The sequence below is a fragment of the Cynocephalus volans genome, chromosome 1, assembly GCF_027409185.1.
Source record: "Cynocephalus volans isolate mCynVol1 chromosome 1, mCynVol1.pri, whole genome shotgun sequence".
Lineage (NCBI taxonomy): Eukaryota > Metazoa > Chordata > Mammalia > Dermoptera > Cynocephalidae > Cynocephalus > Cynocephalus volans.
In genome coordinates this window covers 29015581-29149240 of record NC_084460.1, presented here as the reverse complement: position 1 = coordinate 29149240, position 133660 = coordinate 29015581, and the positions used below count along the sequence as shown (strand labels likewise).

The 133660-nt window shown below is 45.6% G+C and overlaps 2 protein-coding genes across 3 annotated transcripts; both read right to left on the bottom strand.

Moving 5' to 3' along the window:
* Positions 1-23421: 23421 nt before the first annotated feature.
* EFCAB8 (EF-hand calcium binding domain 8) lies at positions 23422-91207 on the bottom strand. Its single transcript, XM_063090069.1, is given in 26 exon segments — positions 23422-23880; positions 24863-24961; positions 25035-25239; positions 27000-27129; positions 39606-39774; positions 46445-46603; positions 47152-47373; positions 55809-55943; positions 57087-57284; positions 58167-58371; positions 61620-61690; positions 62445-62672; positions 63907-64017; positions 65378-65512; positions 66802-66953; positions 67270-67337; positions 72799-72929; positions 74712-74785; positions 77200-77324; positions 77851-77935; positions 80817-80922; positions 83973-84108; positions 87758-87861; positions 89298-89416; positions 90742-90925; positions 91199-91207. Coding segments are annotated over 26 exon segments (3819 nt in total).
* Positions 91208-105073: 13866 nt separating this feature from the next.
* On the bottom strand, positions 105074-132928 carry MAPRE1 (microtubule associated protein RP/EB family member 1). Of its 2 annotated transcripts, none has more exons than XM_063093205.1 (7): positions 132782-132928; positions 127848-127971; positions 118987-119132; positions 116958-117165; positions 113637-113758; positions 108545-108697; positions 105074-106805 (listed from the first exon to the last, which is right to left on the bottom strand). In XM_063093205.1, the coding sequence occupies exons 2-7, from the start codon at positions 127966-127968 to the stop codon at positions 106749-106751; spliced, it is 807 nt and encodes a 268-aa protein (XP_062949275.1). In that variant the 5' UTR covers positions 127969-127971; positions 132782-132928; the 3' UTR covers positions 105074-106748. The 2 variants fall into 2 exon arrangements, with proteins under 2 accessions (XP_062949275.1, XP_062949282.1); XM_063093212.1 differs by lacking the exon at positions 132782-132928 and adding an exon at positions 132443-132499.
* Between the last annotated feature and the right edge of the window lie 732 nt (positions 132929-133660).

Below are 133660 nucleotides of genomic sequence, written 5' to 3'. Positions count from 1 at the left end.
TTCAGTAAAGCGTCTGTCCTTTGTTCACCCTTTTCTTCTCAGATTTAACCCTGGATATTTTACAAGTTTTAGGTATTATAAACGGGATCTTTGCCCCCAGTGACATTTTCTGTGGTTAGGGCTGCTGTGAAGGAGACTCTTGCTGTTTGACACACCTGTGGCACTTGCACCTTCATGGTCGCCACCCTCCTGAGGGTTCAGATTTGTCCCTTGGGTGCTCTGGGTAGACGCGCCTATGGTCCGCAAGTGTCCATAATCTGTGGGCGCTCACACCCCTCAACTCATCTCCTCCTCACTATGGGGGCAGAGCATCCCCACAGACACGAGGAAACTGAGGCACAGGGAGATGTAGCCACTTCCCAAGATCACATGCAGGGTCGCGGCGGAGCGGCAAGCCCACCCCAGACCTGCCAGGGCCTGAAGTGCTTGCTGTGCCCTCCAACCCTTTCAGTCATTTCTGATTCCAGTAGGTTGGGATGAACCGACTGTGTGGAGCCAAGAGAGGAGAACAGGATAGTGGATGTGACAGCTCCGCCCCAGGGAGCAGCAGATGGCCCACCCCATCTGCATGACTGAGACAATCCCACAGACAATGTACAGGACACGCAGAGCCCAGGAGGTGCTCAATAAATGGCAGTCTTCGTATTCACACTAGGGGCACTTGCTGCATGTGGCTCAGACCCCTGCCCGGTTATCAGGCTCCCCATTATTCACCATCAGTTCCCCCTTCCCCTACCCCACACCCGTACCCCTCGCCCCACACGCCTTCCCCTCCTCCAAGGGCAATAGTCCCTGGGTTGAGCATTACAGTTCACAGTGCACTTGAATAGCCCCTCTGCACAGACAGGGAGACTGAGACCCTGAGAGGGACCTGATCTCATCCAAGCTCACGACAGAGCCCTGATTAAGCCCAGGCCCGACAGTGGCTGCTCTGGCCAAGAAGGTGCTCATTTCTGGGGTAGCATCCTGCAGGAGAACAAAGTGGCCTCTAGGTCTTCCACCTGCCCACCCCATTCCAGGTCCACAATGCACAAGGCTGGCCATCTGCCGGCCATTCAGCCCACCCACTGGACTGCTCCAGAGCCCTGGGCTGCTGGCCAGGGTGGGAGTCAGCTTTCCAAGGCGACCAAGACAGAACCGGAGGTACAGAGTGCCAAACCACCCCCTAATGCCCCAGGAGTGGCACCTCCGATAAGCCTAGCTCATGCTTCAGGATTTTAGCTAATCCCATTAATCCCCAGATGCCAGGCCAGGCACGGCTGGGGCAGGCAGGCGGGGCCACTGCTTCTCTGAGACTCAGAGACCCCTGGACAGACAGTAGGTAAGGGCCCCAGTGACAACACAAAGCCCTGGGCCCCACCCCTGCCCTGTGCTCCTTCACTGTATGACCTTGAGGGAGTCGCCCTCTGAGCCTCAGTTTCCCCATCTGCACCAGGAGATGCTAGTCCTCACCTTCTCCCTGCCAGAGGGGGACTGAGGCCCTCAAGATCCGGGCATGAAAGGCCCTTGTCAACTGTGGTATGAGTACGAGCTGCTTCACACACGAGATAGGGAGTATCACATTCTTTACTTCTCCAAATCAAATTCAGCTCTGAGCCCCATGCACCCAGGCCACTGGGAAGTCACACAGCAGTCACTTTGCAGATGTCTGTCCCCCTTCCAGGGCTCTGGGCATGATTGATCCCTGGAGATGAGGGGCCAAGGCTGTGGGTCACTCATCTGTCATGGTCACAGCCAGAGAGAGCCTAGGCCCAAGAAACCCCATCCACCCTTCTTTTTGACCATGGGGCCCAAGGGCTGTGGGAAGCTCTAGGTGGCCTGGAAGCCTGGCTTAGACTCTGGGGCCCCCAGGCTCCCTGCAGCCTTCCCAGGTCTGTGGACACACAGAGGTTGCTCCTGCCCGCAGCAGCCAGCAAAGAACCTCCACTCTGCTCAGTTTTCAGACACAGCCCTCGCGTGTACCTGGGGTTTGGGCTCCAGGAGGGGTCCAGGAGAGGTCTGACCAGGGAAATAGAGGCAAAGCAAGTGAGCTTCTGCCTCTGCCCCAACAGTCCTGAGTCCTTTGAGCTCCTCAGGCTGGGCCTGGAGTGGGAAGGAGAGGAGAGGTGGCCTCATTCACGTGCCAGGGCTTAGAATAGCAGTGTACCCTAGGGACCTCTCCTTCTTACCCTGTCAGCTTTTTTACCATCAATGCCACCAATCAGCCGTGTGGCCAAGTGAGGGCATTACCTCCTGAAGGTCCCCCTGGGACAGGAAGTCCCCAGACAGCCCTTTCCAATTAGCATAGACATGCCAGGCACCACCCCAGGAGGCTCTGAAACCCTGGGCTTTGCAAAGGGGGATGAGCAATAAAAATGGCAAGTAACGAACGCCCTGGGCCCTGGGCAGAGGGCTTGCCCTGCCACGCCGGAGGTGGGCAGCCCACGGCTGTGCTCTCTAGTTCTGGAGTCACTGCTGGTGAAGGGTAGGAAAAAAAGAGCTGGGAGCCAGGGGGTCTGTGGCTGTGGGTGCCCAGGGGGGGCGAGGCAGCAAGCCTCGGAGCCCCTGCAAGCTGGCGCAGTTAGGTGTTGCCTGTGGTCCCTGCAAGAAGCCGAGGGAACACAGCTGCAGGGCCTGGCACCCTCCAACCCCAAGCTGCCCTCCTGGGCAAAGCTGGGCCAGAGTGGGAGGTAGAAGTGGGTGCCACCCAAGGAGGCAGTACAGCTGTAGAGGGATCCTGTCCCCCTGTCCCAGCAGGTGGGTAAACCCAGGTGGGGTGAGGTTACTCAAGAACACAAGATTTCGTGGATTTTCTGAACTGATTTTGGAGACAGCTACTTCCTCCTCCTCCCTGGAGGGTCCTCGGTCCAAGGCTAGCTATAGAGTGCCACCCATTGGGAGGCTGTCATTTCTTATTTCAACCTTCTGAATCACCAAGAGAGGCTGCCTCGATTTCCAAATGAGTCTCAGAAAGGTTTAGCCACCGGGGCATGGTCACCAGCCAGAGCGGGGCAGAACCAGGAGGGCAACCAGGGAGTTGTGGGAGGGTGAGCCAGGCTCAGGGGTTGGTCTGGTCTCAGTGCCAGTCCCACTCTGGCTTCCATGCTGGGTGACCTAGGCAAGTAACTTCCCCTCTCCAAGCCTCTGCTCTCTTCTATAAAATGGAAGAGCACCCACCTCCATCCTTCAATGAGACTTGCAGTGCACAGGACCTCAGAACAACCAGGGAGTTGAGCATGACCGTGCTGAGAGTGTCCGCTTATTTAATAATCATCTCTTCTGCTCCATCAGCCTCCTGGAACCACCATCATCCTGTGTTTGAAGATCTCCGCGTGTGTCTCAATTTCGCCTGCCTTGTCAACAGTTCCTGTCCCCGAACCCGTGGAGAAAGGTACTACCAAGCCTCTGCCTTGTCTAGCTGGGGGGTGGGGAGCAGAATAGGGTATGGGGGAGGGGCCATGAGGACCCCAGGCTCCAGAGTAAAACCAACTCTGCACTTTGAGAAGGAAACATCGGCCCCATTAGTGCCGCCCAAAAGCAGAAAGTGCAAAGTCATTGAGACTCAGAGCCTGCCCTATCACCAAGTTTGAGAAAGCAGTGACACCCCACTGCCCCTTAAAACATTCTAGGAACACCACAGCCAAGCCAGCGGGCTGGGAAACGACAGGAGGGACAAGGGTGATCTCACGCAGAGATTTGGGGCAGGGGAGAGTAAAGAGATTTACCTGTATCTAAATGGTGTTTTTATATTAAATTACATTTATGGGGCAGGCCACAACATGCAAGCACTTGTAAGAGAATTAGAACCTTCTGCCGAGCTTCTTTGGGCCGCACCACCAGGGGCATCAGGGGTCCCCTGCCAGCTGCCTTCAGAGAGACTGAGATAGGCCCACACCAGGTCCAGCTTCTGCCCTGAGTCCACACCAGGCAGGGCTAACTCATCTCCCTTCCCATGTCACTCCCAAGAGGCCACTGCAGGATCTGATGGTCACCTGGCCCTGCCACATGCAGGCTGCTGGGCTGCAGGCTGTGAGCGTCCGGTCACTGCCAGGGGGAAGTGACTCCCTCAGGGCTGGGTAAGCCACACCTCAGCCCGCCACCTCCCAGCTGTGTGACCACCAGCCAGTCTGTTCCTTTCACAGGGCCTTGGTTCATGCAGGGAGGCTTAGACCTGACGTCTCCCCTGTAAACATCTTCCATTCTGCTGTGGACACATGAAAGGCCTGCTGGATACCACAAGGGGGTCCCAACACCAGTGGATGACAGGCGGTGCTGCTGACCATGTCCCCACCACCCCAGGAAGGCCGGTCAGAGCTCACCGTGAATGCCAGGCACCAGGCCATCACACCAGAGCATGGGAATCAGCGGTCTGAGGTCTGACACCTGTGACTGTGGAGAAGGAGGTGTCAGAGGGGACCTCCCTCACCACCAACTCTGCACCCTCCAGAGAGAATGAGTCCTGGCCTCCCACACTCACAGGAACGTTCCCCACTAAGGCTGCAGGCCCTGTCGGGTTGTCCCTGCCCTGTGACACCCTCTCTTCAAGAGGGGCTGCCACGGAAGAGCCTGGGGCAGGGGTCCAACACCCACCCCCACTCAGGCACCTCTCACTGTGTGACCGAGGGCAAGTCTCAACCTCTTTGAGCCTCAGTTTCCACCAATGTGACCAGAAGCCCTGGGAGCAAGGAGGGGGTAAGCTCTGATCCAGCGAGGCTTGGAGCCAGTCCCTCAGATCTCCAGGGAATGGGGACAGAGAGAAAGGCAGTCTGGCAACAGCAACAACAAGAGAGGATGACCCGAGCGACTGAGACGTGCCGAACCTGCCGCTGCCTCCCCTCTCTCTCCAGGCGGTGGCGCCACTGCTTCCCCACTGGGCAGAGAAGGCCACAGGGCCTAGAGAGGGGTAGTCACTTGCCCCGTGTCATACAGCAACTCAGGATTTGCACCCAGAGCAGTCAGGCACCAAAGCCTGTGCTCTGAAGCCACAAAAGAAGCCAGAGCACCTGCTCCAGACCTGTCCTGACATCAGGATGGGATCCTCCATTTCTAAGGAATCTGTACCCAGCATTGGGTGGGGAGGGACCACCTTCCTCAGAAGGTGTGGAGGGGACTTGAGACTTCCTGGGACTTGGGCAGGGGAAGGACAGCCAGAAAGTAGGTCTAGGGACAGCCATCCCTGAGGCCACCCTGCTCACCTCTCCACGTCCACAGTGCCCATGAGCTTGCATCCGCAAACCACGAACGTGGCTGTGAGGACCAGGTCCTGCAAGGGAGGGAGGGACGAGGCAGAGAGGGCCTCCCAGGAGTTGCCCCTCCCCCCACCTGTGATCTGTCCCTAAAAGGGCAGCTCCCTGCCGGCCCTGCTGCTGCGGTTGGTCGTTGCACCATCAGCACCATGTCTCTGTGGCCTGACTCCATCCCTGGCCTGTGCCGCTCTCAGTCTCTCACGCCTCAGTGGGGAAGAGTCAGCACAGCCTTTTCTGAGAGGCACTGGGACGGGAACCTCGTGGGGAGGAGCGGGGACAGGCCCCCCTGTGCAGTCCTCGTCACCTCTAGTCCAGGCATGGGAAGGGTGAGCCGCTGGGCCAGGCCAGCAGCAGCTGCACAGGGCACACGTCACCGCAACCGACCGGCCCTCCTCCCACAGTACCACGGGGACGCCCAAGGTGTCAGCTCTAGCCCCAGGATCACCGACGACGAGCACGATGGGCACCATGGGACTTCAACTGCCATCCTCGGCCCCTTTGCCAACCCACGTCCTCTCCCCACACCAAGGAATTCAACCACCAATCATTACGCCCATTTTATGGTTGTGAAAACTGAGGCTCCTAGAGGTTTAGACACTTGCCAGGGTCACACCAGGAGTGAGGAAAGAAGCTGAGACCTGAGCCCAAGTCAGTCCCACTCCGGAGCCCACATTCTGCTGAGCCTCAACTCAACCCTGAGACACTACTGATTCCAGGGTCATTACCGGGCTCCTTCAGCCCGACACTTCCAACGCCACAGACAGCCAGACAAAACCAACATAATCCCTCTGACCTTCAGTTTTCTCAAGTGAAAAACAGGCAGCATCAAAATCCCTGTGAAGGGACAGTCCATGTAATGTGCTCAGTCGTGGATAACAGGTGAGTTTTCCTCCCCAAACAACGTCCCTTCCTGGGAACCCCCTCCTTGTTTGGGACGGTCTCTCCCACTATGACCTCACCCTCTAGAGACTCAGAAACCTTTTGTCCCTCCCAATTCCCCAGGCAGAGCCCCAAGTCCCACTCACCAAGGCAGCCAGTGAGTATCCCAAAGACGACTTTCTTAAGGGAGCCACAGTTAGGGTACTGCGGGAGACAAGCCAGTGCCACCATCTGTAGGGCCCAGGCCCTCCTGGCTCACACCCATGTCCTGTTCTTTCCCAGGCATCTTGTGTCTTCAGGCCTCAAGCAAGGGGCCTCTGAGGCCAAAAATATAGGGTGCCTGGCTGCAGTGACCCCTGGCCCTGGCTAGAGAGTTCCACTGACTCCACGGGTCCCACTGCAGCCACTTCCTTTGGGCAGGTGTGTGAGCTACTTCCCCTCTCAGTAACTTATTAGTTTTTGTGAAGTTGACTATTTTCCTTTTTACATAATAAATTTGTTTTTAAAGGGAACTGTAGTGTGAATAGAAAATCAGAATTATTCTCCAGAAATAAAAAGCAACTGAAAATTTAATAAACATCCCCCAAAACATAAGTAAATTTAATAGCTGGATGCTGAAGGCCCTGACCTGGGACCTTCTGTCTCTCTCTGTCTCTGTCTCTGTCTCTGTCTCTGTCTCTCTCTGTTAAAAAGGAAAGTAGTAAACATTAGAGCTATTTTTGAAGACTGTCAGCACCAAACACAGACTTTCCCTTCGGTTTCATCAGAAGGTTTAAAGGAAATTTGAAAATTGATACCTCTAGCTCTTTCAATCAAGGGAGAAAGAAGATACAAATTACCAATATTAAATTTAAAAGGGACGGCATTATAGAGCCTACAGACATTAATGGGGAAATAAGGGAATATTGTGAACAACTTTATGAGAATAAATCCAATAATTAGATGAAATGGACAAATTTCTTAAAAAACGTTAATGACCAGAACTAACTCAAGAAGAAATAGAAACTAAAAATAGACATTTATCAGAGAAATTTGAGTTTCAAGTCTAGATGTTTTTACTGGTGAAATTATCAAACATTTAAGAAAAAATTACCAATTCTACACAAATCTTTTAAAAGAGAAAACTGAAAAGGAAATATTTGTTCTCGTTGTGCATCAATTTTTTTTTTTTTTTAAGGATGTCCAGTAAAGGGATCTTAACCCTTGACTTGGTGTTGTCAGCACCACACTCTCCCAAGTGGGTCATTGGCTGGCCCCTATCAATTGTTATTTAACACCATATGCTATACTGCCTAGAATCACTGCACATACTATGTATGGTTCAAGGTTCTCACTTTGGGAAACACTGATTTGATGCAAGCCCCATGTGGCAAATTGAGGCCTAGAGAGGACTAGGGCATGCCTGAGGGCACCCAGCGTGTCTGTGGCAGAAATGAGCAGCAATTCAGGCCTCCTTGGACCTTTTCTTCCAGTGATTCTACCACTGAAAGAAAGAGTCAGGTTCTTTGAAAATTGAACATGCCAGGCCTGATAGTCAAACCCTGAGAGATTACACCAGAACAGTATTTGATCCCTCTGTGCACCCCAGGCCTGTGAAGCCAGAGTAACTGTGTCCCCCTTTGGGTGTGTGGACATCCCAGTGAGGGGTGGAGATCAGCACAGGGAGCTAGCATGCCACTGAGCAAGTCACCACTCCCCTCTGAGCCTCAGTTTCCTAATCCATGAAATGGAGCAGTCATTTTGCCTGGCAGAGGCCGTTCTGAGGCTCAGATGAGACTGCAGCCACTAGGCTGTGTAAAGAGGCAAAATGTCCTCAGCAAACATCAGAGGGGCAGTGGCAGGCACAGCTGTGGCCTCCATGTCAATTTCTTGTCCTCATGGGCCCAGCTCTGGATGTGCCACACCTTGTTTGTTCCCCCTATCTTGACGGAATTCTTTCCAGAAGGGACATGGCTCTTGTGGCCACATAGAGGAGTGGTTAACCCCTTCGCCTGCTGAGCGCAGGCCATCTTGAGCCTACACACACCTGCTTTGAGCTCTGCTTTGAGATGTCATTGCTCTGTAAGCAGCATCCCACTCCTCTAAGCCTCCTGCCCTTCCTTCCAGCGTGTTGCCTATTATAATGATGACAATAACAATAACAGCTCACAATTATTGGACATTATGTACCTTCAGAGAATCGAGTTTAAAACATACAGTATTTAAAAAAATATGGTGCTGATTTAAAATATGGCCTATTTAAAAAGAAAAATAAACAAAACCAAAACAGGCTCTGTAGCCAGGCTTCTTCCTGGGTTTGAATTTCAGCTTTACCACTCACCAGCTATGTGACCCATGGGCAAGAGATATCTTATGTTGTGTATTATAAGGAGGTCAGTAGTATTATTGAAACCATTTTACAGATGAGAAACCCAAGACTTGAGAAAAAACTTGCCCCAATAAGGGGCAGAGCCAGAATTCAGACTCAGGCCATCTAAGTCCATGTTCTTAACAGCTGTGTTATATCAGCAGCCTAATGAGTTTGGAAAACCCATATCCAAGGTGGTTAGAATTCTATAAAAAGATTAAGTAAATTGGCATTGAGTGAGGACTTAAAAACATCTCCCCAAAATTATGTATGATGAGCTGTGGGGAGTTCAGAAGCTGTGTTGGCTGACTCCATGGCCCAAGCCAAAGTCTACAATGCTGGGGTTGCAGCAGGTGTGAGCTCCTGATGAGTGCGGTATTTGGGGTTGGGCTGTGATTGCTGCATGGAGGGTCTAAGGGCTGGCGTGCAGGATCTGCCTGCAGGGAACGGTCTGCAGGGGAATATTGATCAGGACAGAGAACACAGCCGATGGGAAGTCCTGGCAGGTGCCCAGGTAGAACATGAGTCCTTGCAATGGAGGCAGGGCCACTGCCAGGGGACTGAGCTGCAGAGGAAAGGCCATGTTCTGTGACTTCAGGCACAGGGGTACCTGGGGGCAAGAAAGGCACAGCAGGGGCTCTGGGTCCCCCTACCGTCCCCCCAACCCATACCCAGAAAGACATTCACCTTAAGGCTGAGCCCCATGCCATGGCCCATGAAGACAAGCCATATAGCCAGTGTGCACTGGACGGTGCCCAGCATACCCAGGGGCACCAGCACTGCAAGCAAGAATGGATGAGAAGGGCAGGGAAGGACGAGTCACCAGCCCACCCCCAGGGCCACTCCTTGGACACCAATGCAGGGGTGAGGCCCAGAGAGGAGAGGGGACACTCGCCACCCCTGGTCACATAGCAACAGGTTGGCCAACCATTCTGGTTTTGCCCAAAACTGGGGGAGTTCCCAGGATGAGGGACTTTCCATTTGAAAACCGGGACAGTCCCAAGCAAATCAGGACAAGTCGGCTACCATATGTGATGGTAAACAGGGGCTAGAACCCCAGGATGCCTGAGATGAGAGAGAATCAGGGACACAGAATCAGGGACTGAGAGACAGAGAGATAGAGGGGCAGAGGCAGAGAAAAACACAAGGCCAAAGACAGGACAAAGAGATCATCAGAAAAGAAAGGCAGAGAGAACGAGGCAAAGAAGCGGTAAGAGCGAGAGGACAGACAGACAGAGGGAGGGAGGGAGACAGAAAGTGAGCCGGGACAGGGAGACGGGGCTCAGAAACCTTGTGGCTGCCTCCCTGTCCCTTCTGAGACTTCGGCCCCTCATTCCCCCTCTGGGCCCCTCCCGTTGTCCCCAGTAGACCCTCCTGCCCACGCTGGCTCACAGTTGACAGCACTGAGCACAGGGAAGCTGCTCTGAGCTGGGCCTCCTTCACTGCCAGGCCTGGAGGACCCGAGGGAGAAGCCTCCTGTGGCAGCCCCGAGCACAGACGCCGCCCCACCTGCCCAGACCCTGTACGGGGAGACAGAAGCTGAGGGAGGGCAGGGCCTCACAGCACCTCAGTGGGAAGGCTGGAGCCCACAGCCTGGCCCTCTCTGTGCTGCCGTGGTCACCAGGAGGAAGCAGAAGGACCACAAGACCCTTTCCCCACACCAGCTGTGTCCCAGGCATTGTGCCAGGCATAAGGGGCACCAGATGGGTGGCATCGTCACTCCTGTCCTGCAGATGGGGCTCAGAGCCATGGTCCCACCCAGGGCTGGGACAAGCTCATCATGGAAGGGGGATCCCACCCACCAGCCTCCCCAACCCAGCCCAACCCCAAGCCAGGGGTTCAGGGAGGCCAGAGATGGCGGTTGCAGTCTCAACAGAGGCTGAGACATGGAGGAGAGCCCATGCTCTGCTCTTGACTCACTGTGTGGCCCTGGCCTGGTCCCTCCCCATCTCTGGGCCTTTGCCCTGCCCCACAGTGTTGCTGTGAGCTCTGAGGAAATGTGTGTGGAGCACCAAGCCAGGCCATTAGCACAAAGCACCCTCTTTTCCCATCCAAGAAATGGGCAAGTGGACAAGAGTTCTGCCTCGCTACAGCCCCTGTTCCCTGAATCTGCTGTTTCCCCACTTCCCAAAATATCCTTGCCCTCAGCCGGTCTGGTAATTAACTCCTGAGCCTCAGTTTCCTCATCTGAATAATGGACACAGTTCCGCCCACCCTCCTTCCTAGAAGCATTCTAGGGGACTGAGCATAGCCTCTGAGTGCCCAGAGCAGTTTCTGGGTCCTGGGATGTTTCTCCTCCCATAAGCAGTGCCACCAGCCTGGGCAAAGTGAGAGTGTGTCCCTGGTCACGGTGAGAAGCCAGATGCTCTCCATTGTGTCTGTGACCCCCGATCATGGCTCAGCCTCCCTGGGCTTCAAAGGAGTGAGTGGGCTGCAGGGGCCCCAGGGTTCACAAGGCAGGGACCCCAAATGCTTTCAGAGATCAGGACCTGGACGGGCATGGGTGAGAGGCCGGGGGCAGACAGGTCTGCGGTCAGAGCCAGCAGTCGGCCTTCCCCACCCCTTTCTGTGGGGTGGTAGTCAGTGTTAGGTTTCTAGCAGGCCCCACGGACTGTCTGCAGTTAGTGAGCGCTTCCTGTGTGCCCAGGCCAGCCTCCTCCATGGGCCACCTCCCTCCCCATCCCCATCCCTTCCAAGGCCAGGGCTTGGCCTTGAGTCTACTCCTGCTCTTGCTCCCCACTCTCATTCTGGCACCCCATCTTGGTCAGGCAAAGCCCTCCCACACCCTTGTCTGCATGGTAGACTTTTTCCCCGCCTCCAGCTCCATACCTGCTTCCCCCACCCCACCCCAGCTTCCCGGACACTCTGAAATCCCACAGGCCCCTCAGACCCAACACACCCTGACCCAGACTCACTATCACTCCCAACTCTGAAGACTCTCTGAAGACCCCTCTGGGTCACCTACATCAGAAGCCTGGGCATTGCCCAGGATACCTCCCATACCCTCAGGCTCACCCCTGATGACGTTAGAAGGTTGGCTGGGTCTGTCCTGTTTCCATCCAACCACCCTCGGCCAGGACCACCCATGAAAATGCAAGTTCAAAGAGTTCAAGTTGAAGTTCAACTGTGTGTGTGTTTATCTGTCTCTGTCTCTCAATCTCTCTCTGTACTTGTGTGTATGTGTCTTTCTCTCTGTATGAGAATACTTCGAAAAGTTCATGGAAAGATTTGTATTATCTTTTAATTCTATTTTTCTATACACTTTTTGAAGTATCTTCACATTGTGTCTCTCTCTGTTTCTCTGACTCTCTCTCCCGCTTCGCTCCCCAGCACTGAATTGGGGGATGGAGCACATAGATTCAGAGCCCCTCACCCCAGCAGCAGGTTTGTGCTTATGCCACCCATGATGGCCTTACGGTCCTTGCCCACATACTGCACTTGGCTGTCAGAGAAGAGCCCCAGGGGGACACCGATGTCCAGCAGGAGTTGGAGCAGACTGGGGAGTGCGAGCCCCGTGAGGCCCCCACCCCACCCACCCGCAGGCCTACCACCGGCTTCCCTCCCAGGCTGGCAGCCTCCATGGAGCTCGTGGCTGGAAGTGCAGTGCACACACAGTTCCAGTCAGGCTTCCCTGTGTTCCCCTCTCATGGAGCCTGGTGATGGCAGCCAGCTGGCCACTCTTGCCTGCCTGCAGCCTGGTGAAGAGCTCCAAGGTCTGGACCAGGACAACTTGGAGGCTGTTGTCATAAGCAGGGAGGGATTCGAGCCCCTGCATCCCTGCCCTCCTACCTCAAGAGGTCCTCTGGGGCTAGGGCTGAAGTCAGCTCCCCATGACCCTCTGGGATACATTGAGACTCCTGTGTGACATTTGAAGCCCTCTACAGCCCGATCCCCCATCCACCATCTCCCCACTCACCACCCCGAGCAGGGAAAAGAGCACTGAATAAGGAGCCAGGAGAAGGGGATCGTCTAGAATCTTTGCTGTTTGACATTGGCCTCTCTGAGCCTCAGTGTGTTCCTCTGAGAAGGGCCATGATCAATCGTTTCCACCCACCCTGCAGCTGCAGAACAAATAGGATCAAATAGGGGTAGAGCTGGCATGTAGCTGTCCTCACTGACGATGGTGGGATCGTGGGGATTTTTATTCTTTTGCTTATTGGTAGTTCCTAATTCCCTTTTTTCTTTTTTTCTTTTTTAAGATGACCGGTAAGGGGACCTTAACCCTTGACTTGGTGTTGTCAACACCACGCTCTCTCAAGTGAGCCACGGGCTGGCCCCTGGTAGTTCCTAATTCTTTAAGGTGAGCATGAATTGATTTTGTATAAAGAAATAAAAGTCATTATTTTTAGTTTAAAAGAAAGAAGAGTGACACTTGGTATTTAGTTAGCATCTCACAAGTGTGTCTGGGTCTGGGGATGGGGGGTGGGCATGCTCCACAGGGCACACAGAGACCCCACAAGCGAGGAGGCTGGGTAACCAAGGTCGGGGACCCAGGTGGTCAAGGAGGGCTCACTGGAGAAGGAGGAAAGTGAGCCAGACCCTGGGGGATGGAAAGCCATTGGAATGAGGAGAGATGATGTGAGGAAAGCAAAGTAGGGGTCAAGAGCCCAAGGACCACATGAGTCCCTGCTTGGGGGTGCAGCCTTAGGACGGCCGCTCCAGATCCTAGAGTCTGGGGCTGCTGGGGCTGAGCCCAGGAAGACCAGCTTGACCCCAGGGGGCAGAGGGGCCACTCACTTGATGATGGAAATCAGTTTCCAGAGGAGCCCTCCGTCTTGCCCCGCACTGGGCAGCTGCACGGCTTTCCGCTGCTTCTCCAGAGCCCCACCCTCCACAATCTGGACTCTGCAGACTGGGAAGGGAGAGCCCAGCAGGCCCCTCAGAGTGGTAGCAAGAGAGACCTTGATGTCCAGGAGAATACCCCCACGCCCAAGTCACTCTTCCCAGGGGCTGGGGGAGACACACCTCCAGGAGAGAGAGGGTCCCTGGGGTGCCACTGCCAACCTGGACCAAGGCCCTTCCAGACCCCCCCCCTTAAAAACTGGAGGCAGCAAAGGCCCATTTAGCAGAGGCCAGGCCCCTGGTAGCTCAGCCCTGGAGCAAGGCCCCAGGTCAGAAGCAGGGATCTGAGGACTAGGAGTGGCTCACTGGGGAGGCACTCTGGGTGCCTGCCTGTTCCACCACTCCCACCCTGCCAAGGACTTTCTCTGGCCACCAAAGCCTGCCTTGCCCATCTGTGAAAGGTGCCAGGGAATCAACAGCCCCCAGGAGCAGCCAGTGTCAGCTGATGGCTGGCAGGAGTCGGTGGGCACATGCCACACCCCCGCCCCTCGGGGGGTACCTGAGGCCTGTTCTACCCTGCCTCACAGAGTGCCCCAGGGAGACCGGGCTCCCGGTGAGTGGTAAGGTGGTACTAATGCACCCTTCACCGACTGGCTTCCTGTCTCTCCTCCCCACTCCTGGAATCACCTCTCCAACTGCTTATGCTCACATCCCATCTCAGGGAAATCACGACTTCTCAGAGACACCCGTAAACTGACGTCAGAGCAGAGTCAGCCCCCCAGGGGCTGGCAGCATAGATGGCTGAGTTTGATCTCGAGGACTGACTGGCGGTGGCTGCCTGGGGAAGGATTCTGGAGCTACACCCAGACTCACTCAGCAAGAAAGTGCACGATCCATTAGTAATGTCTGCCACGGGCAAGAGGTAGGGGGAGATGGACACATGCCTTCTATCTGCCCAACCCCCACCCTAGAACAAACAGAATGTGAAAGGGCCTGTCCACCTTAGTATTCCTTAATTCTGTGTGTTGAGAAGCAGTGACACGGAGTAAGAGGAGGAGTTTCTCCCCAGCAACACTGGTTTCCGTGGTGACTGGGTGAGGAGAAAATTGAGGCTGGATGGGCCTGACTGGACGGAGGTCCCTTCTTGACTCCTCAAATCAGAGGCCAGGCCTTGGGACTCAGAGCCCCTTCTGCCTAAGGAAAGGACTCATGGACGGCATCTCTGTCCACCAGGACCACCCTTCAATTCACTCCATATGTGTTAAACTGCCCCTAGGTGTGGGCCCGAGCCCAGAGCTGAGGGGACGGACAAACACGTGACTCTACCAAGGTCACCCAGCATGCTGGAGGGTTGGATCAGCGTGGTGGGCAAGAGGACACTCCCATTTCCCTGGCCTCTGACCTTGCCTGCTTCAGAAGGTGGAGGTCTCCTGGCATGAAGAATCTTCCCACAACTTTGCTGCCTGTTCCCAGTGTTCAAGGGACACCCCCACTCCCAACCAAATGTCACGCCCTCAAATCCTGAGCATCCTAACCGGGAAGTGTTAAAAAACATCTGACAGCCATGGTTCGAATCCCAGCTCTAACATTTCCTAGCTGGAGGACACTGGGCAAGTCACCACTCTTTGAGCCTCAGTTCTCTCATCTGTAAAATGGGGATAGAAGGACCTACTTCATGGGAACTTTGTGAGAAAACATGTGTAAAACATCTGGCAGATTGAGAGGTTTCTTCCTTCCCCCGTCCCACCACCCGTAGACCCCAAGGAGAAGAACTGGGGGTTCTCCACCCAACCTCTGCAAGCTCAACACCTATCCCAGAAAAGGAACCCCCCCTTCCTCATCTTAGGAGGGGGCTGGGGGCTGTGAGGGGACCTCACTCGGTGAGGGGGCACGCGCTCTCCAGCAGCCCCCCAACTACCTGGTTTCTATTCTAAGATACACTGTCAGTTGAATACTAACTTTTCAAGGGGAAGAGAGTTCCTTGAATACAAGCATCAATTGTGAGACACATTCAATTTCTGAAACCTTTTCCAATTGTTTTTTAAAATCAATTTTAAAATTTGATCTGAGAATTGAAGGAATTCAATCATTTTCAAAAAGCTCTTGAAGTGAAAAGAAAAAGAAAATGTTTTGAAGGAAATGCAGCTCAGAGCTCCTGCCACCAGTGTCTGTGCCCTGCGGTCTAGGCCACCCGAAGAACCTCCTTCAGGGTTCCCCAGGACACTACTAGCTCCACAGTCATCCCCATACACGGCAACCAGAGGGAGCTTTTCAAGATGCCAGTGAGATCCCATCTTGACCTTTATTAAAATGCCCTCTGGCTTCCTGTTGCTCTTTGAAAAAAGCTAAAGCGTCCTTTCTGTGAAAGCCCTGCATGATCTTGACCCTCAGGACATCCCCAGTCACGTCACCTCCCCCATTCTCTTCACTCTGCCGAAAGCCACAGTTCTCCAAAAGCACCACCTCCCTCCCACCTTGGGGTCTCTTCCCTGGGTGTTACCTCTATGGGGAGGCCCCTCCCTCCCACCTCCACAAAAACCAGCTGACTCTGGCTTGGAAGCAGCTGTCACAAAGCCCAGGCACCATTGTGACCGTGGGCAGGCCGTCTGCCCTCTCTGAGCCCAGGCTCGGCCTTTGGGACCTGTGTGATGTGGTGTGTGTCCTTGGGAACAGGACTCATAGTTCTGGATCTCTGCCTCACTCACAGAGCACAGGACACCGATGGTTTCTTCCCTGCTGGCCAGGCTTAGCAGGTCACAGCCACACAGAGCACCCTGCAGCAGCCACATCCTCAAGGGTTTCACAGCCGCCTATAAGGGCCCTGCCTGCCAGTCAGGCCATCAGAGCAACATGACCCCCAACCTGGCTCCCAAACCAAAGAACAACTGGGGAAAGAGCCCCGCAGGATGGGAAGGAACCAGAGATAGCCCCTTCCAGACCCTCCTCATCATCTGTCCCACCCCCAGACCTTTGCCACTGCAGTATCCCTTGACTGAAACACTGTCTCTTTCCCCACCACCTGCCAGTCTAAGACCTACCCATCCTTCCAGACCCCAACTCAAGACCCACCCAGCAGAGAATCTGAAAAGAAGTCCAGATACCCAGAGCCAGTCAGGACCTCAAGGCTCCTGGTTTGCTGGCCGTCCCCAGCAGCCCTTCCAAAGGCTGGAGGTCACAGATGGGTTCTTTGGTCCCCCACAAGGACCACTCACAAAACCCAGTCAGGGCCGGCAAACAGAGAATTCACAGCCCAGGAGGAGGGAAACCAAGGCTAACAGAAATACATGGGAGCAATCTCAGAAGATCTCCTGGGGGAGGTACCCTTTGAGCTAATAGCCATTATTATTTATTGGACAAATAGTTACCCAACAACTGCTATGTGCCAAGCACTATGCCAGGGGTGGGAACCATGAACAGGACAGGCCTGGTCCCGCCCTCAGGGAGCTAATGTGCTGGGGAGGGGCACAAGTGATAAGTAAATATGCAAATAAGTAACATGGAGAGAATAAAGCAGGGCAGCAGCTAGAGAGTGCAGGGGTGACAGGGCACTGGAGGAAATACCTGAGCAGAGCATAGAGGAGAGGCCATTTGATCAGGGGAAGTTCTCAGGCAGAGAATAGCAAACACAAAGGTCCTGGTTGGCTCTGGGCTTAAAGGCCCCCTCCTCCAGGAAGCTGTCTCAGATTCTTCTCCTAGACCCTGCTGCATCTGCCCACTCTCCTGTGAGATCTGCCTTTCTCACCCCTGGATGCCTAATGCTCGGCACGGAGGAGTATGTGCCCGATACAGGCAATCTGTTGGATACACTAACAAGATGGTACATACACACTGCAGAGGAACAATCTGTGTCCCCAACAGGAGAGAACTCAGTCTCCCTTACCTCGGTGCCCCCGGTGCCCGGCACACAGCAGGTGCTCAGTAGGTGTTGAACAAGTGTAAAATTTGGAAATGGTGCCAGAAAATGAGGCCAATGATGGCTTCTCTGTGAGGACAAAGCTGTCCCCGCACTCCCCTCAGTGTCCTGGTGCCCCATCTCCTGATGGAGGGGTCCCCACCCTCAGGCTGCCAGCCTGCAGCCATGACCTACAGCCCAGCTGGGCCCAGGACAACGTTTGTGCTCCATTGGAGATAAAGGGCTGTGTGTTCCTTCGTCTGATGGTTAGCGGTGCGTTGTTAGTGGCAAACAGGAGACACGTGTCTTCCTGCTACTTTTGAGAGCAGCTTGGCTCCTGATCCTGGAGGTGACCCAGAGAGGAGCTGAGCATCAGGACTTTGCCCATCACACGAGGAATGCTGCCTTCGAAGCCTGAATGCTGGGCTTGTGGGTTGTGTGTATGTGTGTGTGATTGTATGCGTGGATGTGAGTCTGTGAGTGCATGTGTGTGTGAATCAGCGTGTGAAAGTGTGTGAGGGGCTGTGAATGTGTGTGTGTCTGGGAGGATGTGACTGTGAGAATGAGCGTGAGTGAGCATGTGGGTGCATGTGTGGGTACGAGTGCGTGCATGTCGGTCTGCACACAGGTTCACGCATAGAGACAGAGTAAACTCTGGAAGAAGATGCACCTAAATGATCTCTGGGTGATGGAATCCAGATGGCTTTTCTTGACTTTTATGCTTTTGCGTATTTTCCTAATCTTCTATCCTCAGCCTGGGCTCTTTTTTTTTAATTTAAATTTTATTTGTTATTAGCATATTCATTCTTACAAATCGTGATTTTTCTTTATGCCCTTTACCCGGCCTGTCACTTCCCCAACCCCCTCCCTCCCTCCCCTCATCTCTAGTATCCTTAGGTTTGTTCTCTCCTTCTGAAAGTTCAGCGTATCGTGTGGTCTTTTCTTTCTTTCCTTCATTCCTTCCTTCCTCCTTCCTTCCCCCCTTCCTTCCTTGTGCTCCTTTTAGAATCAGAAAAGAGCTAAATCTAAGTGTTTTAAAGGCCACTGGTACAGAAGGCAGAGAACAGATGAAGAGGAGCAGTGTCTGGGGAGAAGGAGCTGGAAGGGGCTGGGGGGATTGGGGGAGCCCCCAGCCCCAGCCTCCTCACACACCAGCTCCCGCATGACATTGGCCTCCACCTCCCCAGCTGGGTACCGAGCTCCTTCTGACCCTGGCACTCTGGGATGATCTGCCGGACATCCCAGGTAGGGCTGGGCACAGGCCGCAGGACAGAGAGCCGCTCACTGGGCTGTTGGTGGCGCTTAGTGTCTTTCATTGTGGGGCCTGCCACCTGGAACTCCAGCCCCAGAGACAAATCTCCGTGGTGTGCTGCAGTGGGAGGTGGGACTCAGACTCTACAATTATTCCTTCAGTGCCTCCAATGTGACAAAACTAAAATGTGTGGGGAGAGGCAATAAAAGATTATTGTAACAGGGGCTAGGTCCATTGGAGGGAGGGTTCACAGAGTCCCAGAGTCAAGGGGAAGTCTGGGACAGGTTGGTCTGTCTCGGCCCCTAGTGTCTAGGCAGATGGCACCTAAGTCAGGATCTTGGGTCTCTAAAGGGGACTTTGAATCACCCTCCAGGTCAGGGCTGTGCAGAGGCCTTTGAGAGAATTCCCCCTGGCCTCCCCAGTATCCTTCCTACACCTCTGGGCAGAGGAGCGGGAGGCGCGGGGCCTGGCCCTGGCCTTGGCCCTGCCACTGCCTTCTTCATCTGTTTATCCTCTCACCTCCCCACTTCCTGAGTTCTCCACCCAAGATGCTGCCCACAGCAGGCTGCAATGGAAGGACCAAGAAGCTTCCAGAACCTTTCAGAAAAACCTGGATTCGAATCCTAGCTCTACCAGTTTCTAGTTGTAAAACCTTACTCCTCCCTGAGCCTCAGTTTGCCTCACCGTAAAATGGGACGAATGCCTAAGAAGGCTCAAATGAGCCATGGGCATGAGAGGGCTTTAGAAATAAAGCCTGTACTGGTGAGGAGGATCTTGCCTAGCCCCTTTGCGGAAGGCCACAGCCGGCCCATGCCCTGCCTGTCCTGCCTTTCCTTTCTAATCCCAGTCTCTGTCCCAGCCCCACAATTCACCTTCCAAATCTGCACAGACCACACCGGGACTCAGCTCTGGAGGCGCAGGACCCTGAGACACAAGCGTCCAGGGCTGAGCACTTCCGCTGGGCACCCTGGTTAGATGAGGCTAGCTCCTGGGCTCAGCCAATGAGGCTGTGGTGGGGACACTCCTCCTCCTCGAGTGGCAGACAATATCACCAAACCCTTGACAGACAGGACAAGCTGGGCACCAGCACAGGTCAGGAGGAGCCAGGGGTCCTTCCTCCCACAGGGATAAGACCAGAGCCTAGGAAAAGCCTCAAAGCCAACTCCTCCAGACACACCTTTGTCAGGGGAGCAGGGACAGCTCAGCGGTTACACTCAGGCGCTGCTCAGACTGGCCTGCATTTAAGTGCCGACTTCCCCACTTACTGGCTATGTGATCTTGGGCAAGCGACTTCACCTCTCTGAGCCTCTGTTTCTTCCTCGCTTGAGAAGGAATGCTGGAAATTCCACCCCTTTGCTGAAGGGAAAAAGAGTTCCAGCCCACCTACTCCTTCTAGAATAAATCAACAAGGGAAATCCAATGAGGGAGAGAAGAAATCTGGCACAACCATCCCTGTTTCATGCCTGGCTCAGAAACACCGTGTCAGTGGGGAGGTGGAGGGTGGCTTAGATTTCATCATTGGTTTGCAGGACCCCAGATGAAGTTTCCTGGTAGAAAAACTAGGTTTGAGAAGAAGGGGTCAGCTGGAAAAACTGGAAAAACCTTTAGTGCAGTCACATTGTCTCGTGCTCACCCACCTAGAGGCTGTAAAAGTTGACCTGTGTCTTCCAAAAGGTATGTTGGAGTCCTAATCCTACCCCCCCAGTACCTCAGAATGTGACCTGGTTTGGAAATAGAGTCAGTGCAGATGTGATTGGTTAAGACGAGGTCATGCTGGAATAGGATGAGTGGTTAATCCAATATGCTTGGTGTCCTCATAAGAAGACATTGTGAAGACACCTGGAGAAAATGCCATGTGACAATGGACACAGAGATTGGGGTGATGCAGCCACAAGCTAAAGGACACCGCACAAGGACGGCCAGTAAACACCTGAAGCCAGAAAGAGGCGAGAAAGGACTCTCCCCTCAGGCTTCAAGATGACCCTGCCAAAACACCTTGATTTTGGACTTCTAGCCTCCAGAACTAGGGGATGATACATTTCTGTTAGTTGAAGCCACCTAGTTTGTGGTGCTTTGTTACCAGCTTCTAGAGAGCATCTAGAAGTCCTAGGATACCACAGCAGAAGCCCAAAAGGAGAAGTGCTTTTTGAGAGAAGGTTTTTGTGGGCACATCAGGAGAGGCCCTGTTGTGGGGTCTGCCTCGCCTGGGTGGGCAGACCCATCACCCCTGGGCCTCCCACCCTGAGCACCAATGTTCCTGGTCCCCAGCACCATTTCCTGGGAGCAGATGGAGGACACTGGGCTGCTCTGTGGGGCAAGGGGACCTGGGGCTTCCTACCCCATCCGCCTCTGCTTTTCAGTGGCTCGTGGGGAGCCAGACCGGCCCAGCTAGGAACTCCAAGGGCTGAAAGGCTTCCTTGGCCTCCTCCAGCCCATGCAGCAGCTGATCCCTGAGGCACCTGCCCTTGGCTGGCTCCAAGGACAGACTTCGGCTCTGCTGGCCTGAGGCCAGATGACTTGAAGTATCTGAGAGTGACAAGGTGAGGGTGGGCCTGTGGGCTCTGCTCTCTCCAGTGGCCACAGGCTATGCCCCTGACTATGGGCACCAGCCCTGAGAGGACACGGGTGCTTCAGGGTGGTGGGGCCTCAAGCTTCATGACCTCTGACCCCCAAGGAACAGTATCTTTTATGTGAACAACAATCCGACCTACATTTCTTTTAAGGTCCAGAATAAATTGGCCAGATAAACCAGATTGCAGGGAGCTGTGGTCTGAGGGGCCCAAGGCGTGGTTCTGGTAGGGCCTCGGTTTAAGGCCTCTCTGGGCCTTGGCTTCCCCATCTATAGAATGCAGGCAATGCCATGTGCCCTGACTCCTTGGCAGAGACATAGTGAAGACAGCACAAGCTTCTGGAAGGTCAATCAGTGACCAAAGGGACAGGAAGGATGAGACTCTGCTGTGACACCTTGCAGTAGACAGAATTAATATATAATATTATATATTATAAATAGTCACAGCTCAGCTATTTCCTCCCCACTCACCATCATTCAGAATCAGGCTTTGATGGCTCTGCCAGGGAAGGGGCTGACCCAGATCGCAGACCACACCCCTGTCAGGAGCTTGCCTCATCAGATACGGTGCCTCTGCCAGGAGCAGCCAGGCCAGGGCTCTCCCCTGGAGTGAGGCCCACCCAGGTCACAGCACAAGAGGGCCTCTGCCTGGGGGGCGGCAGGATTCCTCTCCAGCTGCCTCTGCACTGCTATGAGGCTCCAAGAGAGCCGAGTGTGCAGCAGGTGGGCCTGGGGGAGGAGGGGCAGAGGGCCAGGCTTGCTGCTGCAGGGGCTCAGTCGGGGGACCCAGGTCTGACCATCCTGCCCCTGTAGCCCCTCTGTGCTCAGGAGAACCCCCTCCTCTCTCCTCACCAGCTTTCCTGATCATTTAAAAGAATCTAAGAATTAGGGATTGTTATGGGCTGAATGTGTCCTCCAAAAAGATATGTTGAAGTCCTAACCCTCAGACTGTGACCTGATATAGAAATAGCATCACTGCAGATGCAATTAGTTAAGATGAGGTAATACTGGGTTCGGCCAGACCCTCAATCCAATGTCTAGTGTCCTTATAAGAAGAGAGGGACATACACAGGGAGGAGAACACACTGAGAAGACAGACACCTGAGGGGAAACGCCACTAGCAACAGACACAGAGACTGATGGGCTGCAGCCGCAAGCTGAGAAACAATGAGGATGGCAACCACCACGAGCAGCTTGCGAGAGACACGCTTTCGGGGGGAGCACGGCCCTGCAGACACCTTCTAGTCTCCACAACTGGGAGACAATATGTTTCTGTAGTTTGAAGCTATCCGGTTTGTGGCACTTTGTTTCGGCAGCCCCAAGAGACAGATATAGGGATGATATTGGGGTACAGCATGCTAATGTATTTTGGTCTCAATAATCCTGGCTCCTGGGTGCCCCCTGACTCCTCAATCCAAGAATCAAGCCTAGGAGGGCTCAGATCACAGCTTCTCCATGGCAGCGAGGATGCCGTGGCCCCAGGAAGGAGGCACAAGTGATGTAGGGACTCCCAGCTGGAGAGGTAGAGGGAAGCCCTGCTTCCACCCCTGTGAGGTGTGCCAGGGAGATGCAGGTAGAAGGCTGAGAAGCCGCCACACAAGGCTGAGCCTCGGGCTGGACAGGAGGGCCAGCGGGGACCCTGAGATAGTTACAGGGAACCCACGGAACCCCAGGCCTGCAGCCCGCCTCCCCACAACTCAGGCAATCTCATGCCTAGTGTGGCCCCATGGCCACCGTCATGCAGCAGCAGTGGGCTGCCCTGGCTCTCCAAAGGCTGCAGGTGTCCCCCATGCCTCAGAATGGACATCAAGCTGCCACAAGGGCTGGTGGCCTGCAAGAGAATGATGATCTCAGAGATGATTAGGGCTCCAGAGCCAGGAAGGGTGCCACCTAACATGCTCCCAGGCCTCCCCTGCACAAGGGACAGTTTGTAAACACAGGGTTCCTGGGGTGGAACACCCGATGGTAAAGAAGGACAGACAGACAGCAGGAGAAGGAGACAAACAGCCATGGCCACCACCAGACAGCTGCTGAGACTTGCTCTGGCCATGAGATTGAACCAAGTTTCCAAGCCAAGCATCATGCCCAGCAGCGTGGCCCCCACAACCACATCACCACAGGGCTGCAAAGCCCCCGCTCCAGACTTGCCTGCCAGCCGCACCCAGGTGTCCTTGGGGAGGGACCTTCCTGCATCTCTAGTCTCAGAGATCCAGCGGGGACTCAAGGGTCAAATGACACACAGCCCAACCTCATTGCCTGTGGAACTCGCACATCTGAGAACATTTATTTTCTTTTCCAGGACTCTGGTGCAGAGCCAGAGATGAGACAGGTTGACTTCACCAGAGGGGCAGACCGAGTGGAGGTAGAGGGAAAGGCCCAAACCCTCTGGGCCTGGCGGGGTATAAGCCAGGGACAAGCGCGACCCCCATGGGCCTGGCAGCCCTGCTAAGGGACTACAGAGAAGGGTGGGGCACCTCAGAACCTGATGTGGGAGTCCCTCTTCATGGATGACATGAGGTTGGCCTTCAGAGGCTTTGCGTACTGCTCGAGAAAGGAGGCAATGGGCATGTGGGTCGCCGACCTCTGCTGCATGAACTCAGACAGCTGGGATGGGATGGAGTGGGTAGACTGGGCTATGGAGGCCAACCAGGGCTGCAGCAGGGAGGCAGAGGACTAGGGCCTCAGGAAGGTGAGCAAGTCAGAGCCCAGCAACTTGGCAGCGGAGGCTACTGGGGACGGCGAGGAGGAGGGCGGAGAGGTGGTCGCAGGCGTGCCAGCCTGCTCCCGGCCAGCTTCCAGGTCTTTCTGCCTGTCGTGGGTCATCAAGTGGATATGCCGGCCCTGCTGGTCCATGGCCCTCTGCATCAGGAAGTCAGGCTGCTGGATGGGGGTCAGCTCACTGAAGTGCAGGCTCTGGTAGATCTGAGGGGAGATCTGTGGGGGACAGAGCAGGGGTGCAGGGGCAGGACACCTGTTAGACAGCAGACTCACAGGAAGGAAGGGCACGAGGTCTTCCCATGCAAACAGAGAAGTCGCCAGAGCACTGTGGCTGTCGCTAATGGCCATGGCCTGCAGCCCACGGGTCCACTCTGCACCAGGCCTAGCACCTAGACCTTCTCTGCAGCAACCCTGGGGGGTCAGCACCAGGACTGTTCCCTTCTTAGAACGAGGCCATGGGCACACAAAGCTTCCCACCTCTCCTGTTAGCACTTGCCAAGATGTGCTTTGAGGCCACCTCTGGGGCAGGGGCAGGGATGCCAAGCAATCCCCCTCACACTAACCTCTTCCCAGCCCAGGACAGATGAGCCCTGCAGGGAGGTGGCCTTTGGCATTATCTCATTTATTCCTAATTCCCATGACAGAGAGGAGGCAGCTCCCATAATGCCCTTATGGCAGCAGAGGCTGGGACATGCCTAAGCAAGGGGCAGGATGGAGCTCGAATCTGGTCCTTCCAAAGTCCCCCACTCCTTCTTTCTCTCCCCAAGGAGAACCACTCCTTCCCTTTACTCCAGCTCTTACTGAGTGCCTGACACCATGATGCCCTATGTCTGCACTTGGGCACCCACAGTAGTGGGGACATGGGTAGTAAATACACTAACAAGCAAATAAATAGCACAGACAATGGTAGACGCTTTAAAGGTTATGGACAGGCACTGGAACCCAAGGAAGACCCCCTCCCATAGGCCCAGTGAGGTCTGTCCTCAAGGACAAAACCTGTGCCGATGGCCTCAACCAGTGCGTTAGCAAACAAACCAGCCAGTCCAGCCTCATCGCAGAACTGTCTGTGCCCAGGATCCTGTTAAGGATGAATGTTCCCATCACCCACACTGGAGGGCCGTGCGGGCACAAGAGTGGCCGCTGGTGGAGATGGGATCCCTGCCTCCATCCCCAGCACCACGGTCCCATCCTGCCTCACCTGATACTTCATCCAGCCATACTGCACATCGGCAGACAGGAGTCTGGGACTCCACAACCGTTTCTTGGGCTTATATGCTGCTCCCAAGACTTTGCTCACCTGCAGGAGACAAGAGTGAAGGCTGAAACTGGGGGCCCCTCTACCCCTCCCCATGTTCCCCACCCCAGCTTACCTGCTTGCCCTTGGACTCCCACTGGTTCCAGCTGTCCTCGATGTCTTCCAGGCAGCGTTCTCCAGTCCATGGGGACATCGCGGTCATCTGCTGCAGTGTGGCCCAAGCCTCTGCCTCTGTTTCTGCCTTCCCATGCAGGAGGGCCATCAGTGCCGCCTGCTCTCGCCTTTGGTACGCCAGAACCTCAGCAAGGTCCCGCTCCTCCCTAGTGTGAGGGGCTTTCCTTCACAAGGTGTCCCCCTCTCCACCAGGCAGGGTGACTCTCTCAGGAACCCTGAGAGAGTCTCCCCTTCCTGGGCCTTAGCTTCGCCAACCTTCTCATCCCTCCCCCGAGGCCATACTCCCAGGGCCCATAATCGAGCAAGTGTTCAATTAATGTTAGCAAAGCCCAGATTCAGCTGGCCCAGCAGGCCCCACCACTCTTCCCACCATCTCCTCCACGGAAGCCTGACATCCCATTCTGGCCTTACCTGGCCCTCCCCTTGTAGAATATTTAAACATCCTCCCTGCCACCCCAGAGAAACTCTGTCTCTGCCTTGTTTGCTATCCCCCACAGGACTGCCAAGGCGTATGCCTTGATGAGAGTACAGCAGCCACAAAGATTCTGTGGGTGCCTGGCAAACTCCTACTTATACATCAAAACCCAACTCCAAAACTTCCTCTCCTATGAAACCTTTCTCACGTGGTCCATCCAATCAGATGGATTGTCCTCTGAGCCATTCCTACCTCTAAAGCAGGCTGAGCATCCCTAATCCAAAAATCTGAAATAAAAAATGCTCCAAAATCTGAAATTTTTTGAGTGCTGACATGACACCAGGAGTGAAAAATCCCATACCTGACCTCATATGACAGGTTGCAGTCAAAATACAGGTGCCAACATATATTCAGTGTTCCCAAGGGAAAAAAGACCCTCCCAGTCCCCTTCAGCTGCGATATATCTTTTCCATGCACACCCAGATCCCTGCCCCACCTCTGCAAGCACAACCACAAAGGGTAAGACGACGACACGTGTGTGGGCAGGATGTGCCAAAGGCAGGTGCCCCACGATGCCCCACATGGGGCCAAAACCTACATGCATTACTCACCATGGAGTTTTGTTTTGGGAGGTTTTATGCTTATTCTCTATTCTGTGGTGTAAAGATATTGTTGAAAATGTCAAAAAGGCCTGCAGATACCCATAGGGTGATGCAAATATTCCAAAATTTAAAAAAAAATCCAAAACCCAAAACACGTCTGGTCCCAAGCATTTTGGCAATGGAGACTAGCTTGTACTCCCATCACTTATCACCTGGAACTGCAGCCATGACCTGCATGTCCACCTCCCTGGGGGGCCTGTGAGTTCGAGGCAGGACCTGTCTCTCCATTGTCCTGGGTCTCCAGAATCTAGCACAAGGTCTGGTAGCCAGCTGGATCCCAGTGAATATTTTTTTGAATGAACCAAAATTATTTGAGAACTGGTCAGGATTAGGATGGAGTGGATAGAGTGGGTAAGAGAAGAACCTGTAGAGAAGGGAACACGTAGCAAGCAGCCTGCTCTTCCCCACGAATCAAGGAAATATCACAAATGTCTGTGCAGGACCAGAACCTGGGTCATAGGCCCAGGCACTCCTCTGCTAGAGACCTCTGAGCATACAGAAATGACCCTTGCAGGAAAGCCAGCTCTAGCAAATCTGAGCCTGGCTCAGTGGGTGAGGGTGCACCTAAGTGCTTGGGTTTTTTTATATTCCCCCTTTCCCTACTCAATCTTTTAGCTGAAATGTGCTAGAACATGCCTCAGGCTCTCTGGCCATAGCTGCCACCTGTGGAGTAAAGTTGCCTGCAGGTCCCAATCCTCCAGCCTTCTGAGGGCCCTCCCTGACCATGCCCAGCACTACCCTGCCCAAGTGGAGGCTTCCTGGGACCTGGGGATGCTCGCATTGCCCCCTCCTCAGGCTGGAGGAGACCACGTGGGCTGTAATAACTCACTGCAGCTCCAGACGGTAGTCCTTGTCCGAGGTGCCTGTGGAGTCAGTCTTCTCCTCCAAGGTTGCTTCTTGTTCATCTTGACCACCATGAGCATCCTGTAGTCTTTTCCAGACACTCAAGCCAAACGTCCCTGTGATTTGACCAGACCCTCCTCAGGGCAAACACTGGCATAACCCCCTCCTCTGAACTCTCAGCCCCTTACCCTCCACCCTCAAGAGTCAGCCAGCAACACCCTACTCCCAGCCCACACATTCAACCAAACATTGAGCGCCCACTCTATGCCAGGCATTACACTGGGTACCCAACAAATATCTGGATGAACCAGACTCTAGCCCTAGGATATATTTGGACCTTGGGCTTAAACCATCCTGCCACACATATAGGCTGAGATGTGGAGGGTACCATGGCAATAACTGAATAATCCTCAGTTGGGCATCAGGTAGCTCATGTATAAAATGTCAATGGCATAAAATGACCAGGCATCCGTCAAATGTAAGATTTGGAGTGGGGATGGGGAAGGATGGAGCTGGAGTAAAAAGTAGGTAGTAAAAATAAACATGAGACCTTTTGCTGGGCAGAGTGTAGTGAATAGCAGGCCATTCTCCTGCTGCAGAATTTTTAAAAAATAAGAAAAATAAAACAGATGTTACAAAATCATATTTTAAAAAATCATTGGAGATCTACAGAAACAAAGAAGACTAGATGAACTAAAATTACAGAAAGGGGAAGAGTCTTTCCAAGATCTCAGGTTAGGAGCTGCTTTCTTGGGGGGGTGGGGGCAGGCACAGGGGCAGGTGTTGGTGGGGAGGGGAAGCAGGCATTCATGAGTCTGGGCTCAGGCTGAGTGAGAATCAGGTTTGGCTTAGACAGAAGAGAAACCGGCAGAGCTTCTGACAGCCATTGTAGCTGGCATGATGGATTAAGTCTAGTGGAGCCCTAAACGCACTCTGTTTTTCCCGCAGGACATTTGCTGAGAACTGGGAAGGCTGGGGCTGCAGGGGTTATAGGGGTTGCAGGGGGTGTAGGACTAGAAAAGCAGAATGAGATTGTCAGGAGACAGAGTCCCACTGAAGGAAGAAGCCTGCAACAAACAGAAGACTCCACCTGAGACAATGAAGACAAAGGTAAACTGAGTCTACCTAAAACTGCAGTTCAGTCCCAGCCCAGCTCAATTCCTGAGTGGATTGAGGTAATCAGCCCTATAAAGAGGAAACAACAAATGCTCTGGGCAGGGGGGCAATAATATCAACCTCAATCTCTACAGTATATGACATGTGAAAAGGCAGGCAAATATAATCAATAAATCAAAACAAGAAATAGGCATTAGAAGCAGACCCTTCAGATGATTCAGACATTGAAGTTAACAGATAAAAACCTTAAAATATTATAAATAATGTTAAATAAAATAAAGAAAAACATGAAGAAAATGGGGCGGGGGGAAGGAGAATTTCAACAGACAATTGCAATCTATAGAAAAGAATCAAATGGGCACTCTGAAACTAAAAAATACAAGATCTAAAATTAAGAACTAATTAGATGGATTTAATAGCAGGCTTCATGCAGAAGACGACAGAACTGGAAGACAGATCAATAGATAATATCCAGTCTGGAATACAGAGATTGGAAAAAAAAAAAAAAAAGGAAAGAATAGTGTAGCATATGTAATAGTGTAGCATATGTAATTGAGACCCCAAAATGAGAGGAGAGAGAAAATAGGGAAGAAGCAATATTGAAGAGATAATAAATATCTGAGAATTTTTCAAAACTGATCAAAAACATCAACCCATAAATTAAAAGTATCAGTGAACTCCATGCAGAATACATACAAATAAAACCACACTGAGGCACACCGTAGCCAAACTACTGAAAAAAGCAGCCAGAGAGAAAGACAAATTACTTTCAAAAAAGCAACTTACAGCTGACTTTTCAATGGAAACCAGAAGACAACTGAATGATCTTTTTTTTTAGTGCTGAAAGATAAGAAACTGCCAGCTGAGAATTCTATACCCTGTAAAACAGTCTTAAATTATTAAGGCAAAATAAAGGTGTTTTCAGATAAATAAATGCTTAAGGAATTTATCAGTGGCAGATAACGCTATGAGAAATAAAGGAAGTTCAAGCATTAGAAATGCTAAGTATGTTGGTAAATGTAAAAGGAATTGACTGCCTAAAGCAACATTGATAGCGTTGTCTTTGTAGGAAAACATAACATATGTAGAAGTAAAATATATGATAATAGCATAAACAGCAGGAAAACAAAATGTAAGATTATTGCATAAGAAGTAGTATTAGGTCAAGAGTGCATATTAACCTAAATGTCTATCAACAGACAACTGGATATGGAAAGCATGGAATACTACTCTGCTATAAAAAAGAATGAAATTCTACCATTTGCAGCAACATGGATGAACTCAGAGAAAATTAAGTGAAATAAGCCAGGCACAGAAAGAGAAATACCACATGTCCTCACTCATAAATGGGAGCTGAGAAACAAAGACAGACAAAATGCTGAACTTTCAGAAGGAGAGAACAGACTTACAGTTACTAGGGTTGGGAGAGGGGGAGGGAATTGGGTAAGGGGCACAAAAAGTAATTATGATTTGGAATGATGACCATGCTAATAATATTGATTTGATCATCACACAGTGTACACAAATACTGATAGTCAACTCCGCACCCCTAAGTATGTATAAATAAAAACAATTTTTTAAAAAAGAGTGCATATTATAATCTCTAAGGTAACAACTAAAAAAATAACACAAAAGACACAATTAAAAAGCTAACAGAGGAGACAAAACAGAGTAATTTTTAAAGTATTTGATTAATACAAAAGAAGGCAAAAGAGAAAAACCGAACAAAGAACAGATAGAAGAAAAAAAAAAAAATCAAGATGACAGACTTAAACCCAACTGTTTAAGTAATTTTATTAATATTTAAATGCACTAAATATCCAATTAAAAGGCAAAGATTGCCATACAGGATGAAACAAACAAGACTCAATTATACGCTGTTTAAAAGGGTACATTTAAACATAAGGACAGAGATAGTGTGAAAGGTTATTTTAAATAGTAAAATAGAGATACAACCATTTCCATCCCTTACTTACATGGGTGGACAGCATTTGCATGTGTGAGGTAGGGACCTCATTCTGGTCGGGCTGGAGGCCACCTATGCCCTCAGTGAGGACACTGAGCAGAAGACAGATGGCTGCTGTTTGTAGTGGGGGAAAGTCTCCAGCCCTCTTTTCAAGCCTTTCTTGGGTCCTGCCCCAAAATGAAACATTTGGTAATCCAAATACTGAGCGACCACATTTATTAGTGGTTGGGATCATGTATTATTAGTCCATTTCTGCTGCCTTTAACAGAATACCTGAAACTGGGTAATTTATAAAGAAATAAAGTTTATTTCTCACAGTTTCAGAGACTGGGAAGTCCAAAATCCAGGGAACATATTTGGTGAAGGCCTTTTTCTTAGTGGTGGCTGTCCACAAGAACCCAGGGTGTCACATTGGGAGAATGGGCTGAGCAAGAGAGCTAACCCGCTTGCTCACTCTCCTTCTAAAACCATCGGAACCATGCCCATGATCACCCATTAAACCATCAACCTATTACTCCATGAATGGATCAATCCATTCACAAGGGCATGGTCCTCACCATCTAATCACTTAATAACTCCACCTTTCAATTGCCATTAATAGAGTTTCCCACCCTCTTAACACTATTACAATGAGGATTAAGTTTCAGTGAGTTTTGGGGGGACATTCAACTCACAACCTATCACTTGTTTTCAATGTACATGGAGAAACCACTCTGTTTTTCAGCTGAGTATGCTTTTGTCTCCAGTGGTCAGCTCAGGTAATGTTTTAGCCCGTTTTGTGTTGCTGTAACAGAAATACGTGAGACTGGGTAATTTATAAGGAAAAGAGGTTTACTTGGCTTACGATTCTGGGACAGCTGCATGTGGCATGGGCCTCAGGCTGCTTCTACTCATGGAGGAAAGTGTCAGGCAGCTGGCGGGTCCAAGCAGATCACATGGTGAGAGGAAGCAAGAGAGAGAGAGAGGAGGTGCCAGGGTCTTTTTAAGCAACGAGCTCTCGCGGAAACTAATAGAGTGAGAACTCACTCATTAATCCCCCTACCCCCAGGGAGAGCATTAATCCATTCATGAGGGATCCGCCGCCATGACTCAATCAGTTTCCAACACTGCCACATTGGAGATCAAATTTCCACATGAGTTTTGGAGGGGACAACACATCCAAACTCCATCAGGTAAGATCTGGGTTTGACTTTTGGGGGAGGCAGAGGCCTGATTAAGTAAAATCACATGGCTCCATCTCCTCTTACCAGAAAAATGCTGCATTTTTCAGGCAAAATCAAGATAACCAAAGTAAAATGGCATTTTGATTTCCCATTAGCCACTCTGCTCATGGGAGCATGGGTGTCCATGATAAAGAAGGCTTCAGGCATTCAGGGGTGCCTGGCCATAATACAATAAAATTCCATCAAGGAGTAAATAAGAAATGTGACATTTCAAGGCAGTGGTACTCTATTTGGGGGGAAAATAAAGATAGATCCAATCAAGACAGCAGGCCAGATAAAATCCACTCCCATCCTCACTCCACTCCAAACATACTGAAATATAGACTATGAAAACAAATGTTTCTTTTTAATATACATTCTAGCTCCAAAGTTAGAAAAGCAAATCTGCCAGAAATGAAAAGGAAGCCCAAAACTGCGGTAGAGAGTGATTTGACACCAAGAATCCCGGTTGGGAACCAAAACCAGACATACAACTTGAGGGCAAAACTGTATAAATTTACTAAAACTCACCCAACTGTAAACTTAAAAAATGGGTAAGTATATAGCACGTATATGACATCTTAATAAAACTGCTAAAAGAAAGTTGGTAAATTGTTTTTCAAAATTCAGTAGTAGCTAGATTACCTAAAGAAATAACAAACCGTAAAATAGATCTAATATCATCGAAAACATAGCATAGAGATCAACAATACAGAAAATATGAAAGAGAAGTTGAGAATGAGAAGAAATAAAATAAAACACTCCAATATATATCTAATAGGAATTCCAAGAAAGATGCTATTTGGAAGTAATGGCTGTGAATTAAAGATTTAACAGGTTTAAAATTTAAATATCACACTGGCCCAGAGAAAGATAAATTCACAGCTAGCAAACTACAATCAAACTGCAAAATATCCTGAATAAAGAAATAATTCTAAAACTGACTAGTAAAAAAAGCCTAATTACCTCCAAAGGAGTTAAAACCAGATGGACCACAGACTTGTTTTAAACAATAAGAGATGCCAGAACAGAAAATCACTGTCAACCAAGGATTCTGTATCTACCTAAATCCAAGAGAAAAAGTGAAATAAAGACATTTTCAAAATACAAAGACCAGGAGAGGTTACTACTCACAGTTTCTTAGTGAAGGAACCATTAAAGTATGTACTTCAGAAAAAAGCAAGTTAAATCTAGGCCTGAGATGCAAAAAGCAATCATGAGAAAATAAATTAATAAAACATTTTGATAAATCTACATAAGTATCACTTGCAAATATACTTTCTGTATAAAAACAAAGAAGAACTGGGGCTGGCAGATTAGCTCAGTTGGTTAGAGTGTGGTGCCAATAACACCAAGGTCCGGGTTTGACCTCTGCACCAGCCAGCTGCCAAAAAATAAATATATAATAAACAGTCCAGAAGACAGGGTCAAATGAAGTAAAGCAAGATAAATGATATTAAAATAGCACGGCAGCCTTCTTTGATAGTGTTAGCAGAGCAAATCTTTTTCCAGTCTTTTAATCTACTTTATCTTCATATTTGAAGAGGAATTCCTGGAGGTAGCATATACTTGTGCCTTGTTTTTTACTCAATATAACAATCTCTGCCTTTTAATTGAGGTGTTTAGATTGTTTACATTGAAGGAGATTATTGGTATGGTTGGGATTAAATCTACCATCTTACTATTTTTCCATGTGTGCCATCTACTCTTTGTTCTTTTTCCTCTTTTCCTGCCTTTTTTAATTGAATTCTTTTTTTTTTTTTTATGATTCCACTTCACCTCCTTTGTTAGCTTATTTGCTTTACCAATTTTTTTTTTTTTTTAGTGATTTCTCTAGGATTTACACCGTACCTCTTTAACTTACTACAGTGTACCTTCTAATGATATTACACCACTTCCATTTCCCTCTCCTGGTCTTTGTAATATTATTGTCACACGTTTTACTTTTATATATGTTATACCCCCCAAAATACATTGCTTTTATTTTTGCTTTAAACAGTCTATTATGTTTTAAAGAGATTTTTTTAAATCAGGGAAAGAGTCATTTATGTTTAACCACATATTTACCATTTCTGGTGTTTCCATTAAATCTGGAAAAAAATTCAGCAATTAGGGGCTGGCCCGTGGCTCACTTGGGAGAGTGTGGTGCTGATAACACCAAGACCACGGGTTTGGATCCTATATAGGGATGGCCGGTTAGCTCACTTGGGTGAGCATGGTGCTGACAACACCAAGTCAAGGGTTAAGACCCACTTACCAGTCATCTTTAAAAAAAAAAAAAAAATTCAGCCATTATTTCTTCAATATTTTTTCTTTTTCTTTTTTTTTTTCCTGTCTCCCATCTCTTTATCTTTCTCCTGTCCTTATGGGATGCCAATTACATGTATGTTAGACTGTATGATGTTGTCCTATAGCTTACTCAGTCTTTTTTTATGTGTTTCTATTGCTATGTCTTCACATTCACTAATCTTTTCTCCTGAAGTGCCTAATCTTCTGTTAATCCCATCTAGTGTTTTTTTTTCTTTATCTCAGACATTGTTATGTTTAATCTCTAAATTAAATTTGGGTTTTTTAATATATATTCCACTTCTTTATCATGCAGTTGTTTGCTACTACCTTTTGTAATACATGAAATATATTTATAATATTATACACACACAAACACATACACACACACAAGGGTACTTCAAAAAGTATGTGGAAAACAGAAATAAAAGATAATGCGTTGGTCAGAGTGCAGCCTTATAACACCAAGGTCATGGGTTCATATCCCTGTACCAGCCTGCCACCAAAAACAAGAAAAGATAATATGAATCTTTCCATGAACTTTTTGAAGTACCTTCATATAAATATATATACAACTATAGCTGCTCTAACATCCATAGTAGCTGTAGGTAGGCTGAATAATGGCCCCCAAATATTAAGGTCCTAATCCCTGAAAACTGTAAATATTATCTTAATTGGAAAAAAGCTCTTTACAAATGTGATTAAATTAAGGATCTTGAGATGGGGAGATTATCTTTGATTATCAGGGTGGGCCCAACGTAATCACAGGGTTCTTATAAGACAGAGGTAGAGAGAAATTTGACAACCACACAGGAAAGAAGATGTGAAGACAATGGCAGAGACTGGAGTGATGTAGTCACAAGGCAGGGAATATAGGCAACTACCAGAAGCCAGAAGAAGCAAAGAACAAATCCTTCTCTAGAGCTTCCAGAGGGAGTAGCAACCCTGCTGGCATCTTGATTTCAGCCCAGTAATACTGGCTTCAGACTTCTAGTCTCCAGACACATTCTTCTCAAGCACACATGAAACATTCTCCAGGACAGATCACATGTTAGGTCACAAAATAAGACAACAAATCTTAAAAGACTGGAGTCATACCTCATATCTTTTCCAACAACAATGGAATGAAAATAGAAAGCAATAGCAGAAGGACAACTGGAAAATTCACCTACATGTCAAAATTAAAGAATAGACTCTTAAACAACCAATAGTTCAAAGAAATCAAAAGGAAAACTAGAAAATATCTTGAGACAAGTGAAAATGAAAATTCAACATACCAAGATTTACGGGATGCAGCAATAGCAGTGCTAACAGGGAAGTTTATAGTAGTAACACCTACATTTAAAAAAGAAGAAAAATCTCAAAAAAGCCAACTTTATATCTCAAGGAACTAGAAAAAGAACAAACTAAGTCCACAGTTAGCGGAAGGAAGAAAATAATAAATATCAGAGCAGAAATAAACAAAATAGAGAATAAAAATACAAAAAAATTGGTGAAACTAAGAACTGGTTTTTTGAAAAGACCAACAAAATTGACAAACCTTCATCTAAACTAAGAAAAAAGAGAGAAGACTCAAATAAATAAAATCAGAAATGAAAGAGGGTACATTAACTGATTCCAGAGACATACAAAGGATCCTAAGAGGCTACTATGAACAATTACAAGCCAACAAATTGAAACCTAGAAAAATGGATAAATTTCCAGAAGCATACAACCTACTAATACTGAATCATGAAAAAACAGAAAATACAAACAGACATATAGCTACTATGAAGACTGAGTCAGTAAACACAAACCTCCCAAGAAAGAAAACTCCAGGACCAGATGGATTCACTGGAGAATTCTACCAAATATTTAAAGAGTTAATTCCAAGGCTTCTCAAACTCTTCCAAAAAATTGAAGAGGAGGGAATACTTCCAAACTCCTTTTATGAGGCCAGGATTACCCTGCTACCAAAGCCAAAGATACTACAAGAAAAGCAACTACAGGGCAATATCCCTGATGAATAGAGATGCAAAAGTCCTCAACAAAACACTAACAAATGGAATTCAACAGCACATCAAAAGGATAATAGACCATGACCAAGTGGAATGTATCCCTAAGATGTAAGAATGGTTCAACACACAAAAAAAAATCAATAAATGTGAAACAGCACATTAATAGAACAAAAGATAAAAATCACACAATCATCTCAATTGATGCAGAAAACATATCTGACAAAATTCAACATCCTTTTATGATTTAAAAAAAAACCTGAACAAACTAGGAATAAAAAGAAATTAGCTAAAAATAATAAAGGCCATATGGGAAAGCCCACAGTTAAGATCATACTCAATGGTAAAAAATTGAAAACCTTTCCTCTAAGATCAGGAACAAGGTAAGGATGCCCATTCCTGTCACTTCTAACCAACCATTGTACTAAAAGTCCAAGCTACAGCAATTAGGAAAAAAAAAAAAAAATGAAGAAGAAGGCATCCAGATCAGAAATGAAGAGATAAAATTATCTGTTTGTATTATCTTGTATGTAGAAAACACTAAAAATTTTTTCTAAAAACTATCAGAACAAATAAATGAATTCAGCAAAGTTGCAGGATACAAAATCAACATACAAAAATCAGCTGGGTTTCTATATACTAAAAATGAGTAATCCAAATAGGAAACTCAGAAAATAATCCCATTACAAAAGCATCAAAAAGAATAAAGTATTTAGAAGTAAACTTAACCAAGGAGGCAAAAGACTGATATCCTGAAAACCACAAAACATTGCTGAGAAAAATTAAAGATGACACAAATAAATGGAAAGACATCCTGCATTCTTGGTCTGGAAAACTTAATATTGTTAAAATGCCCATACTACCCAAAGCAATCTCCAGATTGAATGCAATCCCTATCAAAATTCCAATGGCATTTTTTGCAGATACCTTATAGGAAAAACAACCTTAAAATGCATATGAAACCATAAGGAACCCCAAATAGCCAAAACAATCTTGAGAAAACAAAGCTGAAAACCTCACACTTCCTGACTTCAAATATATTACAAAGCTATAGAAATCAAAATGGTATGGTATAGAATAGAGGCCCAGAAAAATACCCATGCATCTATGCAGTCAAATAGTCTTTGACAAGAGTGCCAAGACTATATGATAGGGAAAAGATAATCTCTTAATCAAATGGCATAGGAAACTGGATATCTACATGCAAAAGAATGAAATTGGACCCTTAGCTTATACCATACACAAAAACCAACTCAAAATGTATTAAAGATTTAAACACAAGACCTGAGGCTGGCCCGTGGCTCACTCGGGAGAGTGCGGTGCTAATAACACCAAGGCCACGGGTTCGGATCCTATATAGGGATGGCCAGTTGGCTCACTGGCTGAGTGTGGTGCTGACAACACCAAGCCAAGGGTTGAGATCCCCTTACCGGTCATCTTTTTAAAAAAATCAATAAAAAAAATAAACACAAGACCCGAAACTACAAAACTCCTAAAAGAAAACATAGGGGAAAATCTTCCTAACATTGGTCTTGGCAATGATTTCTCGGATACATTAAAAGCACAGGCAACAAAACCAAAAACAGACAAGTGGGATGACATCAAACTAAAAAAGCTTCTGTGCAGCAAAGGAAACAACATAATGAAAAGGCAACCCATAGAATGGGAGAAAATACTTTGCAACCATATTACTGATATTTTGATTAATATCCAAAATATATAAGTAACTCCTACACAACTCAATAGCAAAATAAGAATAAGAACCTGATTTTAAAATAGGAAAAGGACTTGAATAGACATTTCTCCAAAGGAGACATACAAATGGCCAGTAGGTATATGAAAAGATGCACAACATCACTAATCATCAGGGAAATGCAAATCAAAATCACAATGAGGTATCATCTCACACCCGTTAGAATGGTTACTATCAGAAAAATAGAATATAACAAATGTTGGGGAGTATGTGGAGAAGTCTGAACCCTTGGGCATGGCTGGTGAGAATGTAAAATCGTGTGGCTACCATGGAAAACAGTATAGAGATTCCTCCAAAAATTAAAAATAGAACTACCTTATGATCAAGCAATCCCACTTCTGGGTATTTATTCAAAAGAAGTGAAATAAGGTTCTTGAAGAGATATCCACACTCCCATGTTCACTGCAGCATTATTTACAAGAGCCAAGAGGTGGAAACAACCTAAATGTCCACGGACAGATGAATGGAAAGAGAATGTGAAATACCCAGAATTTTCAGCCTTAAAAAAGAAGGAAATCCCATCATATGCGACCACATGGATGAACCTTGAGAACATTATGCAAAATAAAACAAGCCAGTCACAGAAGGACAAATACTGCATGATTCCACTGACATGAGGTATCTAAAGCAGTGAAACTAATAGAAACAGAAAGTTTTGCTTATGTGAGTGATTGCTAGGGTCTGTGGGGAGCGGGAAACAGGGAGCTGCTGTTCAATGGGTATAGTGTCCGTCACGCAAGATGAAAAAGTTCTAGAGATCTGCTGTACAACAATATTGTACACTAAAAATTTGTTAAGAGGGTAGATTTCACATATTTATTACCACAGTAAGAAAAATTGGGGCACTGGCCAGTTAGCTCAGTTGGTTAGAATGTGGTGCTGATAACACCAAAGTCCAGGGTTCAATCCCTGTACCCACCAGCTGCCAAAAAAAAAAAAAATTGGAGGGAAAAAAAGATTCAAAAAGCACCAACCATAAAGAATGAAATTGCTAAAATAGATTGCTTTAAAATTAAGACCTACTGTTCATCAAAAGACATCACTAAGAATAAAAAGCAGGCCACAGAATGGAAGGAGATATCTATGAAACAAGTAACTGTCAAAGGACTCATATTCAAAAAATATAAATAGCCCCTACAAATCCAAAAGAAGAGGACAACTCAATAGAAAAATGGGCAAAATATCAGAACAAGGACTTAACAAAAGAATATAGCTAAGTGGTCAATAAATACATAAACAGATATTCAATCTCACTAGTCATCAGGAAAATTCAAATTAAAACCACAGTGAGATGCCATTACATAACCATCAAAATCACTAAAATTGAAAGCACTGATAATACCAAGTGTTGACTAAATTATAGGAAAATGAGAGTTCTTACACACGGCTGGTGAAAAAATACAAATTGGTAATGACTTTCAAACACCACTTGGCAGTATCAGCTGAGACTGAATATCTAAATACCCTGTGATTCAGCAATTTCATTCCTAGATATACACCTAATAGAAATGCATACATTTGTGCACCAAACAAATATGTATAAGAATGTTCATAGCAGCATTATTTTTAATAACTCAAAATAGCTAGAAACAACCTTAATGCTCACCAATAGCACAGATAAATAAATTATGATTTATCAACAAAATATCATTCAGCAATAAGAATGATCTTCTACACTCATCAACTGGATGAATTTCACAAACACAGTGTTGTGCAATAATGTTGAGAGAAAGAAACCAGACATAAAGGAGATCCTATCGCATGATTCCATTTACACAAAGTTCAAAACCAGACAAACCTAATCTATGGGTTTAGTAATCAGGATAGCGGTTACTTTTGGAGAGAGGTAGGTAGGTAGGTCAGGGCAGGACAGGAGGGGAGCCCCTAGAGTGCTAGTTTCTGTTTCTTGATGTGGATGATATAAGATATGCTGACTTCCAAAAAGTTCACCAAGCTGAACCCTTTTGGTTGGTGCACTTTTCTTTATGTATATTATAATGCAACAACTGTTTATTGTTTTAAAGAGAAAAGAATATACCTTATCAGATAAATGATTTGCAAAAGTGTACAAAGGCAAATAATGTTGGGTGGATGGGTAAATGGGTGGACGGATAGTCAATGAATGGATAGACTGCTGAATGGACAATTGGGTGGACGCATGTCCTATACTATTTGAGCAAAGACAGCTTCCCCCTCCCCACAGGTTATAAGGTTCTAACAGGGACAGGGATAAAAAGGGCCATGGAGCATGGCTGAGCTTCAGCAGGACCCGTACCAATGGCATCACCGGAGAGTTTCCAAGCCTTGACATCCCGGTCTTGGCCAGCGCTGATCACCAGCTGGAAGTTGTCCACATACAGAATGTCTACCACACTATCCAAATGGCCCTTCCAGGTAATCAGGAGCTTGGGGGGAACCAGGGAAATGGTCTGGCCATTCACGATCTATAGGGGACAGTACAGGAGAATTACTTATACCAAGACCACCATACAGGCTTATCAGAGGGCACCCAGGACTAGAGGCAGCAGAGCCCGGTTGGAAGGGTTCTGGGACTCGGGCCAGGGTTCTAGTTCTGGACACATTCCACAGTAACTTGCTGATGATCTTAGGGAAGTACCTCTCTGGCCCTCACTGGCCCCATAGGTAAAACCATAAAAAATCTGCATATTGCTATATTATTTACCAAGTAACTCTACACAGATTATTCCATTTGAACCTCACAACCTTATAGGGTGTATATGATTTTTACTGTCTTACAGAGAAGAGAAGTAGGAAGAGAAGTGACAGTCGGAGATGTTCAGTCACTGGCCCAAAGCCACATAACTAGAAAGTGATGGGGCCAGGACAAGTGCCCAGGTCTTCTATAGTTTTTCAGTTGGGCTCTGGGAGAACAGGGTGAGAAGGTGATATATAGTGTGATGACATATGACATTACACTACGAGAGAATAAAACTCTCCTTCATGAGAAAATGAGTGAAAATTATCAGGACTGCTTTGCAATAAAACAAGATTAATGAAGGGGGACTATTCTATCTTATTCAAATATATTAAGTCAGAATAATTCAAACTTTAAACAGAACAATAAAAGACAAGAGAGAGCTCAGAAACCAACCCAAATATATATAAAACCTTGGTATATGACAAGAGTAGTAATAGAAAGTGTGACTCAAGTGTACTGGGATACCTGATGAACTATTAAGAAAAACCTAAATCATTATCTTATATCTTACGATAAAATAAATACTAGAGGGTCGGAAATTTATTTTTAATGAAATCATAAAAAAAACAAAAAGAAAGAATGAATAAATGTTTATCTTATCTCTAAATAAGAAAGTAATAGGCAATGGAAAATATCATAATGGGAAGAAAAATTGACTCAATCACCAAAAAATACATTGCAATTTTTAAATCATCATAAATAAAATTATCAGGTAAATGACAAATGGGGGGAGGGTGTTTATAGTACATATGATAGACAATGAGTTAATATCATTCAATATACTTTTTAAATGATTAAACATAATGTATAAAAGACAGTTACCACAATAGAAAAGTAGGCAAAGAACAGGAGGAGGCTATTCACAAAATTATGCAAGGCCAATAAAATAAGGAAAGATGTCAACATCAGTAATAAGCAAAAATATCTTAATTAAAATTTTTTAAAAATTTGCAACGACATGGATGGACCTAGAGAGAATTATATTAAGTGAAACAAGTCAGGCACAGAAAGAGAAATATCACATGTTCTCACTTATTTGTGGGAGCTAAAAATAAATAAATAAATACACAAAAAAACGGGGGTGGGGGGAGACAGGGAAGAAGACACAACAATTACAATTCCTTGAAGTTGATACGACAAGCAAACAGAAAGGACATTGTTGGGAGGGAGGTTTCGGTAATTGGCCACAATAATCAACCACATTGTATATTGACAAAATAAAATAAAATTTGGAAGTAAAAAATAAATAGATAAAATAAAATAAAATGTCATCACCAAACCTAAGAAGAAAAAAAAATTAGCACTTAGAAATCAGCCAAAAGGTTTTGTTTTGTTTTGTTTTCCCTTCACACATTTATTTATTGAGTGCCTTCTTTACAAGCAAGGCACTCTGGTAGACTCAGGATCCTCAAAGGAATACCACTAAAAAATACTTCAGGTTGTCAAGGATAAAGCAAAACAGGCTAGTGAAGTACAAAACCGTACAAATTTTCTGGAGTGAACTTTGGTAGTACACATTAAAGGCCTTAAAGAGATTTATGTTCTTTTGCATACTCTTTCCTTGGGACAAATTACCAGATGTGTAAATAACTACAAACAAACAAAAAGATTTGTGAAAAAGGGATACTTGCTCAATCATTTGTATAGCTATTTGAACTCAGTGAAATATAATCTACATACAATTTATCCATTTAAAAGGCTCATTCAGTGGTTTGTAGTTGTGCACCCACCACCACATTCAATTTTGGACCATTTCATCACCCCAAAAAGAAACTCTTTACCCATCAGCAGTCACTCCCCAATTCCCTCTCAGCCTTAGGAAACCCCTAACCTACTTTCTGTCTTTATAGACTTGCCTATTCTGGACATTTCATATAAATGGAATCATACAATATGTAATCTTTTCTTTCAATTAGCATATTTTCAAGGTTCATCCATGTTGTAGCATATATCAGTACTTTTTATTACTGAATAACTTTCCATTGTATCAATACACCACACTTTATTTATCCATTCATCAGCTGATAAACATTTGTTTTCACTTTTTGACTATGGAGAATAATGCTGCTATAAACATTTACATACAAGACTTTTATGTGGACATATGTTTTCATTTCTCTTGGGTACATGCTTAGGAGTGGAATTGCTGGGTTATATGGCTGCACCATGTTACATTCTCACAAGCAACATGTAAGTGTTCCGATTTGCCCTTATCCTACACAATTCTTGCTCTTCTCTGTAGCCATCCTAGCGAGTGTGAAATGGGATCTCATTATGTTTTTGACATGCATTTCCCTGATAGCTAATGATGTTGAGTAATATTTCATATATTTATTGGCCATTTGTATATCTTTGTTGAAGAAATGTCTATTTAGATCCTTTTCCCATATTTTAATGGGGTTATTTATCTTTTTTATTAAGTTGTAATAGTTCTTTATATATTCCGGATATATAGTCCTTTATCAGATACATGATTTGCAAATATTTTCTCCCATTCTGTAAGTTGTTTTTTCACTTTCTTGATGATGTCCTTTGTAGCCCAAAAGTTTTCAGTTTTGACAAAGTCCAGTTTATCTATTTTTTTCTTTTCAAGCTGTGTTTTTGGTGTCATATCTAAGATATATTGCCTAACCCAAGGTCACCAAGATTTCTCCCTATGTTTTGCTCTAAGAGTCTTATAATTTTGGCTCTTATGTTTAGGTCCATGATCCATTTGGAGTTAATTTTTGTGTAGGGAATAACTTTATTCTTTTGGATGTCCAGTTGTCAAAGCACCATTTGTTTTAAAAAGAGTATTCTTTCCCCCATTAGATTGTCTTGGCATCCTTCAATATATGGTGCTGGGAAAACTGGATATCCACATGTACAGAATAAAATTGGATTCTTATCTCATACCATATACAAAAATATTTAAGTCTTTAATCCATTTTGAGTAGGTAAGACCTGAAACTGTAAAACTACTAGAAGAAAACATATGGGAAAAGCTCTACAACATTGGTCAAGGCAATGATTTTTCAGATATGACCCAAAAAGCACAGGCAACAAAAGCAAAAATAAAGTGAAATTGCATCAAACTAAAAAGCTTCTGCACAGCAAAGGAAACATTAACTCTTCACTTTGTTAACTGTTTCCTTTGCTGTGCAGAAGCTTTTCAGAGTGGGATAAAATATTTGCAAACCATATACTCACATCTGATAACAGGTTAATATCCAAATATATAAGGAACTCAACTCAATAGCAAGAAAACAACACAATTTAAAAATGGGCAAAGGACCTGAACAGACATTCCTCAAAAAAATTCATATAAATGGCCAATATGTTCATTTAAAAAATGCTCAGCATCTCTCATCATTAGGGAAATGCAAATTAAAATGACAATGAGATATCGCCTCACACCTGTTAGAATGAATATTATCAAAAAGACAAAAGACAAGTGTTGGCAAGGATGCAGAAACCTTGTACACTGTTGGTGGGGCTGTAAATTAGTACAACCAGTAGGGAAAACAGGTTGGAGGTTCCTCAAAAAACTCAAAATAGAACTACCATATGATTCAGCAATCCCGCTTCTGGGTATATACCCAAAGGAACTGAAATCAGCATGTTGAAGGGATACCTGCACTCCCATGTTCATTTCAGCATTATTCACAATAGCCAAGATATGGAATCAAGCTAAGTATCTGCCAACAATGGAATACTATTTAGCCTTAAAAAAGAAGGAAATCCTGTCATTTGTGATAAAATGGATGAACCTGAAGGACATTATTCTAAGTGAAATAAGCCAGGTACCAAAAGACAAATACTGCATGTTCTCATTTACATATGGAATCTAAAAAAAAAATCAAACTCACAGAAGTAGAAGGTTGAATGGTGGTTACCAGAGGTGAGGGTTGGGGTTGGGAGATTAGAAGTTGTTGGCCAAAGGGTAGAAAGTTTCAGAAGACAGGAGGAGTAAGTTTTGACATCTACTGCACAGCAGGGTGACTATAGTCAATAACAATGCTTCCTATAATTCAAAATATCTAAAAGAGTAAATTCAAATGTCTCACCAAAAAAATGATGAGGTGTCAGATACATTAATTAGATTGATTCAATCATCCCATATTGTATACATATATCAAAACATCACATTGTACCCCATAAATGTATACAATTATAATTTGTCAATTTAAAATATTAATGAAATATTCTAAAAGAAAAAAAGAATATCTGATGATATAGAAAATTGTAGTTACATACAATAAAATCCCAATTTGTTTAAAATATATCATTATAAAACTAAGAGCCAATGATCAGGAGCATAGATCCTGCAGTCAGACAGATGAGTTTAGTCCCACGACCAACACCAGCAACTATGTGAGCTTAGACAGGTCCCTCCAGCTCTCCAGTTTCATCTTCCTCATCTGAAAAATAGCATCTCCCTCACAGAGTCATTATGGAGATTCAGTGAGAACATACATGGAGCACTTATTACAGTCTCTGAAACATAGTAAGCAGTAAATAAATGTGGTTATTTTAATGATTGTATTAACATTATAAATTCCTCATATACTGAATCCATGGATGACCAATTCCCAGCAGATTTAAATACAGTGAAATTCTGTTCATATGAAAACTAGACTGAACATAATATATTTGGGCAGAGATTCAAAAGGAACTAAGATTGCAAGACAGCTAACAAAAATACAGATAAATGCATGTAACCTTTTGACTCAGCAATCCCACCTCTAGGAATTTATCCTACAGACATATTTTTGCATATGTGAAATAAAATTCACTATTCACTTTTATTTAAAGTTTGAAAAAAAATTCCCTTAAGAAGGGATTATATCAATAGTATATTCTATGGTTCACGGCACAGCTATAAAAATAATGTACTCGATAATGTACTTGGATAAGTCTCCAAGATATATTATGGAGTAAGTGAAGCAAGATGAGTTCCAGTGGGGATGACATGCTACCTTCATGTAAAAATAAGGAGGAAATAACCTTATGCACTCGTGTTTGCATAAATAAATACTAGAAGAATAACCAAAAATCAATAAAAGTGGTTAACTTCAGGGAATAAAAAGAACTGTTTTCAGGAGGGACAGGAGTGGGGACTAAGACTCCACTTTAAGCCTTTTTCACATGGTTTGATTTTTTTTTTTTTAACTCACATTGACGTATAACATACATATAGAAAATTGTACGCAACAGAAATGTACCACTGAATAAATTTTTGCAAACGGAGCACAACTGTGTGATTAGACCCAGATAATGAAACAGTATTGTCAGTCCCCCAACAAGTCCCCCTTGTGACTCCTTCCAGCCACTGCATTTCCCCACAAAAATAATTACTTCTAATAGGATAAGTTTGTTTTTTCTGTTTTTGTGCTTTATATAAATGGAACTATAAAACATACAATATATATTCTTTTGTGTCTGACCTCTTTCACTTAAATTGTGTGAAAAGTTACCCATTTTGTATTGAGTAGAGTAGATCATTAATTTCCAGTGCCAGATATTATTCTGTAATGTGTGTATACACCAATTTATTTTTCCAGTCTGTACTGATGGACATTTGAGTTATTTCTAATGTGGTGTTATTACGAATAGTAATTCTATCAACAGTCTTTCTTTATTTCGTTTTCTTGGCAGCTGGCTGGTATGGGGATCCAAACCCTTGACCTTGGTGTTATAAGGCAGAGCTCTAACCAAACGAGCTAACCAACCAGCCAACATTCTTACTCATATCTTTTAGTGCATATATATCTCTTAGGTATAAACTTAGGAGTGGAACTACTGGATCATAAGATAGGCATACATTCAGCTTTAGTAGCTACTGTCAAATAGCTGTTCTCCAAAGTGATGATATAAGTTTACATTCCCAACAGCAGTGGAAGTTCCAGTTGATCTGCATCCTTGCCCGCATTTGGTACTGCCTGTCTTTTTAGTTGCAGTCATTCTAGTGGGTGTGTAGTAATATCACATTGTGGCATTAATTTTCACTTTCCTGGTTACTAATGAAAAGGTGGTCAACTTCATTAGTCATCAAGGAAATAGCAAGTGACTTCTGAACCATGAAAATGTATTACCTACTCAAAAAAATACATAAATATTTTAATTATTTTTAAAAAGAATTCATGGCTCCAGAGTCCTCATTGCAAAGATTAAAGCCTATGGAAGTGGGGGGTGGGGGTGTGTGTACATGTGCATGTGTGTGTATTTGGTGTGTGTATACTCATGTTTTATTGGTAAATGATGACTTCTGGTTAACAGAGACTTTCCCATATCAACCAGATAACCATGAACAGGAAACATGAAAGACTTATGATCTCAGTAAGGGAACCATGGTCCCAGCTCATTAGTGGACCTCAAAGACATTTTTCTGAGCAACCCTCCAGTAATCTGCCTACCTCCTTCTCCTCCAGGGGAATGTAGTATGGGACGCTGACCCCGAGTTGTTTAGAAATTAAGACCCGGAACTTGTTCTCTGTTTCAGAGATGGCCTTGCCCACACTGGGTTGGAATGACTGCTGGTCAATGAATGTGCAGTAATCCTTGATGTCCCAGATCTAGGTACAAAGTGTAGGTTAGTGGCTGAGCACCCCAGGACCCCAACCCCAACTCATTCTTTGAGCTCCTCCCAGGCCATTCTGCTCACTTTAGGGGCAGTTCTTACTTACCCCTCTGAGACACCCAGACACTCAGGGCCAGAAGGGGTCTTAGAGATCTTCTAGGCCAGACCTTTTGGTTAGCAGGCAGAGAGGACATGTCTGACTCAAGGAGAAGACATTCCTGCCTCATGTCTCACCACAAAGCCCAAAATCAGTTCTTGAGCGAGCTGATAACAGATTAGACATATGGCTGGGGGCTGAGGAAGTGGGAAGACAATGATGGAGCATGAGACTCACTGGGAAGTCTTCCTGGAGGGGCCTTTAAAGCCAAGCCCTCACACATTTCACCGGGCATACAGTGAAGGTAGTCTACCCTACTCCCCGCATTGTCTTACAAATGAAACCAGTACCCAGAGGGAGTAGGAACTAGGAGAAGGCCATGTGTAGTAAAGAGGTGACCAGAAGCTTGGCTGACACCCTCAATCTAAATGCCAGTTTTTTCTCACCTTGATGTATCCTTTACAATCCCCCGTGATGAGGATCCAGTCATTTTCATCAGTGGCCATGGCACCTACGACAACGTCCCCACTGTCTTTGAGGTCCACAGGGAACTTCCCCAGCAGGCCTCCATTCCCGTGAAGGGACCAGGCGTAGATGTAGCCGTCAATGCAGCTGCTCAGCAGGGCAGCTATGTGTGGCAGGCGAGGCCTGGTCTGCAGGAAGATTATCTGCACGAGACAGGTGGGCCCAGCCCAACAGGGCTGTGAGCTGGGGTTTATCCTAGCCACTGTCACGTTACTGAGGGGCCCAGGTAAGCCACCTCACCAACCTGCTCCCCCAATTTCCTAGATGCCCAATGAGAACGGTACTGGTGATACTATCCTTCCTATGTAGCTGGCGACAAGAAACATCATGCTGGATGATGAACTGCCTGAGCGCAGGGATTTGCGTCTTTTGTCATTCACTACTTTATCCTCAGTAATTACAATGGTGCCTGATACACAGTACATGATCAATAAATGTTTGCTGAATGAAGACATACAAATTTGATTTGTCCTAAGGCTCAAACAAGAATTTTCTAGACCTGTAACTCAACTCAAAGTGATGTGGAAAAGGAACTCACTCCCCTTTGTATGTGTCTATAGTGAAATATCCATATTTTCCAGCCAATTCCCAAAAAGCATTTTGACCAAATTCTTGTTCAAGTCTTGCTTTGATCATGCCATTGGCTAATTCCTCCCTCTGCTCACTTCTGCCTTACGTGTCACTCCTGCAGCCCATGTCGGGGCCCCAGTGGGGAGTTACTTTGCATAGTGAGCACGAGAAGAAAGTTTCTTGCCTGGCACCTGTGTGAGCTGAGAGCACAGTCAGGGTGGAAAAGCAAATCAGGCTGGGAGGGGGAAAGTGGAGGATTCCTCACTCCCGCTGTAAGTCAGAACTTTACAGTGTGATGGCCTGTGTCCCCAAAACATGTCACAAAACAACAAAACCTCTCAATTATCTTTATTGTCTAAGAAGTCCAACACAAGATGCTCAACCAGTTTCCCATTGGCCCAAGGGCAAGGGTCATTAAAACAGGAGTCCTTTAAGCCCTGGACCTGATGGCTTCACTGGTGAATTCTACCATTTAAAGAAGAACTAACACCAATCCTCCCCAAATTTTTCCAAAAAACTGAAGTGGAGGGAACACTTCCTAACTCATTCTATAAAGCTGCGTTACCGTTACCAAAGCCAAAGACACTACAAGAAAACTACAGACCAATATCCCTTATGAACATTGATGCAAAAAAATCCTCGACAAAATACAATACTAGCAAACTGAATTCAGCAGAATGTTAAAAGGACTACACACCATAACCAAGTGGGATTTATTCCTGAAATGCCAGGATGGGTTCAACATATGAAAATCAATCAGTGTGATACAACACATTAACAGAAAGAAGGTAGGGAAACCACATGATCATCATTGATTCAGAAAAGGCATCTGACAAAATTCAACACCCTTTTATGATAAAAACACTCAATAAACTAGGAATAGAAGGAAACTACCTCAACATAATAAAAGTCATATATGAAAAACCCACAGCAAATATCATACTTAATGATGAAAGACTGAAAGCTTCTCCTCTAAGATCAGGAACAAGACAAGGATGACCACTTTCACCACTTCTATTCAACATAGTATGTGAAGTTCTAGCCAGAGCAACTAGGCAAGAAAAAGGAATAAAAGTCTTCCAGGTTGAAAAGGGAGAAGTAAAGTTATCTCTATTCGCAAATGATATAATCTTATATGTCGAAAACCCTTAAAGACTCCACCCCAAAAAATGGTTAGAGCTAATAAATGAACTTATAGCAAAGTTGTAGGATACAAAGTCAACATGGAAAAATCAGTCGCACTTCTATACACTAATAATGAACAATCTAAAAAGAAAATTACCAAAACAATTCCATTTACAATAGCATGGAAAGGAAAAAATTACTTAGGAATTAACTTAACCAAGTAGGTAAAAAACTTGTACAATGAAAACTATAAAATATTGCTGAAAGAAAGAGAAGACATAAATAAATAGAAACATATCCCATGTTCATGGATTGGAAAACTTAATATTGTTAAGATGTCAATAATACCCAAAGTGATCTACAGATTTAATGCAATCCCTACCAAAATCCCAATGATGTTTTTTGCAGACATAGAAAAGCCCATCCTAAAATTTATAGGGAGTCAAGGTACCCCAAATACAAAATAATCTTGAAAAACAAGAACAAAGCTGGAGAACTCACATTTCCTGATTTCAAAACTTACTACCTAAGCTATAGTAATCAAAAGAGTGTGGTACTGGGATAAAGACAGACATGTAGACCAATGGAATAGAATAGAGAGCCCCAAAATAAGCCTTTACATGTATAGTCAAATAGTTTTTGACAAGAGTTCCAAGCCGATTCAATGAGGAAAGGACAGTATTTTCAACAAATACAAAGTATTTTCAACAATAAAAAAAATTTAAAAAGTAAAAATAGATAAACTGAACTTAAAGAAAATTTTAAAATTTTATGCATCAAAAGGCAATACCATAGCAGCATTACTGGCAATAGCTAAAACATGGAAGCAACTCAAGTGTCTATCAACAGATGAATGGATAAAGAAAATGTGGTATATATGTACAGCAGAGTATTATTCAGCCTTGAAAAGGAAGGAAGTTCTGACATATGCTACAACATGAATGAACTTTGAGAACATTATACTAAGTGAAATAGGCCAGTCATAAAAAGACAAATACTATATTATACAAATACTATAATACAAATATTATACCAGTACAAATATTATACCATATGAATCGACTTATATGAGGTAGAGTGGTTAAAACCATATAGACAGAAAGTAGCTTAGCGGTTGTGAGGGGCTGGGAGGAGGGTCAATTGGGAAGTTATTGTTTAATGGGTACGGAGTTTTAATTTTGCAAGATGAAAAGAGTTATGGAGATGGATAGTAGTGATGATTGCACAATGTTATGAATGTATTTAGGACCACTCAACTCTACTCTTACAAATGGTTAAGATGGTAAATTTTATGTTATGTGTATTTTACCACAATAAAAATATTTTTTTGGAAAAAAACAAAAACAGGAGTCCTTGAATCAAAGAGAAAGGGCAAGCATTTCTCACTTTATGAAACTATGCTTGCTCACTGTACAAAATGTGGACAGTATACATATATGAAAGGAAATTAAAATCATCCACAGAATCCCAATACCCGAATTAATCATCAAGATTTTAATGTATTTCTTTCCAGTTTTTTTCTATTGCATTACCCATAAAAAGTTCTATCATATGTTTTTCAATTATGAAAAATACATGCAAGAATAGACAAATAGACCAATGGAACAACAGAAGCAGAAACAGATCTATAAATATATGAGACTATAGTAGACAATAATGGTAGAATTTCAAGTCAGGGGAGAAAAGATTCAATAAATGGTATTTGAACAACTGGCTACAAATTTAGAAAAAAACAATGAGAATCATACATCACTCCATACAGAAAATCAGATGTGACAAAAAACTGACTAAAAATATACACAATTATAAATGTCTTGAAGAAATTGTAACAAATTTTTCTGTGATCTTGGGATAAACAATGTCTTTATCAGCACAAAGGAAAATAACACAGATAACTAGATAAAAATTAAAACCTCAGCATGATAACCATAAATAAAGACAGGAGAGGTGAAAATATTTGCAATAGACAACAAGCAAAGGATTCATTTCCAGAGCATATAAGGAACTCCAAGAAATTAGAAAGAAAAAGAATGGACAAAGGATATAAATAGACATTTATTTCACTGAAGAAATACAAATGTCTAATAAATATACAAAAAGCTCAATCTCTCAAATAATCAAAGAAATATTAAAAACCAATGCCATTTCCATCTACCAGACTGGTAGAAATTAAGAAAAGGCTGATGTCTGATACTGGCTTAGTGTGAGGACAAAGGCAGAGCACAGCACTGCTGGAGAGAATGGAAACCATCACAGTCTTCTTGGAGAAAACTGGCTTTACCAATCAAAATGTAGGGGCTGGCCGGTTAGCTCAGCTGGTTAGAGTGTGGATCTGATAATACCAAGGTCCAGTGTTTGATCTCTGTGCCGGCCAGCTGCCAAAAACAAACAAACAAAAACCCAAAATGTACACTGCTCACTTCATGAACTATCAATTTCTCACTCTAGGAAATCTAGCATAACTGCACAGACAAATTATAAAGATCTCAACTGCACCACTGTTTATAACAGCAGAAAACCAGGAACAACTTAAATGTCCATCAATTAAGCATTTATTAAGTAAAACAATGGTGAGGACTGGCCAGTTAGCTCATTTGGGAGAGCGTGGTACTGATAACACCAAGGTCAGATGTTCCCTGTACCAGCCAGCTGTCAAAACAAATTTTTTTTTAATTGTGAGATAAATAAATTATGGTGAATCCAAAGAAATACGCTGCAGCCAGGAGCAGATTTGCCAGTGAAGTTCATGAAGCTCAAGGCCAAGTGCAAGTTTAAGGTCAAGCTCAAATTCAAGGCCCTCCCAAGGTCCTGGGAGGAACGAGCAAGTGTGGTGACTGTTGTAAACTGTCATCTTTGTAAATTTTGAAATTCATTGTCATTCTTTTCTCATTCTAAATATTCTCTTTTATACCTAATTTTTTATAATTCATGTTATTTTAAAGGGGACTCCCAAGATGTATAACTTTCAGGTTCGAAAAAACCTAGATCGGCCCCTATATGCAGCTATTAAAAAGAATGAAATAGATAGATTTACATGGACTAGGAGGAAAAGTTGTCCACCATACATTGCTAGATTCACACAAAATAAAAATAAAAAGCAAACAGCTGATATACAGTTACAAATGTTTGTTTGAAAACCAAAACTATACCTGTATATATGTATAACTTATAGAGACAGAAAAATAAATATCAATGCCGTGCATTTAATTCTATCATAATTATTACCTTGTTGTTTTTAAGGATATTTTAAACATTATGTCATAAGCATATTCCAGGTCATTAAGTATTCTTCTAAAATGTGATTCCTCATAGCTGCACAGGGTTCACCAAATCACCTTTATGTGCCATAAAGGCCTCCCATTTCTGAACTGGAGAAAAGCTGAGGTTTTCTTCCTGATATTTCCCATGCCAGCCCTGGGACAGCTAGAGCAGGCAGAATGAACGTGAGTGGGTGGTCAGGACAGTGACAGGCTTGGAGAGAGGCACGAGGAGCATGGAATCAGCTGTGTGGCCAGCATCATGTGCACACAGTGAAGAAAGGCACAGTCAGGATGTGGGACCCTGGGCAGGACAGAGCAGGACCCCATGGCTGGAAGGGACAAGTAACCAACACTATTCCTTTTACACTCTGTACCTGGCCCCATAAATCCCAAACATATTCCCCACCTCATTTTGGAAAGAGCTGCTGGACTGAAGTTGGGCATTTCAGCCTCACTCAGCCCAGTGGTCTCAAGTAGCTTCTCAACTACAGGGGGCTAAAGACCTCCCTGTGTCCCCTTCAGAAGAAGCCAGGATTCACACCCCTGGAGCAATTTCCCACCACTAGGGTGAGGGCCAGGGACAAGTGCTTCATCTACAGACTGTAAAGGGGCACAGCTGGGCCCAGATCCATGTCCATGACACCTTCCTATTACTCTTTCTGCCATACCCCAGTCTTCTGAGATGGCCAGACAGAAATGGCAGAAAGGAAGACCCAACAGGTAAGACGTTCCCAGGTCCTTGCCCCCACCTTCCTGAACCCCTCCTCCACTAAGGAAAGGCTGGGACCAGGGGTGACCCAAGAGCTCTGGACCCTCTCCAGGACACCATCCTAAAGAGTTTCACTCTGCCTACTGCCCAGCTCCCCAGAGAGAAATGACTTTGCTGCATAGGAGTGGTGCAGGTGGGCAGCAGAGCACTTAGAAGCCAGGGGTAAGGGTCAGCACCAGAAGGGGACCAGCCTTAGACAGTGAATGCCAGTCACTTACACACACACACACTCACACACACACACACACACACACACACACCTGCCAGCCATGGTGACAGAAATCTCCCTAAGATGCATTCAGTCCTTTGCATGCAGTTCTTCAGTAAAAATCCCATCAAGATTTATGATACAAATCCTATTACACACAGACCACCAGTTCAGGCAAAAGCCCAAGGAATTCCCAATAGTGGCAATACAAAGAGTTAAAAGAACTTAGGTTTTGAAAACAGACAGACCTGGAATCAGGCCCTGGCTCTGCCATTTCCTGCCAGTGAGAATCTCGGGTGTGCCACTTTGCCTCGTTGAGCCTGTTTCTTTATCCATAAAATGGGAATGATAATAATAGTACATACTTCCTAGGGCTGTTTAAGGGATAAAATAAGAATAATTCATGTTAGCTGTTAAGCTCACTACCAAGCAGATTTTAAGAGCTCCATAAATATTAACTGCTGCTTATATTATTATTTAATAGAGTGAAATGTAACACAACATCAAAATAACAAAGTATCAATATATCAAAAGCTTTCCAGAAGTATGTTTCTAATGCTAAGGTTTTGTACCTGGGAAATAGACAAGAGGTCCAGAATCAATGTAGAAGAATGTTCACTGCAATGATTTCTATAAAGCAAAAGCTAGAAACCTAACCATCCACCAGTAACAGCAGACAGCTGCTGGACAGATTGTACAGTGAAAGGCAGAACACTGAGTGGCCACTAAACAGACACTGCGGCTCCATAAATATTGCCATGTAGCAGGGCCCCTGAGGTCGCAGGTGCAAAAGAGCAAGCTGCAGAGTAATATGTACAATATGGTACCATCTGGTGAAAAAATGTCTATATTTACATATACACATCGTCCATGTATGTACTTCGATATACACAGAAAGAAGTCCAGAAGACTACAACATGTCTTAAGGGAGTTAGCTCTGGAGACTGAGGAGGGAGATAACGACTCTCAACCTACATGCTCCTATAAAGCATGGATTGTTTAGTTTTACTGAAGGATGTGTACCACTTCCTAATTAGAGAAAGAGAGCATCCAAGAGAGACAAACAGAGAGAGACGAAGGGAGAGGGGGCACGGGAAGGAGAGACAGAGAAAGACAAAGAGAGAGGGAGATGTGTTCTTTCTTGAACATTCCGAGCAATCTCTCCCATGAGGGCCTTTGTGCCTGCTGTTCCCTCCGCCTGAGACACCCTCCTTCCAGATAACTGCAAGCCACGTTTCCTCACTTCCTGCAAGCTCTGTGCAAATGCCACCTCCTCTGTGCAGCCCTCCTTGGCCACCCTATTAAAAGGGCAACACCATCCCCACCTCCCACACCACTGTCCCCACCTCCTCTCCAGCTTTCTTGTTCTCCACTGTACTTGCTCACTCTGTGACATGCCCTTTATTTTATTTGCTTTAACTGTCTGTCTCTCCCCAACTAGAAGGTTAGCTCCATGAGGGCAGGGGCCTGGTCCCTTTGGTTCACTGCTACCTCTCTAGTGCCTGGCACGTATGTAGTAAATGCCTGTGTCCTAGCAGCACAGGGTCACCAACCCAAAAGGTCAGGCTTTGAGTCATCTACCGTGGATTCACAGATTTAAAGAGATGGGATCTGTTGGCAATTCAGCTTCCAAGAGTCCGTCCATTCTATATACTCACACTCATGCACAAAAATGTATGCACGAGGATGATCAGTGCAGTGCTGCTCATAAAAGCTAAAACTGGAACTAACCTACATGTCTATCAATAGAAGACTGACTTAACAGTTCACAATACATCCAAATTATGGGGTGCTATGCAATTTTTAAGAAGAATAAGATAACATAACACAAGAATAAGATGGATCTAAATTACTGACATGAAAACACATCCGTCATACATACTTAAATTAAAAAAAGCAAACAGCAGGACATAACTATCACTGGACTAAAAAAAAGTACAAAGACCAAAACCAGTCTGTTAGCATGACTGCTCCTGTTGGGAGTGGGGTGAGACATGGGGACCTTTATTTTTTCTTTTCACATATTTCTATTCTTTTTTTTTACTAACATTTTTACTTTGAAAACTGTTTTTAAAGGTGTTTTTTAGGAGAAAGAGAAGAACATGCAGAACCAGGAGGGCAGCACGTGCAGCCACTCTGGCTCTCCACCCATCACCACGGCACCCAGCTCGGGGGGGCTCTGCTGCCCCTGGTCCTCAAGCCCCAGGTGGTACCTGGAGCTGGATGATGGGGCAGGCCTGCCACACGCTAACACAACTGTGATTTGTATTTGTAGGAGGGGGAGTAAGCATATCGTTCAAAACCCCCTCCCAGTAACAGGAGGGCATTCTAACAGTGGATTCTAGAAATGCTTCTTAACCTACTTCTCAGCCCAGCCCCTCAACCAGAAGGGAACACCACTCACCTCCCTAGGCAACCCCCCACCCTGCCACCACCCAGGAACATTCCCCAGACACAGCAGTCCTGACTTCAGAATCCTGTGCGGCACCATCCTCTCCACTCTACCCCCAGGCCCTGGAGAGGGTCAGGCTGGAGAGAGGCAAGCTGAAGAGGTCCCCCGGACTCCCCAGGCCTCTAGCCACTGCATGGCCTGCCCCAGCCTGGCCACCCGCCCTTTGGCTCACACCCCAGCTGAGCACAGCCAACCTTCTCCACCGAGGCGCAGGACCGCAGCAATGTCTTCTTCTGGAACTCCCCTTTTCTCTTTTCGGCCTCTTTGTGAAGTGACTGCATGCGATGGGGCATGCTTGGCTGCCTTGATGTGCCAGCACTGGAAGGTTTCTGGGAAGAAAAATGGGCCTCCCAAGTCACCATGAGGGTATCTTCCCTTCCCATGGGGGAACAGAGACCAGAGACAGATGACGAAAGAGCAGCCCCTCTGTACCCCCTCGGTAGATATTCCTCACTGTGAAAAGGACAGCAGGGTATCTGGTGGATCCTGGGACTTAAGATGCTGGAACATCTCTGTTTTATGTCACCAGCAATTTTGTGATCTAGGGCAGAGACTTGAGTTTGTCTTTGGGGAAGACCCTTCCTTTGTCCTAGAAGAGACAACCCTGGTTAAAAGTGAGGATAGAGGGGCATATTTACTCTGCTCTAGACGATTTGAAGGCCGTAGTGTAACCATGATATTCCAAAGATAGTGTGATCTTACAGTAATGTATAGTATACATCTTACGGCAAAAGCATGTGCTAGCAGATCATGTTGGATTTAGCTCTAGACTGCCCTATGCCTGGCAATTCTTGTGCAAGGTGGCATTTCTCAGTCAAGCTTCATTCAGCTCCCCAAACGGGAATCAGACTTCAACTGCAAAAACAATCTCAGTGGCTCCTCCAGCCCCACGCAAGAGACTACAGTGCTTATTGTTGGAATACTGTACTCATTGCTGAAAGCCCAAGGCCAAACCATCTGCCTACTCTTTCTGCCTGCTCCCCACAAAACAGAACTGTCAGTCATTCTTACAAGTGTTAATCCTGGGACAGAAATGAGGGATCACCGGAGGAAGAAAGTGGTTTGCTTGCATCTGAGCCTCAGACTTTTGTGCCTGGTCTCCAAGGAGGTGAGGCTTCTTGGGGAAGGTTGGGGGGCCCCTGTGGCTCACATCTGCACCTGGGCCAGGGTGAGGCGATTGGAGTTTGAGGACTGGAACAGCACCCAAGATCTCACATCCAGTTCTAAGTTTTAGGGTTGTATTCCCTTCAGGGCCTGTCTCTAAGCTCTCAGACTTTCAGGCCTGGTATTGGCCGTGCTCTGGGAAGGGACCATGCCAGGCTTGAAGCAGCACAGCAGGTTAGATACAGTGGGACTAAAACAGCGAGGTGCCCTGCCTATACCCTCAATGCTCAAAACAAGTAAACTAAAGGCACTCTGGAAAAGTGTGTCTGAGCGTTTGGGTGGCCCCCTGGCTAGGCTCTTGCTCCCACCTGCTGGGGCACAGGGTCGTCTGGCTCCTTGTCTCTCGGCCGTCTCATCACCAGGGGAGCCGACATCACGTTCCGCCTCAGGTTGGCATTGGCCACAGTCCTTGTGCTGAGCTTCCTACGAGCCTTGTATGTCCACTTCTTCACCACACAGGGTTTGCTGGGTCCATAGTTCTCGGCCAGGCACTCCATTTCTTTCACCTGGGCCAGGGAGAGAGCAATCCCTAAGGCATTGCAAAGTCCTAGAGGGAAATTCAGGGCCTCCCCCACCCAATGCCAACACCATGGGGCCCTCAACACCCAAGGGCTTGCATCCTGGCAACCTAGCACACTTAAAGGCATCAGAACAGAGCTCAGAACCCCACCCCTGGGCCAACTGCTAATGCCCTAAGAAGCCACAGACAGGACACTGCTCCATGAGGAACTCAGTCTCCCTATCCATAAAACAGACAGCTGTTTCCAAATGTTTTTGAGGTTGTTTTTAATCTTAAGGGAGACTCCAAAGTGTAAAATAGATGAAAAGCTGATCTGTTCTGGGGGAGCCCCACCCAGAAGAGCCCCCCTCACCCCTGCAGTAGCTTCCAAGAATCTCTCCCGACCACATTCAGAAAATCACCAGATAAGGTGACCCCTAAGGTCCCTTCCAACTGTAATCTGCTAAGATAAGGTAAATCAGAGGCTATACGGGTTTCCTAAGTCCCTTTTCCATGAGCCCAATGAGCCCAGAGTGGCGATATGTAACTGCAACGGGTAAGAGTACTTCAAGTATAAGTAATCTACTACTCAAGAGGGCAGGACTAGCACCACCAGGCTCTGCAGTCAGACTGCCTGGTTTGGATCTACCCCTTCCTGGCTGTGTGACCTTAGGCAAGGTGCTTAACCTCTCTGCTTCAACTTTCTTATCTGTCAAATAAGGATAATTATAGAAAGTATCACCTACCTACCTAGCTCCCAAGCCCCTCCAGAACAAGTTCCCACCATCCCCTCTACTTCCCAGGGTGCTCCCTGCCATCCATGCTCTACATGATTCCGGCCCATAGCTGAGAGAAAGCTGACAGGAGAGCATGTTCCTGGTGACCATACCCTCTGGGGCTGCAAGGGCAAGGGGCTCTCAGACGCATTGAAATTGAAGATGGGCTTTAACATGTTGATGTTCCAGAAGAGGATGTCCCCATTGTAGGAGGAGGTCCCAAGGAACTGGTTCTGGTACTTGGCCATGCTCAGGACATCCTCCGTGTGGAAGGTCTGCCAGTGGTAGCACAAGAGTACCGGCTTGGTCTTATGGAACCTGTGTACATAGCCAGAGGCAGGAAGACTGAGAACTCAGCCTTTAATGCTCTACTAGGGGATCACCAAGGCCTTTAGGAGGACTCAGAGGAGGACATTCTCAAGTATCTAAGCTGGGTTGAAGTCCTTACCCACTGACCTTGTTTATTAAGCATTTACTATGTGCCCACGATAAAGGTCCTGTCTTAGGGGCTTTACATAAACTAATCTTGAATCTTAATTAACCCCCAATCAGACACCCAAGCAAGGAATAAGGTTTAAAGAAGGGGAAATCATGGCCCTACACAGGCCCCCTAAAAAAGGAAGGGATCTTGCATGTGTTGTTCCCTCTGCCTCAAATGCTTGTCCTATCCCAAGTCCTTCCCTGAGACCCCTCCTGCTCACCCACTAGAACATACTCCACCCACAACATCCTCAGCTGAGTTTCTTCTGACTGCCCCCCAAGACTAAATCAGGTTTACATCCACACCCCATAGAAACCTCTGCTTTGTTTTCACTACACTCAGTATACTTATATAAGCGAAATCATTTGATGTGACTGCCTCCTTGATATAGATTAAATGTTTGTGTTCCCCCAAAATTAATATGTTAAGACCCAATCCTCTGAATTTGGAGGTGGGGCCTTTGGGAGGTGAAAAGGTCATGAGGGCAGAGCCCTCATAAATGAGATTGGTGCTCTTATTTTTTTTTTTTAAAGATGACCGGTAAGGGGATCTTAACCCTTGACTTGGTGCTGTCAGCACCACGCTCACCCTGTGAGCAAATTGGCCATCCCTATATGGGATCCGAACCCATGGCCTTGGTGTTTTCAGCACCACACTCTCCCAAGTGAGCCACAGGCCGGCCCGAGATTGGTGCTCTTATAAAAGAGCCCCAGAGAGATATCCTCACCCTTTCCACCATGTGAGGGTACAGTGAGAAGATGGCTATCTATGAACCAGGAAGTGGGCCTTCACCAGACACCAAATTTGCCAGTGCTTTGATCTAGGACTTCCCAGTCTCCATGACTGTAAGAAATAAATTCCTGTTGTTTATATACCACCCACTCTATGATATTCTGTTATAGCAGCCTGAGCAGACTAAGACAGAAATTGGTACCAACAGTGGGGTTCTATTATAACAAATACTTAAAAATGTGGAAGCAGCTTTGGAACTGGGTAATGGATAGAGGCTAGAAGAGTTTTAAGGTGCATGCTAGAAAATGTAGATTGTCATACACAAACCATTAAGGGCAGTTCTGGTGAAGGCCCAAAAAGAAAAGAGGAAAGTTGTAGAGAAAGCCTGTCTTCTTAGAGAATACCTAAGTAATCCTGAACAGAATGTTGGTATAAATACAAGTAGGGATGGTAAAGACCATTCTGGTGAGGTCTCAGATGGAAATAAAGACCATGTTATTGAAAACTGGAAGAAAGGTCATCCTTATTATAAAGTGGCAAATAATTTGCCTAGATATTTTTCATGTTCTAGTATTTTGTAGCAGGTAGAACTTGCAAGCAATGAAATTGGATATTTGGTTGAAGAAACGTCTGAGAAAGGTATTGAAGAAGTGGCCTGGTTTCTCTGGAGTACCTGTAGTAAAATGCAACAGAAGAGAAATGATTTAAAGACCAAATTGTTAATCAAAAGGAAGCAGAACTTAAAGATTTAGAAAGTTCTCAACCTATCCATATTGAAAGGAATGAGAAAGTCTGTTTGGAAGAAAACAGTAAAGTTATAAGTTTAAACCAAACCACCATTTGGTGAGGAGATTAGTATCTGTCAGCCATCTCAACAGAAGCCAAGTGCTATTCTCCAAGACAATGGAAAAATGACCCTGAAGGCAATTCAGAGATCTTCAGGACTAGCCCAACCACCACAGGCTCAGAGTACAAGGTCCCTGAGGGCAGAATACTTTCAAAGGAGGGGCCACCAGTGCCTGCAGGATCTCAGCACAACCTGCCCGTCATGACCTCACATCACAGGCTTCACTTGCTGTGCACCTTGGCCACCCCAGGTGTAGCTCCTGTGGGCCCTGGTATGGCATGGGATACACCCAACAGAACCAAGGGGGAATGGCTGCCTCCATCACCTAGATTTCAAGGACAGGGCCTCCTAGCACAGCCACAGGGCCCATGCAGAGAACTGCCACAGGGGCAGGGCCCAGGAACAGAGCCACCATGGGGGCAGGGCTGCCTGGAGTCTTGGGGGCCCAACCCCTGCAGAGCAAAGCTTCAGGGGCAGGATAACCATCCCAGTGGGTCTAGAAATTAGGACTTTCATCCCAGTGGGCCTGAAGGGCAGAGCATTGGGCCAAAGAGGATTATTCAAGTCTTAGGGTCCAGTGGAATTTTCCCCGATGGATTCTGGACCTGCTCAGGACTTGTCACTCATTTCTTCTTTCTTATGTCTCCCTTTTGTCTATCCTACACCTGTCCCACCATCGTATTTTGGAAGCACATAACATGTTGGTATCACAGGTTCACAGCTGGAGGGGAATTTGCCTCAGGATGAGACATATTTTGATTCATCTGCTTTAGATGATATTTAGACGAGACTTTGGATTAGACTTTAAAGTTGATGCTGGAACAAGTTAAGACCTTGGAGGCTATTGGGATGGAATAAATGTATTTTGCATGCAAGAAGGACATAATTTTGGGAATCCAGGGGTGGAATGCTATACACTCAATGTTTATATTCTCCCCAAATTTATATATTGAAGGCTAATCCCCAATGTGAGGGTATTTGGTGGTGGGGCTTTTGGGAAATGGTAAGGTCATGAGGGTGGAGCCCTCATGAATGGGATTAGTGCCCTTCTAAAAGAGGCCCCAGAGAGATCCCTTGCCCGTTCCACTATGTGAGGCTACATCAAGAAGATAGCTGTCTGTAAACAAGAAGTGAGTCCTCACTGGACACCAAATCTGCTGATGCCTTGATCTTGGATTTCTCAGCCTCCAGAACTGTGAGAAATAAATTGCTGCTGTTTATAAGCCACTCAGTTTATGGTATTCTGTTATAGCAGGCCAAATATGCTAAGACATTCCCCCACTGAACTAGATGATCCAGGAGGATAGAAACTATCATTCTTGTTCATACCCATCCCCAGCAACTAGCAAAAAGCCTAGAATATAATAGCCTTTATAAATGATCAATGAACAAATGAATGAATGGGCAGATGCTTGCTGGGAAAAGGTAGGAATGAGGAACCCATCTGGAGCAAAGAGAGAATATTCAGCTGTCCTTACCTACTCACCATGCATGCTTGCTACTCACATGAAATAAGTGATTCTCTTACTCCATCCCGTCACATAGAACACTTTGTTCATATGAACAATCCCACTAATCTGTTGAAGATAAAAGAAAGCAGAACTATAAAGCTCCTCAGAGAAAATGCTTCTGGGCCCTGAATGACTTTTTAAAGATACCAAGTAAGAAGTCAAACCTCTCAATGATAAGAATTCCCCAGAGTTGATTCAGAGTACTCTCACATCCCATTATCTCATCTGAGGGACTTACAGGAGGTAGATAGGATAGGTATCCATGTCCATTTTATAGAGGGGATAACTGAGAAACAGACAAGTGACCTGGCTAAGGTCAAATAACTTCTAAGTGATAGGATCTGAACCAGTACTTAAACCCCTGGCTCTTTGGCTAACTATTCTGAGTTTGTTAAAGGACTACATCATAGGGGTTAAGGTATTGGGCTCAAGTCCCAAAGTGAAGTTGCTGGTTTTGCTCTATACCACACCCAAAGACTGTCCCTATAATCCTGTCAGGCATTTCTCAAATAGAAGTGAGCATAGGTTGCTCTGAATCACCCGACTCCACTGCTAGAAATGCAATCCAAAGCTCCAATATGTAGAATAAGAAGCCCCTAACAAATTTAAAGTGCAAGAGTAACTAAGATGTGGACCTAACTAAGGGCAGACACTGTTACCTATCTTTATTCTACACATGAAGACACAAAGGCTCAGGAAGGTTTGAAGCTGGGCGATCTATGTTGTACAGCCTTTCAGAGAGGCATAAAAAATCATGCACCCCAGGATCACAGGAGCTGTGCTTTGCTTCTTGAGAGGCCCTGCCTGGCTCCAGACTGACCTCTAGCTGGTCCGGGTTGGGAAAGGTCAACAAGCACTCGCCGATGTTGTAGTTCCACATCTTCATGGTGCCATCATGCAAACCTGTGAGCAGGCACCGCTCTGACTCATCCAGGCTCATGGCAGTCAGCTCCACGTTCTGGGTACCAGTCACCAAGAACTCCATCATCTTCCTGCCCGTCGTGACCTCCCACACACTCACTGTGCCACTCAGGCAGCCACTCACCGCCTGTGGGAGAGCACACAGCCGGGGCCTGCTGGAGAGGCAAGTGCCGCCCCACAAGGGCGGCCTCCAGCCTGTCAAGGCTGGGCTAGCTCGGCTCCTCCTCAATGCATTAAGCAAACAGATTTTCAGGGCCTCTGGCTGTATCCTAAGCCACTCATGAAAACAGGCCTTCCTCTGCTCTGTATCACCAGGCAGTGCAAACTGGTAATGCTCTTTTAGAAGGAACCAGTTTGGTGAAGTCCCCACTAGCTTAGAAATGGCACTTATCAGAATCGATCCAGAGAAAGTAATCCCTGATTCCAAAAAGACATTTATTTAAGCATCACCAATCGTTACAAAAAAAAAAAAAAACCAGGAAATGAACTAACTGCCTCTAAGTAGGGAAATGTTGGGTATAAAGGATGGTCATGCCACTCTGAGGCATTTTGCAGCCATTACAACTGTTGTAACGCAACAGTAGCGGCTGAGGCTATTTCAGACCACACCGCCAACTAAGAACATCTAGAGAAGCTGGGAAAACTAAACAACTGTTTGAAGACACTGAAGAGCCTGAAGGCAATGAGAGACGGTGGTGCCAGGAGCCAGGATGAAAGGGAAGCCCAGAGAGGTGAGCTCTTGCCTTATGTAGCCTAAGGTCACTTCTGTAGCAGATGGAGCCCCCTGTCCAGAGCACAGGCCAGACAAGAGGTCCCAATGGGAGTGGGCAGAGGTCCTGCAGCCCGTTCTGGTCCCACACCTCAGGAACATTCCGTGTGCCCAGTTGTCCTGCCCAACTCAGAGGTCTCTGCTCGGGACCAGGATGCTGCCCGCTGTACAATGAACAAAGCCAAACTGTGGCTTCCCTGGAAAGTGGTGCCCAAGAACAGGACCACCCCAGGAACCCTGGAGAGCTCCCCTAACTAGTGTTCCATCTCACACTCCATGTAAAGGAGGCTGCCTGTCCAGATCTGATCTAAGGCAGTCAGCCAAGGGCCTGGAAGGTCAGAGGAGTAGGGCAATCCAATGACCAATTGGTGGAGCTTAGATCTGATTTCTTGCCAGCCTGTTTGCAGGGCTGCTTTTTATCTATACCCCGCTGCCCCCAGCATCACCACCAAAGCTATAAGAGTTCCCAGTGTGCCACGTGAGCTGACTGCTCCTTGGATGTGGACCCAGGCATCCGAGAGGTCCAGGTCCTGCCCCGTGTCCCCTAGCACTCCTGCCAGCTTCAGAGGCGAGCCAGCCCTGGCCCACTCACCTGCTTGAAGATCTTGCTGTAGAGGACAGCACACAGGGAGGTACTGTGAGTTGTGACCTTCCCTGCTTTCAGAGGCCCCTGGGCCCCCAGATACCCTTTTAGGATGCCAATCTGTAAGTGACAAAAGGGCAGACAGCTGGGCAGTCAGGAGGGCTCTGCCCCTCAGTGACTGAGGCCCCTCAGTGACTGAGGCCCCTCAGTGACTGGCCCCAGGGAGAAACTTCCAATAAATTAAGACATCAAGACACCCTGACTACACACAGGCCTGAGCCCACTAAGACACCTAGGCTCCTCAGTGGGCCTGCTGATACCCCTCACCCCTACTCCATGGCCCCCATTCCCCAGCATTGGACCTCCCAAACCCAAGTGTTCCCAGAACCCCGAAGTCCAAATGCAAGGTCCCTCTCATCTATAACTTCTAAGAAGCTACAGCCTTAATCAGATGTTCCCTCCAGGAAGCCCTTCCTAACCACTCCTGCCCCAGGCTAGGCTAAGGACATCTCTGTGCTCCATGAAGCACCTAGCATATAACTCTATCATAACACGTAGCACATCCTACTGACGTGGTTTTCTTCTACTCTGCAGGTTCCTTAAGAGAGGGGACAGTGCCTTATTAGTATATTCTCAGATCCTGACAAAGAACAGGGGGTTGATAATGTTTGACGACCTAAAATGAACTTCAAAAGTCTATTTAATTCAACAAATGCTGACAGCCAATCTGGCACTCAGCAGAGAGATGAAGGAAACTACAAGGCTCCTTCTCATGAAATTTGCCATCAGGGGAGAGCCAGCCAAGTACACAAGGATGACGTACGCATCCCCTGCCAGGGTGGCCTGGCCAACAGATGCTATAAGGCCCCAGAGAAGCTCAGCCACAAATGACACCCTCTTCTCCTTTCTAGACAGAACCTCCCTGTCTATTGGCTGCTGACTCCCCTTTCAGCTCCTTGTCACAAGCTTCACGACCACCACCCTGGACAGGCAGCCCCTCGTGCTTATCCCAATCTTTCCTATCCTCCAGGGTCAGGACAGACCTTGCATGGGCACCAGCTAAGGAAAAACTCCCAGATGGCCTTCCTGTCGGTTCTCTCCAGGGTCTCTCCTCCAAAGAGGCTGCTCAGACCAACCCCTGCCTTCCTGGAGTTCATGACGTAGCAGGAAAGACAGTCACGTAACAGTGACAGAGAAGGCACAGGCCTGGAGGAAGGGCTCCTAACCCAGCTGGGAGCAGGATGGGTTTCCAGGAGAGTCCAAAGCACGTATGGATAGGGAAGAGAGCAGAGCAAGCCACAGCACAGAAGCGAAGACGGTGATGGGCTGGAGGCCTCGTGGGCCAAGCCACAGAGTCCAACAGCTTCAGCAGTCTCAAGAGGGACAGATGTGACCACTCCTCGAGTGTCCCACGGGACATCGGACCTTGGCCACCCTCTACCCACGGCCATGACTCCCTCCCTCCTGGGGCAGTGCTCACTGAATAAGTGCTGCAGATGAGGGTATCGTCCTTGTGGAAGTAGGCGCTGGTGATGGGGCAGTTTCCCAGGGTGAAAAGCTTCCCGCAGAAGGACTGGAGGCATACGCAGTCCTGCATGTCCCACACACGGATATTCTGGGGGTAGGAAATAGGCAAGAGGCTGAGGGTGGGTCCTCCGTGTGCAGCTGGCACCTGAGACCTTGTGAGCAAGGCCAGGGCACAGCATCCAGCACACACAACGGCATTGAGTGTCTGCTATGCTCACACCCTAAGACAGAGGTGCCACTCCCATGCTCACATAACCCAGGCATGCAGTGAGCAAGAGCAGAGCCCAGCCTGCCCCCAGAACTCTCCCCCAGGGCCACCACCTGCCTGAGCAGCCAACTGCACCAAGCCAGGCAACAGTGCCCCTACACCACAGACCCTCACTTGCACCCACTCCAGCCGTGCCCAGGTAAAGCCAGCCTGGGACACAGCCAGAGTGGACACCCACATCATTACCAAAACAGCCTGCCTGGCCCCAGAGTAGCCTCTCCACATTCATCCAAGGTGAAGGAACTTCCCCTAGACAGGCCCCATGGAAGTCCCTCCTGTACTCTCACTTCTTGGTGGCATCCTCTGCCCATTGCTGATGTGAGGACTTCAGCAAACCCGTCCCTGTCCCCTGCCCCTCCAGCCTCAGCTTCTCCATCAGAGGTGATGATACCAGCTCCCAGGGCTGCTAGGAAATTCCAGACAACAGTATGTGTGAGGATGTGCTGGGGAGCGTGGAGTGGGTGACCTAAGTCCCTGAAAGAGGGCACCTGGAGCTCTGGCCCACATCCCCACACTGGCTGGGATGCCCTGAGCAGCCTGCAGAGAGCACAGTATCCTGAGTCCACAGCTGCACAGGAACAGAGAGATGGGGCCCTGAGGAGAGCCCCTGTGTCTGGGAAGGGGCCAGTCAGGCCCTAACAGCCAGGGCAGCCGAGGAGGGTTCGCAAGTCGAGCTGAGAGGTGCACACTTGGGTGTGGGTGGGAAGGACAGGCGTGGCTAGCATGCACTGTAGGCCCACCCCAGGCTCCTCGAAACCACTCAACAACCCTTTCTACATGTAAGGAAACTAAGGCTCAGAAAAGGGAAGGGACTTTCCCAGGGCCACAGAGTAAGAAGCCAGCTGGGCTACATGGGATCCCACCTCCAGCAGACTGCTCAGAGACCCAGTGTGCCTTCACGGTAATTCCAGCTGGGGCACCTCCCTCTAGGCCTCTAGCTAGGTGTGGGACCAGGGCAGGGAGGTCACCCCATTCCTCCAGGCCTCAGGCTCCTCCTGCATGCCGGTCCCCTGGCTGGCTCAGTTGGATCATTCTCCCCAGGGCCCACGTGTTCCTGAGGAATGGAACTAGTGGGCGGGAGGTAAGGGCATGCTCCCTGATGGCAGCACCTTGTCCTTGGAGATGCTGATGAGGATACTGCTGTTCTTGCTGTTCACGAGAATGTGCGTCACTGAGGTCTGATGTCCCTTCATCAGCCACACAGGACTTTTAGAGACAAAGGGGTTCCACAGGCGGATGACAGGGTCATAACCACCAGTCACTAGGGTCAAGAAATAGTTATCAGCCACCTGGGGCCTACACTGGGGGCCTGCTTCTAGGACTAGGCCCAGCTAGGCGTGCCAGATGGGGGGCGTCACTATGACCCATCACTCTGCCCCTCCTGCCCCCTCCCTCCTGTGCAGAGCCTGCGTCCACACACCACCCCCCAGTGTCCATGACAGGGACAAATGCAGCAGGAGAGGAGGCCAGACAGAGGCCAGGGCCTTCTCCTCAACTCTGATGGTCCCCATACCCCAGCAGCCCTCACCCCAGCTCTGCCAGACCAGCAGCTTCTGGGTAATGTGAAGATTACTTACCCAGGAAGTTCCTGTCTGGGCAATAATCAAAGCAAAGAATCCCTTTTCTTAAATTCAACACCAGCAACCTGCAATATCAGAGGGGTAAGGGCTGCAGGGCTGGGAGCAGTGGCGTGAGGGGAGCCTCTGAGACGGAGCCTGGAGGGGGAGGCCTGGAGAGAAGTCACTACCTCTCCATCCTATGAGAAGAGCAGCCCCAGAAACTGCCCAGGGCTCACCCTGTGGCCAAGTTAGGGCTGAGCACTACAGGCAAAGCAGCAGCGGAGGTCTCCGCTGAAACAAACAGCTCGTGAAGGAGGCACCCACCATTCAGGTAAAAACGGCCCCAAAGCAGGAGCAACTCCTCATACTTCTAAAGCAATTTGCCTAATTACAAGGGCAAACTTAACTTGATTTTCACATCAACTATATGGGGACAGGTATACTCCCCCACCTCTGACACAATCAAGGAAAAGGGGGGCTTCAAGGGCCAGGGGGAAGAGAAGAAAGCTCCTAGGTGCTGTGCCCTTGCCATGTGTTGGTCCCTGTGCTGGGTGCTGGTACATGGGTCGCCTGGATCCCTCACGCAACCCTGAAGAGTGTCATCAGCCCTGTGCCAGGGATGAAGACACTAAGAGAAGTTAAGAAGCTTACCAAGGTCACAACTAGCAAGTGAGGGGAGGTAATGGGGTTCCAGGACATGCTACCCCAAAACATGACACCGTGGCATTTGAGAAAACAGAGGAAGCAGGACAGTCACTCTCACCTTCCCCTCGCCCTTCTCTCCTGAAGCAGGTCCTCAAACCTTCATTGCACAGATGCCCACCCCATACCTGGAGGAAGGGAACGTCCTCATCTCTGAAGACACCAGGACATAGAGAAGAATCTGAGTCAGGACAGACTTTTTGCTAAGTCCCTCCAGTTTGTCACCATTAGATCATATGCCCTTTGTCCAATCATACTTCTGCACTCTTCAAACTTGGCATGAAAATACACAGCTTGCCCTTTTTCTGGGATCTTCATTTCCAAAGAGTCCCGTGTCACGTACTTACACAGCAAACCCCTGAACAACATGAGTTTGTATGGCATGGGTCCACTTATATGCAGATTTTTTCCAGCAAATACATTGGAAAACTTGGTTAGGTATGTCACAAATGCAAACAGTTAAATAGCCTACGTAACAGTAGACTATTCGTAGTTAAGTAAATAACTTTACTACTTAAGTAACAGGGCAGGTGGGAGAAAGCACACAACTTAAATAGTAGTTAAGTAGTTAAGTATTGGGGGAGGCAGTTATACATGAATTTTCCACTGCACATGGCTACATTCAATGGTCAACTGCATTAAGTCTGTGTGCTTTTCTCTGGTTAATCTGTCTCTTGTTTTAGGTGCCTCAGCCATGAAACTTGCAGTGGGTGAGGAAAAGATACAACTTCTTCTCCCCTATAGGGGTCAGGATTCAGACCCAGGGTAGAGGTGGCAGCAAGTGGCAGGAGGCTCAGCACAAGCAGTCCAGGTAAAGAAGAGGCTTGGCAGGGCTGGGGAGGGCTCAGGGGACCAGGGTGACCCAGACAGGAGCTCCAGGAAGGTCAGGGCTCAGAGGCAGCCCTCACAGGCCCAAAAAGCCTGGATGCTCTGTGCCTTTGCCCGTGCTGTTTTGTCTTATCCTCAGCTCTTTCTACTTAACTCTCCCTTCAAAACTCAATGCAAAGGCTCCCACTGTAGGGCACCCAGCCCTCGAATGCAGCATGCCTGCCAGTGAACTAACTGCTGATCCACCTCCTGCACCACTCCCCGGGGCCTAAGCCAGTTGCTGGATGCCCTCCTGTATGGCATAAACGCTCCCTCTCCCTTCACCCAATGAGGCCCCAAGTCCTTGCCCACTTCCCACCACTCTGCTTAGCTCAGGCCCCCTTCATTTAAGTATCAGCCTCCAAGCTAAGTTCTCAATCTCCATTTCTGTTCCTTCTTGAATCTTTTCTTCACTCCACAGCCACAAGGATTCCTCTAAAAATCAAAGCTTCAAGAACATATGGATTTCATTTATTGTCATACCAGATGCACCTCCCTCCATGCATACATGTGCAGGGAAATATTCTGGAAGAAGGCTCAAAAAGGTATTAGCAGAAATTATTTCACTCATTCATTCAATAAAGATTGACTGGCTCCTGCTCCCTGCTGGGACTGCCAGAGGCACAGACATGATGCCCTTGCCTTAGGAAACTTTCCTTCTAAAGGAAGAAAGGACAGAGAGACAGGGAGATGGGCATTTACAAATTATGACAGGTCCTGCAAGAGAAATTAACGGGTGGCTTTGACAGAGGATAGTGAAGGAGACTCACTTTTGACAGACTTTCTGAGGAGGCTGCAGGGAAGGATGAGAAGAAACCAGCCTGGGAAGAGCTCGGGGGGTGGGGGGGAGGGGAGCTTCAGACCGAGGGAGCAGCATGTGCAAGGCCAGTGTGGCTGGGGCAGGGTGGGCTGGGAGAGAGGCCACGAAAGGGTGTTAGAGAGGTGGGCAGGACCCTGGCCAGGAGCCAATGAAGGCTCCAGCAGGGCCCTGGCTGGGTCACATCTGTAAATGGCTGCTGTGCAGGGAAGGCGGCCAGAGGGATGCAGCAGGACTGCTAAGAAAGCCACTGCAAGCAGTTCAGGTAGGAGATGACTGTGGTGGTGTCCAACTAGGTGGTGGAGGCAGAAGTGAGAGAAGAGGGGGAAACAAGGGGAGATGGGGAGATGATGTGGGTCAGTCCACACACCCAACACTGGCTCCACCACCCCCACCCCTCCAACCACCTGAAGAACTCAGGTGAGGCCAGCTGCAGGGAAGCCAGACCCTCAGGCCCACCCTGTCTTGGACACTGAGGCCGACTCCAGAGGCAGAGTTTGGGCTGGGAATGCCAGGTTCCAAGAACAGACCAGCAAGCGGCCAATGGTGCCACCTGCTGGGCAGTGCTCCGTACTGCACTTAGACAAGGAGGAAGAGCTGTGGGGGTGGTTGTAGGGGGAGAGGGGGTAGGAGAGATATAGTGGGGTACAGTGGAGGGGTGTGGGGGAGATGTGAGGGGGTTTGAGGAGTGGGGGAGTGGCAAGGTGTGGGTTGGTGGAGGAGTGGGTTTGTAAAAATATATTCTCCAACCTAACCCCAAAATGTATCTCCATGTCTAGGCCACTATCATTTGTAGCCTGAATTATTGCAATGGCCTCCTCAATGGTGTCCCCACCACCACGTACATTCTACATACAACATATAAGTCAAATATCACCATTCCAATGTTCATAACCATTCCATCCTAAAACCTTGCTTATATCTGATTCCAAATAACTATAAGAAGATACTCTGAGACACTCAGGGAAATATTAACTTGGACAAGGCGCTAGGTGCTAATAAAGAATTTTACTATTTTCTCTATTTTTGTGTGTGCTTAAAATTTTCCATGATAAAAATATTAATTAAAAAAATAACAACTCACAAGGATTGGCCTTTTATTTATTTATTTTTTTTGTCATTTTTGTGACCGGCCACACCGCGCTCAGCCATCCTTATACAGGATCCGAACCCGCGGCGGGAGCACTGCCGCGCTCCCAGCCCCGCACTCTCCCAAGTGCGCCACCGGGTCGGCCCAGGGTCGGCCTTTTAGCTCTGTCCAGCTGCGCCCCCCACACACACACACACACACACACACACCTGCAACACACACACACACACACCTGCAACACACACACACACACACAAAAAAAAGAAAGAAAGAAAAAAAAAAACAAGAGCATACCAGGCAGAGAGGAGCAGTGTAAAGGCCTGGGGCAGGAGCATGACTGAACCTCATGCAGGCCAGTGTAGTTGGCATAGGAAAGTGTAAAAGGTGAGATCAGGAAAGCAGCAGAGCCAATCCTTGGAGGCCCTCATGGCCACGAGGAGGTGCTTCCTCTGATATCTTCCTACCACAGGACCCAATAAAACAAGAAGCTAATATCACAGACATGAAGCAGTACTACCACCAAAGCATAGAGATGACCACAGCAAACCAGCTACAAGCAAAATTCCGCCACACTGCCCCATTCAAAGCACCAAAGCCAAGACTGAAACTTCTACACTGCATGAGACATTCTCGGAGGCCCCCTCCTCCAACCTGCAATTAGTTCCAGGGCTTCACTGGGAATGTGCACAGAGTACTTTCTGATTAAAAAGGTTTGCTGGCTGGTTAGCTCAGTTGGTTAGAGCACAGTGCTATAACACCAAAGCCCAGGGTTGAGATCCCCATACCAGCCAGCCACCCACCCCCACCCCCAGAAAAAAGGTACTGGGCTTAAAATGAGGTCTGAGATAAAACCCCAGCTCAAATGTCTGCCCTAAGACAGCCATTTCCCTTCCCTAAGCCTCAGGTTTCCCACCTGTAAAATGAGTTGGACTAAATTAGACCTATCATCTCCAGAACACTGAATTTTCCTCTGGAAAACAACCAGGACAGAAAAGAACAGAGACAGGGCTCAAAGGGTGGAATGAACCTCAGTCTCTTCACTGTGCATCACCCAGCTGCTCCCTCAACAAAGGCCTCAAATCTCCTACTGTTCCCCCATGGCCTGGGGCTGTAGCTCACTATTCAGCCTGCTCAGGAGCAAAATGTCACAGACCCAAAGGCTCAAGGTAAAGAACTGGGGGCTCAGTTGGTTAGAGCTTGGTGCTGATAACACCAAGGTCCAGGGTTCAATCCCTCTACCCTCCAGCCACCAAAAAAAAAAAAAAAAAAAAAAACACCTAGGGCAAGAGGAAAACTGCAGAGGTAAGAGAAACCCAGATGAAAGACTCTTCAGGAGAAAATATCCATCCTAAAATGTGTAGTGGAAGTTACACACTAAAATAACAGAAGTGGGGGCTTCTGATAACAGGGTGAGACAATGGGGATTAGATAAGAGGAGGAAACTACAGGATTTCAACCTTACTTATAACATTTTAACTTTTTACATGGACAATGCATTTAACATATACTCGTGTGACTGATTTTTAAAAAGAAAAGGAAAACATTCACTCTAAGGAAGAGGAACCTAGAATAAAGGAATTAGATGGGAACCATCTGCAAAGAACAAATGCTACCAATTATTGAGCCACATAGAGCACTCACTCACGTAAAATAAGTGCTGTCACCACCTCCTTTTGCAGAGGTGATATAACTCACATTCGTTCAGAAAAAAATTTTTGACTGCCTACTTATTATGCATTAGCTACTCTGCTGAGTTTGGCATATAAATTGGTGGATAAAAGAGGCCCTGCTGGCGGCAATGACAAAATGATGGTGAAAACCAGCCTCCAGAGCCCATGCCATAACCACCACACCCCATTGTCAGCCCACAGGACACACACTGCTTCCTTGGACCTGGCATGATCCACAGGACACCACACTGGCCAATGGAGATGTCACTAACCTGGAGGTGGGTCTTCTATGGCAGGGACATCTATGTGCAGCTGAAGTGAAGCCAGACCCACCCAAGGTACACTGACCACCCACCTCCCTGCCAACCCACTGCCTCAGCCTACAGAGAGGTGCTCCTTACTTGGGTTTCTCGGAGGCTTTGGATGGCAATATCGTCAGCACCAGAGAAAACTTCTCGATGGCTGAACAGGAGACTACCAGGTTCAGCTGGGGAATGAACTTGACCTGCTGACACCAGTCGGGATGGAGAGCCTGGGGGAGACAGCAGCAGCAGTGGGAGACCCAACCCAAGGACAGTGTTCCAGGCCCAGCCCCCAGGACGTCACCAGATGTTAGGGGCTACCCTTCTGTTAGTGATCACAGTTCTGACAAAGTGATGTGGCTCATAGTCCTTGCCCACATTCTGTGACCAGGGGTGTGTGGCCATCACTTGTCACAGAAAACGCTTAAAAGCACGCAAGACTGTTATCATCTGAACTCTAGTTTTATAAGTCAGAGGACAGGCAAAGCCAGGCAATACTAGTATCATTCTCCCAAAGGAAGAGAAAGGATGGACCCAAACCTGCCTACACTATAATCCGCCTTATCCACAGGGAGCCCCCACTACGGGTGGGCCTGTGCTTCCCAGCGCACTACTGCCCTCCATGTTTGTCAGAACGTAGTGTGCTCACAGGAGTGGGGATGCATGACAGTGTGTACTCTGCTGCAGCTTAGACAACCCAGGATGACACACAGGTCAAGGGGGTGGGCTGGCTGGGCTCTGAGTCCTCTGGCTCCAGCTCTGTGACCTGGACCAATGCTCAGCCTCCCAATTCAGAGATTTTCCTCTCTGGGACAAAAATGGAGGAGGTGGGTTGGAGAGATCAGATTGTCCAATATTTGTTTAGTGCCTTCTACATGTAAGGCTCTGAGCCAGGTTTTACACTATCTCACCAAGCATCTGTCACAAGGAAGATCTGGGGCTGAGGCCAAGCATTTTACTGCTGCAAGTCACTGGCCCCATCTTGTAAGGGCAGGAGGAAGCTTGCAAAGGAAGTCCTAAGGGTGGTGAAACACTGGGACACTTAGCAACATGGAGGGGAAACTAAGCCCATAATGAGATTCCCACATAAGGTGGAAAAGAAGGAGAGCTAGTGCATGCCTCCTCCTGAGAGGGTCAAAGGGCCTGAATGATCAGACCTGCTCTGAAAGCAGCATACAGGGACAACATGGACCTACCCTGAGTATCTTATTCATTCACTCATTCATTCACTCAACAAATGTACTGGCAGCTCACTAAGCCCTGGACACAGGACAGAGCACACAACGCACAAAGTTCCTGTCCTCAAGGAGATGTCAGTCTTGTGAAGGTAACAGGAAGAGAACAGTGGATGGACAATTCAAAGCTGGGAGGTGGCAAATGCCACAAGGTGAAGGGATAAAGGCAGAGGTGGGCAGTAGGGCTGTTCCCAGGTGCTTGGTTAGGAACAGCATGTGCCAAAGCCGTGAGGTGGGAAAGGGCTTAATGTGTTCAGGGAATAGCAAGGGAGCCTGCATCTCTGCAGCAGAGTAAATAAAGAGAAGAAAGGTGGAAAACAAGACCCAGAGCAAGCCAGGGGCCAGGTCACCTCCAGTCCTGTTGGTCAAGGACTTAAAAGTTTGTTCCAAACGTGATGAGAAGCTACTGGGTATTTCTAAATCATAATTCATCTGGCTGCTAAGACTACACTGTGTGGAGACAGAAAGTGGGGGAGCCAGCTAGAAGCCACTGCAGCAAACCAGGAGAGGGGTGGTTTGCCAGGACCAGGGCTTAGCAATGAAGGTAGTGAGAGAGACGAGGCCAAACCCAGGACACACGCATTCTGCATAGAGCAGACGGGATCCAATAGCTACCTGGACCTCGTTCCCCAGAGACCAAGACCCACGGGCTAGACAAACCCACAGAGTACACCCACTTTCTGCATTTACTTTTGTGTTTATTTTTGCACAGATTATTATCTGTGCATGTGTATGGATAATTACCATGGTAACAGACCAAGGAAAGATACAACTTACCTTCTGTCGGTAACTTCTATAAGAAGTGGACTTCTCATTTAAGAGTTTCTGCATGGAAACACTGGTCCAGATATCTGATGGGGGAAAAAATCGAGGTCCACACCACCAGCTTCCCCCTTTTTCCAGACAAGCGAAATCTCAGATGACACCTTAAGTTGGTTTGCAACTCCTACGCTTCCCAAAAGGCTGTTCTATCCAAACACTCATTCAAGCCTTGCTGTTTCCTGGTGAGTTCAGTGGGATGCCGCCACCCCAGGAAACAGACTCAGGCAAATTAACTGCCCAGAGCTCCCCCGCAGCTCATGACAGAGCTGGAACCAGATTTCAGGGACTCTCCCTACCCCCAGGTGCTGCAACCTGAACAAGTCGATTCACCTTTAAGGAGTTCTAACTTTACTACGTGGAGAATGAATTGAGATCCTAGGCTCTATTCATTCTGGAAAGTAAGCATTTGGGAGTTTGCCTTCATGCCTCAAACTACATGTACTCCTTATCCTGAAAGCACAAGTTCCAAGAAGTAGAAGTTACACACGAGTCATAAAGCAAGCATGTCTGGAGCAATTATGATGTACCAGGTGCTGCTCTAATGGGGCTGAGAGTCTCCTGGCCACCAAAACCACCCAAGGCCAGCAGCTGATGAACCTGCCGGGAAAGCAATCTGGACACAGATGGGTGCGGCCAGCAGTGTCAGGGGACAAACATGGGTCCACCCTCAGAGCAGTTTAAGGAGGTAGGTCAGAAATGCCAGGACAGTAGGCTCAGCTCTGACAGAAACTCCCAGGGATCTGAGAGTGAAGCCAATTTAATTTAATTTAATTTCACTGCTGCAAAGGCACCAGCCCCATCTTGCAACGGCAGGAGGAAGCCTGCAAAGGAAGTCCCAAGGGCAATGGAATGTTGCTCAAGGCTGCTAAAGTAGGGCTGCTGTGCACACTCAGGAGGGAGGAAGCTTTATGATGAGCTGCATTATGATCAACTGTTTACCCACTAGGCTGTGAGGTCCTGGGGAGGGGAGGGAAGACGTAACCACTGAGAATTTACTATGTGCCCAACACTGTGCTCCCTCATTCCACATACCTTTATAGCAAAGCCATCAATTAAGTATGGTTGTCCCCATTTGAATAAGGGAACTGAGGCACAGAGAAGTTAAGCAACTGGCTCCAGGTCACACAGAGCTGGGGTGTGTACCTGGGTCTGTCCATCTCCTCCCAAGTCAACACACTGGGCCCACCCTGTCTTCACGTTTGTTCCCTGCCTTCAATCAGCAGGTAGCATGGAAGGCCCCCCACCCTACACTCCACCTTCATCCACCTCCCTCAATTTCCCATCCACTACTCAGCTCAAAGACGGCCACAACCTCCCAGGCCAATTCCCAGGATGGCACACAGTGACCAGGGCCAGGTGGCTGAGTGGGTCAAGGCAGGGCCGGCACCCAGGGCTGAAAGCACAAAGCAGGTGCTAGCCCACTACTGCATCCAGGACAGGATCTGTTTCTGCCCCACTCATGGTGGAGGCTGCCCCAACAAGCTTGGCAGGGGGAGGTGTCACCAAGGCCTGGCAACCACTAGAGGGTGTACTGCTCAGAAACTCTGGCTGGAAGCCCAAGAGGCAGCTCTGGTGTCCTGGATGGAGGGGTCAGTGTCCCTCCCTATGGGTGGGGCCCTTGGTGGCCTGGGCCCCCTGTGGATGAATGTGAAGCAGCCTGGAGGCCCAACACTGCATATCCAAGGCAAGATCACGAACAGGATCCAGTTCAGATGAGTCACCCAGATAGCCCCAGGCCCCATGGCCTCTGGCAATCCAGTGACCTCTGATAGAGCAGCTCTAAAGGGTTTCCTGCAGCATTCAATTTGGGATGCAGCCCAGCAAGTGGTTAAAAGTGCAGATGGCCTGACCAGATCTTAGCCACCACTTACCAGCCGTGGGCCATGTGCAAGTGACTTCGGCTCCCTAATCCTCTCTTGTTAATGGGCTGTAACAACAGTTACAGTAGGTGGAGGACTTCCGGAGGTGACGTACCCAAAGCACTCAGACCTCAGGTGGGTCCTCAGGGCCCCACCCCCACCCACCCAAAGGCAGCTCAAGCACCAAGGAGAGCAGAAGCCTCCTCACCACCATCCGAGGAAGTTCATGCTCTCACCCGAGCCTCAGAGAGGGTGAGTGACTTCCCCGTGACTGGCACACTTTGTTCTTCCTGGGATGAGGAGGGTCTTACAGCACCCGGCCCTCACCTGTACCACCTCCCACCTTGGGAGAGGTTGCCCCTCTTCTCAGCCCCTCTGGTCTGCTGCTGTCAGCACATCACACCTCTCTCATGGGCTGCTCAAGCCGAGCACTGAAGGAACTGAGAGCTGAAGGAGCCACCTTCCCAGAGGCTCCAGAGCCAGGAGGTGGGGAGAGCAGAGAGCGCTGCCGAGCCATGGCCATCTCAGCACCTGCTTCCCTCCACCCTCCAGGCCTCTGCCCTGTTCCCGAGCATCTCAGCTACCCCATTTGGAAGCCCTGGGGAGGATGCGGGGGTTGAACAGCCCGTTGGTCACATTTTCAGAGGTGAAGACAATGACGTTGCCTTTGGTGTCCCCGAAGCAAAACACACCTCTGTGATAGTCAGACCTGGGGAAAGATGGACACAGAGAGGCCGTGGAGCGTCCACCCCTTACTGGCCCTCCCACAGCCTCCCTCCACCTTGGGAGCAAAGGCAGTTCCAACTAGACTTTCCAGCCTTTCCGGGACATCTGCCCAGCTGACAAACAGCCATCCTTGAGCCGGAATTCAGTATTTTTTTCCAACCAAAATCCCTGGTCCTCCAACTACTCTTTGTCAAGTTGCCCCTCCCTATGGACAGTGACATTCCTAGAGTCCCCAGCCACAATGGGACAAGTCTCTGCCAGGGTTTGACCTCTGACTTGGCGGGGGTGGAAGAGGAAGAGCAGGGGAAGCAACAGCCACTCCAAGGTCTGAGTGATCGTGAGAGGGACCCAAGAGAGAAGAGGCTTGGGGGGAAAAGAACACAGGGGCCTACAACCAGCAGGGTGGGGATCTTTCCAAGGCTGTCTCCAGGGAGGCTTTCTGGGGGTACCAGCCCCATTGAGTGATGTGGCTGCTGCCAAGACCCCACACCGCTCCCCCAGAGACTCACCAGTAGTCCATGACCAGGACACAGCTGTCCAGATCAATAAAGGTGAAGGCCCGGACACATTTATGGTGACTAATATCAAAGAACTCTGGGGAAGAGACAGAAGAGAATGCACACATGGAACGTGAACCCACACTCCAGGCCTGGGGGTCTCTGGTGATGGTGGGCAGCCTCGCAGCTCTCTCCAGGGCCTCTACAGCCCCTTCAGCCATAGTAACATGAGGCAGCCATTCAAAGAGTAAACCTGCCAAGCCAGGACCCTGCTGAAAACTCTCCAGTGGCTTCCCATGCATCTAGAATAAAATCCTCAGTGCCCAACTGCAGCCTGCAAGGGCATGTGTGACCGGCCCCTATGGGCCTCTGCAATCCCACCTCACCCACCCCCACCCCAGCTCCAGCCACACTGGCCTCTTGGTTCTGCTTGGCCCACTCCAGGGCCTCTCCACTGGCCGTTCCCTCTACCCAGAACACTCCTGGGACTCCTTCAAGACCCAGATCAAATGTCCACTCCTCAGAAAGGCCGTCCTCATCTGACTAACCTAGGACACTGCAGCTGTCATTCTCCCTTTTGGCCCCTTGTTGGCTTCCTTCATGGCACCCATCTCTGCCTCTAGTTATTTTTGGTTTTGTTTGGGCACTTAGGGTCTGTCTTCCCATCTGACATGCAGGCTCTGTGGGGGCAGGGAGCATGTGTCTATGACACCCTGTGGAGTCCTCAGTGCCCAGCACAGCACCTAGCGTTCTGCGGATATTCGCTGAGTGCCCGTCGGTGTGATGAGCAAATGAGAGAGCTCCACAGGTAGCTGCAGCCTCTGTCCCCTCCAGCCCGGGCTAGTCCATTCTTTCAGGTGCTGGGTGGGAGCAGACAGAAACAGACCCCACGTCAGGGCTCTGGCTGATCCCTCAGCCGCCTCCTCATCAGAGCCAGAACCCAGGCCCAGCCCCAGAAGAACCACTGCTAGGAACCCCAGACAGGTCAGAAATCAGGCAATGGGCTTGTGCACAGGAGAAACAGACAACAGAATGGGCTTCGGCAGGCCCGCCCCTTCCCTCACTCTGTCCTGCCCCAGCCCCTGTCCACCTAAACTCTTGAAAACATTATCTTCATCCTATTCAAAGGCCTTCAGTGATGCCCTTATCTATACTCGCTACTTCAGATTTAAACTCCTCTCAAAAGTCTGGCTCCTTCCAACAGATCCAGCAGCCTCGCTGCTGTGCTGCCTTCCATAGCTGAACACCAGGCTCTTGCTCCCTCTCTGCCTCTCTATGGGGCTGGCCACCAAGAAGGGCTGTGGGTAACAAGAGGAGGGCAGGCTGGGCTGGGGCCATAAAGGCCGAGGGTCACACTGGTGCCACTTCTACCCCTGCCTCTGGCCTTGACTGAGCACCTCCGAGCAGGCAGCAGCTGCTCAGTCACGACAGCTCTAATGATACGAGCATCTCTAAAATGGGCTTGTAATGCCAAACTCTCAGGGCTGTCTGAGGATGAAAGGGGAGAACACCTGAGAGAGCACCTGGTCCCGGGAAATGGGTGTTGCAATTGAAGCCCTAACTGGTTCACAAAGACCTCCCTGACTGCTCTAGCCCTCATGGATGGCTGACCCCCTGTTCTGTCCACATCACACGATTTATCCCCAGAATGATGTCCATATTTATTGAGCACCCATGATGAGCCAGGCACTATGCCAGGAGCTTCACACACCCAACCACTAAGCCACACTCACACTGGAGACACATTTTATTGGCCTCATTTTACTTCTGGGTAAACTGAGGCATGGGGAGGTAAAGTAACTGCCCAAAGTCACACACCTACAGAGTGGTGGGACCTGGGTCTGAACCCAGGCCCTTCTAATTCCAAAGTCCCTGCTTGTTCCAGATCAGCTGCTCTCTCTTCCCATTTAGCCTTGCACCATCAGCTGCACTTTCACATAACAATTTCCTCTCCCTGATCATAATGCAAGTTAGTTCAGTCAGACACTTCATTCATTCACTCATCCATCCGTCCATTCAACAGCTACCAAGCATCTAGGAGACACAAGGCAGAGATAGATAGTTGAGCAAAACAGATGCAGTCTCTGGCAACCTGGAGCTTCCAATATAAAGGAGACAAACACTAAAAGAATCACACTAATAAATGTATGATTGACCCTGAAAAGGGGACCCTGAAGGGAAGAGGGACCATTTCACAAGGGTGTTTTTAACAGAAGAACCTGACTTGGACTAGGTGGTCATGGAGAGCTTCCTGGAGGAAGTGACATCTGAGGTGACAATCACAGGAAACATAGATGCACAGGGGCAGGGAGAGTGGCAGGAGGGATGGCAGAGCCCACAGACAGAGGCCACCCTGCCCAGCAGAGGAGGTGAGAGAAGGCAATGGTGGCCTCAGCACAACTGGGGAAAGAGTGGGTGGAGAAGACTGCTGGGGCAACAGGGGTCAGACCTTTCAGGGCCTCAAAGACCACATTAAGGATCCCACCTCCACCCTACGAGCAGTGGGAGTGAGTTGAAGGATTCTGCAGAGAAGCTTTTACAAGCTCATCCTGGCTGTTACATGGGGCTCCAGGGGAAGTGTGGCAAGCAGTGAGGGTGCCTTAGTGAGAGATGACAGTGGTCTGGACTAGCAGCGGCAAAAGACAGGAGGTACAATCGGGACTGGAAATAGGTATGGCCACTGACTTATAAATTTGGATCTGTTTAATATTCGTGTATTCTTTCAAGCACTCCCTGCCTACCTGGCATCAGCATACAGAGTAGGAGGTGGGCAGTCAACAGCACCCTTCCCCTCCTCCTTGTCCCTCTTGTGGCACCTGGCACTCAGCAGGCCCTCACTAAACACTCTGATTACCAAGGCCTCACTGCCTAGCAATATTCCCAGAGGGCTCTAGTCCATGCTCATAGTTGCTTGGCCAAGTGCAGATGTATGGCTCCCAGTGGCCGAGAGCAGGCCTGAGGAGCTTGCAGGGCCTCACCTATCTTCTGTTCAGCGGACGCAATCGCAACGAGGTTCATGTTATGTAGACACACCATGTCGATGACCCACATCTGCTGGTTGTGGGGCTGCTGGATCTGGTTAAGCTGGCCAGAGGAGAGCAGAAGAGATGGGCTGGGTAAGCTTCCCCAGGAAAGTGCATCAGGAGCATGGGGTCCCTGCAAACCCTCTCCTGCCAAACAAGGCCCTGGAGCCAGGCATGGACCTGGTATGGAGCCCAGCACTGCCATTAACTACTAATAACGGAGGCTTTGGATAAACTCCCTAACCTCTCTGAGTTTGTTTCCACATCTGTAAAATAGGCTTAAAGAACCCCTATCATCACAACCCCTTTTCAGAGCAGTTTCACAAGTTCTATTGAAGTCTTAAATGTGCATAGGTTTTGATCCAGGGATCCATTTCCAAGACAAATCTATGAATGTGTTTGTGTGTACTCACGGAGAAGTGTGTGCAAGGGCGGGTGCTGCAGAACTGCTGGGACACCACAGGACAGGGGCCTCCTGGAAAGATTGGCTTATGCAAACCCACACCACAGGACACAGCCCCGACATTAAGAACGAGAGAGCTGTGCACATTCCAATAAAGGAGAGTTGCCAAGATATATGATTAAGTGAAAAAGCAAGGTGGAAAGCAGCATTATAATGTGCTACCACGTGTACATTTAAAAAGAAAAGAGGGGGCCGGCCCGTGGCTCACTCGGGAGAGTGCGGTGCTGAGAACACCAAGGCCTCGGGTTCGGATCCCATATACGGATGGCCGGTTCGCTCACTGGCTGAGCGTGGTGCTGACAACACCAAGTCAGGGGTTAAGATCCCCTTACCGGTCATCTTTAAAAAAAAAAAAAAAAATAAATAAATAAATAAATAAATAAAAAGAAAAGAAGGAGGGGTGGCTGGTTAGCTTGGTTCATTAGTATGGTACTGATAACACTAAAGTCCAGGGTTGATCCCTGTGCTGGCCAGCAGCCAAATTAAAGAAATAAATGCATAGGCTATGCATGGAAGTGCAACCCCAAACTGGTCACAGCAGCTGCCTCCAGGGAGAGGAATTAGAGACTGCAGGAAGGGAGACTGGCTTCCCACGGTGTGCCTGTGTATCTGAATCTTGCTTACCAACAGCATATGTCACCTGGTCAAAGGGGCTTCTTAACAAGGATCTGTTCTGCAGGGCTGTGAGGAACGGATGGAATAATGAAAGCTAAAACACCTAGTGTGTGCCCAGCACTCAGCAAGAGCTCAGTACCAATGCCCTTCGGCACGCTGGTGCCAGCCTCACGTAACATGTATGCAGACAGAATTTGGGCTGGCACTGCAGGTGGGGGAGGCCATGAGCAAAGCCACATCAGCAAAAATGGGCTGCAAAGTCCAGGCTAGAGAGGCCAGCCTGACATGCTTGGGATTGGACAGGAATGGGAGATGAGTTAGGTGTGGCCACCTAAGGGATCTTTGTTTTACCCAAGGTACACCACAGCCTCTGAAAGGAGTGTGATCTGAAAAAGGGAGTGGGAGACATGTTTTAAAGCAATTCCTCTGGATGAATATTCTGAAGGAATGGTGATGGCAGATACAGGGAGCAGACTGTTTCATCAGAACTCAGAGAGCACCCAGACTGAGCTCCAGGGCTCCCTTGGTGGCTGGTGCAATGAGGACAACGGACCAACTCCCCTGAGGCCATCTCTCCTTCCGAGGGCTGGGGTCTAGCCCACACACACCTGGAGATTGGTAACTCCCAAACCACACTGTGCAGTTGAGAAACCAAGAACCCTAGGGAGTTTTGGTGGCTCGCCCGAGGTCACACCACGGTGAGTGAAGCCCAGGCCCCTCCTCAGACTCCAGGCCTTTACATGTGCACGACAGGGGCATGCTGTTGGTGTTCACAGATGGTACTGGGAGGCTCACTCTTGCCAAAATCTACCTGCAGAAGCAGCCTCTCCAGGAAGAATCCCCAGGTCTGCAGAGCCTTCCCAGGGAGCCTGCCTCTGTCCTCCTCAACCCTCCCAGGCTTTAGCTGAGGGGCACTGAGGTGGCCATGTAGCAGCCACAACCAGAAGTTCAGGCTGTAATGTACCAATACACAGAGAAAAGGAGGATGGAATGTGCCAGAAACCACAGCCTCAGGAACACAGATATGAATCCCCCTTGGTGTACCCAGGACAGTCACGGGATCTTCATGGACCTTAGTTCCATCCAGGTCCCCTCTTCCCCCAAGGGATGACCCTGATACAACTATGAAACACTCTGCAGTTATGCAGTCCTATAAAACCCTCATGCTGTGAGCAGCATTCTCTATAAGCCTTTCAGTAGAGCCCTGGGGAGCAGTGCTGTCCTCGCTTGCTGGAGGAATCTGGACTGGCCTGGCAACACCAAGTACACAGTGGGTTTCCCTGAATGTCAGCACTTACTGCTCTTGGCCAGGAGTGACAGCACAAAGACAATGATGATGTCAGCTTATATTTATTGGGTACTTGGTGTGTGCCCTGTTCCACTCCATGCACTATGCATGTATTGTGTCATTAAAACCTCCCAAAAGCCCTGGGAAGAGGTACTATTACTAGCCCCATTGGACAGATGAAGAAACTGAGGCACGGAGAGCTATATAGTACCTTGTCCAGCATCACAGAGATGGTAGATGGTAGTCAGGATTCTAACCCTGGTAGTCGGGCTCCTATGCCCACACTCACAACCACCCACACTCCCTCGTCCAGGCAAAGGGTTTGAGACAGCAAGACTTGGGGACAGTGTGGGTGTGACAGGGAAAGGAAAGGAAGCTGACTTCTAGTACAGGAGCCTTGCTGCATGATGATGCCATTCACTGAGATGGGGATGCAAGAAAAATGAGCCTGGTGGGCAGGGAGAGCCACAGTCACTGTTTGGACAACCTGGGTTTGAGGTATCTGTAGAACACCCACGAGGAATGGGCATGCAGGCAGAGTCCTGCTTAGCAGAAAAGAAATAGGAGACTCCCACGGTGAAGCCAGACCTGGACCCAGGTACGGTGACTGCAAGTCCAGGCTGCTTAGACCACAAATCCCAAGAACAAGCCCACCCTGGGTCTGGGTCACCTTCACTATTGGGGTGCTAAGGTGGAGGCTCTCCAAAGACCCCATGTGTGCTCCACGTGTAGGGGTCCCACTCACCCTAAAGGAGCTAATCAGAGAGAAGGACTCAGTCCAGAACTGCAGGATTCCATCTTTGGTGACAGTCAGAAAACACCCAATCTTCTTGAACCGGTGGATTAAAAACTCCACTTTCACAACCTCACACCCGTGATTCCTGTGGAAGGTGACGAGAGAGAAGGGCTCAAGCAAAAACAGCTCAGAAAGAAGAAAGCACCTGCATGAGAACAAAGAGCCCAGAGGAAGAAAGCAGCAGCACGCAGCAGGAGCCCTACGCGCGCGCACACACACACGCACACACGCACGCACGCACATCAAGAAACTCTGGCTGGCCCCATGAGATGTGCGACCCCATGTAGTGGAGTGAATTATGTCCCCCCAAAACTCATTGAAGTTTGAATTGTGTCCCCCAAGTTTTATGTTTTAGAAACTTAGCCCCCACTGTGACTGTTAAGAAGATGGGAACTCCTATTATGGTAACTGAAAGGTGGAGCCTTGAAGAAGTGATTGGGTTGTAGGACCGTGCAGTAGTGAATGGATTAAAAATGGTGGTCAGGGGTGTGGTTCTGAGGGCTTTAAAAGAAGAGGAGAGTCTGTCTCTCTCTTGCTCTCTCTGCTTCCACCATCTTGCAAGACCCCTGATTCAGTGTCACCACCACCAAATGGACTTTGGACTTCCCAGCCTCAGAAACTGTAAGCAATAAATTTTGTTTTCTTTATAAACCACCCAGGTCCATGTATTTTATTAATAAGCAACGGAAATGGACTAATGCACCCCACAAACCCCACCACCACCACCCTCTCACCAAGCAGATTTCTACTGGGTCATCTAAGTGGCCAAAAGAAAAAGAGCCCCAAGTCTGATGCCAGTCTGAAGCTTCCAGAGCAGGAAGCTCATCCTGTGGAATAGCTTCCTTGGGCTGTGATGGGACCAAGGAGACAGACAACAGGGGTCTGTTGCAAAGCTTCTTTTATAGGAAAAGCAGCCACAGAGGGAGAGCAGAGTGGGCTTGTGACTGCAAACTGATAACACTTTCCAGCAACAGCTCTGGTGCCCCAGGGTAGAGGGGAGAATGGGATTCGAGAAAGAGATAAAAATGGACAAGGCGGCAGTGAGGCATCAGGGCCTGGGCACCAAACTCTTCATCTTCAAGGACATGCACTGAGCATGGCAAACAGTTCCTGGGACAGGCCTGGCATCACCAGATACAACCCTCCTCCCTCCAGTGGCTTCTTTCCTGCCCCCAGTTGGCTCAGCCAATTATCCGGCCATTAAGGGTCACTGCCATTTTGACTTCCCAACATGGCACAGCAGACACTCTCCCACTGATCTGCCCAATCTTTGGGCCCTGGCAGGGCAGGTAATGCTACCTCATGTTACAGGGACCCAGGGGATAACCATTTGCCTGGAGTGAATGTCCTGGTTACAGCAGAGCTGGAACTAGAACCCAGGCACCTGGGTCCTTCCTCCATAGGCCTTTCCAAATGTTGCTGTGGGCATGGTCTGACCCATGGCTTAAGGATAAGCCACATTACTGTGAAACTCGACTGCCATTACTACGAAGGTTCTTCAAAAAGTTCGTGGAAAGATTCATATTATCTTTTCATTCAATTTTTCCAAGAGGTACTTTTTGAAGTACCCTCATACCTCTGTAGAAGGGCCGGCGGGGGGGGCGGGGCCCGGGCAGGGGGTAGGAAACACGTATCTGGACAAGGTTCTCCTCTCTAGCCCTCAGCCCACAGATCTATATGGATCATGACAAATATTCTCAGTCACCCCTCTAGGGATCACTCCCAATTCTGTTACAACAATCAGGGCTTAAGACTGTGAGGAACAACACAACACGTGAGAGCTCCGAAAAGTTGAGCCAGCCCCAGAGAAATGTCATCTCAGTGGGGTCCCGGTCTCCTCATCTGCATGACAGCACCTCTACTCCAGGACTATCGTGGGAACAGATGAGATGGTGTATTTGGTGCACTTAGCCCAGGCTCAGAAAAGGTGAGGCAACTTTTAAAAATCACACTTTCATAAAGGTAGTCTTTCCCACCAAGCTGGAAATGCTCTCTGGGTCTGTAGGCTGAGCAAATCAACAGGAGAAAATAGGGACAAGCTTCTTGACATTTTTGCCTTAGGCTCTTTACAGACCCTTGGGACCTAAACGTCCCAAGGAAATAACAAGATCAGGGAAGTCTTGGCTACATCAAGCAGTTTTCATGCCAAAATTCATGGTTACAAAATCTTCTATCATTCATATTTATTTATTGGCTTTTCCTTAATTAAATCCCAACCAAATTTTTTTTTTAAGTTACCTTTTCATAATTTTCATTTGAACCATCTTCTCTATTAGACTCCAGGCTGCTTGAATACTGCCTTCTAGTTCTTGGTCTCCTCCATGGCCTGTTCTGGGTGTAGTCCTCTCAGGATAGACTCATCCACAGCCCCCTCCTTACCAGGCCACAAATGTAGGTCACCATACCTTGTACCACAGCACCTGGCTCCTGGCCCCAGCCACCTGCCCCAGGCAGCTGGTGCTCCAACCCAAGGTGGGCTCCAGGAAGGAGACAGTGGCCCATGGGCTGCCCAGTTCAAGAGCCCTGGCTGCAGGGGATGTGCTCAGGGCCAGCTGGCAGAGCCACTGGAGTGCTACTTGTTCTTAGGGAGTTTGGTGGAAGGAACACACAGAGGAGAGGCAGACATGGCCACGACACAGGAAGAGGTTGAGGGGGCTTGAGGCATGCTACCCCAAAATATTGCAACTTGGCATATCAAATATTTTAAGCTGAAGGAATTTGAGAAACAGTGTTCAGGAAGGACTTTCTGACCTTCCCCTGAGGCAAGACACAGACTCTCACTTGAGAGGTGCCCTCTGAATGCCTGGAGGGAAGGAACATGCTTATGACACACAGAGGAATCTGAACAAGCAGGCCTTGCTGAGTTTGCTCCAGGTTATTACACTTAGCTCATACCCCTTTGTCCTATCGTACTTCTCCATGACTGCCCCACTCTTCATCAAATCTAGGATAAAAACACTAAGGTTTAACTGCTCCTTAGGGTCTTTATTTCTTTGTGAAGGCCAGCATCATGTAAAACTTATGTGAAATTTGTATGCTCTTCTCTTCTGAATCTGTCTTCTGTTACAAAATGAACCAAATCTATGAACCTAAGATGCGTAGAAGGAAAAGACATTTTTCCATCCCTACAAGGTCAAGGCCCAGTAGGCACAGTGGGTAGGGAGCCACCAGGAGGAGTGGACAGGCAGGGTCAGACAGAAGTCATGGCAGAGACAGAGCGCCACATTGCAGGAGTAACAGAGGGACCTGCTTCCAAGGGCCAGCAATGCAGAGGCTTCCATGGCCTGGCTGGGAACTCAAGGAGCGTTTTCCTCCCTGTCACCTAGAGGAAAGCCACATCCACATGTCCCGTCCACACGTATGTGAGCCATCTGTGCCCCAGTGGATGAAACTCCCAGACCCATTCAGCACTGGCCACTGGAGGAAGAAGGATAATGCAGGATACTGGGGGAACAGAGACTGAGAACATCAAACAGAGTGACCCCACCACTCTCTATCTACTGGCCTGGGGCAAGCCACTTGACTTCTCTGAGCCTGTTTTCTCATCTGTAAAGTGGGGACAGATCACCTACAGGGTTGTGAGGCTGAAATTAGCTAAAGGACGTGAAGCACCAGGCCTGGTACCAGACCCTTGGTCAGCGCCAACGAAGAGTGGCTCATGGATTTAGGAAGGGGCTCGCCGCGGGGCCACACCAGCACTCTTCAGTCACACCCCCAGGGAAGAGGCTCCTTACAGGGGGACGATCGTCATGGGAAGGTGGAAGCGCAGGTGGTACTGGCTCTTCCTCATCTCCTCCATTCCCTGGAACTCCTGCATCAAGTAATCCACGTACTTCTGCTGCCTCAGAGAGAAAACCAACGGGAGGGAGGGTGTGCACAATTCCGGCATTCAACCTTGGGGAACCCAAGCCTTGTTTCCAGAGTCCTCCCCCATCTCTCTCCAGCCCCTCCCAAGGGGCTCTGGGGCTGCTTCCTGATCACTGCCCAAGAGAAGTGGCCAAGCAACAGACCTGTTCCTGAGTCTTTAATATGTGAAGAGCCTACTCGTAAGCAGTTCAAACAGTACTGCAGCACCTCCCTCCCTCACTGTTCTGCAACACTGAGGACATCATCACATTACTCCCACATCTGGCTTCTCATCTGACACCTTGTTCACCTCCACTTTGTGGATAATAAAACAGAGGGCCACAGAAGCATGTGTGAGTTGCCCGAGCTTATAGATGAAGTTCAGAGCAGGGGAGGACCCATAATCAGGGCCACTGCAACTCTAAACTCCCCTGACCAGCCTCATGAGAATATGGCCAAGGCCAAATGAGCCACCACAGGAAGCTAGAACAATAATTAGGGAGTGATTAAGAAGGACCACTGTGTAAATAGTAGAGAATGCTGGAAACATGTTTATTCCAGAATGTTAAGAGAAATAAAAGTAAAAATATAAAACCCAGAACATATACCTAAACCAAGGGAAAGATGTGATATGGCAGTTAACATATAGACTCTTGGGGCAGACTCCCTGCTAATAAGCTCTGCAACCCTGGGCAAATTTCCTAACTTCTCTATGCCTCAGTTTCCCAACCTGTCAAAAAGAGGTAAATAATAGCACCTACCTCATAGGATTCCTGTGAGGTTTAAATATAATGATACATAGAGTGCTTACACCACACAGTGCCTGGTGTAAATGCTAGTTACCATTGGCATCATTACTACATTGATACGTCAGACTATCTTTTGTACTTTCCCGTATGCTTAAATGCTATATATGTTCATTGTCAAACATTTACAATCAGAAAAAAAACAAAAGCATTATTACTACAATGCTATGAAACCCTGACATCTTTAGCTTGAACAACCACAATTTTGCCTATTCCTGAGTGACCATAGAGGGCCATGAGATGATCATGGCACCAGCTTGAATCCCCCAGGCCAGACTGGAGGCTGGTGTGCAGGAGAGCTGCATGGCAGATGAGGAGGACCTTGCTGCTCACAGCTGCACACTCAGTAGGTCCCATGCAGAGGCCAATGACACTTGCCACACTCTCCTGTATTCCAGGAAGAGAATCAGCTGCAATGACCCCAGCTCACAGAAGTCTCAGAGACACCGAGGGTTCTCTCTACCGGGCAAGCACCTCAGTTGGTGCCAGAGTCCACAGGAGGCTTTCTGATGTCATGACTGCCTCCTCATCTTCAACTCTCCATTGACTCTACTGATTGGTCAAGGACTGTACCCTGCAGGCTCCCTCCAGCTACCTGAGGCAGCAGGGGTACCCTCCTCACCCATGTGACGAAGCCATTACAGTCTGAGTCCATCTTCAAAAATAGTGCCTCTAGCATCTCATCCGACACGCTGCTCAAAATCTTCTTCATGGCCTTGATGAAAGCTTCCATGTCCAGGGCTTCAGAGAGAAGAAAGACTATTACCCCCCTAACCACAAGTCACTCAGCCCATCACCAGTCCTCAGTGTCTGGGTGCCAAGGGGGGACACGCAGAGGACCCTCAGGTCAAAGCAGTTTCTTTACTGTCTCCTCAACAATCGTCAGCTGGACCACTTCAGGGGACAGAAGGGAAAGGGCTCCAGCCAGAAATGCAGGAGTCTTTAAGAATTCCTATTACATGACTTTTAGGAGTATCATCCCAGAGGGAAAAAATAAAGTGATAAAGAGAGAAAAAGTTTGATGCACAAAGTATATCCTCACAGCATTATTTAAAATTAATAAAACCTAAATATCCAAAAATAGGGGAATGGCTTAGTCAACCAGTAGAACACTTCCATCGATTAGTAATGACGGCTTGGAAGACTAGATGGCAATATGGAAAAGTTCTTAAGATATTAACATTAAGTGAAAAAGAAGGGTCTGAAATTACATATATAGCACGATTACAGACATATGAAAGCACAGGTAGCCATTTGTGGTGGGGAGACTTAAGGAGGCCCCATGATGTCCACCTCCTGGTGTTCATGGCCTCCTGTGAGTGTGGTGGGACCTGTGCTTGCTTCTAACCAACAGAATATGGCACAGGTGACAGGATGTACGGAACCATGTGAGCATGATTACATAAGATTGTGACACCCATCTCACTGGAGTTTCTCTCTCTCCCTTGTTGACTTGAGCCTTGCAAGCAGCCATGCTGATGAATCCCACATGGATCCACCATGGGCAGCCTCACAGGAGCCAAGTGTGGCTTCCCCCCGACAACCAGAAGAAATGGAAGCCCTCAGTCCTATGGCTGATAAGAACTGAATTCTGCCAACAACATAAGTGAGCTTGGAAGTGGGTCCTTCCCCAGCCAAGCCCCAGATAATCCCACAGTCCCAGCTAACAACTTGATTACAGCCTTGTGAGACCCTGAGCAAAGGAGCCAACTAAGCCATGCCCAGACTCCCGACCCGCCAGAACTGTGAGATCATAAAGGTGTGTTGGTAAGCCACTAAAATTGTGGGAATACTATTACACAGCAATAGATAATAAACATACATGTGAAACTGTCCAGAAGAAAACATACCAGAATGCTAATAATAGTGGTTATGTCTGAGTATTTGAAACAGGGATATATTTTTTTAATTTTCTAGATCCTAAATAGCCTCCAACGTGCTTACAATATTTACACAATGATTAAAAGCTTTAAAGAGACATTGGATGCAAAAATGCTTGTTAGGTCTGAACCCTCCACATGCCATATGCAGAAGTCACAGAGCCTGAGCCTATGGGGAAGCTTTACCTCCAGTTGAGTTGACGTCCTCCTCAAACATATTCTCTATCTCAGCCAGGTGTAGCTTGGTAAACAGCTGAGACCCATGCTGGACGTCAGGCGGCTGGCTAAGGGTGATGGATGGTGGTGGGGAGCTAAAGGCCTCCTTGTTCTTCTGTAACCCACCTGGAGTGGGTGGCTGGAACGAATCTGACTACAAGAATCAGGGACTGTGAGAGTTAATTTCCTGAACCAAGCATTTTTAGCACATCGTATTTAGAGACTCTTTGGGGAAGAACAGGGTAACTAGTGTTATGACGTTACTAACTGATGGAAACATATAGGTCTTAACCACCTTTAGACATAGGAAGATCCAGAAAAATCTACACTGCTTCTCCTGATTTGGGGGAGTTATAGACATTATTCCCCTTTTACAGATGCCACAACTGAGGCTCAGAGAGGTTAGAGGACACAGCCAAGGTCCCACCTTACGCATAACAGGATTTTAATTTATAAAGTACTTCAGTTCAGTAACTACAGTCATGTGCCACTTAATGACAAGAATACGTTCCGAGGAATGCCTCATTAGGTGATTTTGTCGTTTGAGTGAGTGTATTATGAAAGGGGACTGCAACAAATGTTCCTATCATGTACAGTGGCTGCTAGCTGTATAAGCATGGGCCCTCTAGTTATGTTACTAAGTCTTTCTGTGCCTCACTTTCCTCATTTGTTAAAGGGGGTTAGAATAATACCAACCCCACAAAGTTATGAAAATTAAATTACAGGTAGGGATTGTGCCTAGCACTCAGAAAGGACTCCAGGAGTGTTAGCTGTTACTGTTATTTTGCTATGGTGATGGGTGGGAATCAAAAATTCAAGTACCCTTTCATTTGGGGTCAGACCTAAAGTGTCCAGTGCCTGGCTTTCTATCTTAAAGGTCCGAGCTACGTTTGGGAGGGTCACCCATGGGTAAGCAAGGCACTCCTCCACAAAACATTTTGCAGTAGGTCTGTTTACACCAGCATCACCACAAACATGAGTAATGCATTGTGCTACAACATCACTAAGCAACAGGAATTTTTCAACTCCATTATAATCTTATGGGACCACCATTGTATGTGGGGTCTGTCATTGACCAAAACGTCATTATGTAGTGCGTAACTGTAGGAGCATATTGTTTCAAATCTTCAGTGGTCAGAATTCAAGACCCCAAGGAATCCAGCTCCATCTCTCCCAGACAATGTGATCTGGTCCTGCCCAGTCCAGACACCGCACCTGGGTCAGATCAGCTCATCTGACCCACTCCTGGTCTCCCCCCTGAAACACACCCCAAAGCTCATGCAGACCCCTCACTCAGGGGCTTTTCCTCAGCGTCCTCCCTCCACTCCTCCAGCCCTCAACAATGCTTCCTCTCCTCAGCCCCTGCATGTGACTCATTTGGACACTTGGCAAGCCCACTGTTCAGGTCACTAAAGCTTCAGGTCATCAAAGGCTGCCTCCCCCAAAACTCCAAAAATGGACAATTAGATCACAGTTGAGTGGCAAACAAATGGTGCTGCCCACCGAGAAGACTTTAGTTCAAAAAGCCAAAAGACAAGGTGGGGGATTGAATTGCTCACTCCCCCCACACCAGCGCTACCAAAAGAGTGAAAGCACTCGTCCTCCTGTGAACATCCATCCATTCCCTCATGGTCTACACACATTCACTGTGTGCCAGGCACTGAGAATACAACAGTGAACACAGTGAGGGTCCCTGCCTTCCTGGAGCCCAACAGGTGAGTGTGTTTGTGCTCTCACCATCCATCCAGGCTCCTACATACAGACCTTCCTCTCTCACATCCCTGCCCACCCTGAACCCTAGCCTTATGCTGGGACAAGTACAATGACCTCCCCTGACACTAGAGTTTGGCCTTCCCTTCCAATTCACCTTCCAGCACTGGCACCAGTCATCTTTCTAGGAGGGAAATCTGGTAACTTTACCCTGGCTCTGACACTCTTCATAGCTACTCCCTCCACCCCCAACTTCTGAGTGTGAGTGTGGCATTCAAAGCCCTTCACAATCTAGCTCTGACCTATCTTTCTGGTTTCTAGTTTTGATGCACACACCATGTTTCAGGCACACCAACTGCTCTCCACCACCTCCAAACACGGCAAGCATTCCACTTCTACTCACACCATCCCCCGTACACAATACAGCCTGTCTCCCCCACAGGCGAACTCTACTCATTCTTCTGAGTCTGGCTCAACTGGCAACTCCTCCAAGGAGTTTTTCCATAACTTTCAGATGAGAGTCATCACTGCCACCTCCATGTTCCCAGGCTCTTTGTTCATATCTGCCACTCATGGCATGATACTGTGCATGTCTGTCCTTACATGCAGACAGCACAATGTGAGGGGAAGCACACAGATGCAGAGTCCCATAGCTCTGGGCTGGAATTCTGCCTAGCTCCCCCACTTAGAAGATATAATATCTTGGGCATATCAGATCACTTTCATAAGCCACAGGTTTCCTCATCTGCAAAGTAGAGATCCACTGTACCCACCTTGGAGGGTTGTGTTTGAAACTTAAATGACACCTGAATACATGGGAAGCCCCAGCAAACTGTAGTTACACAATAAATGACAGCTCTTGTTAGTACTCCTTGTGAGCTCTTTCTAGGCAAGGGCATATTTAATTTATCTTAACTTAATCTCAATTTGTATTAATTATCTCTGTATTCCCCAGCACAAGCACGTTAACAGACACTAAATATGTGACAGGTTTGATAATAATCCATACAGCTCATCCCACCATTATCACAACTTTGCTGGACAAAATTAAGTATAGTCCATGTACAGACTGCAAAATTGGTAGCCTCAGTTGTGTTGCATTTGACCCATGCAGTGCTTCAAAACGAAAAACCAGCCTGCTACAGCGCACTCTTAAATTACCTACCTGGCCCTGATAGATATCTGAATTTGCAACCCCTGGTTAGAAACCACTGAAATTCTATGCTGATGAGTGATGTTTTGGGCAGCTCTGGAATGCCCCCCCCCCCCTATCATCTCTTATGGTTTTCTTACCTTTTGAGGTTGAGGGATCTCTCCTAAGTCCTCAGAAGATGTTAGATTTGACCTAGAATAGGGAATCACAGTCGCCTTAGCTCCAATCTTTTTAAAGACCAGGTGAGAGGCTGACCTACCCAGGTCACAGAAAGGTGGAAAAGTCAGGGTTGAGGGAGAGGGTGGCCACCCCTTGCTCATGGACACTCCCAGCATGCACTGAACAAGCCCTTTTCCCATAGAGACTTCTCCAGCAGGGAGTTTTCCCCAAGCTTATACCTGAGCCTGAAGCCATGGAGCTTCTCAAATTACTTTACTCCTGACTTAATGCCAGAGGCTTTCTAAAGGGGATCATACTTTCTACAGAACTAGAAGGGGCTTAGGGGTCCATGTGGTGGCCCAAGTACAATTCACAGATGAGGCAAATGAGATCCAGAGGCCGGCACACATCCGGAGAGTCAAAGACACTCACCAGAGGTGGAGCAAGATGGGCCCCTGACCTTCCATGGTAAATGCCCTACCCACCTACCTCCCAATGCCCTTGGATACAGGACTTCTTTGGAGAGCTGACAGAACTCTCTTCACAGTAGCTTAAGGACCAGGTAAGAGTGTGTGGGAGAGGTCCATTCCACAGAGCTTGGCTCTGAGAAACTAAGCCATTCTCCTGAGTCAGCAGAATGTCCACGAGATGGAAGATAGCACTTTCTTAGGATTACTGGCACACCAATCCACCTCATCAGCAAGTACCACCAGGCCAGAGTCAAGAGGGCACTCTAGGATAGCAGAGAAGAGCCAGGAAAGAGTCAAGCCAAAGATATGCACAGGGGACAGACCACATGAGCCAGCCTGGCTTCACCAAAGGGCTCCTGGGAGGCAGAGGGGAGGGAGAAAGAAATCGTGGGAGAGAAGAGTGGAAAGACAGATTGGAAGCAGAATGCAGAATCTTGAATATCTGGCCAGGGAGTCTGAACAGGATGAAGGGCAATTACAAAAACTCAACAGTACCAGCTGGAGGGAGAGAGGAGGAAGAAGACTGAAAACTGGCCAAGAGTGTCCTAACTTAAGAGTGTCTTGGCAACAGCTCGGACATAAGGACCAAAGGAGAGAGAGAGCCAAAGGAAGGGAGGTTTGGAAGCCAAAGAACCAGAGTACTGAGGGAGATGTCAGAACCATTTCCAGAAAAATGAACGAAGAGGGAAAATGATGTAATGCGTGGGATACTGGGCTATCCAATTAAAAATAAAAACAAATACCTGGAAATTTGAGTACTGAAACTTGAGTGACTACACATAGGGGACAGAAAGGGGGAGAAGCACACACGAGACAGCTAGGATGGGATGCTTCAGAGCCAAGATGATAAGGGAAAGAAAAAGCCACTGAAAATGGCAATCAAGAGGTTACAAGTGAAAAAAGCTGCAGAAGTTTATTTATAATATAAGTACACTTCTGTTAGGAATGTATTATGTATGTACATGTTGGCACATGCATAAAAAAAGAGCCGAGAAAAATATACTCCAAATTTAATGGTGGTTACCTCTGGCAGGTGAGATTATGGAGGATATTTATAGTATAAATATTTCTCTAATTTTTAATTCACAGAAGACTCATGGCAATCTTTAAGGTTTATTTCAGGGGAGTAGGTAGAGTGGTGGGTAGTGATTTATATTACTCATTTGTGAAAGACCACCCACCGTACAAGAGCAGTTGCAGCAGCATTGTTCATAGTTGCAAAAAATAAATGGCTCTTGGTAGAGGAATGGCTGCGTAAATCAGTACTCCTGCACTCAGAACATTACCCGAACACTCAGAAAGAAGAATCTGACTTTCAACAGCTGACTAGGAGGGATTTCCATGAGGTACAAAAAAGTATGAAAAGCAAGATATGGGAAAGAGTGCACAGTATGATGCCAATTTTCATAAAAGAACGACATATAGATATGTTTATATATACATGTACATGTGTACACACACAAAGGACTACTCCTAATAATTGTGGAGCCTATAGAAAGAGTGCAAATATACGTCCACATAGCAAGCCTAGTCATTTAAAATGTTTACAAATCAACTGCTTATAAGGCATATTGTTAAATAAAATATATTCTATTCTCCTACCTTAACAAATACATCTTCATAATAACCTAGAAGGCCAGGTTCAAATCTAGAATTCTTGAACTAAGGTTAGTGCCAGAATTTGGTCATGTAGAGAGCTGGCCTCCAAGCCCTCTGCCCACCCCCCACCCCCTCTCCATCCTGCTTAAGGAACTTATGGTATGGTGGCAGGTGTATGGACACCCCAGACCACACATCTAAGTAGCACCTCCATTGCTGCATGGCCACCTCAAGCCCAGGGAGGGCTACCCTCAAAAATGATGGAGTGGGGAACACATCCACAAAGACCCTTGGAATCAAGGTCAAGAGATTTTGACAGGGAATTCCAGTACTCACAACATAGGGGGAGGAGAGGTTGGCTCTGGGTGGCCATGTCTCCTTAGCCCCTTGGAATCCTCACCCAGTGGAATGGGACATAGCCAGAGGACAGACAAGGTGGGATCCCTAAAGCTCATGGCCCAGGGCTAGGGACCTTCTTGCCTGGATCTAAGGGCATACTGTACTGTATGTACAAAATAATAAGTACAAAGAAAAATATAAAGATTACACACTAGGGGAGTTGAAAGCTAACGTGGAAAAAAAATAAAAGTAGGCCAAGAAAAAAAGGAATACAAAAAAGTCTACACTAAAGAAAGGGATGCGTATCATCACACTTATATAAAGAAGGTAAGTGTGGGTACATATAAAGAAAACGAGGAAGTTTTGTTTTGCTTTAAAGTTTTGGCTAATTAGTGATTAAAGTTAACATAACCAATGATGTAGCAAAATGGCACCTCCTGATGCGATACATTCAGGAAACATCACTTCAGTAGGATTACCCCCACAATGCATAATCTGAATCTAATCATGACAAAATTGACAAACCCAAATTGCAGGATATTCTACAAAATAACTGGGTTTTACTCTTTTAAAATGTCAATGTCAGGCTGGTCAGTTAGCTCAGCTGGTTAGTGTGTGGCGCTTCTAACACCAAGGTCCCGGGTTCAATTCCTGTACCTGCCAACCTCCAAAACAAACAAAAAAAGATAAAATGTCATGTAAAACAAAGAAAGGCTAAGGAACTGTTACAGATTTAAGGCGACTGAAGAGACCCAACAACTATAGGCAATGTGTGACTTTGAATTGCAGCCCAGACTGGGGGAAAAAAATGCTATAAGGGCCATTATTAAGTGAAATTTGAATATGGACTCTACGTTAGTAGATATTGTATTAATGTTTGACATTAGACTGCTTTTGACATTAGACTGTGGTTATAAAAGAGAATGTACTCGTTCTTAGGAAATATATACTTAAGTACTTAGGAGTAAAGTGGCATGATGTCTGTAACATCCTCAAATGGTTCAACTTCAACAAATACATACAAGGCTACTTCAAAAAGTTCACAGAAAAATTCATATTATCTTTTAATTCTATTTTTCCAAGAACTTTCTAAAGTACCTTCATATACAGACAGTCCCCAACTTATGATGACTTGACTTACGATTTTTCCACTTTACAACGGGCTTATGGGGACATAATACCATCATAAATCAAGGAGCATCTGGACTAAACAACAGTCTGACCTAACGATTTTTCAAATTTACAATGGGCTTCTGGGGTATTAAATGCATTTTCAACTTACAATATTTTGGGGCTTTTTTTGTTTGTTTTTAATTTTATTTTATCAATATACAATGTGGTTGATTATTGTGGCCCATTACCGAAACTCCCTCCCACCTTCTTCTCCCCCCTCCCTCCCAATTTACAATATTTTTGACTTAAGATGGGTTTATCAGGACATATAGATAAGCATCTAACAAAATGTAGGACTAGCTAGTTAACTCACTTGTTTAGAGCGTGGTGTTATAACACCAAGGTCAAGGGTTCAGATCCAGCCACAGGAAAAAAAAAAAGGAAAATGTGGCAAAATGATCACAATTAGTCAATCTGGGAGAGAGTTCTTGGTACTATTCTTACAGCTATTTCATATATTTTTATTTATTGCAAAACTAAAAATTTGTATGAGAAATATATCTTTAACCAAGAGAAAGATGAGCAGCTCTATGTATCTTCATGGACTGAGACAAAGCCCCACATGGAAAAAAATATTGTTTGCTGGCAACAGAGACCATCCAAAAGAAAAGGGCAAGAGTAAGATGGGAGAAGCAGAGAGAAGTGCCATTCCTCCAATACTGGAGGGAAGGAAAAGAAAACTGAGATGTACTATCCAATTTATACATAAAATTAAAGAATGAGTAAAATCACAAGTCACACCCATTGTTGGCCTCAATCTACCCCCTATAGCAGACCTGTCCAGAGCAGACCAGAGAGGAGGAGTATGTGGGAGGGTACAAACCTGGAAACAGGGGTGAGAATTTGGAACAGCCACTAGGGGAGTATGTTAGGGATGGAGGGGAATAACTGGTTTGCTAGAATTTGTACGGGCAGAGAACAATATGGAGGTTCTTCAAACAACTACAGATAGAACTACTGTATGATCCAGCAATCCCACTACTGGGTATATATCCAGAGGACTGGAAATCATCATGAAGAAGGGATACCTGCATTCCCATGTTTATCGCAGCTCTATTTACAAGAGGCAGGCTACAGAACCAACCCAAATGCCATCAATGAATGACTGGATAAGGAAAATGTGGTATATACACACAATGAAATACTACTTGGCCATAAAAAGAGAATGAAATTCTGCCATTTGCAGCAACATGGATGAGCCTGGAGAAAATTATGTTAAGTGAAATAAGCCAGACACAGAAAGAGAAATATCATAAGTGGGAGCTGAATCCATAAAGAAAGAAACAAACAATAAAGAGAAAGAGAGAGAGACAGAAACAACAATCACAATAATATACTGAACTTTTAGGAGAGAAAAGAAATGTGGTTACTAGAGGTGGAATGGGGAAGGAGGGGGAAACAAAGGGGATTAATGAGAAATTGGTTAACAGACGCAAAGAATGATTACATATTATAATGATGAAAAGCTATCTTGATCTTACCATCACACATTGTACACAACTACTGAAAGTAAACTTTGTACCCCACATATATGTATAATGAATTGTCTTAAAAAAAAAAAAAAAAGAATTTGTAGGGGCAGATGACTTAAAGCTCTCACAGAAAAGGGTAAGAGATGCTCTCCTGGTTCCCATTCAGTCTTTGATCTCAGGCACATGAATCTTAAGGCCAAGATGTCCAGTCTTTTGGAGGACAACTTTAACCCAAAATCCTCACTCACCCTGACCCAATTACATCTTTCCAGTTAATCTTGCTGGATAAGTCTGTACAAGTGTTACCGGTTTCCAACTGCCATCTCAAGTGAGACATCTTGGAGCTGTTCCCAAGTCCAACACAGTTCCTCTATGAAGTAGCTGTGGAACTCTGAGGGCTTCCACCTAACCCTGTACAGAGTCAGACCAGGTATTAATAAACTAGAAGGGTTTAAAAAAACAAAAAAACCCAAGGCTGATGACCCTAAATTTGACTGTTTTCCATTATTTTTTGGCTTAGTACATCTATTTTCCAATACAATTTTTTTTTTTTTGTCTTTTTCGTGACCGGTACTCAGCCAGTGAGTGCACCGGCCATTCCTATATAGGATCCGAACCCGCGGCGGGAGTGTTGCCGCGCTCCCAGCACCGCACCCTCCCGAGTGTGCCACGAGCTCGGCCTTCCAATACAATGTTATCAACTCTTACAGCAGTTCCTGTATTGTTCCAATGACACACATTTACTAATCAAATGGTATATATTTTTTCACTATAACATATCTTCACTGATTACCAACTTTACACAACTTCAATATTTTATATAACCTAAAATATGCTAAGTTCTGTCACAATAAATATATTTTTCCCTCCCTGCGGAGAAAACATTAGGAAAAAAAGATTAAGATGCTACTAAGATGCACTCCACTTTTTACTTAAGGAAAAGCTCAGAAAACTCTCACCTAAAAAGAATGAAAACATAATCATCAATAACTCATGTTTAACAACAAAAAAGAAGTGGGAGAAAAGGCATTTACAAGAAAAACCTCAACATCAAGATCAAGGGTTTGGACCCCCTTCCCAGCCAGATAGAATTAACTGCTCTAGAAAAGGCACTTCCTCCTACTCCCACTTAGCAGCAATGCCAATACTGTCCTTTCAAGCTTTACTGTGGATTTTAAGATGTCAAAACTCATATCCTTCTTCAGCTCTATGTAATTTGTCAAAAATTTTAAGACACAATTTGAGAACCAAAAAGAGAGGCTTTTTCCTTTTCAAACAAAAATAAACAATATAGAAGTCACTGACTTCTAGAAATGGAAGGGACCCTGAAGATTAGTATCAAGATCACACCTTCAGCTGGCAATACACTAAGGTCAGTAACTTGTAACTCAGTTCATATGACATTTAAAACAATGCTTTTCCTAACACAACACACAGCCAAAGAGAATTCCAAGTTCAGATGCCAAAGATTTCAAAAAACCACAATATAAGAAAAAGACAGATTCTCAATGTGGTTCAGCAGCTACTCAAAAAAAAGCACTTCTTAAAGATTAGAGGGGGCAACATTAAATCAGAGAGTTAAAAATTCTTTTTAAAATCATGTTTATTTCATTCTACATTGAATCTTAAAGTTATTACTTCCTTTCTCAGGCTTTAAAATTAAGGGGGAGCAAGGTGCCTATGGGCAAACTGTGGTAGCCTATAGCTTTCTGTAAAAAACACAACAGGTTATTCCATTAACCCAAGCAGGATTTAAAATTTCAAAGTAAAAACATAACTCATATATAACTATCCATATTTAACTTTCTCACATTATTTTGTAGAAAAACCTAAAATATCAAAAAAGAAATGAAAAAGGCTCTTTTGGGTTAGAAAACTTTAGTAGAATGCTAAAATCCAGATGACCTTGAGTTTTTGCTGAACCTTAAAATTACCAGAACTAATTTGAAATACATAAGCAGGTTCCATTATGAGAAATATAAATATGAACATTACAAAACAATTGAAAAGCAAGAGAGGAATGAAACCTGAAGGTCACTCAGGCTTAGTATAAGGCTAAACCATGACAGATCATGAGTAAAATACTTTTAGATGATTCAGGGATAGACACACTAGCAAGGCTCTCCCTGCAGCTTACAACCTACGGGACAAAGCCAAATATGCGCTGAACCATGTGTTATTTCTCCTGTCAAAGCCTCCTCCTTTAGAGCCAAAACCAAAAGTACTTTTATTAAAATACAAAAGTTATACAGTTTACGACAATTTCATTGTTAGTGTGAATTTCTTCAAAAATTCACATGCAAGATGTATGTAGCAGCTGATGCTGAGAAATACTGTTCTTTTCTTTGAATCAAAACTGTCCTTCAACTGATGAAAATTAGCCTCCAGAGGCAACATTTGCCTGAAATTGTACATCCTCCCACTCTTCCTTGTTCCAGTATCCCACTGGCTTGTACAGCCCTAAGTAACTTTTTCTGAACCACAGGCTTTATCTCCCCACTGAACCAATGAAAAGCTGTGCTCTGCAAACCCACGATGCAGGGCCTGGAGGAGACCCTGGTCTCAACTCCTAGTCTATTGCCTTCCAATTACTGCACTGTCTCCCCTCATTTATTTTGGTAAAGGTCAGAGACAGAGCTCTAGCCACACATCCCCTTCATATATTCAGTCTACACACTTGTATGCTTGACTTTGGACTAACTTTAATAGACTACATTGCAATTTGTGAATCATATTATATTAACGCTAAATCTTTAAAACTCTCGTCTGTCCCCACTGGAAACTAGTAAGAGCCATTAAGCCAGTTTCAGATTAATCCAGATGGACTGAATCTCACCTATCAAAAGCTTCCCACATCTCATTCTACTGCCAAAACTGGAAGTTAAGCTAAAGACAACAGTAGATAGAATTACTCTTCCTCCACTGCCTCATACCTGTGCCCAGCCTCACCAATAATTCCCACAGACTGCAAAAAACAATTCAAAGTAAACTGGAAAAAGTTAAGGGAGATATTTTTTTTTAAGCATATAAGCCAAGAATCCTTACGGAATTTCAAACTGTTGATAGATCATCTTACAATTCTAAATCTATCTCTTCATGCCATTTACAAAGTTCTAGGTTTTGGTAGATAACCTGGTTTGCTTTCAAATGTTCACAGGACAAAGAACTGTCTCTCCCCACGCTGAGAAACATGTCTATGAAGGCCATTTCCATTTTACATTTCAGAACCTGAGAGCCTCCAGTACAAAGGAAATGGGGTTTAGTTACATTTTAATTTAAAATACATATATGAGGTACTTCAGAAAGTTCATGGAAAATTTAAATTAAAATAGGAATCTTCCAATGAACTTTTTGAAGACACCTCATATACAGATGCTCCACAATTTATGATGGCATTACGTCGGATAAACCCATCAGAAGTCGAAAATATCGTAAGCCAAAAAAAACATTTAATACCCTGATAAGCCAATCATAAAGTTGAAAAAATCATAAATCAAACCACCATAAATCAGGGACCTTCTGTACATCAAGATTTAAGGCTCTGGTTTGAGCAGCCTAGAAATTTGACTCTAAGGCTACATCTGCTCACCTAGATAACTAAATTAATGAAGCTACCAGACTACAATTGCAACAGAAAGCTTCTGTACTCCAAGGACTAAGGTAACATTACTTTCCAATTCAGATTAAGCCAAAGAAGAAACAGATAGACCTTCACAAGTTATAGCTACAATCTGGCTGAAGTCATCCAGGTTAATGGTTCTAACTACAGTTGAGTTCAATATAAAAGTGCAGAATCCTTCCTTAGGCTTTCTTTTAGAGAACTCTTCACACTCAGTTATATCTGCACATGTGAAAACTCTGAGGAAAAAGCAGCAAGTGTCATAAAGATACAGGAATACGAACTCATCGGGTTTTGAAATTTTACAAACTGAATGTATGAATTCAAAAGTATGACACACTGCTAACAGCAACAGTGCCAGACAAGAAAAAATAACTGGTGATTCATGGACACTGATCACGCTGAGGTTCGGTGTGGTTCAAATCAATTACTTCCACTCTATCTGTTGACAATGTCAGATTTGGGTCACCCTCATGCCAGCAAGCTAATCTGAATAGGTTGATCCGGCTTAAAGCCTAGGTTTTGTTTGTGGACTAAGCAATTAACTATTTGGGATGGCTGGTTAGCTCACTTGGTTAGAGTGTGGTGCTGATAACACCAAGATCCAGAGTTCAATCCCTGTACCAGCCAGCTGCCAAAAAAAAAAAAAGCAATGAACTACGTTAACATTACAAAAGGTGCTCCTCATACTAAACCTTATAAAACAATCCTTAAAGAAAAATTTCTCTAGAGAATCACCTTGGTTATAGCAAAAGCAAACTGCTTCCTTTTCAAAACCATATTACATTCTAGAAAGTAAACCTTGAATAAAATTATTTTTTTAATCAATGAATCTTGAGTCACTGAATCTTCATTTAAAAGAAAATGGTGGAGACTGGCCAGTTAGCTCAGTTGGTTAGAGTATGGTGTTATAACACCAAGGTCAAAGGTTCAGATCCCCAAACTGGCCAGCCGCCAAAAAAAAAAAGTAAGTGGTGGAATGTGTGTTTACACCTCAATTTCACTTAGGGAAAAACAAGATGGAAATCCTGAAGGCAGAAAGGAGCTCGATTCCACAATACCACCAACCTGAAAAAAAAACATTAAAAGACTTTGTTGTTTATTTTACAAGATACCCAAAGCCTATCTTAAGGAATGCCCTCCTGAATTCTCAGGATACAAAAACCCTGTCCTAAGGTTTTCCTAACCTATAAGCAGAATTTCAGACTGGGTATGAAGAACACATGCCATAAATAATGCCTCTTGTCTGTACAGAGCTTTCTAACACTGCGGTTGTTCTGTCCGTCAGCCCATTCTAATCCCAACAAGCACTCACCAAGGAAGGCACTTCAGCCAACATCATCATCCCTGTTTTGCAGGAGAGAACTAGAGAGGTCAATTAGCTCGAAACGCACAAACCTAGGAGGGACCTGCAGAAGGACTCAAAGCTGATGTTACCCCTGCCGGAATTAAGACCTGAAGGTACAGGCATATATGTAAGGCCCAAGTACAGGCCTGAGGACTACCTCAAGCTCAGGTCACCTGAGGTACATATTAAATGCAGATTTTCAGTCTCCCAACTCAGAATTTCTGGGGATGGACCTTACAAATGTTATGTCAAACAGGCTCCCCAGGTGATCCTGAAGCCCTTCAGTTTGAGGATCACCAGCATGAGGAATGAGTCCTAAACCCAAATCTAGCCAGGGAACTCATTTATTTACCTATTCTCCATGCAACACAGAACTTGCCGAGAAAACCAAGCAGCTTATTCAAATTTACTGCATCAGTGACCTAACCTGAATTAGTCACATCAACGGACTTAGGTCAAAGGTACAAGCAGTATCAGCTTCACTCCTTACCAATGTAACTTCTCAGATGTCAGCAACCAACAGTATCTTCACAAACTCCATGCACTCCTGGAGGCATCTTCTCGTAGATTAACAACACATATGGTGTCAAATTCTTTCTGAAGGCGTATAACATTTCAAGGAAGGTATCATACCATTAACTTCTGGAAGAAGCAATGTGGGTGTAACCCTAGTCAAAACCACCAGCAAGCTGGGCTAACAGAATATCCATATTTGTGACAGGTACTCTATTTTAAAGATCATACAAAAAACTGCTCTCTGCCCATTTAACTTTATTTCATACTGAAAATCACAGCAAAGTCTCCTTTTGAACTGATTTCCAAAGGCACAGAATTTTATAAGGGAGGAGAAAATGGTGATGATTTTAGATTATTTTATAGATTGAGAATATATTAAAACTGCCTTTGAAACTTACTTTTAGGGAAAAAAAATCTCCCCATCATCATCTGCCAAGCACTGGCCTGATATATTTCTCAGGAGAAAACAGCCTGAAAAGGCTTCACAGCAGCTAGGCCAAGCCTTGGGCTTCTGAGAAGAAAAAATCTCTCCCAGTAACATGAGAATTTAAAATAGCAGGAGGCTGAGAAATGTAATGTGAATGAAGAAAAAGGGAAGCAGGCTTAGACATAAGCACATTTGAAAAAAACAGTGAAGGATTTGAAAAGACCAGTTCTAATTTAAGAAAAAGGAATTGATACCTTATCCCTTGAATCTAAAAGCATACACCCAGGGTAAGACAAATTTCAGAAGACATGACACTCTTGAAATACAGAATTTTATTTAGAAACTGTTTAAAGTAGAAAAAAACCCTGTCAAGAAAGACCAGGTGGAAAATGGGTTCCCAATAAAATGGAATTTTAGGGCAACAAAAGTCTAAAAGGCCACAAAAGAGAAATAGCACCACTGTCATTTGAACAATGGCTAGTTACTTGCATTTTTTGGCATTGTTAATCACTGAATCTGGGTCTTCCTCTGAATACCACACAGAGCATGCACTACACAACAATTTTATCATAAAATACTTGCTTTCTACACACATTTTAGGACAAGCTACCACCAGAAACAAATCAATACAAATACATCAGGGGCTGAACAATCTCAGTAGTGGGTAACACACATTTTGCAGAACTCTGTCAAACAAAGGGACTGAATAGGCCGTGGGCAAAGCAAATGAGGGAGAGTTAAGGAATGAAATATTTTAAATATTAATAATTAATTCAGACATGGTATTGTATTTTCTGCAAAAGAAAATTAACATTTAGTAACACACTAATGAATTATATCTCCAAAGAGATTAGTGCACTGGCAAAGTATTAGGATAACAGTGGAGAGCAGTGGACAGCAGATACCGAAAACACCCGAGCCTTGCAGATCCCAAGGTAATGACAGCCTTCACTGATCACTCCCTTTGTCAGAGGTCCAGAAAGAACTTGCAGCATGAACACCTGCCTCCTGTACTTTCAACTCTAAGCAGCAAACTTTAAGGAGCCAAAGAGGAGTCCCCAGTGGGCAAGGGGAAAGAGAAAACACATTCAATGTAAACTTAAAAGACAGTAAAATGGGACACAAGCCCCACTCAAATCCCAGAGAGGTGGGCAAGTCCCCAAAAGTAGTTGTTAGATTAAAAAACTGGACACACCTCATTTCCCCAAAAACACAATACATAGAAATTTCAGGAATAACTGGAAAAATCATCAGAGAAATGCTCAATGAAAATCAAGCTCTTCAACTCAAACATCTCAGGGCTGAAACACACCCTCTATTCATCCAAGCAACAATGCCTCTTGCTTCTCAGCAGGCATGGATTGGTCAATGACACCCAATGGCTTCAAAGAGCAACTTTTTAAATTTCCCTTTTGGGCCAAAGTCTAGGCCTGTGAGCATTCAAGCAGCCCTGCAAGGCCTGTGACTGCAGTTTCCAAAGGTTTCGAGGTCTGGCCCTTCCTTCCCAGACAATGTCAAACATATAAAATCTCCTGTCACATTACATTTTGTATTTTGAGATATGGAAGCATATTTTAAATACTCTTAAGGCATTTATTTATTAAAACGTTCTCCCCCAGGATTTCACATTAGCTTAAAATTCAATTCAGTCTTTACATTTCTCTAAGGAGGTCGCCACCTCAGTGTGTTACATAACACCTTCTCCAGCGATCAGTGTGACCAGCGTTCACGCCTTAAGCCCCATGGTCAGCCTCTTTGTTCCTCAGGTGAACCAATTAGATGTTAATACTGCTCTGCTACAAGGTAAAAGCTCCTAACTCAAACTTATTGGAAAAGGAGTGAAACTTCTGCAAAGTGCACTTTAAGAAGAGGTACTTTTTGCTTATGAAAAGAAACCAGTGAGTCCTCTACGAATAATAAAAGGGAGTATTTTACAGTGAAGCACATGATTTGGAGTGAAGAATTCAGATGTTGCTCTGTTGCTCCAGGCTGTTAATACTCTTCTTGTTCCTCCTGTGGGCCCCCTTCATCAGGTATCACAAAGCCTTCCTGAAATGGGAACGTAAAGGGGAAAGCTATTACTCAACACTGAATGAAGAATCAGTTTCTACTGTGGGTTCACTTTCCTCACATGAGGGTATTTCAAAAAGTTCATGGAAAGATTTGTATCATCCTTTAATTCTATTTTTCCACAAACTTTTTGAAGTACTCTCGCATTTAAAGCCTCTCAAAGTCAATGGTTCTTCCTGGCTCTACCACACACTTGGCATTGAATCACACAGGCCAGGTGACCATGATTTTATTTCTTGCACAGCAGAACTGCATCTCACAAAAGGCAAAAACTGAGCATAAATTTATCCTCAAACTTTTGGGAGTCACGGATACATACATTGTCTTGATTATGGTGATGATTTTACGTATCTCCTCAAATGTATATAGTAAATACGTGCAGTTTATTATACGTCAATTATTCCTCAATAAAGTTGTTTTAAAAAAGAAAAAAATTTACCCTCAAAAACCCCTGAAGTCCCCATAAACTTCAGTACTCCGCCATCTTCTCAATAAATTGTCTATACAGCCAGGTTTTGGAAAACTGGCTGGATAGACAATTTATTGAGAAGATGTTTTCGTTGTACTTAGGAACCATGCTTTAACCAAAAACACCTGCAACAAGATGGACCCAACCTTAGTGGCATGGGAAAACTGAGTGTGTAAGGAAAGAGCAGATTTGTAGCTCCCATGTCACACTCACTCCAGGGCATTCTGGCATGTACTTATAGCAGGGAAAGACTACACTACCCTATTATAAAAATTGGGCTTCTCATGTTTTTTAACTAAATCTTTATAGCTGAATTTATTTAAGATGTGACTCCACGAAAATAATCCTCAGAATAGACTAAGGACCCCTATATCTTCATCATCTTTGTTTTCATTATCTAATACAGAGCCAGCCCTAAATAAGGATTTATTAAACAAATTATCAGCTTTTCAGTCATCTGTCTTAATTCCCTGAAATTCACAAGAAATGTTGAGGACAGTGATAATAACAGCATTATTACCTTATATGTGTATTTGTATAGTGCTATGCATACTACAAATAGTTTATAGTTTGATCATACAGACCTTGCTAGGCATGCAGAAGAATTATAAATACGACCATTAAACAGTGGACAAAGCAAGATATCAAATCCTAAATCTAGAGAAAATCAGCCTTCCCTGATCGGCTAATATGTCATGATTAATATCAGATCTGGCTGTGTAATAAAAATGGATCCAAAGAAACTTGCTCACAATGTACTTGTAGGGAATGGGAGCCAGGCAATCTCCTCGGAGGAAGGAGCAAAGGCACACCGGAGCTGTGGCAGCAGACCTCAAAAAAGAGAACGTTTGCCTGGTTCTCCAGGGCATGCCCTGATAAAATGGAGGCAGCACCTCAAGCTAAGGCGGCCAAGCTACAGGGGGAGGGGTGGACTGGGGATGAGGAGGGTGCTTCTGGCTAAACATTTTGTGGCACTCATCTCCCATCAGTGGCCACAAACCAAAGAAGCCTGGCAAGCCAGCCACCTCCTTGTCCTATTCCTTCCTCAAAGGCTCACAGTCCTCACAGCAGAGGTTGAAGCTGGGCAGAGGTGTCCTCTGGCTGACTTTGAGGGGTCAAAGATGAAGTCTTTTCATGAATAATAACATACAACAAGCATCAGCACAAAGTTTGCCGAAACCAACTAAATAAAACTTATTTTCTCCTAGAGAGCAAAATGGAAAGAAAATATCCCCATGTCAACACGTACATCTGTGGCATACAGAATGTCTACAATCCTCTGCAATACAGGGTCATTTTCCCCCTCGTTCTCCTGACAAATCAGTTCAATGTTCCTTAGCTTTCCAAAGTAGAAATCTCTCTCTTTCTCCAAGTCTTCGACAGTAAGTTTCAATACGTTGACCTGCACAAGACATTAAAAAGGGCGAGACACACGGCATTAGTACATCAACAAAATATCAGACAAACTTCTAACTCGAAAGGAGATGTGGGGCCAGCCTGTGGCTCACTTGGGAGAGTGTGGTGCTGATAACACCAAGGCCACAAGTTCGGATCCCTATATAGGGATGGCCAGTTAACTCACTTAGGAGAGCGTGGTGCTGACAACAACAACTCAAGGGTTAAGATCCCCTTACCGGTTATCTTTAAAAAAAAAAAAAAAGGAGATGTGGTCTTTGCTCAAACTCTAAAATGGACAAAAACCCACTTCTCTTTATAATTTAAATTTTCTTCAGCCCCTTCAGCTAAACATGGACTTGTTCATGACAACCTTGATTATAATTGCTCCCAAGAAAGGGCAGAGTACACCTTGAAATATGCAGCAACTTCTCAGGGACTGAGAAAGGATCAAGGAGAAGAAACTAGAAGCCTGGGACAAATACAGAAGCAGAATCCACAAACCAGCCTTGCAAGGTGGCCAACAATCATATATTAAGTCCTTACCAAAGGAGTGCTCAGTCAAGTCCACATCTGGTTGCATGTGGAGGTGAATGGAAAGGGAAGGTCTGATTCTCCACAAGCCCCAATGAGGGGTTCTGATTCACACAAAGAGCATATTAAGAAATAAATCTCACTGCTTAGCCCAGGACTCCTATCTAGCCGAGAACTATGAGAGTCATAACAACTCTCATGGTCCTCTATGTATAGTGCATCTTCAGTACTGTGTATTCAAATCTATGACAAGTGAATTCAATTTAACCCTCACTGAATGCAAATTGCAAGGCATCACACAGCATAAAACCCTAAAAACCTAGATTTATGGGCTAGAGCTACAGAGCAGCATGGAAGGCCAAGCCAGGAAATCAAAGGTGCAGCCGCTGAGAACCATCTGGGCCAGCAGGGAATTCTGAGAGCCCGAAGGCCCCACAGAAGTCATCTAGTCCAACCTTCTGAACTTACAGTTGCAAAAACAGGAGCAACAGCTTATCTAGCTTCCCCACAGCCTGAGGAAGAAGCCAAACACAACCGAGGGGATCAAGTCCCATCACAGGGTGGAAGGAAGCTCCCCCTTCATAACCTGCAGTCAAGAAGCATCCAGAGGTGAGGGGCAGGTGACCGGGATCACCAGGACGATTTTGTCCTAACTTCAAAGTTCATCATATCAAAGTCCTGAACAGACCAAGCCAAAATCAAGGTTCTGGACAGCCTTTCACTATTCCTTTATCATCACAGAAATCACTTTCAAAAATAATATAAAGTTTCAATGTGACCTGGTGGCCAGCAAAGCTAAATCATCCATTTTCTCCCATTCTCCCCACCTCTGATTTGCTGTGGTATGTTGCCTTATAGCAGGGAATGACTACAGTGAAACTAACAGCCCCAAATTGGGTAAGAGAAAGGGAAAGAAGGGCAAGAGCTGAACAGCCCCAGCAATAGGAGCTACCTTAGAGATCCAGGGAAGGCAGGGAAGGGGCCTTCTAACCACAGCCTAATGGCATTAGTGACTGAGGAGAAATGAAGTCAAACAGCTTAAAAAGGAATGATGGCTTGAACTCCACCTCTACACCTATTTCTCTAGTGCCACCCTCAAAAACCCATTAAAACCTTCTCTGTCCTACAAATCATCAAGGCCTCCAAAGTAGACACCCAGTCCTCTGGATCCCACCTTTAAAACCAAAGCAGCAATGGTCCATGATATCACTCAATAACTAAGCATGTATAAGAAATACTCAATAAATATGCATAAATCACTGGCTTTCACCTGGCACTCCTCTAAATGCTTATTGATGAGGTTATTAAAAATCTGTGGCTAGTAATCAATGCCACTTTTAAAACCTTCTCTTGTAGTAAAGCAATATCTACGACCTAAGAAGCCTAGGAAGAATGCTTTAGGCCTGCACTGGCCATTACAGTAGCCATCAGGCACGTGACTGGATAAGTCCTTGAAATATGACCAATGAATTGAGGTAGGCTGTAAGTATTAAATACACACCAGATTTCAAAGACCTAGTACAGTCCTCGAATGTAAAACATCTCACTGATAATTATTTGTATTGATTACATGTTACAATTATACTATTTTTGATATATTTGGCAATGTGTTATTAAAATTAATTTTACCTGTTTTTTGAAAAAATAATTTTTTTTTAATGTGGCTACTGGAAAATTTAATGTTACATATGTGCCTCACATTTCTGGCTTGCATTCCATTTCTATAGAATGAATGCTTTGGACTAAAATCAACCAAAAGTCAATTTCTCCAGGATGACTTAAAAATGTGGAATCATTGCAGATCTCCCAAAGATATGAACACTACAAGGCAATTTGTATAGAACACACTGTTTTTCTCTTAGCCTAACAAGTATATCTGGCTCTATTTCCACATTTATCAAGGGCTACAAATTCAAATACTTGCAGAGATCCAGAAAGATAATGTAAAGGAGCCCAGAGAGTCAGTAACAGGGTGTGGTAAGGGCTTTGGTAACCTGAAGAAAGCCTAAAATCCTTCATATTTAAATAATAAATAAAAAATAAGTATAAATAAATAAATACAAACAAACAAACAAGCCTTGGGCAGGCCAAACACAGTACTTCTGTTGAAGGGCTAGACAAACTGGGTATGAGTGTTTCAGCCCAGCCTTTTAGGATCAATGAAGTATCTGGTTAGTGAGATTTCAGCCGATGCAACCTCAGCCTCCCAGCCTTCCACAGTAAAGACACAACCACATAGAAAGTTCCAAACTTTCTCTTCAAAACTACAACCACTCCCAACCTCAACTGCTAAAGTTCTACTGCACTGAGCATCCAAACCTGTTAATTCTGGTCACCTCCTCATGGAAGGAGGCTTCCCTATACTCCAACCACCCTCTCCCCTGCAAGACCTGTGGCTCTTGCTTTGTGTACTCCTGGTCCGAGACTTGATCACAGGCTGGCACCAAGTAAATTTCCAACTACATCAAACACCCACTCTAGGCCAAGGCCAGGTCTTCCATGCCTCAGTATTCTCTTAGCAGCAATCTGCCCGGAGTAATTATTTGATGAATAATTACAATTTCCAACAGTGGGTTCAAAAAAAGAACCTTCTGTATACTGTAGATAAGTCACACAACCTCCTCCTCAATTTCCCATTTGGCTCAAACCCTAGCTCGAGTTATTTAACTCTCCAAGGCACACTGTCCAGATCTTTAAAACCTCACAGGGTGACCATAAAAGTGAAATTAAGGTGCTTAGACTGTGCATGGCATAAGCACTCTAAAAATGCTAGATATTTTTGTTATTTTTGTTATGCACATTCATGCATGTTACTTATACACAAGCAAAAAAATATATATATATATATGATTCCTATGAACTTTTAAAGAGTACCTCAGAATCTATTCCACTCTGTCAAGATTCTGGACAAGAACCATAATAATCACAACTGTCTTTCATCCACTGCTATTTATCCCAATTGTGTTGGTATCAAGCACCATTCCAGGCACTTGACATCAGCACATGTCAGCTGCTCAACTACCGTGAGCAAACAATTAGTCCCACTTCACACGTGAGGCAGTAAGCTCACAAGTTGACTGACTTGCCCCAGGTAGAAGTGGCAGAGCCACGCTTACTTCTCCCCAAATCTGTATAACCCAAAGCCCATGCTCCATTAACACAGGACACTAGCTGAGCCGAGAGCAGCAGTAGCACAGAACCTGGTGCGTCTTCTCCTGAGAGCACAAGATCAACTCGCTGGCATTAACCACTCTTTACTCTCTTATATTTTCCTCTGAAACTTCTTCCTGTGTACACCCATGCCTTGAAATAGTTTCAGGGAAGTCTTCTTATTCTCCAGGACATCTGTACTTCACAGCAACAGTGCCTAGAGGGTGCTAGGTCAGCCTAGCACACTGACTCCAAGGATGGGGTGGGTGACCTAGTCACATCAACACTCCCAAGGCACCTTAGGCCATGGGGCACACACTAAAGAAAGAATGATAGCTCAGTTGGTTAGAGTGTGATGTTATAACACCAAGGTCAGGGGTTCAGATGTCCATACCCACCAGCCACCAAAAAAAAAAAAAAAAAAAAAAAAAAATGAAGGAATGAAAAAAACAAAATGGGATTTGGGGGCAGGCTCTTCTCATCCTGATCTCCTAGGAGCATAGGTCTGGGTCACGAGAGGTTGTGCATTAAGGTGAGGTCACTTCCCCCAGATTTCTAGGACTTGGCTTTTAGGAAAGTATAAGGGTTCAATCCCAAACTCACTGAAATCACAGAGCATGCCAGATTTTTAAAATGGAATTAATCACAAGAATCATTCAAAAGCAAACAAATAAAACAACTACAAGGATTAATGAGAAAATGTCTAAAAGTCTAAAATGTATTCTGCTCCAGAGACCTCTGACAAGTACCTTAAGGACAGTTAATCCTGAAGACGACTTTTCAAATCACTGAACTGTTAAGAACAGAACCAGAAGAGAAATAATAGGCTTTCTACCAGTTCCACTCTCAATTCCAATCTCCAGAAACTTCAGGACTCTGCAGAGACTGTGGGATCCTTTTTTAAAAATTATTCAGACAGGAATCCTCCTTTATCTTTCACTCTTTAATTCCCAGAGAACCCTAACAATGTTCCAGAAACATTCATCAGGGTTCTCTTCCAAGATCTAGTTTCCAAACAGACACAGGTTTCAGCCACACTAAGAGAGCTCAGAAATGCCCAACCCTCCTCTTCTACCTCCACCCCCAGGCTCTCACTCCCCACCCAACACCCGAAGCGCTCACATTTGTTACGAGGACTGCTCTGGCAAACAGACAAGGCAGGTCTTCCTCTAAATACACAGACAAGCCTCTCTTGGTCTGTCACTGCAGCAAGTGGCCTGCCCCCCAAGGTGACTCACATCCCAGACCCGGGAGGTGCCTACCTGCTGCATCAATTCGGCAGCTTCGTCGTCCCCGTTGCCCATACCAGGGTTCTTCCGCACCCCCCCGGGGCCAGCCTTAGGAGTCGCAGTAGTTCTCTGTGTTGAAATGGGCTTCTGTGGAGCTGAGAGGAGCAGAGGTTTCTGAGGAGGAGAAATTTCAAAGACGAAAAACAAAAATCCACAAGACAACAAGGGGAGGTGTGACCAGCTGCCTTCCACAGGTGTGAGGTGACAAGAACCAATGCTAGAGAGCCCCGGCACGCAAGACAACACCCCCACATTGCCTAACGTGGTTTTTATCCTGGCAGCAGAGTTAAATACCAATTTCAGCCACGATCTTTTGTGCTGGCAGTAAGTCCTTCAGTGGGGTCTTTTCTCCGCTGCGGTGAGCAGGACTATCATCTGAAAGAAGTACAGATGTTCTGGTGCATACAGATGATCTACCTTATCCCAGCTCCAACCAAATCCACAAACAGGGCAGTTACATGGAGCAAAGCCCAACTTTACAACTGGAGTGAGCTCAAAGTCCCAGCTGCTGGCAGGTACCGTCTACAAAGTTAAAGCGCTCCTAACTCATAACCTCAGACTCCCTGGACTGGAAGAAGGAAGGAGTCCATAAGGGTAATAAAGCCTGCTCTTACCAACCTGTATTTTACAAACCAGTATCTTTGCACACCTTTCAGAAGCTATTTAGAAGGGTCAGGAGAGAAATGCATCTCACTCACTAGGATTTATAGACCTCTCTCAGTATTTATACCCAAAAGCAGACAAAGACAAGGAAGAAAAAGTAAAGGGGCCAACCTATCTACAAGTTAAAACAATCAAGAACGAGCTACCTTAAAGTAAATTTATCATTCATAATTTTATTTATTCATTTACCAATTATTTTGTAAAGCTTGTACATTATATCAGGCTCAGAAATATCTACTCTTCCTGACACCCCAAACTCTATAACCATAAGGTCTTTCACCCACAGTTAACAGGCATTTCATCTGGATGCACTCTCTAGTATACATTTATCCTGAAGACTAAATGCTTAATGCAAGACTCTACTCAACTCATATGAAATATGAAATGCAGTCATCTATGCAGATCCCCATTCTAAACAGCTAAAGAATAAAAGTACTCAATTATCTGGAAAAATTGAAACCCTCACTGCTGATGGGAATATAAATGGTTTAGCCACTTTGGAAAACAGGTGGCTTGCAAAACATGAAATACAGTTACCAAGTTGACCAGTAATTCTGCCCCAGTATATACCCAAGAGACATGAACATGTCCACACACAAACTGTACATGAATGTTCACAGCAACATTATTCATAATAGCCAAAAAGTGAAAACAACCCAAGTGACCCATCAACTGATGAATAAATAAAATAAGGTACAGCCATACAATGGAATATTACTCAGCAATAAGAAGGAATAAAGTACTGATACATGTCAGAGCATGGATGAACCTTGGAAACATTATACTAAGTGAAAGAAGCCAGACACAAAAGACCACATATTCTGAGATTCCATTTATATGAAATGTCCAGAATAGGCAAATTCACAGAGACGGAAGGTAGGTTAGTGGTTGCCTAGGTCTGGGAGAAAGGGGGAAGAGTTGGGGGAAAATGGTAAGTGATTGCTACACGAGGTTTCTTCTGTGGGTGATGAAAATGTTCTAAAAGTGACTGTGGTAACAGTAACACAACTCTTTGAATACACTAAAAACTACTGAATTGTACACTTTAAGTGGGTGAAATGTATAGCATGTGAATCAAATCTCCATAAAGCTATTACCAAAGTACTCAACCAACCCTCTCTACCTACCATATGGATCGGCCTCTCTCAAGGTACCATGGGACCTTAACTAATGTTCTTGACATCTTCTGGAAAAGGAGGAATTCCCACCTGTAGAACATCTACCCTGCCACAAAATACACACATGTCCTATGAATGTACTACTGCAAACACATCCTGGGAATCCTATCAAGCCAATACCTTTTCAAGAACGTCTCTACAAACAGCCTCCCTCTGCCTCCCAGACTCTGCTAGCACCATAGCAAGCCAAAGCCACTTGCTAGCTAAAGTTCTAGGGAGGGCAGGGAAACTGTAAGTAAGCACAGAAAGCTGGTCTGCAGACAAAATGATGCAAACAGCCAAGAGCAGTCCCTGAGAGACCTAGAAAGTTCCTTCAGGTCCTGGGAGTTCGGGTCTGGTTTTAACTTCCCATCCTGGGGTTCTAAAAATGCAGAACCAACTAAAGCTCTCTTATGTGAGCTAGCTTGAGGGATTTCTATTTCATACAACTAAAGAGCTTTGGCAAAACTGCATACAATAATTCATTCAGACCTCAAAAACCACCCTCTCGGGCAAGTATTAAAATTCCTATTTCTATACTGGCCGGTCACCCCAAAAAAACAAAATTCCCATTTCATACTGGAGGAAATTGTGGGGCAGAGTTGAAGTGGCTTATACAGGGCAACAGGGACCTAAGAACATACACAGATATGCCTGATGCCAGATTCCATGCTACTGCCACATGTCTGGGATTATGTTTCTTAAACTCCATAAGCCTGTGGCTACTTAAAAAATTGTGGTTCGGACTGGACCCTGTGCCCACAACCCGGCACACTGCCAGTGCCTCGGGGCCCTGCCAAGGGGCCCAAGGCATCGAGCCGGGGACCAGACTCGCCCCCCATGACCAGGCACACCGCCAGCGCTAAGGAGCATGCCAAAAACATCAGGTCCATATGGGTGGCCCACCACAGCCACCACAATGACCACGGCTGCCACGAAAGTGACTAGACATCACAACCACCAGCAGATGGTCCACCAACCACTGGAGTACAGTGACACAAGGAGCATCACCAGCAGAGACCAAAGAAGAGAATGTCTCTCTCCACAAAGCCCATTCCAGAGTGCCAGAAGAAGCATCTGCTCTGTGATAATATTGGGGACCTGAACACACCTCTCAGCATTGAACAGATCATCTGGGAACAAATCTCAAGAGGGTAACCATTACTTTTTCAGAAGGAGAGAAGAAATCTAGGGTTATCAGTGGTGGGAGGGGCGAGGGAAAGGGGACAGGGAGAGATTGGACAAGAGGCATAAAGAATAAGTACAACTGGTAACAATATATAGACTAGTAATATAGATTTGATCAACATATGTCAACAATGAATCCCAAAAATATGTATAATCAATTATGATTCAATAAAAAAATAAAAAATAAAAAATAATAAAAATTAAAATTCTGATTGAATGTTGAATGAATGAATTCCTGGAGTACTATTATTTGAAAGTAATGTCTCATCTCTTTTTTTTTTTTTACCTGCACTGCTAGAGCTGAGAGGTTTCTTCGGTTTATTCAGAGCTGGAGCAACAAGGGAGGGAGCCACTGCAGTTTCTTGACCTTGTCTGGCAGCTACAGGGTCATAGTCTTTTCCATCATAGTTTGCATCAAAAAACTTCTTGAACCACTGAACGAATTCAAAATTGTCCTGAAACTTTCCCTTTACTAATTTGTCCACAGGAATTATCTGCAGAAAAAAATCAAGACGGTTTAGCCCAAAGCGAGAGGCTTTTGGCAAGCATCAAACTTGACCATCCATCAAATCAGTATAAACCTCTGCCAAAGGGAGAAAAAAAATCTTAGAGAACTTAGTGCTAAACCCCTAGAAATTTATAGAGCAAGTTTTATTTTGTATGCCTTCACTAGAGTACCTACACTTACCAACCCTTCTCCGCCGCCTCCGATTTATGAAAAGGAATCAAAAACAGAAAGGAAACAAGTATCATGTAAGTCACGTACATACATCCAAACACATCCCAAGACACAATACAAATCTCATTACAATACAAAGAGTAAATCTTCCACGTAGCTTGCATGGCCACAAACCAACCACATACGTCTACAATAAGCTGTCTTACAGAAAATTCTGACTTGAAAATAGGTCAAGTTGCAGAATAAGTCCCAAGATAGATTTCTACAAAATGACATGATTTTTAAGTAATTCCAATCCTATTAAAACATACTTAAAGACCCTGTAAGATTTTTTTTATTGTACAAGAATACTGTTATCAGGTATTACTTCAAATATTAAGGTGCCAGCCAGAGCTTAACTATCTTTTAATCTCCAAGGATTGCAGTTGCAACGTTATCTATTATAAAAAAGAATATATGCCTTGTAATACCAAGGTCAAGGGTTCCGATCACCACACCGGCCAGCTGCCCCCACCCAATTTTTTTTTTAAAAGAATATATGGGATAATCTAAACTATATCCACCCCTCTGACAAATAAATTTTTAAAAATTACTTTGTATGCCACTGAAACATTTACAAATAAAATATTATGTCTAGACTCATTTCAAAATAATCCAGGCGTACACAGGATGGGATAGAGATAGAGCTAAAACAAAACTGGTCATGATCATTGTTGAGGTACATGGGGGATCATCACACTACTCTCTCAATACTCACTCTACTTTTATATACTTTAGAAACTTCCCATATTCAAGATAATAAAATGTAATTCCAAAAAAGGAATAGAAAAATTATTGTATACAAGCTACACTTATTTAAACTACGCTAGAAACTAAATGATATTTTTATAATATAAATGATTATTTTATACATTGTGCAGAGACAAACCTAAAATAAAAATAAGACTGATTTCAAAATAAATAAAAACCAGACAAACCAGCAATATAATTAGAGGATGTTATAAGCTTTACCAAAAAAAAGTTCCCCCCAAAATGGCTTAAAATGATAAACCCTTCTAATGAAGAGGAAAAAAAAAAACCTGCTTAATTTTATAATAACCTATTAACTGCTAAAACAGAGTAATATTTGTGCTAATGAAGCCTAGTGGACCCTGTTTCTGGTACCTTCAAATAACCTTGGGGACAGAGGAAGAGCTTCCCTCCACCCACCAGGGATTCTCTTTGTACCCTGCTATAAAAAGTATTTCTAGAGTCTTCTCTACGGGAACTACTTATTCTAATGCACAGTATGCTTTACAGAAGTAAATCCAGAGATTAATAGTGTTAGATCTCAAACAGTGACTAAACAGTAATTTTTTTTTTTAAAGATCACTGGTATAGATTTACAGGTTGACGCCTCCAAATAGTTACTAACTTCACAGACGATGAAAATAGTAGACAGCAAAGAGAGTGAGGGTAGGAGGGTAGAGGGAAACTTTGCTCGCAGTAAATTTTATGTTAACTGGAGAAATGGCAACTATATAAATTGGGAAAAGAAAAAGAAAACACCCAAAGTCATAAGCTAGCATCTGTAACCTTATTAACAATCATTAGTTAAGAAACATTAACCTTAATGAAAAGAATAAAATTTACTTACTTTGTCAACACCCATCCTCTTAAAACCTGCTTGTAGTATTTTGAAGTTCTGGATATATTCATGTTCTAGCTTAGCTTGGAATTTCACTTTCTTCAAGGCAATGGAGCCTGGGAACAGCATGTCCATAAACTGACAATAGGCAGCCCCTGAATGAACAAAAGCAACAGAAAAATACAATAAACATTAGGTCACTGAGTGCTGCCATTAAAGACGCATGATGAACTTTTTCCCAGACTAACTTAACCCAAATACAGTTTAAAAAGTTGTAATGTAGACCTACAAAAACCAAAAACTTCATTACCACTTGATCCAAAGTCAATTTTTTAAAAGCTGTAACAAAACTGTGGTTTTACCTGATAAATTCTACAACACACTTGCAATTTGGATGCCTACAAGGAGAAAAGGAATATTCCAATGAAATTTTAAAACTCCTATTTTTTTTTTTACTAGAAATCATCATGAGAATGAAATGACCACTAGAAAGAAAAGTGAACACCAAGAATAGAAAAAAGGAAATAAGTGACATGTTCCAATTTTTCACAAGGACATACCTTCTTCTCCACTGTGGGAGGAGAAATTTCAAAGATCCATCTTCTAACCTAGGTTTAAAAATTTTTTTGTTCCTCGGGCTGACCCCGTGGCATACTCGGGAGAGTGCAGCGCTGGGAGCGCAGTAGTGCTCCCGCCGCGGGTTCGGATCCTATATAAGGATGGCTGGTGCGCTCACTGGCTGAGTGCGGTGCGGCCAGTAACAAAAAGACAAAAAAAAAAAAAAAAAAAAAAAAAATTTTTTTGTTCCTAAAGAGTCTGTCTCCCCGGGCTTTTATTTATCTCTAAATAAATTTAACCTATCATGTTATAAAAAAAGTTGAATAGAACACATTTTTGTGCTCCTCCATTAAAAAATACAATAAAAACTACTATAATAAATCATTTCACATATTTCATCCTATTTGCTCCCCAATTTCATTCCTTCCCCCACTTGCCCATTTTATTCGACCCTCCAAGTGTTTTATTATCAGTGCTTAAACTTTCCTGGAATATGATTTCTCTAATGCCTACCACACTAAACTCTCCTAATTCAGGGCAAGCTTCACAGTGCGCTTACTGCCCTTCCAGGACTAATGTGCCAAAAGAACAAGCTAGGGAAGGAAGTGAGAAGATCAGTGGCTAAACAATGTGTTCTGCAGGACGCAAGACCACCATAAAATGTATATTAAACTTACTTTAAATCAGGCCAAACCGGCTCCCTGCCAGTTCCAGCATAAAGAGTGCCATTATCATTATTTTTGGGAAAGTAGGTATAAAAAAAGGCAGAAGCACTTCAGTGACCAGGGTGACATTCTTAGCAGGGAGGATCTTCAGAAAGTGAAAGCCTGATTTTTGAGGGAGCTGATTTATTTACTCATCCAACAAAAACATACTGGGGTGATTCTATGTACCAGGCATTCAGTTAGCAATATTTACATAAACATATATATATATATATATATATATATATATATTTTTTTTTTTTTTTTTAAATAAAAAAAGACAACCGGTAAGTGGATCGTAACCCTTGACTTGGTGTTGTCAGCACCATGCTCACCCAGTGAGCTAACCGGCCATCCCTATATGGGATCTGAACCCGTGGCCTTGGTGTTATCAGCACCACTCTCCCGAGTGAGCCACGGGCCAACCCAGCAATATTTATATTTTTAAACATAGGAATACTTTAATAGCTTCCTAAATTCTGAAGGCCAATGACCCAGTTTCCTCAACAAATAGTATGAAAAGTGGGAATTGTTATGTTTTAAAAGAGATTTTAAATCATAATTTACTACTTGCTATTACAGACTGTGTGGATCCTGATACATACAAATCAATTATTTTACACAGTACTATTTTACATACGAAAAAAAGACATTTTTCTGAAACAGCAAAATAATGTGTATTTACTGAATGCACAGTATTCTCAAGCCATCCATGCAACTTCCAGGTCAAATTAATCAAAACCATTTAAAAAAGTAGTTATCTACTTCTCAGGAAAGGCCTGCCTGAAGAACTATCACAGTTTTTATTTTAGATCTAGAGGAATCCTTAGAGCCATTATAAATTAAAAAACTGAGAACCAAAAACTGTGACTTAAGGCCAAAGAGGCCAAAGACCAAGCTTAGGGACCAGATTCCAAGTGTTCTGACTCCCTGTCCACTGCTCTTTTCCACAACATTAGAAGCCCTCTTAGAACACCCTACAGTTGAGTAAAGAAGCATTTTCTGGAGGGGAGTGGGGAGTGGGGGTGCTGCTACACTAAACATTTCTTAATGTTTTAAGAAAAACATTAAGACCCCACTAAAAATAGACAAAGCAACTGGACAATTCACAGAAATGTAAACAGCTACTACTGGAGGTGCAAGGAATTAATTCAAAAAAAAAAAAAGAACAAACATTTAATGCATAAAAACTAGTTATAACTTTTCTCACAGAAATAAAAAATGGAAGCACCCTGTATCTTCAAAAATAGGAATAATCAGGCACAGAAAGAGAAATACCACATGTTCTCACTTATTTGTGGGAGCTAAAAATAAATAAACACACAAACAAACAAAGGGTGGTGAGGGGAAGAAGACACAACAATCACAACAATTCCTTGAATTTTTTAAGACAAGTGAACAGTTATGACATTGGGGGGGAGGGGAGAGAGGGAGGGGGGATGAGGAACAGGTAAGGGGTCATGAAAATCAACTATAATATATATATTGAGAAGTTGAAATAAATAAAATAAAATAAAATAAAAACAAAAGTAGGAACAACCAATTACATAAATTTTAGTGTCCAACCTTCCTGACAGAATTTAATACAAGCTTTCAAAATCAAGTTTGTTTACTTTTTGAGGAAAAGCTCACGATCTAACAACAAAATAAAAGCAAGATACAAAAATATATTTATAAGTTTTTATATACATAAAAATATCTTAATATATATGCAAAGAAAAAAGACCAAAAAACCACAATGTATTACGTTAAGCCATATGAATTTATTGTTTTGTAGATAAAAAAAAAAAGGTCAACAGTGGCCATCTCTGGTGGGTGGAACTGAATGTATTCTATTTTTTAAAGACGTAATTATGTGCTACAATAAATAGTTTTATAATCAGAACACACAAAAAGGTAAATATTTAGAAGAAAAAAGTGTATCAGCTGCTTTTTACAGGAAAAGAGCTGAAAACTCCTGGCCTATAAATAAATGTCTCAACTGGCTACAGAACAGATTAAAAGGGAGCCTTCCTTCCAGTCTCTGCCTTAATAAATGTGACCATGGCCAGAGCAAAGGCTGGCAATAAAAAGCGGGTAAGAGGAAGATCTATCTTTGATGGCCAATGGCCCAAAAATCTGCAGCAGGAGAACAGGCCCATGGGTTCTGTGGCTTGAAGATGCAGACAGACCTAGGGTAGGACAAGGTGTGTCATGGCATCGACTATCATGCCTCCACCAACAACAGCAGCTCCACCCTTAACAAACTCTGGGCCGCAAGCAGAGATCACAAAACAAGGGCATGATGTGGCCCCAGTGCCAAATGTTTGCAGTATATCAAGTACACTGGCTTTCAACCTTTTCAGGTCAAGAGTCTCTTGGAGAACTAAATGAAAGCCAACATTCAGCCAACATTCAGCCAACATTCAGCCCAGAATAGATGCCCACCTATCAGAAGACCCCAGATTAAGAATTCCCAATGTTTTAATACTAATTCCCAATGTTTTAATACTAACACACAAGAAACACACACTGATGATGAAATGTCAGAGTGTCCAGGCTTCAGGCAGTAGGTGAGACCTGAGTCATCTTATAAGATAAATAAAGTTTGGTAAAGAGGGCTGTGAAGAGTCATTAATGCAGACATTAAAAATTAGGCTCAAGATATTTCAACATGGGAAAAACACTTTTAATTTTAAAAGCAGGAAATAAAACTATACAACATACATGTGCTTGTATATAAGACATTGCAACAGTCTGTAAGCGCAACAAACTAAATAAATGTCCATTAACAAGGGATAGATGCAAAGAAATTACAACACTACACCATAAAAGAAAATAAAGTAGTATCTGATATAAGGACGTAGAACACTCTAAACATGCTACCACTTATGTAAAAAAAGGAGAGAGAACACATACACAGTGTACTGGCAGATAGATATTTTTGCTTGTACACTCACTCTAGAGGCAACCCACCTGATAACACTGGTTACCTCTGGAGAGGGGATCTGGACAGGCAGGGTTGAGAAGGAGATTTTTCATTGTTTATCTTTTTGTTCCTTTTGAATTTTAAAACATTTTAAAACTTTTAGTTATTCAAAAAAATGAAAACTGTATATGTAGCATGTCAATTATGTTTTAAAATTATAGCAAAGTACTGAAAAAAAGTACAGCTAAAATAAGTAACCCTGTGCAAGTTGTTTAACCTCTCTACATCTCAGTTTCCCTCTCTGTAAAATGGGGGTGATAGTCCTTACCTTCCAGATTATATATGTGGAGACCTTGGAAAGTGCCTGGCCTGTAGTATGTGCTCAGTAAATAAAACCATAATTAGAAAAAAAAAAAAACAGGTAAGAGATAATAATGACTATCACTAACTTGTGACATTACAGCAGATTATAGTTTTCTTCCTAATGTGTTTCTATAATGAAGACCTAACCACATATCATCATAAGAAAATAAGCTTCTTGTCTTGTTTTGTTTTGCTTTAATTAAGTCAAGAAAAAAAATCAAGGAGGTGCTTGAAGAGTTAGTCAAAAAAGTCTGAAGAGATACTTCCTTGAGCAAAAGAGTGACTTAATAAAAATGGTGTCTTGGGCCAGACTATTGTGGCATTACAAGAGAAGATAGAGGCTGGGGAACATAGAGGGAACGTAGTACCCAGTTAGGAGGCTACCATGGCAGCAGTGAGCAAACTGAGAAAGGACTGGATCTAAAGGATCCTTTAGAAGACAAATATGTGAATTAGCCTCAAAAGATGCTCCTCAGGCCTGGGACACTAGAAGAAAGGTAGAATCGTGGTCCCAAATGTAGTTCCTGAAAAAGGGAGCTAGCCTGAGGAGAAAACAAAGCTGGGATTTAGGTAACAAGAGGCAGGGAAGAAGTATCCTATAGACAGAAACACCAGACCAGATCAAAGTGGGGGAGGCCTGGTTACACACTCTCAGAGCAGGAGGACCAGGACATTAACAGTACAGCATAATCAAGATCGATAAGCTGTCTAACTCAAGCACTGTTAGGGCCACAATAAACTGAGGGAAAAGGAATCTAGTGTTTGCCTACAAGCAGTTGAACACCTCTCTTATCCTCTGCAGCTTAGGAACTATGAAGGAGGCCAGGCTAGAGGAAGAAGACAGGAGGAGAAGGAGAGAGCCAAGAACATTCAGCAAGGGACCCTCTACACGTGCAAAGCACCATGCTGAGCCCTTGAGAAAGTGCAGAGGGGCCTAAATATGGACTGGAACTGGGGGAACAGAGGAATGGTTGACAAAAAGCAACCAGAATCCCCTTTTTGACAAAAGCAATCCCTCATCAAAATCATTCTCTGCAATCAGACTTTTTTTTTTCCTTGATGACTATCTTTGCAAAATACTTGATGACTAGCTCTCCCAAAATAGGAAATTAACAATGAATCTTGAAACAACCTGCCAAGTCTGTCAATGAAAGTGATCCTGGCTTTATCTCACTACCAGAGCCAAGCACAAGCTTGTTTCACTGTTGGCGGGCCCACGGTGCTGACAAAACTCAGCCACTTCACAGGCAGCCAGCAGATTAATAACATAGGACCTCAGGGCTTTGCCCTCTCAAGGGAAAAACCTATTCCTACCTTAAAGCTTGTGTTTGGTGGAGAATTCAAGTCTGCTTGATCCTCCACTCTTCAGAGGTAAGATAAGGAGGGATCAGGCACCGGTATTCAAGACTACTGGGATTCTCCTTGGGCCTCAGTAAGCCCAAGGAGCTGAAGAGCCTCACTTTCTCTCTGACTCCAATCCCCTGGCAGCAGACCTCCTTTGGAGACAGTCTGCGGCTCATCCTGTCTGGTCTCATACTGCAAGCAAGATCTGGTTTTCTAAATACCAATGTGAAACACAGCACAACCATCTACATACTCCAAGAGAGGTCTTACATGGCTTTTAAGAGAAGGACTAATTACAAATGAATAGTCTGTTTACAAATCACAGTTAGGTATCCTGCACTTACCACTTTCAGCTGGGGATAAGCATTTTATCTGGGATAAGAAAAGTGAAAGGAAAAAAAAAAAAAGAAAAGTGATAGGCATCAGGCAAAACTGAAACATTTCACATATTTTATAGTAAAACATTATCATTGTAATTAATTATATGTAATTTATATTTGTTTACCTCTCTTCCAAATGCTTCCTTAAAAGACAACATGCATGCAGCAGAAAGCACACGGGCTGTGTGTTCAGAAAGATCTGGGTTCAAAACCAGGCTCTTTAATGCATAAGCTGTCCACGGGCAGTCTACTCATCTGTAAGATGAGGATGTGCCCCCATCGAGAGATCTACATTCACAGAACCAATATCTGAGAGCTATTATTATAAGTGATCCACACAACAGCCAAATAGTTGGGCCAGTACTACTGCCCTAGTTTACAAATGAGGAACTAGAACATTAAGGGACTCGTCCAAAGTAACATGGCTCAGAGCAGACTGAAAGCCTCTTCATGTCCAGTCCTGTCCATGACAGTTCCCTGCCTGAATGAGAAAAACCTGGTGCCAGATTGGCACATGGACAATTTATCTACACACTAAGAGATTTCATTTTCCAATTAACTGAGTGAAATAAACTTTGGAGTGTATTTACAGAAAGAGGTAAATTTTAGGGAGAAACTGCATGTGAGAAAGCTGGCTCCAATGAAAAGAAGGATGACCTCATCCCCACATTAGTCATAGATCATGGGGCAAACAAGTGCTTTAAAGGCCCCAAAGAAATGGGGATATGGAGATGAATACTGAGGAAACTAACAGAAAATGGGGGAAAAACAGCACAAATCTAAGGCTAACAACCTGTGTCTATGACTAATAAAGTAACTACTGTTTAATAAACTTGACTCTTGGGCATCATTGTTTGGCCATCTGTAAAACTGAGATTAAATCTCACAGGGGGGAATAACAAGATGAACAAATGAAACTAAGAAACAGGCCAGTACCCAGCTATAAAATAAGGAAGTACAGAAGCAGAACTCAGGAGGAAAAAAAATCATATGAGTAATAGCAATAATTTTAAATCAATCCAAATGGCACCGTCAGTAAAGAAAAAAGTCTGAGGTACAAGTAGGGTATAGGGGTTGAAGAACATGAGCTCTTGATTTGGACAAAGGTTCAAATCCCAGTTCGGTTCTTGGTTGTGTAATTCTGGACTCATAGGGGCCTGCCCGTGTATCACTTGGGAGAGTGCGGCGCTGATGGCACCAAGGCCATGGGTTCGGATCCCTATATAGGGATGGCTGGTTGGCTCAGTTGGGAGAGCGTGGTGCTGACAACACCAAGTCAAGGGTTAAGATCCTCTTACCAGTCATCTTTTATATACATAAAAAAAAAAAAAAAATTCTGGACTCATTACTCAGTTTCTCTAAACCTGCTTCCTCATCTGTAAAATAGGATCCTCATGGATGTACAGTGAGAATTAAATGAAGGAAATGTTTGAAAAGCATTTACAAGACCCTGGCATACAAGTGTTCAATGAAATGACTGTTACTCTGATTACTGGGAAAGGCAGAGGGTTCTGATTCTCTATCCCATGAACAGACAAGAATTTAAGTAGTAGCAGGATACACATACCATCCTTCTTCTGTTATATTCCTGACTTCATTTCCTATCTGCAGTAGCTTCAATTCTGATAACCCTGACATGTTCCTTACCATGTCAGGACTCAGGGACAGTCAGGAGAACTCTCAAAAGGTGAGACAAGTCTTTAGTGGAAGTATAAACTGATAACACCTTTATGAAAATTACAAGAGCTTGAAGTTCATATCCTTTGATCTAGTGATTCTACTTCTAGGAATCACTGATGAAATAAACAGAGATAAGATTTATGTTAAAGGATACTCAACCTAGTCATTCTACATAATGGAACAATTAGAAACCTAAACGTCCAAAAACTGGGATGAGATTAAACAACTCCAACAAATCCACAGAAAGTGTATATAGCCATTCAAAATAAGTATTTTCAAGTTTCTGAATGACAAGAATATCCACAATATAATGTTAAATGAAAAAAAAAAGTAATATATACAAATATATATACACACACAGAAAGGTGACAGAAAGAAAAAAACATCCAAAATGTGGCTTTCTCTGAATAATGAAGTTACAGGCACTTTCTATTTTCTTCTTTCTAGTTTTCTAAATGTTAAACAGTTAGTACATACAGAAACAGATCACATTTCTGTTCTTCCTTTAATCCATTACCTCTGACAAACTGTTGTTCAATAGTAGTTCAATAAAATTGTGGCTGAAATGGCATTTGCCTGATTCTGGTCTTATGCCTCCTCAGAATAAGAAATGCCACTGATGAACTAATACAACACTAGAACAGTAGTCCAATTATTGTCCTCAAATAAAACATCTGAAATCTGAATGCCAAGAGTACAGACCAAGAAGTCAAGGCTAAGCTGCAGGGCTCAGAACACAGTCTACAGCAGAAGATGGTGGACCTTAATAGAGGTCCTTGTAGAAGCAAAGCAGGGCAGAACTAAGAAGAATCGGGGTGGCCCTTATGTAGATCCTGAACCTCTCTATGTGGTTTGGCAGTCCGATACAGGCCTGAGCACTCCTAAAGGACCTGTGGGCTTTCCAAGAAAAGTGGTCTAGTGGATTTCTCTTACCTGAGCACAACTGTTCAATCTTTGTCAGATTCAACTGCAGAGATTCATTGATCCAGGCCAGCATGTCATGTCGACTCAGGTTATCACTGGTGACTGACGTCGAGTATACGTTCACTGCCATCTTCTGTAGAATACAAGCAAGAGAGAAGGGCTCTAGTTACAGTAGGCATGCAAGTGAGGGCAAGTGTTTCCTGCAGTGTCACCCAGAGCAACTCTGCGAGAACACTCCATATTTGTCTCGCTTTCTTCCCCAAAAGGTCAAACCAGAGACACTAAGATTCCAGCCATGAGCCAGACTGCCACACATAAATATGACCTGAAATGAATTGCCCAACACCAATCTGCCTAAAATTTAGGCCCCATTTTAATGTGATTGATATAAAATTTTAAATTACAAAAGGCACTAAGTAAAGGGGTAAGTGCCTTTTTTGGGGGGTGGCGGCTGGCCAGTACTGGGATACAAACCCTTAAACTTTCACCTTAGAGCACCTTAGAGACCTTAGAGCAGTTAAAGACAGTGCTCTAACCAACTAAACTAGTCAGCTAGCCTAAGTAAGTGCTTTATGAAGGGAGGCTGATACACAAACAAGGACATTGTTTAGAAAACATCAGTCCAAGCTTACCCATTAAGATACCAAAATGTTTACAGCAGTTTTCTTCAGATGGTGGGATTTTGTTAATTCCTCTTCAGAGTTTTCACTGTTTCCCAAATTTTCCTTAAAGGCTTTTATCCACTCCCACAATTAAAAATAATTATGAAAAATAGTACTACAAAGGTGGTATCAAATGATGACCTTACAAGTGAAGGATCCTCAGCAGTGAATTCTCTGCTGAGCCACCCAGGGATGGAGGGCATCTGAGGGCTTACTAAACACAGACATTTATCATTTAACCCTGACAGCCCTCTGCAAGATTCACTTCATTCTCCTGGGGATTAGTAGCTAAGCCTGCCCAACCCCATCATCCACATTCTCTCCTATCACCTAGAAAATACTACCCTTCACCTTTCTGCCAAGATTTCACATTCAAAATAATAAACATACAGCAACAACTTTAATTTAAAATGCTAGTAAATGTGGGTGGCACCATCTATGAGTACCAGTTCAGTCATCCCTCATCCATTAAAACAAATGTTTACTGAGCTCTACCACATTCTGGTCACAGTTCTAGGAACCAGAAAACAGATAAGCAAGAGAGACAAGGTGCCTGTCTGCAGGGAGTTCACATTCCAGTAGTGAGAAGTCTGATATTGACCCAATACACAAACATCTTTCATACCAAACACTTAGGCAATGGGGACTAGGGAATGTGGTCAGAGAAAGCCTCTCTGAAGTGACAGCTGAGTTTAAGAAGGAGAAGGAAGCAGCCACGTGGAGATCTGGAAGGGTGATATAGCCCATGAGCAAGAGGGAGAGCAGGAAAAGAAGTGGGAAAAGAAGCCAAGAGGCCAGATCATGTCACAGCTCAGTAGATCATGGGAAGGAGTTTGGATTTTATTCTGTTAAAAGATCTATTGTCAGGTTTAAGTGGGATAGAATCTTGCTCTCACTAAAGTTTGAAAAAGATCACCCTGACTGCTGGTAGAGAACAGACAGTAGGGAGATAAGACTCAAGCAATATGACATAAGGATAGGCTAACTCAGATCCACATGAAATTCCTGGGCAGTCACCCTGAGGACACACTATGAAACACTAGATTTCATAGTGACCTTGACAATTATAATTTTCTCCATTTCATGAGATATCAATATTACCAATGTGGCAGAAGGGTGGGATTCAGAGCAATTTGGAACAACCATGAAATCCTAACCCTTTGCTCTTTTGTGGCACTTCGTTCCCTCCACCTAGAGATAGTGTACAATTTGGCCTTCCCACATCGGTCTCCTGCACTAAGCTGCTACAAGCCTCATGAGTCACACAGCTACAGAATGTGAGAGCCAGAAGAGATGGAGATCCACCCATCAAATCCCATTTTTATGAGCAGGGGTTACTGAGTTCTATAGAGGTAAATGACTTATCAGGTCTGTCTCCCCTCACATTGCCCACAGCACTTAACACAGCGCCTTGAACATAGTTAGCACTCAGTAACCGCTAACTGTTTTCATTGCAAGGACAATGTCAAACAGAGAAAAATGTATTTATATAAACCTTTTATAGAAAGCAAGCTATCAACACTCTTACATTCCCCAAATCAGCTGATAAAACCACATTATGTAAGACACCAACACAATTTAGTTCCTGGCTCTACTGGGAAATTAATCCCTATGTTCCCAGAGCACTTCATTCAAACCTCTATGAAAAGAATTATCACACTGAACTGTCATTATCTCTTTATTTCTGAACCATTCCCAGACCATATTTGGGCCAGTAGGCAATACACTCAGTGCAAAGAAAGAGCTGAGGATTTCAAGCCATGAGGACCTGGGTTTGAGTGAGGCTGTCAATCAGTTATGTGACCTTGGGCAAGTTACTTAAACTCAATCTACCTCAGTTACATTAAAGTCAATACTACCTATCTGAAAAGGGTCGTGGAGAGGTTTAAACAATTTAAGGTACTTACATAAAATACTTGGCACGGTATCAACACAGAAGAGGTACTGAACAAGGTCCCAGGCAGGGACTATGTCTCATTCATCCTCTTATCTCCAGTGCCAAAAACAGTGCCTGAGACCTGCCACCACCACCCCTCATGGAAATCCACTGAAACAATCTTCAAATTAGTCTCACTGTCTCAATCTGTTCTTATACAGCAACCAGGGAGAATTTCTGAATGACAAATCAGATCAAGTGTCTCCCCTGTTTAAAATCCCTGAACAAGTGAAATGCATACTTTGAGCAAAATGCTATTCTCAGGTACCAAGGAGAACATCCAAACAAAAAATATGGTCCCAGGCTAAGCACTTGTAATCCATTATGGCGACATTCATATATACACTGGGTATTGTGTGTCATGCTACCATAAAATGTCAGCAGCTGGTAAAGCCACGTGTCTCCTGACCACACCCCAGCTCAGAAAACGTTAACAGCCTTTCATCACCATATAACTTAAAACTCTTTCATTAACAGTACGTTAATACCTGGTCCCATGTGCTCCGCAAACTCTGCAGCCACTAAATACAGGGGATTAGCCACCCTGTGGATGTGCAATAAACATCCACTAACTCAACCAATTAACTGGCTCTTCCAGGCAGTCAGAACAGTTTAGTTCTCAGAGCTACAGCTACAGTTTACCCTCTCTCTATAAGAATTCCATCACTTGGTCTCAAAGGAAGACCGCAACTATCACATCAACCTCACAATTACAAGGCTTCAAGGCTCCATGATCCAGATTTTGACTACCATGAAAAAGCTCCCTCTCACCTACCCCATACCTCTCTCTTCCTTCAGCAGCTCTCCTGGCAGGCTCCCAAACCTATCCTAATTCAATGCTGGCTGAAGAGCACCCTATTACTTTCAAGGCACAATAATGAGCCCTATAAAAAGGGGCATGGTGGTGCCACCAAAAAAGAGCTATGTGACCCTGGGTTAAAACAAAACAAAAAAAAAAAAACCTCATCTTCCTAGATCACATATGGCTCCCCTGTAAAGTGGGGAAAATACTATCTTCTGCACAAAGTGATGAGGAGAATCCAATGAGAATCTAAGTGAAAACACTTAACAGAAAAGCACATCATGTCCTAAAACTGTGCCAGGCACTTTGACAAACACCACCACATAGGGTGTATCTATGAAACATGCTCTGTAGCTCTCTGTGGACCTCGGGGAGAAACTGTAACACAGAGGTTAATAGGCTGGACTCTGGAGTCTCTGATGTGGGTTCAGACACTATCTGGGCAGAATAAGGCACATCATTTCACCTCTCAGAGTCTCAGACTCACTTGTAAAATGATATTATCTCTTAAAGACAATGTACCTATTAAATGACAAAAAGCCACATCAAGTACTTAACACAATGCCTGACACATAGCAAAAGCCCAATTAACAAAGGGTAGTTATTATTATTATTACTACTCTCAGAGACTTCCCATCAGAGAAGAGGATGCTAGGACTAGCCTGACTTCCCTCAATGGGCCTCAGGATCCTCCTTCCCAAAATGGCAGAGTTTGACCTCTGCCCCACAGCACCAAGGGCAGCTGTGAAGCAGGGACTAGGAGAGCAGTTGATATCACCCTGTTATATTGTCTACCTGGTAATTACACAATATTATCTTGTCCATGTATTCATTTTCTTACTTCCTATCTCTCTCTCCATCACAAGGTAGACTCCCGGAGAGGTCTTTGTCCGCCTGCTCCCGGGTGTACAGCCAGGGCTTAGCAAGGTGCCTAGCACCTAGGCACTCAACAAATACCAGCTGAAGAAAGGAGTCCAAAGGGCCGGCTTGCTTTTTGCCACGCACCGAGCTAAGACCTATTTGAACGTAGTATTATCGTCCCCATTTTACAGATGAGGAAGCTGAGGTCCAGAGAGATTACAGCACCTGCGCAAGGTCGCACAGCAGGAATTCCAACCCAGGTGTGAATCCACAACCCAACTCTTTAAAATCGGCGATACTGCCTCCTAAAGTGAGGGTCCCCAGGGCTCCCGGAAGGGCCTACCTCGCCCAAACACGCCCCCTCCCGAAGCCCAGCCTCCCTGGGACCTCCGGCCGCGGCAGTGCGGGTTCCACACGACGGCAGCTGCCCAGAAGCCCCCACGCTGCCGACAAGTAGCCCCACTTCCGGCCTGAGGCCCCGCCCCCCCGGCAGAGGGAAGCGCGCGCCCCCCGGCTCAGCCCGCGCGCCGGGTCACGGCCCCGCCCTTCCCCCCACCGGGCCCGAACCGCACGGCAGTGTGGAGCAACCCGGGCGCAACTAGCAGGGCCTATCGGCGCCTGCTCGGCCTTGGCCCACCGGGCCGCCCCACAGCCGCCGCCCCGTGCCCGACTACCGGCTCACCGACTCTCGCGGAACCGCGTCCACAGCCCGCGCCCGGCTCCGGTTCCGTCTTCGTCTCGTTCAAACCGCGGGACCCCGCCCGCTCGCCCGCGCGATGACCTCACGCGCAGCCCCCCGTTACGCACCGACGTAAAGGCTCATCATCGCCCGCCGGCTCCTTTTATAGAGAGGGACTCAGCCGCGCGCCGGGGGCGGAGTCCGGCCCTTGATCGACGGCTGGGGAGCCTAGGGGCGGGGCGCCGACTGCAGGGGCCGACTGCGGCACGTGGTCGGCCGCAGCCAATGGGGTCCCGCCTCGGGCCGGGTGTGACTCCGCCTAGAAGGCGGGGTCAGTTACAAATTCTCCAAGGCAGTAGCCGAAGAGATTAACCAATGAATTTCTACAATAATTATTGGATAATAGATACTCGATAGGCGCTTCGAGGAAAGACGTAGAAGTCACCTCAGAGACGTTCTGTCACCACCCCATCTATAATGACCCTGTAATATCAGCACCGTTTTTATTTTTTAAAAGATGACTGGTAAGGTGATCTTAACCCTTGACTCGGTGGTGTCAGTACCACGCTCTCCCAAGTGAGATACGGGCCGGCCCTACGACCCTGTAATTTCATCCGGTTTATTCCCTTCTAAGTACCACATTAAGACGTCTTGTTTGTGTACGCTTTTTTGTGTCTTCCTGTAAAGTCACGGAAGCAGTGGCCCTCAGTCCTGGTCCCGGTTGTGTTCCAGTACTTAGGTTCTCAATAGGACCTTGCGGGAAGAATGAATTGAGCCACTTTACAGCAGGGGAGACTGAATCTCAGAGAGGCCAACTGACTTCCCCAGTACAGAGGTAGATACACGTTCCGAGCTGATTCGTGTAGATACCACTTATTCGTG

What these genes read in the sequence shown, in the direction of transcription:
- MAPRE1 (XM_063093205.1), bottom strand. Translation starts at nt 127,968, where the DNA reads ATGGCAGTGAACGTATACTCGACGTCAGTCACCAGTGATAACCTGAGT. An exon ending in GATTGAACAGTTGTGCTCAG is followed by an intron (nt 119,133 to 127,847) that starts GTAAGAGAAATC and finishes TTGTTCATTCAG; the next exon opens with GGGCTGCCTATTGTCAGTTT. An exon ending in CTGCCGAATTGATGCAGCAG is followed by an intron (nt 108,698 to 113,636) that starts GTAGGCACCTCC and finishes TGTCTTGTGCAG; the next exon opens with GTCAACGTATTGAAACTTAC.